The 144,179-nt window shown below is 40.6% G+C and overlaps 16 protein-coding genes across 17 annotated transcripts; 5 read left to right on the forward strand and 11 right to left on the reverse strand.

Moving 5' to 3' along the window:
• Positions 1-2,281: 2,281 nt before the first annotated feature.
• Positions 2,282-3,034, reverse strand: LOC128716024 (protein G12-like). Its single transcript, XM_053810948.1, has 3 exons — positions 2,689-3,034; positions 2,464-2,630; positions 2,282-2,383 (listed from the first exon to the last, which is right to left on the reverse strand). Exons 1-3 carry the CDS (start codon positions 3,032-3,034, stop codon positions 2,282-2,284), a joined length of 615 nt encoding a protein of 204 aa, XP_053666923.1.
• A 6,949-nt stretch (positions 3,035-9,983) lies between these two features.
• On the reverse strand, positions 9,984-11,839 carry LOC128712607 (uncharacterized). The gene is made up of 2 exons (XM_053807497.1): positions 11,516-11,839; positions 9,984-11,375 (listed from the first exon to the last, which is right to left on the reverse strand). Exons 1-2 carry the CDS (start codon positions 11,837-11,839, stop codon positions 9,984-9,986), a joined length of 1,716 nt encoding a protein of 571 aa, XP_053663472.1.
• Positions 11,840-13,091: 1,252 nt separating this feature from the next.
• On the reverse strand, positions 13,092-14,878 carry LOC128712608 (uncharacterized). The gene is made up of 2 exons (XM_053807498.1): positions 14,567-14,878; positions 13,092-14,471 (listed from the first exon to the last, which is right to left on the reverse strand). The coding sequence occupies exons 1-2, from the start codon at positions 14,876-14,878 to the stop codon at positions 13,092-13,094; spliced, it is 1,692 nt and encodes a 563-aa protein (XP_053663473.1).
• Positions 14,879-17,407: 2,529 nt separating this feature from the next.
• On the reverse strand, positions 17,408-18,194 carry LOC128712609 (protein G12-like). Its single transcript, XM_053807499.1, has 3 exons — positions 17,831-18,194; positions 17,590-17,756; positions 17,408-17,518 (listed from the first exon to the last, which is right to left on the reverse strand). The coding sequence occupies exons 1-3, from the start codon at positions 18,192-18,194 to the stop codon at positions 17,408-17,410; spliced, it is 642 nt and encodes a 213-aa protein (XP_053663474.1).
• A 17,836-nt stretch (positions 18,195-36,030) lies between these two features.
• LOC128714626 (uncharacterized) lies at positions 36,031-36,474 on the forward strand. Its single transcript, XM_053809500.1, has 2 exons — positions 36,031-36,116; positions 36,198-36,474. The coding sequence occupies exons 1-2, from the start codon at positions 36,031-36,033 to the stop codon at positions 36,472-36,474; spliced, it is 363 nt and encodes a 120-aa protein (XP_053665475.1).
• A 441-nt stretch (positions 36,475-36,915) lies between these two features.
• On the reverse strand, positions 36,916-38,427 carry LOC128711425 (probable serine hydrolase). Of its 2 annotated transcripts, none has more exons than XM_053806301.1 (3): positions 38,403-38,427; positions 38,263-38,334; positions 36,916-37,760 (listed from the first exon to the last, which is right to left on the reverse strand). In XM_053806301.1, the coding sequence occupies exons 1-3, from the start codon at positions 38,425-38,427 to the stop codon at positions 36,916-36,918; spliced, it is 942 nt and encodes a 313-aa protein (XP_053662276.1). The 2 variants fall into 2 exon arrangements, with proteins under 2 accessions (XP_053662276.1, XP_053662277.1); XM_053806302.1 differs by having other exon boundaries at positions 38,263-38,327; positions 38,399-38,427.
• Positions 38,428-38,843: 416 nt separating this feature from the next.
• Positions 38,844-39,554, reverse strand: LOC128714263 (exosome complex component RRP40). Its single transcript, XM_053809138.1, has one exon. It carries the CDS (start codon positions 39,552-39,554, stop codon positions 38,844-38,846), a length of 711 nt encoding a protein of 236 aa, XP_053665113.1.
• A 293-nt stretch (positions 39,555-39,847) lies between these two features.
• On the forward strand, positions 39,848-40,424 carry LOC128712610 (zinc finger matrin-type protein 5). Its single transcript, XM_053807500.1, has 3 exons — positions 39,848-39,974; positions 40,037-40,174; positions 40,240-40,424. The coding sequence occupies exons 1-3, from the start codon at positions 39,848-39,850 to the stop codon at positions 40,422-40,424; spliced, it is 450 nt and encodes a 149-aa protein (XP_053663475.1).
• Positions 40,425-41,046: 622 nt separating this feature from the next.
• On the reverse strand, positions 41,047-44,315 carry LOC128714089 (solute carrier family 12 member 9). The gene is made up of 7 exons (XM_053808964.1): positions 44,030-44,315; positions 43,802-43,936; positions 42,112-43,723; positions 41,664-42,041; positions 41,522-41,600; positions 41,318-41,448; positions 41,047-41,245 (listed from the first exon to the last, which is right to left on the reverse strand). Exons 1-7 carry the CDS (start codon positions 44,313-44,315, stop codon positions 41,047-41,049), a joined length of 2,820 nt encoding a protein of 939 aa, XP_053664939.1.
• Positions 44,316-45,355: 1,040 nt separating this feature from the next.
• LOC128715102 (dehydrodolichyl diphosphate synthase complex subunit nus1-like) lies at positions 45,356-46,259 on the reverse strand. The gene is made up of 2 exons (XM_053809983.1): positions 45,914-46,259; positions 45,356-45,828 (listed from the first exon to the last, which is right to left on the reverse strand). Exons 1-2 carry the CDS (start codon positions 46,257-46,259, stop codon positions 45,356-45,358), a joined length of 819 nt encoding a protein of 272 aa, XP_053665958.1.
• Positions 46,260-46,557: 298 nt separating this feature from the next.
• LOC128712612 (aldo-keto reductase family 1 member D1-like) lies at positions 46,558-47,580 on the reverse strand. The gene is made up of 2 exons (XM_053807501.1): positions 46,834-47,580; positions 46,558-46,749 (listed from the first exon to the last, which is right to left on the reverse strand). Exons 1-2 carry the CDS (start codon positions 47,578-47,580, stop codon positions 46,558-46,560), a joined length of 939 nt encoding a protein of 312 aa, XP_053663476.1.
• Positions 47,581-48,117: 537 nt separating this feature from the next.
• On the reverse strand, positions 48,118-51,888 carry LOC128711061 (coatomer subunit alpha). Its single transcript, XM_053805927.1, has 2 exons — positions 51,809-51,888; positions 48,118-51,733 (listed from the first exon to the last, which is right to left on the reverse strand). Exons 1-2 carry the CDS (start codon positions 51,886-51,888, stop codon positions 48,118-48,120), a joined length of 3,696 nt encoding a protein of 1,231 aa, XP_053661902.1.
• Positions 51,889-52,704: 816 nt separating this feature from the next.
• Positions 52,705-53,215, forward strand: LOC128715750 (60S ribosomal protein L23; the record flags this gene model as incomplete). Its single annotated transcript, XM_053810664.1, has 2 exons — positions 52,705-52,923; positions 53,016-53,215. Coding segments are annotated over 2 exons (417 nt in total), but the record flags the coding sequence as incomplete, so codon positions are not given.
• Positions 53,216-54,528: 1,313 nt separating this feature from the next.
• LOC128712613 (proteasome subunit alpha type-1) lies at positions 54,529-55,407 on the reverse strand. The gene has a single exon (XM_053807502.1). The coding sequence runs from the start codon at positions 55,405-55,407 to the stop codon at positions 54,529-54,531; it is 879 nt and encodes a 292-aa protein (XP_053663477.1).
• Positions 55,408-73,571: 18,164 nt separating this feature from the next.
• On the forward strand, positions 73,572-75,601 carry LOC128711424 (golgin subfamily A member 6-like protein 25). The gene is made up of 2 exons (XM_053806300.1): positions 73,572-73,610; positions 74,720-75,601. Exons 1-2 carry the CDS (start codon positions 73,572-73,574, stop codon positions 75,599-75,601), a joined length of 921 nt encoding a protein of 306 aa, XP_053662275.1.
• A 14,176-nt stretch (positions 75,602-89,777) lies between these two features.
• Positions 89,778-94,885, forward strand: LOC128711477 (uncharacterized). Its single transcript, XM_053806355.1, has 2 exons — positions 89,778-89,801; positions 93,488-94,885. The coding sequence occupies exons 1-2, from the start codon at positions 89,778-89,780 to the stop codon at positions 94,883-94,885; spliced, it is 1,422 nt and encodes a 473-aa protein (XP_053662330.1).
• The last annotated feature ends 49,294 nt before the right edge of the window (positions 94,886-144,179 follow it).

Raw genomic sequence — 144,179 nt, forward strand, 5'->3', positions numbered from 1 at the left:
GACGTAACACCGCTCAACTAAAAATAATAAATAGCTTTTTCTTTATCGGCACAACAACCTTAAGGTCTAGGCCTGCCAATTCTGTTTTTCTACAATTTTTTATTTACCCGTAGCTGGATAGTCAGTCCTGCGTACGGGGGTTTGGCCCGGATGGGATTTTGGTCTGGTTCGTTCATGTGAAGACCGGCGCCGCTATCTTCATGCCTTCGGGCCGGCCCATAACAAATAGCATCCGTTGTATTTATTGGCGATCCGGAGGCGCCAGTCTTTCACGCCGCCAGACACGACAGGGCCGGTCCAAAATCCCATCCGTGCCTCACTCGTATGCATGCGTCCTTTATATAGAAATAAACGTGTGCGGTAACTAGCCTTAAGCCAGTCACTGATGAAACGAGATGGCATCTGACGACCCAGTACAACCTCGACAACAGCAATAGAACATATTTGTATATTTAAATCGTAGTGAATGACCAACATGTGGCCTTATATAACAAGGATGATAACAAAAAAAAGCAAACAAACAATTAAACAAAAATTGGAGGGCTCCTTCCTGATACCCAAACGGCTGATAAAAGTCCGGATCTTGCCGCACATGACCAGAGGGTGTGACCGATGTAGTGTCTAACCTTGGCGTCAGACATGCTTATACTTTTAATACGCATTCATAGCATAATAGTTCGATATAAGTCTAGACATCATACGAATGAGCGAACGACCTACCGGGAGCTTGTGAAACCAAGGCCACAGGGAATCTTGTGTTGAGTTGGTATACCATCGTGCCGTGCAAAGCTGCTGTAGAGTATAAAGAAACTCATGAGGAGGAAACGCCCTTTCAAAAAAACTACCCTAATAGGCACCTCATTTGACTGATATTCAGAATATCGTAAGAGATCCTTATATACTGATCCGGAGGATCCCTCAGCGTGGGACGATATTGAAAAGATATTGAATGTGCTGAAGCAACTTGCTTGTAACATTGTTCAGGCGTGGCGAAGAATTTTTGCAAGAAAGTAAAGGTAGGGAGCATACAGAAGGGTGAGTCCATGGTCCAGGATCACTGTAAGGCGCATGTTGTTCAACTTTTGATCAGGAATGAAATCTGGACAGACTCTTACAGCAAATTGAATGAGTCCCCGAAAATTGTTTGTTCTCGTAGGTGATAATACTATTTCGCATCCTTTTACTCATTTCCACAGCGAACGAAGCGTAATGGAAGGAGTGAGGTTTTCGACGTATTTTACGTATTACTGCGTATTACTATTTTTTTACGTATTACTGCGTATTCGTTCCAATGCTTTATATTATGCGTATAGAACATTAGAATCATGGCGTCTATTTCGGTCAAAGGCCTCGCACATACCTACGAATTCTGCTTGGCAGGCTCTGTCCCACCAAGGAGTAGAGGGATTGTTGAAGGACTTTGTTCAGTGGGCCCCCCTTGTTTAGGTTGCAAGAGTGCTCTTGATAATACATTCTACGAGTTGATATTCCACTAATAGATCAAATATATTCAAATATATATATTCTACAAGTTGATATTCCACTAATAGGTCAAAACTGGGTTTGAAGTTGAACGAAGCTGACATTGGCCGGAATCATACTCTAAGCTAGTTTTTTTGTATGCGTTTTGACGTTTCCAGGCTTATAAGCTTACAGCTCGCCATACAAATACGTACCAGAGCCATTATTCAAGCCATTGCTTTAGGGTGCCTTGTACTAAAGGACTCGCCATTGTAATTATGCTATTCGGTGACTGTGGGATGCTCAGTCAATAAATGGGATGACAAGGGGATCGATTCTTGTAGAGCCTGAAGACGAATGCTCTAGCTTTTGCTGTAGCTTGGGTCGGAAATTGGATGATGGGAATAGCATGAGACCGGTATCCGTCTCGTCTTGCCGGGATTTCAATTTTATGGACTGACGAAGGGGCACTCGTCTGACTAGGGGTTCGCCGGGGAAGGAGCATTTGTCTGCACTTTTGGAGAGGAAATTTTTTGCTACGTAGGAGGTGTAGTCTTCGTTGTGGTTATATATCCACTACTCTAATCAACCACCAAACCCAATCTGATCTCCGATCTGATAGCAGGATTCATTCAGGCTAAGTTCCATACTTCAAATTCTTACAATAAAGTTTATGAAAGGCGTTAAACATCTATGTCTCTATACAAAATTTCACAAAATTACCCTTTTATTCCCTTCTCTCTTTCATAAGGCATAACAATTGTTGATATTTCATCTATTGTGTTTCATTTATTCTCTAGCATACATTCTCTGAATCATTTTAGTTCCATCCGAAGAAATCCTTGACCATCTCAACTATGTGATCGACATCCACACCGAAATCACGCAGCTTTTGGACCATTCCTTTTACTTCAGCTGAGGTCTGTTGAAATTGGCATGGCATTTGTAAAATTAAGAATAACTCCTTGTCTATGGTGTCTATACAATTGTTAAAATGCTTACCTCGTATAGATCTCTCAACTGCTTATGGTCAAACTTCTGGAGTGTCTCGAACAAAGCCTTGAACTCGGTGCTGGTCTTCATTTTTTCGTCAAAGAGTGCCTCCAGTTCCTCATGTGGCAACATGGCAACGGCCTCTTCAAGCAGTCCGTTCAATCCTCCTGTACGCACTACATGAGATACAATTATTGTAATTACCAAACTTGTACAATTTGAAGGCATACTTACAGCTTCGCACGTTTGGTTTCAAAGGAGTCAAGCCCAAGAAGTCGGCGACAACATTCAGCGAGTCGTATGCTGGAACACCAGCTTCCTCCAAATAGTTCAACAAATCTCGTACTGCCGAGAGAGCGAAGAACTGATCCCAAACCTTTGCAAATTCCTCTCCTTGCAGATAGAGCAACGTTTGCTGGACTTCTTTGTCGCTAAGCAGGTAACGGAGGGCCAAGCTTAGCAGATCGTCCAATGGGAGCAATTCCACGAAATCGTCCAAGTCATCTGTGAGGGCGCGTTGAGTTGGCGCACTGGCGACAGTGGCAACCAAGCAAGCGACTACGATCACTGCAAGTTTCATCTTTCTTGTGTTGCTAGTACGGTTCTACTGATGACTTTAGATGTGATGAGCCTTTCCTTTTATACCACTTATTTCATTTACTTATATTATGTTAAAGCCTTAAACATCTTGCGGTCAAAAGACGATTAACATTGTTATGCATGTTATCTTGCCACTTCAATATTGTTTCGAGTGGACATCTGTGGGTAACTATCAGTATACCTGACAATGTTTAAGTGCTCATCTAGCAGGCAAGTGCAGGTATACACAAGCAGCTGAATATTACACACAGTTATAAACAATCAAACAAGATTACTGAATATCTTTACAAATTTATTTCTGGTGTTTGAAATAGTATCACAATTGAACTCTTTGACAAAATATTAATACTATATTTTACATATACATCTTCTTAGGAATATTAGTAGCTTAACAGCTATAAGAAGATTGTCAGGACTAGCCATTGCAATCTTGAGAAATACCTTATATCCCGATTCTTAAGCCCACTCAATAATAACGAAGTGCACATACCATGCATTTCAAAACGGTTGCTTTTTTTTCAATTTTTGGTTTTATTTACTGTCCTATTTTTAAAAATTACTATGGATCAAGATAAGCCCTTCATTCCTTAAAAATCTTACATCTATTCACAACATATGGATGTATACGAGGTCAAGGAATTTTTCAACTTAGAATACTAATTTAACACTACTTTCATACTCTGTATTACTCCACTTAAAACGCATCCTGATGTGATAAATCGATAGCTGTAAGTTACGCCTCCTTAGCTACTTCGGATTAGGTTAAACTCTTTTGATAATGTCCATAATGTCCAACAAAGTAATATTCCATGCTAAGATAGCGCGCTGATTCTTGATCAATTTATTGCCAATAATACCATGGCGGTATCTATTGTTAATGGTACCTATTTCTTTGAAATTCCACTGTAAAATGTGGCCCCAAGGCATCAATTTAATTTTCTAGCAATCTAGCTGTGAAACACATTTTTCCTTTGCTCCCGAAGTGAGTACATCTAGAATGGAACTTTATAATTGAAAGGCGACGCGAAGTATTCAGCAACATCCGACACAGACATACTTTTTTCCTATCTATCGGTTCCGACCCTTGGGCGCTGTAGATTGATATCTTACCTGCGTGGTACTGGACGCTTTGATCTTTTACAGCAGTCCGTCTTAACGACACTTCTACCTAGTTATTTTGCCATATTTGAAATGTTTTCTAAAAGTAGGAAGCCCATTCATCTTCCTACTTTTATTCAGCAAAATTTGCACTTTTCTATACAGTAGAATATTTACCTTGAAGAGTGTATTTTTCTTCGTCGCAACCCCGCCATTATATCGATACGTTGTGGCAAGTGGGTTTCCACACCGTTCTACGCATGTATCAGGTGCTTCTCTTTTATGGACGCTTTTCAATTTATTTTGTTTTTGTTTTCTTAAACCGCTATTGACATAACACTTATGAGATAAAAACCATCGTCACGACTTCTACGTTCCCGACACGATAGTTGCGTCCGAACGCAGTTATTAAGCAACCGTAGCATTTTTCTGATCTAGATAAACTCAAATGTAAATCCTTTAGCAATATTATAAAAGGTTTAAGACTGGCAAATTTAATGGCCAAACTTGTATGGTTACACAGAGGAAATACAGATGGGACGTGTTTGAATACAACGTCACAAAAATTATGTGACAAAATTGTTTTCTTATTCAAGACAACCTTCAAGCGACACAACGTTTATGGCGAATTTGTGAAATATGAATAGTATGTTTGTAAGAAATTAATGAACATAAGTCATTTCACTTAAAATGCATGAGTTTCAACGGTTTAACTCTACTTGAAAAAAAAAATTATAAGAAATTGTTAGAAACAACTGAACATGAGTTAAAACAGAGTAAAATTAACACAAATAGTATTTACATTACCAAGCACCCATCACCAGAACTTTCATATTGGTCATCGTTGACTGCATTTGAAATATTGTATAATTAAACATTCCAGTCTTAAGGCCTAGAAGTACCTTTACAAATTTAAATTGAAAATATGAATAAATTAGTACGTGCGCATGATAAGCAGTTGACAGAATGAGCGTCGGATTGAATGAATGAATGAGAACTTGTGCGCCTGATGAATAAGTGAGTTCATATTTTGCTTCAGTGTTCTCACTCATCGTGACTTTTCTTGCTGCATTAAAAGATAAATACCTTGAGTTCTGTCGATTTAATGCCCAATTCAAAATTTGCTTTTTTTTTAATTTGAAGAATCGAGTTTGTATTTCTCTTTTCTCCTACATTGGCAAAAACACATGCTGTTTGGTTTCAACATGTTTTGAATTGAGTTAACGGAATGTTTTTTGAATATAGTTTAGTTTTGACAGATCGCCCGGAACGAATATATATCTAGTTTTAATTAAAACGGGTTTTCGGTATTATCTTTCGTTAAACCGGTTGATCCGTGCCAGGAAGAATCAGTTTCAGTTTTGAGCTCAAGTCAGATAGACACATGAAGTGAAAAAAATTATGTAAAACACAACGTAGGGGAAATAAACTAAAAGAAATCCTGAAGTTAAGTTACACATGCATTATTTATATTTTGCCATTAATGTACTTCCTTTAGCAGCCATGAACTAATACGTAGTAAGTAGTAAAAATGAAATAAATATGTTTAGTTTTTCATTTGTATAAGTTAATTTTTTTACGTTCTAAAAATCAAAGCCAACGGCATTCATATTGATGGTTAAAATCGTTAAATTGATCTCCTTTATTTAGCAACTGCTTAACACCATTGATCTATTAAACCGTCAACCTGATTTATCACTCAAACTCGGCACTCCTGTAAGATATGGTTGAAACAGGAAATTGAATCATCATTCTTCCCACTTTTCCGGATCTAGTTCAGATTATGTTCATGTACCAGTTCAAATCAGGGCACGCCATCATTCTGTCTTTCTGTTTTGGGCCGCTGTATTCTTGGCTGCGAAAGTGATACTGATTTTTTTGTTTGGTTGACCCCGTCTTTCCATTCGAATAACTTCTACTACGACAAGCGATTGTCAGTGGCAGACCCGGAACTTGCTACATTTCTCCCACCGCCAATTTCGTTCGTATCATCCCTTGCTAATCGCAAACAGACTCAAGAATTAGTTATTTTTCAGACCGTGCTGCTGTGCCGTTGTACGCGAGTTGACGATGCCAAATAAGCAATTTTTAGACGGAACCACATTGTTTCATGCTTCCAGCGGCTCCTAACACTCAAAATTGTACTAGGCTTTCATTCATAGTCCCAACCAGTGTCTTTTCACTTGGCACTGCGTCCCAAGGGAGATAAATGAAAGTGACAGCTGTAGTGATAAAGGAATATTTATGACATCTTTTGGCAGATTGTTGGTTCAGTCCCGTTGAATTGATCGTTTACCGCCCGAATGGATACACAGCACTCTCAGTTTTGGGTTAATCTATGATAAAAGAATCATTCAATCGATACATTTACTGTGTGCAGAATCAATTGCATTGTATAATGTTTTAAACGAAACATTGTACCAATTATTTCATCTCCAATACTTTGTGGAGTCATTTTTCTAGTGTATTTCAGTAAGCATCAATAGTAAATTTCGTCTCTTTTTCTAGACATGGGAGCAGTTTTCTTCTACTTATTGTGTTTATTAATCTTAATCAGGTTTTACCAATCACATAGTTACATAGTGCGAAAGTACACGCGTCTTAGCATTTTCCGTTTTGCGAACTTACAGCTTCTAGTTTACTTTAAATAAGTCAAATTTAATTATTCAATCATCATTGATTCCGAATGTTAAAACGACAAAATCAGGTTTCATTTTAAGCGTTCTTCTTGTTGCTGTGAAACCACTCGTTTTCAACCGCCTTGAATAAAACAAAAATTATAACTTTTAAGATTGTTCTCCGCGGCTAACACGGACATTTAACATTTATGACAAACAGTTACTACTGCTGTATCATATTCGGCAACAAGCACACCTGCAATTGTCACTGGGATAGTTGGGAAGTATAAAGCTTAACAAATTGTCGTGTTAGCCATTTTCACTGAAACCTTCACTGGAAGCAGCACGTGTACGTCCAACAAAAAACGTTACACGACAAATAGAGCTGTATAGAAAACTGTTTTATGTTGCACAACCATAACGACATGATTTTCGAAAAAAAAACTCTGTAATGTGCAGCACAAAGGTATCAAGATTTTACAATTTTCGCCATCTGTTATGATTGAAAACGTGTCTCAAAGTTTTTAAAATTTTTGCGACAATTTTTTTTCTGCTACAGTTCTAAAGCAGAAAGAATAATACGTTACCATCAAAACATTTCTGTTAAGGTTTTGCTCTTCGTCGAAAAGTAACCGTTTGTCTTTTCAGGCTTAGCGCTCAAATAAATTCATCACCAGCTGAAACCACAGCTGTATTTACTTTAAACTTTTGGCTCAACTTTTGAAATAAATTGCTCTAGTAAAAAAAAAAACATTTCGGCTCAGCAAAGAAATGGTTCAACCAAAACCGTCAGCAAAACAAAAGACATTCTTCACATTTTGTTGCACGCCAGTTGGTTTAGAAAGGTCTTTTTTTGTTTACTATTTGGTTTCTCATGTTGAAAATAAAGCATAAAAGCAATCGAAAAAATAATTGCTAAAGGTATTAATGTCTTCTTCTAAGTCTCGTAAAAATCAATGAGCATATATGTAGTAAAAAATCGGCAGTTAGATAAATATCATGAAGAAATCATGTATAAAGTATTTACTTAAAAAACTTTTAATCAATTAAAAAGTATACTTACATGTCATACGAACCAAACTCTGTTTGGGTTTGCTATTGTTTCACCATGAATGTATGCTATTGTTTCACTAACAATCAGGTAATTTTCAAAAATCAATCCAAAAACTAAAACAAAGTTAACAACACCTTGGAATCCATGCAATATTAATACAGTATTGAGAATATTTGAGATTCAATATATTTCAAAGTATTATTATCGAGGGTGTTCGGATGGCCGATCATATTATCACTCGTGTCAATCGTGGTGGTTAAGCGCTCTTTTATTACGTGCTATCGCTATGGGTTACTCCTACGTTGGGTGAAATTGAAAAATAATAATAATTTTCACCGTGGCAAATCAACGTGCTCTCTCAGCCCAACTAACAAAATTTGGAACTATACATTTTTACAGAGGGATTTGAAAAAATGGTAAAAGTGGATGACAGTACAGTTCAATTTATCTTAAAATACTACCACAAAATAAGAAAAATACTGTGATATATACTGTGAAAAATACAATGTGATTAATTTTGTACCTTTACATGCACAACGCATCCCGTGAGCTACAACAGCATAAATAATTATGTTATGAAACAATTATTCAAATTTGTTTGTGTAGGTGTGACGTTTCTTACAGCTTGTCATAATCCAAATTTTCAATTAGTCGGCACAATATGTTCTGAGTTCTGCAAAAAATTGTTATGCATTTAATTAATGTTGAAATACTCCAAAACATTGAATTATTATATTTAGGAGGTGCTATTTTCCATTTGCCATCTCATTCTTTTCCTGCATTTAAGCATGAAAATTTCAGGTGAATCATAACTACTGTTTTGGACAGGTTTTTGTCATTTAATGATATTTTGTCAGCAACAGCGTGAATATCATTTGACGTCTTTATTGTTCAAACAAACAAAGATCTTCATTTGTCATTTCTAAAGAATTTTCATCCCAGGAAAATATCATCAATCTGAATCACAGATGATACCAACATCGTTAGAAACAGTAATACGAAATGATTATTGCACCACGTTTAAGTTCAGTATAGTACATTTCAAGACGTAACACCCAAGCCTAAACCATTTAATGTTCATACTAGTTAGACTCAAAGCTCTACTTTAAGCAATAGCCTAACAATTCTTGTTTTTTATGGCACTATCACTAACACGGAGAGAAGATTCTTTGCCTGTCAGTTACTGACTCTCGTTAACTTTACTTACCCATTGCAGGATAATCAGACTCGCGGGCAGGAAAACGGTTTTAAGGTATCCATATTTGCCATAGTACGTTAACTTTGTAGAAATACAGGCTCGTGAACAATTTCCTGAAACATATGAGAGTTTCAACATTTTTGCAGCAAATTTCTTACAACCCTTCGATAAAACGTTCAGGTTCGATTAAGAAGGTTCACAATTTCACAATGTTTATTTCTTTTATGCAAAATACATTACTAAGTACTATGTGATTACTATTCGCCGTTCAGTTGACAGTTCGTCACATTATTCCGTGCTCAGCATTCTTTACATGTGTTGCACGCAATACTGCTGAGGGTTACCATCAACAACATATTTCCATAACATCCAAGCATTAAATTTATTCGGTTCCATTTGTAAGAATGAAAACAGTCGGTAGTAATGCTTATTTTCCATAATTCTATCCGCTGAGCGTACGATAATTTTGAAGAAAATTCAATATTATTGTTACCATTGACGCGTGTAACGCCAAACAGGAAAAATTGCTGTTAACTCAGGTCTTATGACTCATGTCTTGTATTTTGGTTTTACGTAATTCTTAAAACATAATACTTTTATTGTTTCCTTTTCTTACTGTTTGCCGCTGTCTTTTCAATGTTCCGACATTATTCAGAAACCCTGTCTAATTGTCATCAATTACTTACTAGTAGATAAAAAAAAACACACTTAATTTAAAACACACTATTTTTACGACATAATAACACAGCTTAATCTAGTAATATGACTTGGCCGTTTTTGATGAATAAAAAAACACTGCTTAATCTTTGCATCAGATTTAAATTTTCGTATTTGAACATGTAGAATGTTTGTCTTAAGCATTAAATGAAAAGAAATTATTTTGAGATATAATTCTAACGCCAAAATGTAAAAGACGCTTCATAAAAGTATATTTCTGCTGCTTTGTTCAATTCATACGATTTCACCAAAATTTGAAGCGTTTTATCATTTGAGTAATGTAAAACAATCTAAATGCTACGTTCTCGGCTATAAAACACGCTAAAGCTACTGAAAAGCCGGTTCCCAAGAGCTCCCACACCGGGATAAGATCGTCTGTAAGCACGATTAAATCGTTAAACGATTTTTCCCTTCGCCCAAACACTCGTTTTGGAATCCATTTCATGTGATTCTTATGATAAAGACCTACTTCAAACATAATATCCATGTACCACTGATACTCTCGGAATGCTGGACAAGTCCAACTAAAAACGATGCGCTTCAAACGTTGAAACAAGTGTGGCTTGATCACTATCAGATCGGCTTTTACAGGTAATTCCCAATCAAAAGGATTCTTGTTTAAAAGATGTGCTAACTCGCAGCTCGCGACTGACGCATATCGTAATGTCGTATTAAGTTCCGTCTTGTCGACCTCTATCACAAGGTTTCTTAATTTACTAGGCAGGTCCTCTTGTGTTCCTTTCAAAGTTAACAAGGTTTGATTCTGCTCAATAAATTCGTCAATTGTTTCAGGATTCTTTACAAAAGGATCTGCGGACATGAGGGAAAGAAGAATCGCTTGATACGTTTCGGTGAACAGAAATATTAGAATACAAATAGCGCAAACAATTAATCGGCTGCCGGTGGTTAGGTTGTGTTCGCGTTCTCCGCCACCAAAAAAACACTTTAATATCAAGTAACGCGGTACACGGTCGGGGAATATTAGGCTTACGACTTGTACCATCACCAGAATAAGCACTATCACCATCCATATTTGCCATTTGAACGGCGTTAACAGCAGCTGCAGATGCATTCGTTCGTAACGTCGCGGTAAAACAATACAATACTCTTGAATGTCTTTCCAATACGCAAATTCAAAGTAATTGCCTGACATTTCAACGAAATTCAACAAAACATGCATTTTTCCAGACAGCATCTTCCTCAACAGATGGTTCAGATCTGTTTCGCTATGGAAACGATATTTCGCGCCTTGTTTTTTGAGAATAGTTAAAAAAGCGGCAATCTCTAAGTGTTGGAATGTGTTTTTCTTTGTATACATGTGCATAAACATTGGAACGAGGCCTACTTCATATACAAAATTCCTAAAGTTAGTTAAAGCACCATCGAATAACTGTATTTCAATCTCACTGTCATTGGTAACCTTAATCACTTTCTGCGCTAGCGCACCCGTTATGTAAACACTGCATTTGCTATAGTTGATAGAAGGGGTGACAATTTGAAGTATTTGCATGATGCCACCACTTGCCAAATCATTCGCATGATGGATTCTTTGGGGGTTCGATAGACCATGAAAAAGTTGTATAAATATTGAATACTTATATGGGTTGGAAAATAGAAATGATTCACCCCAGCGACACTGAAAATATACATATAAAGAGATTGAGATATCAAACCACTACGTGTTTATCTTAATTCTTATCAGTGGTTGATAATAATGAAAGTTTTGATATTCGTATGCAATATTCGTATTGCATACTCATTGCAACGGCTACTTACATACGAAGCAGGTGTACAGCATTGTAATATCAACGACGGGATCCGGTGCATGCCCGGTGGCATTACCCTAGCTCCAGCCAGTAGTGTAAATCGTCTCATTGTCACATAAGGTCGCTCGTTTTGCAGTCTAATTACAATATTTTCAAACACTTTATCATCACAATTCACACACAATACATCGTGCAGTTGTGTTGAATCTTGCTCCAATCGGTCCAACACACGTCGCACTATTGAAAACGCTTCTGAAATGTATTCCTCGTAAGCCGCTACAACACCATTGCTGATACAAACACTCACTATCCATAAATGAATAAGTTCCTTCATTTTGATGGCGCTGAAATGCTGATTTTTTCAAAGAAGCTTGCCCATTTTATTTCGTTTCAAAGTTGACGCTCATGCACCTGTTTTGTATCCCGCCAGAATCAAATGATCAAATCAAATGATCAATAACTGTAATTACGGTAAATATTGAACCCTCCGCACGCAAGCATCAATTTCAACATGGCCGATAGCATCAGAACACTTCGACACTACAACTTACAACACAACGAGATACAAGTCGTAATCACTTAATATGCAACCTTGTGGTGATTAAAAAATACGCTTATCTCGCTTTGCACCTCAGTATATAGAATGTAACCATTTAGAAATACAAGTTCGTCAATGTGGAGTTGCAAGAAAAACATGAATAAAATCAGATTTATGATTTATGAGATTTATGGATTATTACTTGCATCCATGATCTCTTCGTAGATTATTTCTTGTAACTTCTACGTTGCTTTAGCGATAGACACTAGTGTAAGATTTATCTTTTAATCATTAATAGACAATGGCCAAGATAGATAACAGGTATCAAATATAAAAAAAAAATGGTGAAATAACAGTTAGACGAATATAATCTTCTCCACAATTAAGGAAGAACTGCAAAATGTGTATTTTCTACTTTCTGTAATTCTTTCGGAACATCAGGAACAGATCACGGCGTCAAATTCTCAGTTGTAAATAACAAGAGAATGCGCGAATTCAGTTCGACTAACTGCAATGGAATTTGACAGACTTATCTTTTCTGGTATTTAGTTCTGTAGATTATTTATGATTTCATGAATCATTTAAGATAAATTTTCTGTTAAATCTAATGGATAAGGTTTGAGCAGGTTTTTGATAATTTTTTATTGTTGTTTTAGCTAAGTGTTATATAGATAAATGATCTTCACCACTACTCTACGAGCTCGAACTAGGATACTATTTTGGGAACCCATAAGAAATCATATTCACTTAGCCGGAAAGACAATCCTTGTAAATTCTTGCCAGTACAATGATCCATTAAATTTCCCTAGATATTGCCCAATATATTATCCCAAGTTGGATTAAAACCAATTGAATCAATTATGATTCAATGCGTTAATATTTTTTATATTTTTAATATAAAAATATAATTTTTTTATATTAATATTTTTTTTGCTTTATTGTCAAACATCAACGCTATGTGCTAGGGAAATCAAATCTAGATCTAGATGATCAAGCGAGCAGTGTTACCTTTCATTGGAGTTGACTCTTTAAAGGTTGCATTAACGATTTATCGAACCCAACGAAATCTGATATAGAATAATGACCACTCACATACAAAAATCAACGAACTAAAAAGTAAACCAAACCCCAGCAACTCCCACACAGGGATCAAATCATCGGCCAAAACTATGGAATCATTAAATGTAACTTCTTTCGCATCAAGCATTTTTTGTGGGTACCATTTGCTTTGCAAGTGATGATAAATACCAACTTCAAACAATCGATCCATATACTTTTGGTACCCTTGCGCTAACGGGTTCAGGTGATTAAATGTAACATAGTGCGGAGAGTAAAATATTGGAGGTTGTATGCTAATTAACTCTTCCCTTACAGGAAGATTTAACTTCAATGGGTTGGTATTCCAGAATAAAGCAGCCGAGCAGGGTTGCACGGTGGCGTGAAGGAACATCGAGTATATAGTCATTGAAGTTGGCACGACATACGTAACAGGAAGCAGTTTCTCCGGTATCATATACGTTGACCCTTTAATTACATAAAGTGTCATATTACTTTCCAGGAATTCGTCAACAGTTGCGGGATTCTTCATAAATGAGTCGGTTGCTATCAACGACAGTAGGATGGCCTGATAACTTTCCGTTAGCAAAAACATAATTATGCATACTGCGCAAACCATCAATCGTGCGGATGATGGCAGCACGTGCTCGGATGGTCCACTTCCAAAGAAACATATCATGATAAGATTATGGTTAAATTTGGTGGGAAAGATTAGATTTACCAGTTGCATTAACAGCAAAACACTCATGAAAACTACCCAAATTTGCCACTCGAATGGATGCAGCAGCACTTCCAGATGCTTGCGTTCTAACTTCTTCGGCAGTGTTATGCAGTAAGCACAGTGCTGCTGCCAAACTGCTCGTACAAAGTTGTAATGTTGCTTAGTGTGTAAAATGTTCAAAAATAGATCAACCTGTCCATAATATAACAGTTGCAGCACTCTAGCTATTTCGGATGTTTTCGTAAAGTGAAACTGAGCGTATGCTTTCTGTTGAGAAATTATCAATCGACAGACGTCTACCTCGAACCCGACGACGTTGCCATTCAAAACAAAGAAGCGTGTAGAAATGGGTGTAACCGCTACGTGGTACATAAAATTATCCAGTTTGGTTAGAGATCCGTTAAGAAGCACATTCGACAATTGTGACAGCGGGGGCTCCAAATATTTAGCAACAAAAAATCCACCACATCGTACCTTGACACGCGGATTCTCGTCCTGATTATCTATCAACTGCACTACCGACGAAATACCCATTTTTTTAGCATCCGTCAGCGCATTGTCCAGTTTAGTTCGTGTGGAATTTTTAAACAACTGGAAATGAATTGAATATTTGTTGAGTATGTATGACTTTTCCAGCTGTCCCAAATTGCACTGCACAAAGAAAGGAAGTGAATACAATATAAAATTTAGCACATTTAACACATTTTGTACTCATGACGCCCAATGATTGACTAGCGTTTCTATACCTTTCCATCGAATACGCAAGACATTACCACGATACTTGCTTTGCGTACCGTTGGTTTTATAATCGAAAATCCATCAAATTCACTATCAATGTTAATGACCGGCATGTAGGGATATTGTTTCTGAAACGCAACCAGCAAATCCTCGACCCAATGTCCATGACAGTCAATGCACAACACGTCTTGAATTTCCTGGGTTTCTGCCAACCGATTTGTAACGTCCGATAGTACTTTTAACGAGTCTAAATTGTAACCAGCTGCCTTGCTAAACGTCCAAAACCTCACAATTGCCAAATAGTAAAGCATTAACTCCATGGTTACTCTGTCTGCACTACTCGCTGCTTTAACAAACACAATACATAAAGGCTACATTACAACACGTTTTTATAGCACCATCGGGGGTTAGTAAATTAATAATGAAATTTAAAAAAGCCTAATAGAAACAGGGTAATAGTTTAATAGAGCTATACTATAAATGTAATTTTTACGTACCTAATTTTTTTTCTTTAAATCAGACAACCTTTATCATAGCATCAGAACTCAGGGTTAATCAAGCGAAACATCATGAGGAACCGAACGCAATGGAAATCTATGCATAGTGAGCAATATTTGGATCTAACAAAATTTTAGTAAATAGTGTCTAGTTTATTATCAATATTTTTTATTGCAAAATTAAATATTTCGTGCAACATGTCAAAAATCAAACGAAAGGAATTAAGCTGAATAAAGATAAAAAAAAAACAAAACAAGGATATAATTTAAGACATTTTTTTATTCAACAAGGACGGCCAAGCCGTATTGCTTACAACTAAAGAGGTTGCTTAATCTAACATTCAAATCACATTCGTTTGAATACATTTTCTTCTCCAAACAGTGAAAGGTCACCTTATTACGGGTGTATTCGGCCGATAATTTAAGGCATTTAATGGCACGCAAATATTCAATTAGCAAATAGCCGTTAGTAACTTTATACAAAGCAAAATATTTTATTTTAAATTTGACGGGCAGACATATCTTACGATTTGATATCATGCCTTCCATATGAATATTATAGTTTATATATCTTAAAGATAACTTCATCTTTCCCAAATTTATATTGGGGCATGAAATGGGCTTACGTTCATTATTATTTATCTCCTTGGTGTCACTTTCATTACTACCTCCATATAACAGTTCATACCACTATATAGCACTCCCATGCTTTTTTAAACATCGTTCTATACAGGTGAAAATAATTATGCTCCATGACTGCATACTTAAGACAAAGAAAATAATAGTAACAATTCACGAATTACTACACTGTACTACAAATACTTATGCAAGTTGCAAACCACTGACACCATTATCGGTGGGAAGTCTTTTTATCGACGACAGTTGCAACTAATGGCCAAAACCATTGAATATAGAGAGGTAAAATGCTATTATCATTATAGAAGCTTGAAACATGTGGAAATTTATTTAAATTGCTTGTAAAATTAAGCTTCAGAATGATGGTTTTTAAGCTTACTTCTCTGCTCGGGATCAGCAAACGTTCGGAATGACACTAGGAGAACTTTTGCAGTAGATTTATAATATACCTGATTCATACATGTATACATAATATAGCTATAACAGATACCTTTTTTGTTTTCTTGTTTCACAAAGGAATGTTTTATATCAATGAATTTCAATGCTTCAATGAATGAATTCTTCACCGCAAGCTTAAACAGTGCGTACCTAAAAATCATTAAATTACACTCGGTCGGGGTTTTTCAATTTCCAACGAAGCGCATAGATTCACAATATCAACACTTTTTATTAGATCATGGCAGGAACACTTCCGAAACACGAAATAAGAAAATTTTTCATGCAAACTGAATGCCCTCAAAACCCTTTTTACGAACGACCTCTCCCTGGTGCCGGTGCTTTACGCACGACCAAATTGAGCTTGATTCCGAAAACAAACAAATTCGTTTAATTTCGAAGGCACCATGTCATTGGGTAAACATTGCCTGTTGTACATTTTCTGATCACACAGGCGCCCTCCTGCCAATCTTCGCTGTTACGTGCGAAAAGGACGTCACGTCCGTCTGTGCCATTCCAAAACCCGATTCCTACATGATGGGAACTTGATTTCATTCACAGCACTGCCGGAATGCCGGATTCCATAGTTTGCGATTTTCTATTTCTCTAGCTCGCCTTTGTTTCTTTCATTCGTGCGTTGCATCGTTTTAACAGGATCGGACCAATTTGATACTGTGCACAAATTGCCTCAACAAATGGTTTAGAAGTACACGCGTACCACGGTGTGCACGGGTTTGTTCTCAATGATTTATTTCCAAAAAACAGCCGAAATTGATCGAAAACCTTTAAAAAAAACACGCACACAAAAACAACCATCCTAACAATGCCAACCGCGAAAAAAAACTGATAACTTTCTACTAGACAGCTTAAAATCGATTATAACCCTAGTAAAATGATACACGCGATCCTATGCACGTACCAGACACTGAAATTGGTCATAGTTTGATTGCTGAAGATTTTCTCAAATCGATTGTTTTTAATACTGCCGTTGGTTATTTCAAACAAGGGCATATCAAGCAAACTGATTTATATTTTGGTTTTGGTTTCAAATTTTCGTAAAGCTGAAATCAAATGCCAATTCGCGCTATGTTGTACCAAAATTTACCTTATTGTCCAAAATAACCATTAAATTAATTAAAACAACAGATTACAAACATGTTTATTTCTCTAAGACTGCAAAGTTATTATCTCAGCGAAACTACAATTGGAGTTACCGTCACTTGTCCAAGCCTTCATATTGGGTTTTTTCGATTTGATTTGCCATCTTAATCCTCGCAGCAGTTAAATCAGTTTCAACCCATGGAAAAATTGCATTAAATAATGTTCATACAACTCAACATCTAATCCAAGGCATCTCAGTACATGAATAAACGATCTTAGTTCCTTGGTGTTCTAAATGTGGATAAGAGTAATACGCATTTACATACATTAATAAGTTACACAACATCTTACTCTTTACCTACCTGATAAAACTGCTTTAATTCTGTGTAATTCACACTTCTCAGTTTAATGATCAAGGATTTGAATGGTTCACTACTTGTTTGTTTTACTTCATACAAATTCCTCCATTCGCTCCATGGCAGCATAGCAAACAACTCGTCAACATATGCCTTCAAGCTACGATGTTGTGCTTAAAGATCAAAATATTAAAAACACTATCATTTTAGGCATTTTCTTGTTAGAATTAACCGGTTTCATACACACTTTTGTTTATATGCTGCTCCAGACGGCTATTAACTGGAGATTGACCGATGAAATATGCAACAAGATCTACATAATCATAGAAAGGAACTCCTTCCTGGATCAAATACATGCCCAAATCACGGATCACAGCCAAACCAAAGAAACCATTCCATACGACGGAAAACTCTCCGCTTTGCATGTATTCTAACATCGACTGAAAATCTTGGTCATTCAGATAGTACGTATTTGTCAGGTGTATGACACGATCTAAATCTAATAGATCTACAAAGTCTTGTAAATCTCTCAGCAAACTATTCGAATGTTCAGTTAATACACTTGCCGAAACCGAAACTACCATCAGTGCAAACATATCCAGCTTTAACATAGTGAACACAACAACTGACGAGAACTTGTGGTGCGACAAACAACATTACAACTGTATCGCATTCAGTGCACAGTGAATAGTTATATACCAGCTGCCAAGGCAGAGACGCCAGATGATTGTGCAATAGAGCATAAACAGAACCAATTCTTGCATTCATATAACACTAGCATGATATGGTAACGCACAGCTGGTGTACCTAATTACTGGCAATGAGATGTCATTGTATGGTACATCACTTGTTGAATGGAAAATATAAAGCAAACATTTGAAGGCATTTAAAACTGCCTAGTGTTTTCGAACGAGTTGAAATTGTCTCGTTTTTTTAATGCACTAGTGAACCGTATTCTTTACAAGTTAAGAAATAATAAACAGTTTGCCCAAAAGCCAGACGACAGCTTTTCAAGTACAATCAATTACAAAACAGTGCGTGAAAAACCAGACAATTACCCACCCCTCCATGCCGTACTAGTCATCAATTGAACTATTCTATTACGTTTTTTAGATACGTCCTGTTCAAATCGCGTCCTTGTGATTCGAGATAGACCACATTCTTTCAAAAATAACTGAAAAATTATCGTTCACTAAGGAATTCAATTCCATCGGAATGTTCGCTGACGGTCGCTCAAGCAACATAGGGATTAAGGGTGATAGGGATTTAGCGAAGTTTTTTCTCCAACTTGACAATCAATAGACCAACCTTTATGTATTTCTTACTCCCGTGCTCTAGCAGGGAGCAGGACGTATAACTTCCTTCCTTTTTGCATGTACTCTCCTGCAGCCGGTTACAACCAATAAACTCGTGGAAGGAAGCGTGCAGGTGATACGCTGTATCCTGCACTGCATCGCGATTGTATGGAAATTTTGATGAAATGCTACAACGGCAGCACAAACGATCGAACGACAACTTTGTTCATTTGGATTTTCTGAAAGAAGCACACCCAGAACCCTCCTTGAAGCAGGACAAAGAAAATCGAACGAAACGCACTTTTAAATCAAGATAAGTTCATACCGGAATTTATGGGTATGTCGCACGAGCCGGAACAATGTGCTTAACTTCGACGCTTCGTATTTCGTCTCATTTCGTATGTAGGTAGTACAAGCAAATGCTATTTTCGATTTAAGAATGTTGTTCCTACTTTAAACAATCCAATGGATGTATCCTGTCCGGGCAAATCAAAATCAAATGCAAATAACTTTGAACACGTTTAGGTCCCTACTAAAATAGGCTAAAGCATCTCTTACCTGCCCCGAGAAAAAGGAAACCCATTTATAACCGTAATCAGCTCTTCAGCATGATAACAAGCTGAAAAATCAAGAACGTCACCCCTTGGTACTACAACAACCTACGAGTACGTTAGCCATTGGTTCTCGAAAAGGTTAATCGTATTCTATTTATTTTATTCTAAGATATTTTGATTCAATTTTCTTTCCGATTTTCGTTAAGATAATCTTGACTTTACGAACAACGTTCTATTTCTTCGGAAGTGTCGCGAAATTTTATTCTCCTCTTGATGTTCTGTTGTTACGGTGGCATGATTATTGTATTGGAATGAGTTTTTGTCCTTATTATTTTTATATTTTCATTTTAGAATTCCTCATTATAATGAGGAGTTTTGTTTATAGCTTCATTTAAACTCGTATTACTTCTCCATTCTAACACACCTGTTTCTAAGTTCCAAGTATCTGTTTAGAAACTACAATTTGTTCAATCCAACATAATATGAAGTGTCAAACATAACGAACGAAAACGGAATTTTCGGATTGTCATTATATGTTATATTTAATCCCAGAAGATGATTACTTAATACTAGGACCACGATATCGAAAGCAGACACAAGGTTAACCCTAAAGGGATTGCTATCGTGCGCAAGATAACTGAACACTTTAAAGATAAAATACACTACGCTTGGCAATAAGAGACAAGCAGCGCATAAATCATGAATATGCATTTATTTATATACATTTACTGTACACATGACCAAAATGCGTAACATGGATGAGCAAAAGGTACAATTATTTATCCTATTCCCTTTCTCAATCTTATCGACTGTAACCTTTATCGCCAAACTACCAAATAATCCGCACATAAACACCTAGTGCAATCAGTATGCAACATCTACTAACGCTTGTAAAAATAATTGTAAAGTGACACGGTACGTATTACGGTGCCAATATATCCGACGGCGGTGTAAAGTCACAATGATTTTTCATCAAACCTTGCACTCCCACAGCCAGGTTTTTTTTGTTTTATTTCACTGAACTCCCTACATCCCTTGGCAATATTTATTAGCCTTTGATGAGCTCATCCTGGCGATAAAGGCAAGATTTACGACAATGATTCCCGGCAATCATTTGGCCAGTCTTCATTGCAGCCATTTTACAGACTACCTTCTCTAGTTCAATTACCAGCAGTGTCATAAATAGCTCACCGGCTCAGATTATCCCACCGATCGTCAATGTTTAATAGTGCAATCGATTGGATGCTACAGCATTGATTGTACCTTTTGCGAGGTGTATTGTAAACCGTTTCTTTTTTGCTGTTTTTCCGCAATTCGGAACCAATAACCAATTTCCGCAATACAATGTGTTGTATTTTTTGTTTCATCCGCGCAAACAATCAATGCAAACTCAAGTAACCAATTTCTTTGGTTTGAATAAACATAAAATATTTGAAAAATATTATTATGTTTAATGCTAGTAACTAAACTTGACCCTGTACCATGTCATGATTAGGTTGCAAATGCTGGTGCTTAAATCAGCCGTAGGCTACAAAAGGCTTTTCCAATCCATGTATGTCCTTAGCACGAGCCCATGTCACAGCTACTGCAGCCGAATACTCCACTATAATCCTACCTTTCTTCATGGCTTAATCCGTCATTGAGGTAGATCATCCCAAAAGTTAGAAAGCTTAAGCTTAAGCCGGTATGTGTCAAATAATCGAGCAGATTTCAAGCGGCGAATCGGTAACGGGTTGCATCAATCACATATGGACATAGATTTTTGACATAAAGAATGACATTAGGTATTCTGTACCGAGATTTTCAGGATATTAATTTTTTTATTTTAGTTTAAAATTGTATCTACATTTTTTATATACATAGATACTTATAATAATTAACCTTATTTATATCTCAGTCAATTGAGCCGTCTCAACAAGAAAAGCCGGTTCAAAAACCTTTATGAGCATATTAATCCTACTCGGTATTTACATGTCTTTCAAAAGATTGGTTCAAGCATGTTCAAACCGTTTTTTATACTCATACTTATGGGAATACGTAAATACAAGCTAAGAAATTTCCTCAAGTCTCGTGAGTCAAAAACAATTTTATGTGATTTATAAAGGATGAAATTCCTTTATTTCAACATTAAAAAAAACATTCAACTTAAAAAATTATCAATTGTTGAGTCGAGCGAAGAACTCAAGAATTCAATCCGATGCTGACAACTAACCCGCTCTTTCGTTCTCATTCGTTTAAATACTGTGATTAAAGAAACATCCTTTTTGTGATCCTAGCGACAACATGTAAGTAAAAGCAATTAAGTTGTTAATGTATTGTTAAACACGTTGGTAGCCATGGCTATTATGTTTGATAGCCAAAAGTATATAAGTTATATGTAAATCAAATGACTGACTTTCAAGAAAATACCCGGCAACTAACATGTTAAGCATAGATTTGCAATTTTCGATAATTGATACATTACATAGCATAGCATAACATAGCATTGATACATAGCACTCTCAAGCATCCCATTTTCCAAAACTGACATTCCAAATGGTGCAGGTAATTAAGATCTCTATTTATTCTTAACAGCACATGCTTAATTTTAAAGCAGTCGGTGAATCTCGAATCTAACAGAATGCCAGGGTCTTTTATATAAAATTCCATGTACAACGGTAAACCGCAACGGGTTTAATTAAAGTAAAGGACTACAAAATGTTAGTTACTCTAGATCGCTTAGTTTGGGTTCCGTGTTGTTGAAGTTTGACATCAAACGGTAAAAATGTATAAATGCGAGAAACAGTTCCATGAAGTAGAAAGTAATACATCACCATATTTTTTAAAAGGATAGAAGCTACGAGGGTGAGCTAAATTAAATGAGTTTGCGCATCACAACGCAACAACAAACGGTATGTTCATCTGTATGCTATTATAATCGAGAGAAATAATCGGAGGACGCAAACTTCGGTTCAGTTTTAAAGCATAATTTATGTTTCGTGTTATTTTCAAGGCAATATTTAAGTGATGTTTAGACTTTATAAACTGTGAACTGGAAAACTGCAAGTAAATTGAAATAATAATTTACCTTTTTTGATAAATTTTTTTTTTAACTGATTTTTTTATAAAAATAATTATTGTTAAACACCAGAACACCAGAAATTAAAAAAACTTATTAATTATGCGTATTTATGTATTTTTTTTTCCTTTTTTAACATCCTAAGCCTATGGGAAATATGGCCTAACCTAGTTTAAACCTGCTAGAAAAATGCTTTGTTTTGATATTTGTCGAGCAGCTGTCGAGCACTTTCATAAGCAAAACAATCTAACCATCGATTCCCAGGCTTATCTGGCTTGGCAGTTTGTATGGGGAGCTGTAAGCTTATAAGCCTGGAAACGTCAAAACGCATACAAAAAACTGGCTTATCCCGTGATCTACCCCATTGTCTGTAGTAATTAAATTATTATCTTTTAAACCACACTCCTGAATAGAGCTGAATTTTGCCGAATAGTCTTTTACGTCCTTCAACAGTACAGGGACATACCTTCTTGTGCTCTGTTACAATAGATTTTTGTTCCGAGAACCTTTAAATGCAACTCACTTCTACAAAAAAGAGTCTCGCTTTGACCGGACCGTGGACACCGTAGTTTCAAAATTCAATCATATCACAAAAAGTAACGGAAATTAGCGCAACGTACATATGCACAGCTCCGCACTCCATTACGGTTGCGGTGATGCAGCGATGCATATGATCGTACATAAAAAGGTATAAGATGAAGGGTACAAACCACCGCAATGGAACACGCTCAGTCTTTTGACTTCCCACGTAATGTATCATCAATCGATAGCGATAAATCCGCTTACAGTAGTGACCAATCGAATCCCGTACAACCTCAAACCTGACAACCATAAACCGTACATGCCATTACATCGTGCATGCTTGTTTCACAAAATAACTATGATATAACTCCATTGCCCGTAGAAATTTTGCTATATTCTGTGACTAATTAGAAACCGTCGGCTGAGCTGCTCAGTGGTGTGTTGGTAACGACGCCGGTTTTCACACGACAGGACCGGTCCGAAGGACTGACTTTCCCGCTACGTTACGTAAATAATGTCAAAGAAGCCAGAAACGGCAAGCCTAGACCTTTTGAGCTTGTTGTGCCGATGATGAAGAAGAATTAGATACCATGCAGCTTTCAAATGATATACTTTTAACTGTTGTATTCCCGTTCTGCCCATTGCTACTATTGCTTGTACTACTACTTGTACTGTACTGTACTTCAAATGGTATCATTATATAACATTAGATTAAGTAAAATGATACAATACAAATATGAACAATATCAAAACAAATCTGTAATATCAACTTTTACTGAATACAAAATATTAAGTGAACTATGTGAATTTCTGTTTGAAAGCCTTTTTACTAAATGACATTCACCAGATTTCTTTTAATTATTTACTGTAGTTCAATTGAGGTCAATTCCTTTTTTTATACCAACTTGAATGTTTCCACTTTTGATTTAAAATTAACTTTTGTGTAGAAAAAAAGCCAAAATCCCTGTAAAACATAAATGAATTAAGAGAAACCTTCAAACTTTTCAATGCCCCTGATTGGCCAAGGTGGGTCGCCCTGGGTAGAGTAATGCTTTAAACCTCGACAGCATTGTATATTTTGCAGATGAATCTATCTCTCACATGGTCCCAAATTTGATCCTTAACTTCTTCTTCTATTTTTGGTCTTCTTCTTTCCACGGACCGGCCACTTGACTTCGTTTTTCCTTCCTGTTAAGTGTTTAAGTTTCCGTTTTCCGTCCTTCAATCAATAAGACCGGAAAGCACTTACCATAATTAAACGAGTGTTGATTAAATATCAACCAACTGAAAAATAGCAAACAGAAAGTAAAGACTCTGCAAACCTGCCTCAAAAAGGAAGTCAAACTTCCTTAAGGCTAAAAGTTTGCCTTTGATGATGGTTTTCCGCCGCTTCCAATACACATACCGATACTGTTCACTTTTGCTTTTTTGCAAACAAAAACAAGTTTATCCTCCAAATTGCACCGTTTGCAGACGGTTTAGAATCAATTTACCATTGCGATTATACTGTCTACTTACAAAGATAAAACAACATAGCGCGTTTCGGAATATGCTTATTTCACTTGTTTTAATGTTCATAACTGTGATTAATGTATTTCTAGAATGATTTGTAATCCGAAGGTATGTAACCACTTCAAAACTTACATAATAATTAAACTCAATCACTGCACTTAGCATTGCAATTTCTTATCATTTCTAGCAATCCAGTGCACCCTTCTTGACACAATAATGTTCAGTATTTCCATACAAAAAAAAAAACACACATACAGACACCCATACATTTTTGCGGTATTCTTGGTGTGAAAAAGAATGAGCTGAAGCTTAATGAAATTCCAAAACGCTCACCTGGTTTGCGTTTGACCTGACGTTTAACAACCAAAGCAGACAGCTGGAATGTGTTACGGATAAAAACCGGAAATAAACGTGAATTTCCCAATTGCTTTCTCCATAGCTTTTTTCCCCACATTCGTTACTTTTTGTGTGTATGTGTATACATATAATTTGCCAACCGGTTTGGAACACGTGTTACGAATTTTTAAAATTATTCAAATAATCCCACAACTACAGCATAATCGCTTGGAAAGCATTATGGTACCGATTGTTCCATGTAACAACTTCTAAACAACGTAGGACAACTTTTCTGGTTTGATATTTGCTTGTCACCGTCATGTTCTATCACACTCATCAGTTTAAAGCGTTCATCACAAAGTTTCATAAATTTGAGAAAACAAAACATTTATATTTAACGAGCCGTGCGCAACGGCCGCACGGGGAGGATTCAACAATGTGGCGTTTCATAACAGCCGTAAAGACATGCTGTCAAGTGATGATGCCAACAAAGTTACCCGGCCTGCCTGTTTTGCTCTCGAAACTTTTAATGTCTGAAAGGTGAAATTTTTTGCCATGATGATGCAATAATAACAAGGCAAACCTCCGTTTAATTATGAGTGTTAATAAAATCTGATGGAAAAACAATTATAAATTGAGATCCGCATTCGGGTTCTACAAGAATGTGACTCAAAATCGTACGACATGTGTAAGACGCATGTTGCTTTTTTACCCATTTTCCTACCGATTTGGCTATGCAAACGATTAATCAAAACATTCTAGTCATTTGTATAGCTTGTTCTCATATAGAATGGAACTAATGATGGGAAATTCGGAGAAAAAACCATCCCGTACTCCGGATATGATTCCGAATTATTCCGAGTTAATACCGAAGTCTACACCGATGTCGCCTCAGGTGTTCGACTCCAGTGTTGAATCTGCTGACTCCGGTGTGGATCACGGAGTCGGCAACGCAATCCACACCAGCTTCAATACCGAATTTCAATCATTCGTGTTACTATAAAATAATAGTTTTGTTTGTATTTTCCGCAGTTTTCATCGAATATTTTCACAATTTTCAACTGGTTGTGCAGCACGATTCTTCGGAACTTTTCGCAATTTACCTCAATGTTTTATTTATAAGCAAAAGCTGATTTTCTTGTAGTTTTTATGGAGAATGATTACAGTTTAACTTTGTTATAAGAAAAAAATTGAATTTAAAATATTTTTTACATGTTTCAATGATCTTGTATTCAGATTGTATATTATTTTAAATTCTATTTTTTAAATGTTCCTTAATAGCGTTAAATTGTATTAACTCCTAATAATAATAATATAAAGACAATTATTATTGTTCACATACTGTAAACATGTCCTATTACGAAAATGTTAATACATCGCACTCAGTTGGAATTTTGAAATCAAACATAAGTGAAATCAGGGGCGGCCCGGTGGCATGATGGTAGCGGCGCCGGTCTTCACACGAACGGACCGGACCAAAATCCCATCCGGGCCAATCCCCCGTAGCAAGGACTGACTATCCGGCTACGTGGTAAAATAAGTCGATACGGCCAAGCCGTTCTAACGAAAACAAAAAAAAAATAAGTGAAATCAGATAAATAAAAACAACGCAACTTAAGTTATACAATAGTCTTATTTTCAAAATAATAGCTTCTATCAAATTCTATATTTGCACGATTTGATATACAAGAGAATTATATGTGAGATAATGACAAATGAGAATATATGAGGCTTGACCGTTTTAACGCAAAAAGAAGTTCTAACCTTAAGCATAATCCGCACGAAATCTGCAGGTTAGAAACCGTGCCACCGTATAGTTAATTGCGACAAAAATTTACCGGAAAATCTAATAGCATTACAGAGCAGAAAAGAAACTTACATCGTCATCAAAACATTGATTGTTTTTTCATAGGTTTTTATCTAAATGGGGATAGTTTCTTTTTAGTGCGGGAGTTTCGGAACACATTAACTAAACCAAACCAACCAACCAAGAATTGGCTTATCTACAATCTTTAGCTCGTTACAGCAGCACATTTTGGAAAGCCAAAAAAAAATCTTCTGGACGGGTATATTGTTCTCGTAACACAAAAAAAAACAAATGTTAGATAGAATGCAACAGACGACGCAGTCATAACACAAACAAGAATCACCCAACTCTTGATACTTTTAGGGAGTTTAATCTTTTGCGGATTAGTGTGGGGTAATTTTAAGAGCTCAGATGGCCATAATATTTTGTCTCATCCTGTCCTTGCGGGCTTTCACACGCTTCCGTAGTTTTTTTTCGACTTCACAAGGTTGAACCACTATCATATTTGATTTTCTTACAATCTATAAGAGCGTTTGACTTCCATAGCTTTACGTGCTATTCAAAACTCCAATCTTTACTCACTATTGTTAATTGAAATCTTTAATAAACTAATTATAAACTACCTTTTGTCTAGGTCATAAACCCCCATGCATAAAACTGGAGCACTCGAATCAAATCTCTAATAACTCGACATCAATAAGAGAACCGAATTAATATCTTCCCTCGAATATGCTGCTACTTGTATAAATTGCTTCAACCATCCCTAAAGTCAATAAAATTCAAGACAAGCTGTATTCAAATTTGTTTTGGTGTAGTCTGTATGGAATTTTATTACAACACTATCAACCTAAGTGAATTATGAAAAACTCTACAAAAAAAGGGATTTCACAAATGTATGCTTGGGTTATCGTTGCTGTTTTAACGCTCGAAAAAAATGCCGGGTAATCTCTCTTCATCGTACCCATTGATAGCCAATAAACCGATCTACAGCAAAACGATGATTGAAAACGAACAAATGTGAGTGATATGGTACGTTCGAAATTGTAGTGAGAAACTCTTCATCATAACCCCTTTTTTTAACTAAAATCCTTACCGTTAATTGCCCAATTGCGTCGAATATTCTTGTACCGAATAACTACTACAAGTAATATACCGTACAATTAATAGGAATCGTCCAACATACATACAACATACATGTTCTAATATATCAACGTATTATTTGCATTACATATAGCTCACATTTAAATTCAAGCCTTTAATCCTCGCCATACGTTCTATACACCGCAATATTCTTTATACCGCATCATCAATTAATTAGCAGCCACTTTGACATTCTTCAATTTGTTTCTTGCTTAATCCTGTCAATTCGCATTGGGTACCAGTTTTTGTTGGTTAATCATTTTAACACTGTTATTGATTGCACTATTGTACAGTGTGGCTACTACATAGCGCTGCACCTGTAGCGGGTTACTACATAAATTACACGATAATTTAGACGACCAGTCCATTAATTATAATGGCATTGCTTTCATTCACACGTTCATCCATTCCACGGCCGACCGTTTACAATAAATCAATGATGTGTCACTTAAACTACATTTCCAACTTTTACATTCTGTTGTAGCCCATTATAAAAACATCTGGTTCGTGGTTTACACTGAAACTCCATTGAAAGGATAATTTTGTTTTGGAATTTGTAGCAGTTTAGGCAAATAATCTACACTGACACGTGATTGGCTATTAACATTCTAGGTACATTTTCTGATGATCGGTTCACTTCTATGTATCGGTATGTATTTCCATCGATGAAAACATTAATTTAACCGGGTTTCTTGTGTATCCATTATGTAATTATACCAAAAACGATCTGGGATTATACCATCGTCAACTACAGAGAGTTGCTTATGCCGGAATTGCTATACAAACCGATATTTGATACCAATCACCCAAAGTACTACAGTTGTTCGTTCAACTCAAATTTCGAGGTATGACACCATCGTCATCATGAAACCGTAGTAGCGAATTGATAATCAAAGTAAGCTAATGTTCTTTTCAGTTTCTAAATACCATAACCAACCCTATAAAATTGTATAAATCAAAAGAAATCATTCATGAATTGATTCAGTCAAATACAAGACCAAAATAGCTTCCTCAAAGATAAAGAGTATGACGATTTTATGTTTTATGTTATGAAAAGAAAGAAAAAAAGCAATTGTTCCTTGGTAGAATTAAGGTTCTGTGACTCGGCATTTTTTAACAGAGTCAAACAAAAACTCTATTTCAATATAAAATAATTTAGTCTAAAATACTATACTTAATAATTCTTCACTTACGTCCACATCGGGGTTTTAACTAACTGAATTTATGTAATTGTAGTATTGGGTAGTATTGGGGAACACTAATCCCTCCCAGATTTTTGTTTTTGTTATTTGAGTTTGCTATTGAATTGTTTGGTTTGTTTCGAAAAAAATTCCCATTTTTGTTTTATTATGGAACAGATTGCGTACTTGTGTTCTAACGTTTCTATTTTCTATTTGCATCTTTCACATTTTTCAGAGTTTCTAATGTTTATTCGTTTGAGTGTTTCGTTGTTGTGTATCTTTCCGTGAATGAAATACTAGTACAGGTTTTGCTGGCTACTTGTCATACTATTTTTGTGTAGACCATTGTCATACCATTTGCCTCCACTTTTTGGACGGGTATTGCGTACACATTGGCATAAGATTCAATAGATTAAATATCCCATCTTCATTCACCCCCATAAGTCTAACTGAAAAAACAACCAAAGGACAAAAGCTGGAACTACCAACTATTTTTTCGGATACAAAATACTTGGATAGAAGAGTATTTTTCAAGTAAAAAATAGTGATATTGCTCTCGTCAAACTTTGTTTTATTGTTTATATCTTAGTATTTTATATTAAATGAATTCTGCAGTTAAACGCCGTTGTTATTTCAAATAAGCCCATAAATTACGCTAACTTGCTCAAAAGCATGTGCCTCGCTCTGGACATATCAAATAATCCGGCTTTTATCGCTTTCTTCGAGATGTACAAAACGATTTATTTACGCATAAATATCAGTTATGATGCTTTTTATACGTCACTACCACCAGCGACCAATGGGGAAGCAACATAAGATAAATTTTCGTGAAGCCCCAATTCCAATCCAGAATTGTCACATGTGTGTGCATATTTGCACAAAGTAAAATCTGCACATGTTAGCCAACGCATACCAGATACCAGAAGTGAACGTGAAACAAGGGTTCTTTCCGTGCCATTAAAAATTGAGTTATACAATGGCGTAACGTCGTCGCTGTCGTCGTTATTGCAGTTTTGAAAAGGTGTTTGGTATTTCTAAATGTGTTTTTTAACGTTCATCTTTTTAACTTCGTAGAATATAATATGTCCGTTTAGTTTTGGTTTCCACAATATCATTTTTTTAATAATTCCTGCATGTTTATATGTACGTTACCGACTATCCAGTTATATTTTTGTCTGGTTATCCGTGCATATTTTTCATTCATTCCAAATATACTTCAGTCCTACAAAAATACTTCACTTAATTTTTTCGCGTGTTTTTTTTTTTGCTTTACATTCGGCAGTGTTCGGTGTGTCTCGAAGACACTGTACCAATCATCAATCTTGTGACTTTTGGTGCAAATCGCTTTCTAACCTCCCTAACTGTACGTCCCATCTGGTCGATTATGAGACGGTTCAAACTTCGCCATTGCCAACCATCTCGGATTTTCCCATATAGGTGTCTCCCACCCTCAGACTGGTCAATCGCAACCATATACACACTTTTTTTTTCTTCGGATGTTAACCATCGTACGTGTGATAAAGTTTTCCGCATGAAGAAAAAATCCTCTTTTTTGACAGGCGACTTCCGAACGAGTCCTGTTGTACGCCGCAGAACAAGTAAAGCGAAGATTGCTGTTTAATGCCAGCTCATAATGATGATGACAGCAACGATAACATTTATGTCGTTTGCAATGTAACGGAGTATGATCACATATGGTCAAATGTAGATTCGATAGGATTTTATTTGATGTTTTGCTCTGCCTTGTTTTTTAGCTTTCCGACAGGAAAATATCGTGCAGCTTTTGTCGCCGAGATTACCTTTGCGAAAACGTGAACGGACCACCGGAGAACATGTGAACGGTGACTTTGATAAGGGATAAAACGAAACTTAATGCACTGCAAGAAAATCGGGCTATTCTTTTTTAAACTTCGGTCTCCATATGTGAGCATCTGATCGTTTGCGTTTTCCCCATTCCATGTTTCTATGTGTCGCGAGCATAACCAAGAACAGAAAAAAAACTTTCTCTGTTAGTGTACGAAGCAACAACGGCAGAAAAGAACCGAAGACTAGCAACGACAAATGACAAATACACACTAGCGAAAGTTTTGTCAAATAGAAAGTTAAATTACTTTATGTGCTTCATTGCACACAGGCGCTACAATGGTCACTCATCGTAACAATATCATTAGAAGAAAAGTTATTTAGGGGACATATCAGTCTATTTCGAAATAGTCATGCACTATGATCATTACCAGTGTTACATGACTCAGACAATGTTTGGAAGGTCTAAGTAGTTTCACTTCAGTTAGTTTCACTTCTTAAAAGAATTTCGTTTAATTAACTTATTTAAGTCTTCTGGATTCGAGTATTTTTTTGGCGTTTTTAGTAACAAACGTAAGGTAAATGTAATGAGACTAAAAGTTAGCTATAAATCTGGTATTTAGCACTTGGGCTTTACAACCATGATAATCTAAACGTTGTTGCATAAAACACAGTCCCAAATAAATGGCACTAAACATGACACCGTTCTCGTTGTCATTAACGCATAAGACCATTCCTAATGAATTATTCTTATACTTGCCACGTAACGTAGATACTGATTGGTAATATAAGGACAGTTTGAAAAGGGCATTGCTTTAAGAGCTTTTTGATCTAGTTTGGAAAGTCCCAACACATAGTGCGGTTGCTTTCGATTGGATACACAAAGGAAATGTCATACGTCAAAAATAAAAAGGAAATAGCTTAAGACTAGATTTAATGCTGTGTTCCCTATACTTTAGTTGAACGATTAGCACTGTATAACAATTGTATTAGTTCTGCTGCAAACCCAATGTTTATGAAGTTTGCTGTTACACCTGTGTGTATTTTTCGTCATATGTAACTTAAATACTCCCAGAACTTAAGCAACCATTTTTATGTAACGAAAATAGTACCAGGCTGCAGGATCCGGCTGAATAGCAATAGAAGTTAGAAATGTTTCAGAAAAATAACATGAGATATGATTAATTATACATGTTCAACTATTGAAAAAATTAACAATAAATAGAAATTCGATAGCCACAATGTTGTAGCCTGCTTATACTACTAGCGATAGTACGATTTTACGGCTTACATTAGTACATAGCGCTTCATACCGATTTATTTTTCCTTTTCAAATGTACTTTTGAACTTTACGATATCATCGTGTTGAACTATTTGTGCAGCACACGTACATATTTAAAAGATTACGACTACCAACACTACCCAACCCGCCAACCCGGCGGATGCATTCTAATGCAAAGCTGATACGCCAAACGTGCGTAACAAATTAAACAATATGTGCATTGCAGTTGCATGTGCAATGGAGTTCTTGGCTATTTGCGTTCCATGATTACAGGGAAAAAAACCAAACATTAATTTTTTATATAATTAAAAGCAACCATTTTTGCAGTCTCTTTAGCAACGTTACACATTAAACTTTGTAAAGCGATGTTCAAATCCATTATTCCTAAATACACCACGTAATGCTGCTAGTGAGAATCCGCCTAACTCGAGCCAAACGAACAAACTCTTCCATTCTAAAAAGTTTCTGTACGCGTGGCTTAAGTTATCCGAACTCTGTTCTGCCGAAACTAACGAACAAATTACGTCGAACGTTTAGTATTATACTGCACAGTTTCCAGAATATATACATCATAAAAATTCTCTTTAGCAAACACCGCATAAAACACTCACTAGTTGTCCAACACTAAAATGTCCACGTGACTGATCCCTCGATCAGAATTTGTCTTGTAGCACAACAATAACTAATATACACTGCCAGCTGCAACCGTTTCTCGCAGTGCCTCGGTAGGTATTGGGAAGCCGCTGCTTTCTCGCACGTTGTACACGTTACGCTCCAATTTGCTAACCACGAACAAATGAAACTGGGTGTATGGTATTTTTTAAATTTATACAAATGCGTTTAACACCATTATCAGCTCCAGGGTTTGGAAAATATTGGAAACACCTCCACTGCTACCGTCGGTCGACAAATCGAAAAGAATCCAACAAAACCAACATTAGCTCCCAACACGACACCTCCACACTGCTGTTGTTGGGGGTAGTAGCAGCCTATGGTAAGACCACAGGGTAGCAACACAATACACCTTTTACGTCTGTGTTGATTGAAGGCGAAAGAAAACACTACCAAAACGTGGTTTTTCGAAACGACATGGTATACATTCCATTGCGGAGCAACCATTGGCAACATTAGGTTCAATCTTGTTGCTACATCCAATCCACTTTTGTCCACACCGGCGACGATCTTGTCATGATGATGTGGTGATCAAAGAACGTCTCACACGCACAACCAACCATGTAGCAAGGCTGAGGAAAACACTTGCTCCGGTGACGTGTATAAACAGCGAAACCTAGACCAGCGAAACGAAACGAAACGAGTATTTGACTACATCTGGATTACCTGGAGCCAGGTAACCGGTGCCGTTACAGGGGTACGGTAGCTTCATGCCCGGGGGTTACTGACGTCGGATGTGGCATTGTTTACTTTTTATGGTTTTCGTTTGCTTAGAGTCCGCCGATCCTCGATGGGCTTGTTCTAGAACAAAATGTACCCTCTCCCATGTTGGCCGTAATTGTATTAAACGATTCATTTTTCAGCAGCGGAATTTAAAATATTCATGCATGATGATCTAGCATCAAAATGATACAATAATGTGTTCATGTAACCAGCTCTTTTATCATTTTTTTACAAATCTAAGTCTACAACATATCAATGAAGTTAAAAAGAAAACATTAACACAAATCTGTTTAACCTGCCCGACGCGTTTTTTTTTCGTTAGAACGGCCTGGCCATATCGACTTATTTTACCACGTAGCCGAATAGTCAGTCCTTGCTACGGGGAATTGGCCCGAATTGGATTTTGGTCCGGTCCGTTCGTGTGAAGATCGGCGCCGCTACCATCATGCCACCGTTGCCCGAAGCGTTTAGTAGAAATGAAAAATTTAATCATATACAGTCAATCCTCTTATAACGAGTTACATCAGCTCATGTGTTATATTCGTTATTCGGAAAACTAGTTATGCGGAAGGTTCATTTCCATTCCATGAACAGTGATTGAAATTCGTTTATCAACAAGTAGTTTATCAACCTACTTCATCGGGTTGTTATGCAAGCTATGACAATTTACTCAAGTAACGCACTACATCCCAGCGTATGAAAATTGTCGCATAAACGTTATTTACTCAAACATGTATCATAATATAATCCATCCCATGCTTAGATAACTTCAGAATGTGTTTAATTGATTCAGCAATCTGTTATTTTCTACTGCAGATACTATTTTCTTGAGCAGTAACTCCAAAAGCACATGGCAATGGTTAGCTATACAACCTACCCGAACAGAATCATCTCATATTATCCGTGAACAAAGCGACAGTTGGATGGTGGAGAGTCTTAATCCTAAAATTTGTAAACAGCAGCTGTAGAAACCAGAACTGATTTTACAGTTCGTCGCAATACTCGCATAAAAATGAGAATAGAATTGATTAAAATTGAGCAAACATTGAAATTGACTCACTGTGACCAGGACCAGCGGTTTTCGTCCTGTAGATAAATTAAAAACGGGAAATAAAGCTGCTACATGATCACTAAGTATAAAATAACTATACTACTCACGAATTTTGACTATTGGCTAATGACTACAGTAGCCCGAAACCAGTATTAATTATACTAAATTGAAACGTAATTTGGAATTTGAAAACACTTCAATAAACTGAAGATAATAAGAATTGAGCTAGTCTAGAATTGAGCAATGTCCATAACGTTCAATTAGATATGTTACTTAGTTCAATTAGATATAATTGTTGCAGGTGTAGAAATTAACACAATGAACGCATTTCTACTCATTTCTTTCATTTCTCATTTTTTTTCATGTTCTACGTTTGCAGCCCTTTTAATGTAGAACCTTGATTAGGTTATTGACAGGCCATTCTACCGTACTGCACACCATCACACTGAAGGATGCCGAGGAATTCTGCTATCTTGGGACGGTCGTTACATCGGACAACGACATCACCAGTGAAATCGGAATACGCATGGAGGCTTCACCATCTGTTGAGATCCAGAAGACTTCGAGACCGCACTAAAATTGAGATATATCGCAAATTGATTCGCCCGGTGATCCTCTAAGGACACGAGTCGAAGACCGGCAGGATACGATGGCCGGGACATGTTATGAGGATGCCGGACTCATGCCCCACCAAAAAGCTGTTCGACCGCGAACCCCAGTTCGGTACGAGGCGCAGCGAGCTCATTGGCTGGATCAGGTGAAGCAAAACCTGTTGGAAATCGGAAATCATCATGGATGGGAAGCTGCAGCCAGGGACCAAGTATCCTGGAGAATAATTGTTGACCGGGCCTTGTCACGACAGCGTGCTCCATCGTGAACAGGCCAACGAAAGAGAGAGAGAGAGAGAGAGAGAGAGAGAGAGAGATAGATAGAGAGAGAAAGAGAGAGAGAGAGAGAGAGAGAGAGAGAGAGAAGGATACCGTTTCCGCATCCAAACCGATCTTGTTATTATGCTTGCTATTGTGTAAGATCCACCGATCATATGGGTCAACTCGAGGCTGGCTATGTGTGATTTGAATTACTTGTAACTTAAAAGTAAGTACAGCATGAGACGGGATTGCTCTAGCTAAGGCTAGAACCGTTACCGGGCGTATGCGTTAACCAAAGTATTATCGACTGTACTATTTGATCGGCCTAATTTTACCAACTTTGTCAAATCTTCTTCTTCATCGGCACAACAACCACAAGAGGTCTATGCCTGCCATTTTTAGCTTTCTTTGACTTTATTTACCCGTAGCTGGATAGTCAGTCCTGCGTACGGGAACATTGTCAAATACGTACAGAAAATATCTTTTTGACACCAGAACACATCCAAACGAAACACAACACGCCATGCATGTTTCCATTGCCATGGCAACTGTTTCAATATTCAACACCACAACAACATTGTGATCGATAGGTTTAGGGCGTACAAAGTCTTCATTTCCGTAAAGAATTTTTACTTTACAATCATGGTAAAAGATTTAGACTTTATCGGTGATATTAATGATAAATATGCCGCACTGGAGTTAGAACTAGAGGAGAAGCTTGTAGCAGTGTAAGTTATGCAATACCTGATACGTTCAGCCATAAGTGTGCTTTTTTGTAATTAATTTGTGTAATAATGTAATTTTTATAGCATGAAACGAGAAAATACCCTTGATCCCAGTGGGATGAAAATCAATAAAAAAAACTTATCAAACAAGGCGGAATCGACCATCTTCTCGTTGGAAACCGCTAGACAGAGAAATTACGAGCTGTTAAAATCGTTGGAAGTTTCTAAAGCAAGATTGCGATCCCGTGCTACATTTAGTCCGCTGGAAGCAATTCTTCAGAAGGTGATTGGTAGCTATCTTAAAGAAACATCTCTCATTCCATGCAGCAGTAAAAAAATTTACGGCCCCACGTATGTTTAGTAAAATAGTGTTCCGAGAAAATACAAAAGACAATCCATAAATTGTTTAAATGTCATCTTTGAATTTATTTTGTATATTTTTTTGTGAACAAACTAAAACCAGGTATAAAAATGGAATCTAATAACCAAAATATAACTTATCTTTTATTTCTTACTACCAAAAATGTTTTTTAAACATTCCATCCGTAAGCATAATCGTTCCTATCACCCTCTCCTCTAAGTCATACAATAGCTGAAAGCTTAACATAATTAACTGTGCTGGGAATGCAATAAAATTACTAAACTATCTAGGAGTATGTTGAAGACATCGTTCAAAACGAATGACATAGTCTATTCCTTGAATGTTTGAAAAGCGGAGATTGATATTTGATGCGTATGTGTTCGTTTTTTGTGTGTGGTTTAATAACAAATGTAACCTATTGCGTCCACCAGTTCTATAATTTTATTCTAACAAAAAATCACTAATTTGCTTCGATACTCTATCGGGCGTCACGAGATGCAGATGATGCGAACCCGGAATTTCATGATACACTACTTTCGACGCCGTGCGCTTCAAAACTTCCATCACGTTCTCGTACACTTCAGGATTATCAAACTTCATACCGGGATCGGCGCGAATATTTAATACTTTGCAAGTTATACGTTCCGCATATGCTAGTACCTGTTCCATCGAAAACATACCTAAAAGCGCCACTTTTAGTCTAAGATCTCTGGCAAAGTGGTACCCTTCTTTATTGAAATGTTTCGGTGCCAAGGCCATCCCTCGTCGCATCAGTACTTCGACAGAATCGTAGTCTACCGACCCGTCGTAAGCCGCTAAAACTAGATCAATCATTTCTTCATATCCGTAACAGGGCATTTTCGATTCCGGTAACGTCTCGTAGTGTAGGAACTTGTCAACACAATCACCCGTACTGGCAGCCGTTTTGTGGTGATCTCGCACAGTTGGCCCAGCAATATCGATGCTGATGAATCGATCCACCTCATCCGGGAAGCTGGCTGCGTACATGAAGCTCAATGCGCCACCCAACGAATGTCCCAGCAGAGTTAGGTTTGTCCATCCGTAATATTTGACTAATCGCCGGATAAGGGTGATTCCATCCCAGAAAATGAAATAATGCATCCCTTTCGGGTAATGCGATGATTTCCCATGGCCTGGTAGATCGATGGCCAAAATTGGTATCTCTGGAGGCAGTAAAGGGCAAAGCCGATCGAACGTACCGGCATTATCCTGCCAGCCATGAAGCGCCAGTACGGGTTGTTTTACACGGGAACCCCACCATTTACCTACACAGTGGATAGGAACTCAATTAAAACATTGTCTCGAAGAAATACTCAAATGTTTGCATAACATTGATTGCAGTTTTACATCGAAGCCCATGAACACATTAAGAACATTTAACCTTCACTCTGCACTCTGTGTTGTAATTGTACTAGCGTTAAGTGATTGTACTAGAATTAGAATTAGATCATTTGTTTTGCAAATAAGCTTTGAATCAGCCATCACAGTAGTAGTGTGAAATTGTTTAAAAGCGATCTAGGAATGTGTGTTCTATGGGCATCATCGAATATATTATCATATGGCTGCTTAGCTTATCATGGTAAATCGCTAGGCGGGCTTAACCGCTACACGCCAACGGCACCCCAACACCATTCATCCAAAGCGTGACGAAACTATGGCTTGACGATTACGTCAAGCATGAACACGCATATCTCATACAAACTTTAATCTTGGGTATACATGCCGCATTTTTTCGCTCACTCTCTCTTTCTCCCACTTAACCCTTACCTGCAACAACACCCCATGGGACAGGTATTTCTATTTCTTCTATATTGCGCATCGTCCGGCCACTACTGGTACCTAAAATGTATATGAACATGAGCGCGATGCAATACAAAACTCCAATTATTTCAAGTCTTTTCGCTTACCATTCGTCGTTATTGGTTCACACATTGTGGGGGCGTAATGTATAGTCAATTAAATATTATGCAATAAATAAATTCGATGCACGAAACGATTCCGCTTTCTGCACTGTCTGTTTTAGCACTTCTTTTGAACGGGCAACACAGTTTTGCGTGTACACAATCCTCGCTCAGCTGATGACAAGCTGCGGCGTGTGTCAGCTTTTTTTTTAATTTGTACTTTTTGGTGTTGTAACACACCTGCTCTATAAACACCTTGCTGTCAGTGAAATTGCACGTCAAATATGAATTTCAAGATGATTACATGCACCCGGCATGCGCTCGGTTGCTTTCATTTGAAATATTGAAATGTTGTTGAAATATTTGGTGTAATTACAGAAACCAAGAACGATAATTTGTTTCAATTGCGCAACAACGAAAACAGTTATACATTTACTTCCACCGCCTTTATTTGATAAAACCAGATACGTATGCTCCTATATCGTCGCAAAGTTCTTGTACGCGATCGTTCGGTAAATATTCCAGTGCCAAAATAGCGTTTCCTACACCGATAGTTTCTTTTATTGTTCTCCCCCGAATCCAGATGCGTCCGTTCATGCCAGCTGCTATTTCGAAGGGCAGCTCCTTCGCAAGTAGAGCCAGGAAAGTGCATTTCGGGTTTAATATCTTTCGTATCAGATTAAGGCTGCAGCATATCATGAATCCTTCGTGTAGTACGCCCAATTTGCCTTTCTTGCCATGAGAGTCCACGCACACCAACTCCGGTTCGACGTCGGTATGGGCAATCAGCAAACGGGCGTACACAATATCGCCAACATTCACATCCGGTCGGTTTTTCTTTGTAGCTCCTTCAAAAGCCATATACGACAAAGAGGCAGTCTCGCAACTGCCAATATCTATACGGAATATATCTCCAACTTTGGCCATCACCACACCAATGACCAGCTCTCCACGGTTCGGCACATATCGTCTCTGGTAGGCATCAATCCAGAATGTGTTGGAAGCCTTCATCTTCAGCTGTCCGCACTTGCTAGCCCGCACGGTATCCTTTTCTATGCGTAACCCTGGGCCAAGAATGACTTTTTTGTTGCTTTTTATCATTTCCATCGGTTCGGCAATGATATCGCCAGCAAGCACATTTCGATTGATATGTTCCATCGCCGTAAACTAGTGTAACTACACAAATATTCACGAGCCACACGAAACTAGCCAGCCGGCGCGTGTGGTTTGTTTACTTCAGACTGACAGCATCGGAAAATGACACATGCAATAGCATTCTAGACAGCTGTCTCTTTTTCCCGTAATGTTTTCGGAAAGCAGCATACAAATGACAAAATACAGCATAGCATGACAAAAAAAACTCCACAAAATTGAACCAGAAATTGTTTTTCTGCAGGAATACTTGCTAGAGTGATAAACCGATATATGTTGGTACAATCGAATCGTTTCTCATGGGGCGAAAATACTACTGTGATTACTGTGATAAAAGAATACAAAACGATTACAGAATCATCAAACAACACAATGTAGGTCTCCCGCATCTTCGAGCCAAGGCAGAGTACTTTCAGCAATTTAAAGGTTTGGTCGTACATTGGTTTCATCTGCCGTATGAGATTTGAAACTTTTATCATTTTCCACAGATATAGAGCAAATTCTTGAAGAAGCTAAACATAAACCACCATGCCGTTCGTTGAAAGACGACAGCGAATGCACATTTGGAGTATTTTGTCGGTATCGCCATTACACGCCGGAACAGATGAGGGAAATGGAAGAACTTGGTACGTTTGTGCACTATTGTTCAATAGACATAAGAGAAACTTAAAGATTTATCCATTTTTAGCAGTTAAACACACACACTTCATTCGTCAAAAACGATCAGAACGCCTACGCAAATACATGCGCAACGTTAACGCTCGCACAGAACTATTCGTTCAAAAACGGTTCGATCGGCCTGCGGGTGAAAAATTGCCACCTTCCTTTCATTTACCTGCACAATTTCCATACTCAGTACAACCTATAGTTCCATAGCCTCAACTTACTAACTACAATATGACTCATTTGTTGTTTGCTTCTATTGTAGTACAAATGTATATAAATCGACAATTGTGTTTTGTTAAAATACATTTATAAACATCTTTATTTCTGTTTCCATTTTCTACAGTTGAAATTCTTCCCTTTTTCTAACATTCTTTTTCAAATAAATGTTTGTAAACTACCCAAAGATAATAATCAATATAATCCGATATGAGATATACTAAAACACACAGACAATCTACTATACCTACTATCAGTGGACAGTTTTATTACACTTTCATGTACCATATATGCGATCTAATGCTATAGAAATAATTATTTTAAAATAATTTAACTCAATTACAAAATAAACATGGAATTGCTCTGCGTATTGTTGTATACCTCAAAGCTTATTATATATCTGTCTGCTGGATGTATGCATAAGGTTAGTTTTATAATTACACCTAAAAATTGCTTCCCTCATCAAATCCGTTTTTTTATGTCTAATAATTGTGTTCCGTATCATTCTTGCAATGTGCACTCTTAGCGACATTTATAAAACAAACAAAATATATAATTGAACAGATCAATATCTATATGAGGAGGAGATGACAAACACAAACCTTTCCCTTTATCCCTACAAAGTGGTTGATGTCACTGCATCAATACCATGCACCAGTATAGTGGGTGGAAGATCGAACGTAAGCTCTGTTAATAGATCGAGATAATGATGACACTTTTCTTTGTAGTCAACGGATGATGTAGCTGGGGGCGTTGGAAGATACATGAATGTCACAGCCGTTGCATTGGATCGATCTCGGATAATCTGATTGATTCTAGAGAGGATTTAAGCAATAATGGCAACATTTTATACACTTTTCAAATAGGCAAGAAAATATGAAATTTACCTCTGCATATACAATTTGGAGCGATTGATGTTTTCTTCTGCCATCATTTGGTTACTATCACTGTTACCCGTAAACTGTTTGAGAATGTTCCGATGTTTCGCAAAATCAATGTCTTTGTTCCATTCGGGAATCTGCAAACGATCACGCCGCACGATCAAACAACAATGTTAACCCGTAAAATGGAAACTCATTACCAGTACTTACCTTATGGATCGATGCTGAAATTCTCAACAGCTTCAACCGTTGATCAAGCCTATGTTCTGCAGGACGTTCAAAAGCAGCACTGGAAAAGAAAAGTTTAATGCACGTTACATACTGTAGAGCGTTTATACTGTAGATAGATTACCTATTCTCCGACACCGTTTCCGATTCGCATAGGAACACACGCAGCTCGAGCTTCTTCCAGATAGGTAACATTTTAATGATGCACGCCAACTGCATCATAAATTGTGACACCACATCAAACGGATCCTCATTCTTCGGCTCGAAAATGTTCACTGGCCATACATCTATATAGCGGATGTGATTATTGCGCGCAATCATTTGCTTGTCCAGTCGATGAAAATGACGACATAAGCACAAATTTTTCCGCATCCTTAACACATCGTCAATGATGCGTACGTATTCGACCACTCCGAGTGATTTAGATTCGCCACTCTTGCGATACGGGAACAGCTTTACTCCATTGCCATCAAATTCGTTCGTTTTGTACGGTGAATCCTCACTGCAAGGAGAACAATGAATTAAACCTTCGCTCCTTCGATAGGCAACCGGGTTGGCTTTAGGGGACTTACTACTCAAAAAAGTCTTTCGACTGTTCTTCATCGTAGAAACCGAGAATGGTAGTGTTTGGTTTCATTGCTCCCATGCCGGAGATTCGTATCAAATGTTGTATACCTTCCCGCACACTTTTCGATAGCGTTAGCTCTACAAATGCCTTCACCTTCAGATGATCTAACAGCGAGAGCCACTGTGTGTACTCCTCTATCGTCGGATCGTTCGACGAATCATTATCCGCAAATTCGCCTACCTTCACGTGGCCTATCACATACGTACCACCCTTCTTCATGTCGTTTACGAAATGAACCAGAGGGCAGCAGGACCGTGGACTGGCCACAAGAAGTAACATTTGTGGGCGCCAAAATTTTACGTGATCTTTCCTCGAATCTAACATTAGCAGATATTTGCGCACCTGATGGAACATCAGCGCCTGAGAAATGGAGCCCCACTGTGCACCTTGACATGCCGGGGAAAATAGGTGAAGCGCAATGACGAGGAATAGACATAATATAATACTAGACAATGCATAGATCGAGTTTATCACAAACATCATGATTGCGGTTCCGAGCAGACCGATTAATGCGGTATGCCACGAAAAATACTTGTACGTCGGACGGAAATTGGGTGCTCCCGTAATCTCAATGCCTAAGCACGCCAAATTGGTCGCCAGATAGGAAAGCATAAACAACACTGAATTGATCTGTGCGATCGTGTTAAGCGAACCGATCAGTAGGATTGTTTCCACCAGCATCCAGCTAGCAATAACACCGGCGATCGGATTATTCTTGTACGTTCCTTTGATGACGAAGCTCATCAGTGGCCCAAAGACACGATCCTTTGCGAGCGCTTCCATAACGCGACTGGCACCAATCAGATTGCTGAGGCCAGTGGAAAACGTTGCCGTCAAAATTCCAATCGTTACAAACGTTGGCCAAATATTGATTGGGCCCAGAAATAGGAAATTGTTCTGCAACAAAGTGCTCGTAGTGGTGGCCGCTATCAGTATGGACAATGCCATGTAGCACAGGAAAGTAAATAGCACCGCGGACAGCGTACCGGCTGGAATGCTTTTCGAGGGATTTTTCAACTCTCCCGACATGTTTGCTCCGGCCATTATGCCTGTAACGCCCGAGAACAGCACACCGAATACGACAGCAAAATTAACCTGGTTTCCGTTCGAGGTATAATCTTTCGTATAGTTTGAATGTAGATTGGACCACAGTGTGTCCGCCAGCAGACCAGTGTAGTGGGCCGAAGTGAAATTCACCAAATTATTCTCGTGGGGTATGTTTACTTCCATCGGACCCTGGGTAAGAAAGCTAACGTATGTCGATAGCAAACAAATAACCACAACACCCAGAATCAGCATGGAAGTTTTGGCGAACATTTCAGCGCCAATTAACACGACAATCAACATCAGGGTGTTGAGCGAGCTGCAGTACAAAAAACGCCACCATCGACCGTCAGGAATGGTGCCACTACCGGCACCATCCGAAGGGCCAAAGTTTTGTATAATCCCTTCCGCACATCCAGATATGGCCAATCCACAACCTACTACGTTCGCCAGAAAGAACAGTGTTCCAATAGAGCCGCCAAATTCTGGTCCAAGTGTTCGGCTTATCATAACTAAAAAAACAACAACAAGAAATATATTGACCACAGATTCCATAATGAACCGCTCAGTTAGCGTGGGCGTATACTTACAATACACACCACCACCCTCAACGGCGCCGTTTGTCGAAATCGCACATACGGAGGAAACGGTAAAAAGCAAAATGACGTAAGCGATGATAAACTGCAACAGCGTAACATAAAGACCAGCATTGCCCACGATGAAACCTGGGTTTGAATCATATAGCACAGCATTATTATCCGAACGACCATCATCCTATGAGTTTAGTAAAGAATGCGAACAAATATAGCACCGCTTACCAACTCTAATAAATACCAGCGCACTAAACATGGACAGTGCGACGGGACAAAACACGCCAGCAAACGTTCCCAGCGTGCGCCCCGAACTGGACGACGGATCGGAAATGCTACCGAACTCCACATATCCGGCCGGATCAGTCGTTGCCGCTGGTGACGAAAACAAGCTACCAAACTGTCTAAACAATCGAGACGTGCCTGCCCCATTGGATCCTCCCGTAATTGGGTACGATTCCGACGATTCTACGGGATCATTGTTGGTGCTACGTACATTGTTTTGTGCGATCATTCTGCCCACTGGGTTGGTTGTACACTTCAACGAAAACGATACACGAAATCGAACTTTGCGCTTCAAAAATGAATCATATAATCCAAATCAATGAGCAGCAGCAGCACCCAAGCTTTATGGAGAAGGTTCGGTTTGCAAGAACAGCTGTTCTGAAATGGAAACAAAGCACTTTTAGAGCGAACGATGGTAATCTAATACACAAAGGATTTCGCATGTTATCACGCTGCCCAACATACTTTGACGATGCGTTTAGTTCCACGGTAAATAGCGCAAATAGCACAAATCAATCACAAAATACAAATCATAGCCCAAAACTGTTTAAATCACTGATGCACTGCGAAGTTTACATTTACTACTAGTGCATGTTGCCCTATTTCTAACTGAATTTGAGCTCAAGCAGAGGATACTGCTGCTGCAGTCTGATTATTTAGAATCAGTGCTTATTATCGCACGGAGGATCTTGGTTAACACTTATTTGCACAGAGAAAACTGATTCATTGCTATGGATGCAATCCAAAGCGAAATGAGATGGAATGTCAACAAGTACATTTCTGTCCAGCACATCGTCTGCGCTCATCCAGTACACGTCAAATAGGTATCTTTGTTTAGAACAATTGTAGAACAGATATAGCATAATTGCATTAATGTTATTCCAAAGGTAAAATTACAATTTAATATAAAACACATAATTGGAGTGTATAAATCAACTAAAAGCAGGAAATGCATCTAAATTCGCGCACGGTACATTTGAATGAGGCAATATAAACATAGGCACCAATCTGCATGTTGAACGTTATTGTTTGTAAACAATTCGTCATATGGATTTGACAGTTTCTCGTGCTCAATTTTTAAATTGGTGCAACTTTATCTTCTTCACTTCATCAGCTGTAATGATTTTTTGATGCGTAAAGAACGGCCAGTCTTACCTCAATCTATTGAATTCTTAACCTAACGTACAATTCATAGTAGTCGTTGTTGTTTATTGTTTTTATAGAGACTTTGAGCTGGGCAGCTTATAGTAGTCGTTTAAGACGTTTCCTTTACGATCCCATACGCTGTTCACACTTCGCAAACCGAAGCAAACAATCGACAAAATGATGTTCGTTGCTGTCCTTCAGGCGCCACTCGAGTTGCAAAAACTCCGTCAATCTTATCTGCCACGGCAATAGGCCATACGCAGAACAAACTTCACCGAAGTAAACGGCTAAGTCCGGATCGGGCACGTAATTAGGCGAAGATTGCAATCGACTGTCCAAAAATTCGATGCTTAAATCGGACGGAAACAGATCACGACACCGAACTGATTCGCCAATCGCGCGGCTCAGTTTCACCAGTGCCTGTTTACCATTCTCCGGCGAAAGGAAGCTAACATACGTACATTTCCGATTGGCAGGCACTCTGTCCATATCAACCGAATTGTAATCTTGATCCAACCATCGGATATGATGTTTGTCTGCTAACGGTGCTTTACCCACACAGCGTTTGATTTGCTCATGGTTACGTTTAATAGTTCCTGAAATAGCAAAGAAAACTATGTTAAATATCATCATAATGAGTACTGGTTCAATGATGAACAGCTAAAAACAAAACAAACATACCATTATGATCATAGAAACTAACGTACGCGATACCGGCTGCATACGACCAGTGAATAAACTGAGATAGTCGCTGATAATCGGGATGCTCAAGCCCGAGCAGCACCACAAGATGAGTGGGAATTTTTGATACCGTCTGGAGCTGTGATTTCACGTAATGTTGGGATTGTTTTATTCGGTAAGATTCTACAACTGTTCCTAGGGGACTGATGTGATAGATGGCTTTCCGGCACCGTCGCAGTAAGCGGAATAAATGCTCCACCCAGGTGAAGACGGTGTGCAGCAGCAACAAGAGTGAACTCATCAGAAGATTGGCGCTACCTTTCTCGTTCGCCCTATTTGATTTCATTTCGAGGCTTCTCCAGCTGCAACAGGGCACAACATTTGTTCAACTTTCCATCGCTGACACGGTTTTGACAGTTGAAAGTTTTTGTTGTTACTTTGTTGGAAAATTGTTTCAAATCAATCGTCCGAAATGCTGTTACCGCTGTTGTAGCCGCGTATGTATTTATATTTTATAACATTTAATCCGAGTTTTCTCTTAACTTATATAGATGAGCGACTGCAGAACCTTAAATGCTTTTCATATTAAATTTTCATATGCTCTACCGGTGTTGAATTGGCTTCTCAACCAGCAATGTGAAATACTAAACACTATCGATAAATGGGAAATGTCTAGCTCCAGCCAAAAAACGCATCTCGCAAGCACGTTGCTTCTCTGTTATGGCATCCAAATCTTCCATCTGATGTTCGGTGAGATTAAAATCAAAGATATCCAAATTCTCTTGCTGTCGTGTACAATCTTTGGATTTTACTATCGGTACCACACCGCCCTCAATCTATAATAATGAAAATACATTAATCGGCTGCAATGATCGATATTTGCATCATTATTTTTAACAAATAGTGAAAACATTACTTACCAGATACCGCAAGCTGACTTGGGCAGGAGTTTTGCCAGCCGACAAGGCAATTTGTTTTACACGTTCATTGTTTAGGAACGGAAGCTTCTGCTTTCCTAGTGGTGCGTATCCCATCACAAGAACTTGTTGCTGTTGGCAAAATTGTCGCAACGGTTTTTGATTGTAACCGACCGAACATTCAACCTGATTCACTGCCGGCACAATAGATCCCTCCAATATGAGAGAGTTCAGCTGATGTTCGTTGAAGTTGGAGACTCCTATTGATCGACATATTCCTTCTTGATAACATTTCTCTAACCCAAGCCACGCTTCTATTGGGTTGATACTATCATCCACGATATTATTCAACGCTGTCCCCTTGGTCGAAATTTTCGCACCACGCTTCAACGCAACAGGTGTGTGCATCAGGTAAAGATCCACATAATCCAACCCCATGCATTCCACCGACTTTTGGCAGCAATTGTAAACCAAATCCATTCGGTGACGCGTTCCGCATAATTTGGAGATGACGAAAAAATCTTCACGTGTCATGTGTTTGCCTTCGCGTACTTTATCACGTATCGCTTCGCCAACCATGGCTTCATTCCCATAAGCTGCAGCCGTATCGAACATTCGGTAACCCAAATCGATAGCAGTCTTGATGGCTTCCTTTCCGTCTGCACCCGTTATTAAGTATGTACCAAGTCCGATCGTCGGTAAGCTTATGGACTTTTGATCGCTTAATCTGATATAAGTTTTAGGTATCATGGTTTAAGTTAAACGAAAGATTCACAGAAAAAGATGTTCAAAACTCGAACTCAAGATGGAAAGTGACAGATGAAACGAGAAATAATGCAAACAGTGCCTATGCTGTGGCCAAGCCCAATGTTACTGTATGCAAAAGTCCAATCTCCTTAACTTTTTAAATTTCTTCGGGAAAATTCGAAAAAGAACAATTCCATTCGCGTGTAATTACGTTATAGTGTAATTATTATACTTTATTTCCAAAAGAACGCTCACAATTCATTTTCATTCTCGTTAACATATGTGTTGTTGTCCATTTTATAGGGTCTACAATCGCTTCTACGAACGAATCATGCCTCTCGGAATGTCCTATCATGCAGTTTATGACAATAAAGTTCGAAAACATTATTGTAAAATGCATATGACACTTCATTTGTTGGTGCTGAAAATCAAATTTTGCTTCATTTTGTTTGTTGCACCCATCCATTGCTATGACCGGGAAACGAATTGCGCAATCTATTCATATAGGTATATCACCCGAAAGGAGAAGAAATACTATCATTACTTAAACTGCGATGCACTAATGCGTAAACCTATTACATCCTTGCCCACTTCGGCCACTTTACAGACGGCACACGTTACGCCTTTATACGCTGGTTGATACGAGGCAGAGCATAGTGAGCACTTTTCCTCCGGTTTTCCGCGATAGATCGGTTTATACGTAACCGCACACAGCGTGAACGGATTGTGTTCATCGTAGTGCAATGCGTGCTCGTCTGTTTCATTCATCTCACAAGCTTGCAATATTTTTCGTGCCTGCTGTGCCACTTCAGGCCGCGGACCTAGCTCTAGCAATCGTCGTGCAAACGAAGCAGCTGTTTTGTAGTTCTTTAGCTTGAAGAACAAATTCAAAGCGGTACGCAGAGTAAGAATTTGATGCACGGGCTGCAAGTTCACGTGTGTAAAGTATGCGGCCAGCTCGCAAATACGCTTTTGCTCGTCGAGTGTATTTTTTGGAAGTGTTTTCCGCACTGTCTCCATCTGGAGCCCCACTACGTATTCGCGGCAAATTGTGAGCAGCTGTTGGGCTTCGGCGATTTCCTGTCGCGTTTCCACAACCAGCAGCGGAATGCAGAGTATGATGTTCTGCAGCTTTTCGATTGCTTCCACAAACTTGCCGGTCGTCGTTAGCTGGTAGCAAGCTTGCAGGTTTTGAACAAGATCGTTTAGCTTGAAGGCAAGCGTAGGGTGACCATTTTTAGGATTCAGCTCCTTCCAGTTTCGATTGGGGTGTGCCGGAAACGAAGTAACGTGTGGTAAACTGCTGTAGGACGTTTTCGATGCTACGTACGATTCCATGAATAGATCTTTGTACGGTGCGAAGTTTACGACTCCAACCTGATCATTCAGTAAGCGACAGGCCGAATCGTACGAACCTGCACGCACATGATCAGCAGCTAGCTGTGAGTTCATAGTCCAAAAGTGCGAAGGAAGATGCCCTTTTGGTGGAGCCGCGAAAAAACCTTTGTTGCCGGCCGCGTTTGATGCAGAAATTTTAGATATCAGCTCCTCCGGGAGCTCCAGATCATCGTCACCCACATCCCAACCGGCACCTTCTCCACCCTCGCCCGGTTTAGCATCGTCATCGTCCTTTGCATCTTCATACCGGTCGGCGTCATGCAAGTCATCATCCACACCCCATCCATCTTCCTCTTCAGCGGCCTCGGCTACCATTTCCGTCGGCGCTAGTGCTTGGTGAACAGTGGTTGCACCACGCGACATCATAGTTCCTTCGAAAAATCCCTTCGAAACAGTCAACAGTGGCCAATTACTTTCGGCCTGTTGAATTGGTACAGGGGGCCGTAGGAATTTGGCATCTTGCAACACCACCGGCAAATCTTTTCCCTCGACAGCAAACTCTTCTGCCATCTGCGCTGCGTCTTCCTCCAGGCCATGAGTCTTCGCTGTCAGATAAGCAAGCGATGTTTGCTTACAGTTTTTCAGTATCGATACGCGCTCTGCAACGTCTCCAAGCAGCAATGCGCCCTGATACTGGGCCGAGACATCCTTGCGTATTTCGGCAATCTTATTCATCTTCTTCAATTTCTCCAGATTTCCCGTGATCAAGTAAAGGAAAGACAGCTTATCAAAGTTCTTCGTGCGTTGGTAGCACATTTCCACCACCTGGTGATTGCCTTGCATTAGAGCGCTCTGGGCCAAACGCTCCCAGCACTGCTTATCGTCCATGGCTTTGGCCGCCTCCAAAGCTATCTCAATGTTACCACATTCCAGCGCGAGCCCGAAGCGTGTTTTTTCGTCCTTCACGAAATGCAGCGCCACTTCGGGATATCCTTTTTGTTGCAAGTACGCAATAATGCTTTGTCCCACGAGTCGTGCATTACGGACCATGTGGAGCACCTCCTCGTATTTCCGGTCGATTAGTGCCATCTTAAACTTGTACTCGGTCGTGTCGATCGTAAGCAAACGCGTTCGACACTCTCGATCAAGACAGAACACTTGACTGTTCTTTACGCGCGTAATGTAAATCGGAAGATCGAGCGTCCGAATGATGCCATGATCACCGTTATTGATTGCGTACTTGATGTGATTCGAGGTGGTGTAAATGAACACTCCCGATTCGTCCCACGCTCCGGACTTTATTCTCGCACTTTCATGAATGGAGCAAAGCAAATCCAATCGTCGATTGCAGATGTTCAACGTATGTTTAGCCAGCAGCGCCACATTGTTCATATCAGTCGACCAGACGACGTACTTGCACTTGGCAATCTTTACCTGAGCTAGAGAGCGAAGCTGCTGTACATCGAATAGTGTTACATGTTCGGGTTCGCGCAACAACAACATGCCCGTACCAGCGTAGAATATTTCGTCGCAAACTGGTGTCTGTATCTTTTTAGTTACTTCATTTTTGAAATTTTTTATCACCAACTGATTGGCGCGATCCAGCACTGCGAATCGATTCCGTGCGACCCAGACGGCTGTTACTCCCGAGGAGCGTTTGCTGTCGGTTTCTTTGTTCTGCGATCCGCTGTCTTTTTGCGGTATGCTGTACAAATCGTATGTGCTGTTTTCCAGGTTGGAGGTTCGGGTGCACAGTAGCACGGCATTGAGCGCCGGATTGTACGACATGCTGTAGACGGGCGTTTTTCCTCCGCCGCGTATAGTCATCACAACCGAATCGGTGTTCGTGTTGAAATCGAGTTCACGTAGAAAGCGTTCCTTCACATAGTATAAACAGTTTCCGTACACTGCGTACGCCGGACGCTCGCGTTCAAGCTTGAATACTATCGTACCGGAATCGTGACCGGCTGCGAATAAGTTCAGATTCGGATGCGCTGCCAGTATCCAGAAGCGTTCGTTCTCACGACGGAACGTATGAATGCATTGACGCTTGGTCATGTCCCAAACACGGATGCTGCGATCTTCACTGTTGGAAATGATTAGATCCGCTCGTGGATGGAACAGCACACAGGACACATTGTAATAATGGCCACGGCACGTATCCACTTCCCACGCCTTGTATTCGTTCATGCGCCATAACTTCACCTGCCGGTCATCCGCACCGGACACGATCAATGGCAGCGAGGGATGGAAACTAGCCCAGTTTACACCTCGATCGTGCCCTTCCAGCACATGCTTTACCACGGCATCCGCTTGCCCGAAAAGGTCCGTTGCGCCCGGGTTCTTCAAATGGTCATCCAAACCAGTCGGTCCTGGAGCAACATTCTTCTTGCGCAATCCAGAAATATCCCAGATGCGCACGGTTTGATCCAACGATGCCGACACAATGATGTCCTCATCGCTCGGATGGAACTGGGCGCACATAACGTAATGGTTGTGCCCGGTCAGGACACAAATGCACGACCGTGACTGCCAGTTCCAGATACGAATGGTTTGATCATCTGATGCGCTCAAGATCCACGGATACTCGTGGTGAAATACGGTAGTACGAACATAATCTAAATGTCCCAGCAACGTAAAGATGCACCGACGCTGTTTGTAGTTCCAAACCTTAATCTTAAAATCGTCCCCACCAGAGACGAACAAGGGTTGCTGATTGTGGAACGCGATGCCACGTACCGGACCATCGTGTTCATCGAACTTCTCAATCAGTGTACTTATGCGATAGTCCCACAGCTGAATGACGCCGCTATGCAAACTGAAATTCGTGGATAGTAAATCGTTACCATTGCATTAGATTCAGAAACAAGCAAAACAATCACTAATAGTCTACCTGGCCAAGATCCATGGGCGTTTTGGGTGGAACGACAACCCTTTCACACGGGCCGATTTGGTCTCAAAGTTAGTCAACATGCCGGGGCTTTACTGTGCTGTCCTTAAACTTGCCGTCAACACAACGCTCACACGAAATATTTGATGATATACAATTTGCTAGAATCAGCGAGTCGAACTATAAATATTTCGTTCGATATCTCACTAATGAATACCGACTGCCTATCTTTTTGTTGAAAATTTTTTGATCTTTTTTTTATATGACACGTCAACCAGTCATCGATGTCAATACGTTGCCCAAGTACCATTTCAAAAGCGACTATCAAAACAATCATAATTTAGTTGGTAAAAATCTTTTCAATTTCTAGAACACTTTATTGGTTTCATCCCAAAATTGTATTTATGAATATTCAACCATTTTTAATGCGTAAAATTGGGCACAAGTTTAGACATGATTTACCACGATTACAGCATGTTTGAAAATTGTTTGCACGCATGCTACTTGCTTGCTCCATTTGTCATTTCCAATAGCGGAAGTCAACTAGACGTCAATCGTGGCTGTCTTGCGTTCTTTTTCCGGCAATCGAATTTGTGTGAAAGACACACTTAATTTTGCTGCAGACTTAAACAATGTCGAAGAGAGGTAATTTGCGATACTATTTGTGCTGAGTGTTGCTCGAGCCACTTCAATACTGCTGCAGTGTCCCGTAACGTTGAACCATGTACAAAGCATAGTTATTATTGTGGTAACAAACAACTCTACAGGCGTGCTTGTGACCAAAGCAAATTGATTGAGCAGTAGTGCGGTGGTTGGATATCCGGCTCTATACCCTGTTGTGGCGGTTAGCAATGAAGCTGTTACCAGATTGTTAATGCTGTGTTTGTTGATTACTTTCCTCTACAGGACGTGGAGGATCCGCGGGAGGAAAATTCCGCATCTCGCTCGGTCTGCCGGTTGGCGCCGTCATCAACTGCGCTGACAACACGGGTGCCAAGAACCTGTATGTGATTGCTGTCCATGGCATCCGCGGTCGTTTGAACCGTCTGCCGGCCGCAGGAGTCGGTGACATGTTCGTAGCTACGGTGAAGAAGGGAAAGCCAGAGCTGCGTAAGAAGGTGAGCTTGCAACAATATTTCCATGTTATTGTTGCCATGCGAATGAACGTTTCGAAGAATAACGTATTCATAACATGTTCCATGTATTATAGGTAATGCCCGCCGTCGTGATTCGGCAACGCAAACCATTCCGTAGGCGGGATGGCGTGTTCCTGTACTTTGAGGACAACGCTGGAGTGATAGTGAACAATAAGGGTGAAATGAAAGGCTCCGCTATCACTGGTCCCGTTGCGAAAGAATGCGCTGATCTGTGGCCTCGTATCGCATCCAATGCCGGTTCGATAGCTTAAGGAAAGCTTCTACACAGCGAGAGGATTTGCTAACCAACATCAGCATAATGTACCGAATGCCGGAGAGTTTGTTATGTTTCAAATGTCTTCAGTGAAACATCCAACGTTGCTCGGTGATTGAAGCATCATCAGTTCAAGAACCGCGAAAGCAAATATAAAACACATTGGAACCCAAACTCCAATTGATGTGTTTGTGTTGTGTGTTTTAGTGTGCTGTATTTGGAAGTGTGTTTTGGCCGGCAAATTTGCTTGTTTTTTTTTGTTCTTTGTTAATCTTCTGTACGATAGTGGACAATGTGTGCACCGTTTAATCGTATCCATCATATGCAAGATGTTTTCTGATTTGTTGGATATTTCGTATGAAAAAGGCAAGTATATGAACGTCCTACCTGATATTCAGGCTAGCATCAATGTAGTTTGATCTACCTTTGAAAGATTACACTACTGACTAACGAAGAAAGAAACAACGGGCACTGTTGCCAAAAAATGAGAAACATAACAAACGCATTAAATTACTCAATATATCGCCCAAGGATGAATAACGCAATTTAGAAGGGTCAGAAATTTTTGTTAAGCCTACTTACATTTAAATTCGAAGATTTTTCATTATATTCCACACCTGCGCGATGGGATTACTGAAGCAAATAATACGCATTATTTGAACAATTTCGTTACATCTGCGCTCTACCATATTTGTGTACGTCAGTGTTTTTGAATCGGATTGAAGGACAGCTGTCAAAAAGTCAACCAAACACAAGAGAACATTGCCGGTCCATGCATAAAGGTGCGTAATCCAAGGAAAGCTCACAAAAGCAGCAATATTTATCACGGGCACTATCGGGAGGTTCGCGAAATTACAACAAATGGACCGAAAATCCATGATGAAACTGCTGGTTGGAACCATCGTTAGTTTACACGTAGGATTCTACATCATTAAGCCACTGGTGATATCTCCCCGTGAAACGAGTCATCCTGATGATAGCACTACCCCACCAAAGTATTAACTAACTACAGCACTTATTTTTAATTCGTCAACGCGGTGCAGCAATATTGAAGAAATGAGTATGCACATTCGATTTTGTTTTTATTGAAAATACAATTTGCTGTAAAGCCATCACCCAGTGGGAGTGTTTCTGTATTCTTTTAAACCGACAAAGGGTGGGAGTTTGAAATATCATTGCACTTCAAACTCCCACCCTTCAGTTTTTGAAATGCAATGCAACATTCCAGGTCGGGCCAAAGTCGTAGCGATGCTCCGGAAACGTTGATGATGGTTCCATATCACACGACCCCCCTATGAGCGGATGCGATCCATTTACGTTTCCATCGCCACTACTGGAATCGGATCCGCTGGTACGTTTGGGGGTTGATCGTCGCCATCATCGCGGGGTGGCTGTCCGCTGGCGGATGCCTCAGCGGCCGCACCACCACGACGCACTATGTTGCTCAAGTATTTATCGTTCTCTTGTTCATCCAGCACGTGGAAGTTTTCTCCTTTGCCCACTATAGCGATCGATATATTCTTGTTGTTCAGCTCCACCTCGTTCGGCAGCGTATCTTGAAGCGCCTGCACGCCATGACGAATGAGCTCGTCCTTGGTGCAATCTGGGAACGTAGTCAGATGCTTCTCGAGATACGTACGGGCGCTCTGCGAACGGGATCCAATTGACATCGCTTTGCAGTCGAAGAAATTGGCGCTTGGGCATGTTTGGTAGATGTGCGGTCCTTGGTCATCGTAACCGATCACCAGTAGTCCAACACCATACGGACGCCGGTCATACCGTTGTGTGCAGACCTGCATCTTGTTGCCAAGGTTACTAATCAAGCGTCCTACTGGATAGCACGCATCGTAGGAATATTTGTAGTTCAGACACTCCTGGCGCAGATAACGGCTGAGAATACGAGCGTCAGCCGTGATACCGGCGAAGGACAGACCTAGATGATCATCGATGGAAATGATCTTCTTCTGGTGGGACGACAGCTCGGACGAAGCTCGTTTTAAAGCTATCAGGACGGCAAAATCCTTGTTTTTCAATCCCACCGTTGCGGAACCAAGCTTTACGGCCTCCATCGCATATTCCACTTGGTGCAGACGGCCCTGTGGACTCCATACCGTCACGTCGCTATCGTACTGGTTGCGGAACTTAAAATTGAAGGTACACCGAATAGTAAGGTTAAATAAGCCATAAACCATAAAATCTTGTGCCAGAAATCAAAAAATAATGTGCCAAGCACAGATTTAGTAGGATTTTTAAATAACTTTTGAAATTAACACCAACTTACCATGTTTTTCTTCTAGTTTCTGCGAAATTACAATATTATTGCTTTGTCACGAATTCGGTGCTTCACAACAAATGACAACCGCTTTTCTACGCTTCACTGTAGGTGAATTTTCGGCCATGCAAGCTGACAACATTTATACGTCATACCTTCAGATGACGTGCCATTCGTGATTTGATTTTATCGTTATGTTACAACTTTGTGATGGATGATGAAACAAATATGTACAGTTATATGTTGAATGTTCAAATAATTATTTTAATTGATTCAATTATGTGGTTTCTTAGATTCGTTGAAAATCAACCGCTGCAAAAACTAGGAAAAAAGCGCTAAACTAAGCGTTTCTTCCAAAACTTGCAAATAGCCAAACTTGCACACATTTGAAATGGAAGTTAGCCGCTTTCAGTTATACACGGCTTTATAACATCCTGTACTGCGGGTTTGGTGTTCGGGGATCGGCGTGCTATATCAAAGATCATAACTCAAATCTCGTTTGAATCGGACTGGCTATGAAGGAAAGGTGGACATGACAGGTCATAAACCCAAGCGTAAGTTAGCCGCTATTGGGGCAATTTTAAAACCATCAATACAGTGCAGTCTTTTCCTGAGTTACGCGAATAATGCGTGCCAGAGAAATTCGATTAACCCGAGTTCTATTCCCTTTATAATATCGTTTATAGTTAGTATTTATTGATCGATTTCTTCTTTTCACGTTACGAAGCACACTAATAATTGATATTTTTACGTTTATTTCGACAATTAGAGTATTTATTACCAACATTCATGATTTTAACATCAAAATGTAGCATATTTTTGAGAAAAATTTGAAATTGGACAAATACAAACTTCAATTCCACATACAAAATTACACGAATTGACAAAATTTTGCGATTCGCGTATCTCGAATTCGCGTAACTCTGTAGACGCCTGTAGAAAGACTGTAAATCCAAAATGTGTACCTCGTTATGTTTTTAAAGGAGATGTGATGAATATATTATTTTGCTACAATATTGAGTTTTGCAACTGCTGTTGAGCAATATTTTGCCGATTGCATTTTCAAATTCATGAAACATATTACAAAAGCGTGTTCTCCACACATTAAATCAAAATCAAACATTTTCGATGCTAATTTGGCGTAAATATTATTCTTTCTGCATCCTATCTTTAATTAAGCGAAGCTAAATACAAAGCCGCATAATCGGCAGTGTACATCCTGGCTAATGTATTTGTAACGAAGTGAACTGTGTTGTAAAAGCTTACTCTTTCGCACTTTAAGCCGTAGGTTCGTCCATCCCGCTCATAGCAATAGCGATTGCACGGGCCGCTCGGCCACGCACACGAGATCAAGCGTTATCACACACGCAGGACGCAGTGAAGGGAGCACTGTACCCTTTGATCATTTAAGAAGATGACCACAGTATCCTTTCACGGTTTGGAGAAACAAATGTCTATTTTGAATTGTTTCATACAATAAAGTAGGACTAATTATGATGTATTAATCATTAGTTATAAGCAGCCGCAATTGTGGTAATTAACCAAAAAAGAAAACAATATCATTCTTAGATTCCGTAGTTAAAAAAAAATGAATGACGAAGGAGGAGATCGGAATGCGCGCTATGTTTAAAAACCCCAAACGGGAATACCACCACTCCTCCATGTGCTGTTAAGAGATTGAAAGTCCAATGTTCTACTTCTCTTCCCATTTGTAGCGGAATGCTGGATTCACAAACCAGACCTGGTGAAACGACCACGTATGCCGTAATCAGTATGTCGCCAGTATTACTTTATTTTTATTGCGGCTAGTGAAAGTATCTTTCGATGCTTTCCGGACGCGACCTCCTGCCTAAATCGTGTAGCGATTACAGAGCGCGGCTCTGGCATCATGCACGCGGAGGTTTTTTTTTTATTATTTCGTATGCCGGGATTCGCTGCAAACAGGTAGTGCTCCCGCTTAAGACCTAGGATCGTATCGTATTTGGTACGTTGCGGTTGTGAGTAGATTAGGTTACGTCAGAAGCAGATTAGTTTACCCACAAATTTGTACAGTTTGCCATTGACACGAGGCAAATGTGTAAAATAAGTAACAAGACTTACCTTTGCAAACAAGTCAAAACGTGGAAGGATGTGTATTTAAATTCCAATGGTTTAACAAAATTGTGGTAATTTACATAATTTTTAATCCAAGTTTCACCCAATTTCACCCAACAAGGTTAAAAAAGTGCAACTATTAAACGCCTTCTCACTTGTTTGTGCCGTTTTCGAATGTTTCCCGGGGTAAGGAATGCGGCAAATTGACGTTGGCATGATTTCCTCGTAGTACCAATGCTACAGCGAAACATTTCATCGATATCGTTTAAGCCGGTAAATATATGTTTTAGTTGTGTTTTGCGTTTGTTTCTTATTCCATTAACTGCCATGCAATCGGTTCACGCCGGGTAGGACGGCATGATATGCGTGGATAGCGTGTGTGATACCGAAATGCTTAACCTGAGGTTAAGCAGCTTTTCCTCCCTATTTGTTACTTTACACGATATTTATGTATAGTTTCCGTCTTGTGGAAGTCAGCGTTACAGATTGTGTACATGTAACCCTCGAAAGCATCCAGTGCGGCCCGCGACGCTGTTGCTAATCTTAACATCTTAAGAGTTTGTCTTATTGAAAAAGTTTTAATAATCAAGTTACATTCAAATTGTTATAGTTTGTAACATATAAAACGAAAAATTGTGGAATAATAATTATCTGGAGAGCAATATCTGTGTACGATAGTTTCAACCAATGCGACTGAAAAGTTTGGAGACCCCTGGTCTCAATTCATCGTCACTACGACGAAAACAGAATTTTCAGTTTTAAGTGTTGGTTATGTACTATGTTTAGTGTCTTATTAATCTTCTCATCAGCAATCATGCTCATTTCCATTGATTATTGTTCCTTTTCAACAAAATAAGCTCAATGTTGGAAAAAAATCATGCAATTACTTATATCACAAAAAAAATCTTATTGGAGGTTGTAAAAAATATCATCTTTTTTAATCACTACAATATTCGCCCGCTCTTGCCAAACGTACAATTTTGCCGTAAACTATTAGCCTATATTGCTGTTCATTCCACTCAATTGGGGCACCTTCAAGGCCTTTTGCTAACGATATGATCGTCGATTAAAATACGGCGATTAATACGGTCGGGTGCATTGGACGGTTTGATTGCTACTGGCATTCCCGGCTGACCCGCTGCATGTTTGTAGCACCGGCAGCCAGTTGGTGATTGCTGCGAGTACTAAATCTAGTAAATGCTAAAGTGAAGCTTAACGGCTAATTTGATCTTAAGTCACCCGGGAACTTGCCCCGGTTCGGACACGTCTGCCAGCCAGGTGATACCGAAAACGGTTGCCCTCATCAATTGGATGGGTGGTACAGAGTGGTAGGGCATCTTAGTTTCACACGGATTGGGGCAGTGTACAGTTGAACGGTTGAAGCGTATTAGATAATCCCGCTTTTAATTCGTTTCTGTAACGTGTACCACCAGCTTAGACGAGCGAAGACTTGCTGTGCCCATCATTCACATTGATGACTAATATGGACTTCATCAAGCCGCTCTTGATTGAGTTAATAAAGCTCGAACCGCACAAACAGCTAATATCACAGAAACATTAATGGCAATTACTGTAAACGAAAATAGGTCAAATCATAATGTTAATTGTGAACAAAAAACATAGTACGAAGCAGTATGCTACAAGACTAAAACTAAAATGCGGCGCAATTGTTTATAAACTGGATACAATTTAATAACACATAATAACAGTAATGTAAAGTAGACAGAGTTCCCCAAAAATGGGTCTTACCGCATTGGAGTGCATTTTAATGAACTTTCAGATGTAACTAGTAACTTGACATTGAGTTTATGGACGTTTTCTACAAAGCTCTCATCGAAGGTTAAATATAAAATTAATGACATTTAAATGACATTAAGTAAACTAAAAGAAATAACCACTCTTTCACTTCTTGTCTGGAACACTTCTCCTCTCCTTGGTACTACAACATGAGGAGGACTTTGTCCCACCATTTGCTATTTTCCATTCCCTGTGCAATATTCACCACAGCTGGAAAATTAAACCTGCGTATGAGGGAACGAACTTGGATTTGATGCCGATCCTGTCGGTGTGAATATGGACACCATTACCACCAAGCCAGCCAACCGCCCTGAAACACTAGGATGAGAGTAGCTTATGTAACAGGCATTGTTTGTACTCTTAATTTTGTAATTTGAACCTAAATCGCCATACACACGATTCGTTCGTTGCCTTGGTGATTGATTAAGTAATCTCTAAACAGCCTAAAGCACTACACACTCACATGTTCTCCCATTCTCCACACACAAACACATGCGCGCCTAACGGCGCCAACCCCATATCACTTTCATTCCCTCCCCAGGGCTTCATCTCCACAAATTGGCAATGTTTTCCAGTGTGAGGCCGTACGCTGCACGTGTGGCCAACACTTCACGTTCCTGTGATTGTCCGTGGTCAGTGTTGGGTAAGATGATCGTAGAGAGTGGGAAATCGGTCATGATATGAAAAGCGCCGGGGCAAAGCGCAGGCTGGAGACGGTTCCACGGAAGGTTCCGGTAGTGAATTATGCTGTCTTCATGCTCCGACTGATCTGTGCTACATTACTTCTGGGTTGTGCTAGCAGCGTTTGTATACCGATTGTAACATAGACACACTTTTTCGGTCCAACGCCGTGGCCAAGTGCCGGCTGTGGTTACGACGAGTGTAGCACCAAACGCCCAGCGCATTGTAGACGGAGACCCGTAGACTAGTTGATGAATTGCCATCGGGGGCCGCATCATGTGCAAATGGAGGCGTCGTCAAGGGAGGAAGCCGGGGAATGGTGCATGATATGGTAATTTTATCGCTTCCCTTAAGTTGCCGCTACCTTCGGAAGCCATTATCACACATAGAGACAAACCTATTTCTTTTTTTGTCACACCTGCGAATCCAACTAAGAGCAGGCGAGTGTGTTACTACTACTGACCGTGTATGGGAAAGAATGAATTACGTTTGAATTATGCGTGCAGGGGCAGATATTCATCATGCCGTGGTGCGACACAGATTAAACGGACGGGCTTTATTTCCAAACTATATTGCTATTCAAATTATATCAAGAGCATTAAATGCAATATCACACACATGCATTATCGGACAATATGGGAAACATTTGTATTCCTAACGCAAAGGATTGTGATCGTGCGTACAAGCAAGTTGGTCCAATTTGTTTGGGATACTCTTAATGTCGCTCGAAAGATTAGTTACCCCCGTTGGGTGATGCGTCCTCCTCATACATTGCTACTGCATAATCATTCCCGTTGTCATGCAAATAATGTTTCGAAACGAACACTGTACACGAATTTATGTTAAAGCTTCTGAATCACTTAAATTACTAATCAATTGAACACCCTTTTTGCTCGATCACATCAACACCATTTAGTGGACTCATTCCATGCAAACCCATTTGCATACTTCACACATGCTAAGCCCCTTGACACGGGGTAAACTTTTCTTTAGCTCAAATTATACCTAAGGCCATTAAAATTCATTGGATAAATTAATGCTCAAATTAACTCAACGAGCAACTAATTTTTAAATAATAAATGTACGAATTAATCTTCTCTTGAATGTTTTGACCGAATGTAGAATGATAATTGGTAAAGCTTTTGTCTGCCATGAGATTGAGGCAATGTTTTGTAATTGACCCTTCAAAATAACATATTTTCTTTGCTAATCCTTGTCTTACGGTGGTGAAAAGATTGTTAGGCGCATTAACCACAATTGGTGCATTTTTGTAATGGTTCACCTATCATAATATAAGCTTGACTCCTAATTTACGGAAATAAATCAGAAACTTTTTTGGCATTTAAATTAACAGTATGTAGCACGAACATGCATTATTGACTTTAATTTTGGTGGCTCTTCGCCGTATCATCTCGCCGAAACATCTCGACGGCAGAACTGCATAAGGTAGATCAATTTGGACCGTCGCGTTATTTTACCTTGAACACTAACAGTGTAACATTGAGCTAATGGACCCAACGAACGATAACAAAATCCGAAAGTAGCTATAGCATGGTGGCAAATGCATTTTATAATCTTCTTTCGCGTTGTAGTGTCAAGGTGAAAAAGACGAAACAGACGGGTTTTTGCTCGTCATTGATGATATCGGTGAAATGTGCAACATTTTACCTTCCCCTTTTCTGGGTTCATTCCAATTCCAAGACGTTTTGTGTTGAGTTTTGGTTTGTTGCTCGTCTACCGCAACATGCAGAGTGTAGGAATATTCTAACGTTACATGTAGCACAAATTAGGAAATTAACACCTCCTCTCATGATTTATAAATTGCTTTTTAAAGTACTATTTTTTAGCACTAGAAGTTCAATACCTTTTAGCTTCTCTGTTTCAACTCTAACCAAATCGCTAGTGAGTTGAACCGAGCTTCAGGCGAGTTTTGGAATCTTTTTGTTTAGTTTTTCTTTAAATTACTGTGTTGTCTTTTTAGAAAATAATATTGGGATAATCTGAACCAGATTCAATTCCATAATATTATTAATATTAATCTTCAAAGATCAATGAACCCCGTAAAATTGGTAAATTGACAAAGTTAGATTAATAGCTTAAAAACCATTGTCACCATTTACTCTTCATAAAAGACTCATTAGACACTGGTACAAAATATTTCTAGAGTTCTGAAATGCTTGATTAACTAATTTTTATCGATTTATGTTTCTGAAAATCATCATAGTCAAAGCCGTTTTCCAAACCGGTCTATTTTCACGATCTTCCTTCACGTTCAACATGAAGCATTCCTTTCCCGGACCAGAAAATGTCTGTGGGGTTTCTGACTGCCTGCGCCTTTTGTAAACAAGTCTCTCTGCCAAAATACAACACCGAATTCCAAGTCACACAAACAGTAAATACTGATGATAAAGGTGCTTCATTGTACAATTCCTCCTTCACATTCACATTAGTAACAGTTCCATTACACGCACACAAATGGTACTAAATGTTGGTGTGTGGATAGACACAAAAAACCCCGGCCCAAACATCATCTAACCCAAATGGCAAAGGCGTTTTTGAGCATTTGTCTTTAAATAGGTCACTAGTAGTACAGTTTTGCCGTACTACTGCAGTCATAAGCAAACGTAAACAAACAACCTTTTTCTTCCTGCAGAAAACCGTCCCATCAAAGTTCATTGCAGTTGTTATGCAACCGTGCGCTGCGGTGAAGCTTATACGGGAAGATCACTTGATCAATACGCCGGCCAAAATGGATTCAATCCGTTTGTATGTGCATAGAGGAAGCACTAGTAACCCTGATGCTAGTCTTTCGCTAGCCATAGTTACACAAAGTGAATGTAAGCCTCTGGTGCGTATTGTGAGCAGTGAATATTCGAAAGACTTGCGACTTCTTCATCCGTTTGCGTTCGCTTTAGTCCTACGCAATCAAACGACATTGACTGGCGGCTCGCGCTCGCAGAAGGACTGTTACGATGTTTCGACGCTGTTGGTCCCGGTGCAGAATACTCGTTAGAGGGCTGATGAATTTTTATACCTGTTTGCTTATAACCATCGCAACTTGTCTGAGGAATCCAATGATCATGCAACTGATCGAATAATAGTGGAAAGCTTTTTTACAGTACTGTATAAACATATTTGAAGCTATATTCGGGACCCTTTAAATTGCAGACGATAGTCTCTCACTACATAATCAGTAGGCCGTGCTGTTCTATTGCGTATCTCTTTCACTTCTTCTCTTATGTGTTCAATCATTTGAAGGAACGTATGAACGTATTTGCTATCGGAGATGTATTTGTCCGCAACGTACATGTATTCAAGCAAATTAAATAGGAAAACTGTGTTCACTTGATGTTTTGCGTTTTCACTATCTTTCATTACCACTGTTCTTCACGGCACACACGTTGCAGCCGGCCAACCTGATAGGAAAGTAAACCGCCACCGCGTCTTGGCGAACCGATTGCGTAAGGTGAAAAATTTGCTTAATTTTTCTGCTGTCGAGTTGCAATTTGTGCGAGGACAGAAGCTTAGCTAATGTTCAGTAAAAGGAACATCTTCCACCGTATGCTGGTCACATAAAACCTGTGCAGTGACGATGTATCGTAATGGTTGGTTCTTTTTTATCACAGGTCCCGTTTTGCATGCCTTCGCAACTGTTAAATCTTGTTGCGTTTTATGGTCAACGAACTTGATGCGATGAAGAAACCTTCAAATAGAGTATGTTAAAAACGCTAAGCAAAAATATAGATTACGCAACTTACATTTTCCTCGGCGCTTAACTGGAGCTCACATGGAGTGGGGAAGAAAATTTAAACGAAGGAGAGAAAACCCCTTTACACAAATTAGATTAAAGAGGAAACCGATACAGTATGAAAAATATGAATGAAATTAAGTTTATATTTTTGAGATATTGTACAAAAAAGATTATCTAAGATTAGTTGTCATGTACAAAAGCAATGGGGGCTCGTTTCATTGCAGTAACATTGCCAGTTAAGTTGATGCACTTAAAACAAAGAAAACTAAGCATGTCATACAAATGGATTGAGATCAGTGGATCAGTAGTAGATCGTAAAATATATAGTCCGTAATGAATTATAATCCAGCGACTATTGTAACCTTTCCATCGTAAATACCAACCCGCAGGACACCCGTCACGTTTAGGACCGTGTAAAGTGTTTCCATTAACATAGGCTTTATGGTACGCTACTCATTGTGCTGTCTTGTTTGATGCTTTATTGGGGTAGTCCACGAAAACAAACCCCACACGACGTCCCGCAAGACGAATTTCAAATTGTGGTGACCAGGGCAAGGAATATAAATTCCACGTTCGCTTTGTGACGAATTAGCTGTGGGTCCGAGTCGGAATCTATCACAGTTCACTCCGTCGACGATATGCAACATTGGTAGCAGCTACCGTTTGCCGGAAGGAGCCATGAAGCACTGTAGTCAATAACGAAACGAAGCGATGAGATGCTTATGGTGAGGAAGCCGATGTTAGTGTCAATATTCAATGCACACACTTATGGCGCTGGCGCTGAATAGCTTTTATTTGCGCATCCATCACCATAAACATGCTTATTCAACACAAACAACCAATTAGTTTGTATACATTAAGCTTTTTCGAAAATTATCGGTAGGGAAACCGGTTGGAATAGATACGGAAAGGCTGTAAATGGGCGATTTAAGAAGAATAAAGAGGAAATGACAAATCTATCCACGATGGTGATGACTTTATGGGATAGAGCAGAAGTAGAGTGTGGGGAATTATTAATATATCAAACCAGATAACTTATTTCTCTTAATGATACTCTGTAGCTATTGAAACTGACACGGATATAACAAATGTGGAATAAAATGTGCTCAAAGTACATTCGTCAAGAAGAAAGGCACTTATGGCTAAAGATTTGCATTTAATTTGAACTATGAGGATTAACAGTTACAATCACAAACAAATCGGATAATGGAAATGATAATTATAAGAACTAGGAGCCATCATCATGAAGGCGCTTCTCTTGGATTAAGATCAACGCAAATTTCATCTATAATCTTCACACTAACGTACAAAAACTATATGAGAAGCACATTTTTTTTTATTATTCATCAATAACTGCTTATTACTTCAAAAGTTGTTTTCGGATTTAAATTTTTATGACTCAATAGCCTGTATCTATCCAGCATCCTTAACTTATTACTATGCAACAAATTTCCTTGCACCAAACCTAATAACATCACTTGACTGATATTTATCCAGAGGTTACCTTCGCCCATTTCTCTCACGCAAGTTTGTACACCATCGAGGTCAGGTTTTTCAGCACATCACCATTTTGGCTGATATTACGTACAGTTAACCATTGCCTACACACATTCATCTGATGTAGGTGAATCATTAAAAAGGTGTGCTCAGTTTTACAGTGTGACTGGGCCTTTTCCCGAACCTCAAACTGATGCGAACTTATGTTAAGAAATTACGAAAAAGCGATTAATCATACGATGTTTCTGTTTGGTTAAGCTGCTGCTCTTGCGTTCGTTACAATCTGCTTTCATATTTTCCTATGCAAACGTTACGCTACCCAGCTGAACAATTGCTCTGGCATATTTACACCCATCGCTTAATGACTTTCGAGCACGAAAATGCAACGCAGATCATCATCTTATATTTGGAGTTTCATTTGGTGACTGAAAAGCTTCCCAAACGCTCAACAATTAACTAGTACACCGTTGTTATGCTTCTAGCGTTGTATTGTGAATAATACTGATTTGTTTTTTTTTTCCCGTAGCCCTATGTAGATCGTGACCGACAAACTTGATATTTTGACACAGTGCAGAAGTCAACATATGATTTGTTTACTTTCGCTCACCAATCCACTCCCTGCCCGTCTGATTGCATTGTGCCTCTAAGGCACCCGAAGAAGGTGTAAGATCGGCACTTCACAGGCATGTTTGCAAATGAAGAACTTAAAGATGCCGTGGCAGCGTCCCCACGCATCAGGTCATTCCTGAGAAGAAGGGATCTTAAGTTGTGGCTGTGTTAGAGATCGTCCATATAGTGTTGCAAGTTACACAATCGCGTAATATACGATGAAAAAAAAAAACACACGATATCTTGGCAAAGATGGTGATTTTACTGTTGTCGCGGGACCGTACATACTGCGCCCTGGTGCACTCGTGACTTGCAAGCTTCGCTGCTATCATTGAACGGTCATGATGCAATCCTGCCGGCGACTAATGCAATCCAGTGAAAAGTGCATCACATTTTGTACATTTTTCATATCCATGCTTTCCCTTCCCAAATGCTTTCCTTATTTGTTCGTATTGGGCTACGTTCGGAGTCGAAAAGTATCTGAAATTTGTTGGCTGATGGGAGACGAACCACCAACATGATTGGGTTTGAGCATGCGGCCCTGTGATATTTCAACGTGAGAGTCTCTATGACCTTTGGAGGGTGTCACGAACGCTACTATCGTATTATCGAAACATAAATAACTCATAAATAGCAGCGATACTAAATAAAACATATGGTTCCTTGGATAATATAATAACAGATCAGCTTCAAGAGCTATGCCGTACATTAAAATCATAACGTCTGAGAACACCAAATGTTCAATCCTGATGCAATCCTCTAAAAAAGCTCAAATCACTACTGTGCCGAATGAGCAGAAGCTTGTTTTGGTTTTGAAAAGATTACATTTTTACCTCCTAACACTGCTGTTTGTAATCACACCTGTAATGCTAACTTCGTGGATTGCATTGCTGCCCCGCAGTCATAAACTGGCGTAGCCCCTATTGCCGCTAGTTACATTCATGATCATGTTTTCTGTAGCTCGAAAGTTGTTTCTGCTTTCGTAGCTGCGCAAGCGTTGAATCTTCAATTCGAACTTGAAGTAACCATTGGCCCAGTCTTGCACATCGTACGCTATCTGCATTATTTATAGATAATTGGCAATATAATAAAATATGCAGAATACGCACTGCACGGATTGGCATGAATATTCTTTTGCAATCCGTTTGCGACATTATTGGCAAATAAAACGATTGACCTGACACCGACACCACTGACATCCCTTATCTCGATGTTTTGTTCATCAGAACACAATTGGGAGAACCTCAATTTTTAATTATTTCAAAGTCAAAATAATGGTAAAAATTGAATCTCAATAGCCGAAGTTGAGCGATATCTAATAAATTGTAGAATGTCGATAACAATTATTGCATAACTGTGTCTAACACAAGTTACAAACGGATTGTAAATCTGACCACCAAAGCGGATAATCATGCACATTGTATAGAACGTATAAGGCATAAACCAACAAATTACAATAAACTTTTAAATAACTAGTCATGCTAAAACCACACATGCTCACACAAATTTCGATCATATCGACTGGAACAGAGTAATGGACAAAGTCAAATACATAATTCCTTTCCTTTTATCATCAATCCCCCTTCGATAAGGTCTCATCAATCACCCTGCAAGTGGTACTCCGTATGTATATAAATCATCCTTATTTCATTACAAATTGAACATCTAGTTTTGTTTCGATATTATCTTTTACGGGCATTTAACCAACGGTTATACATTAGTTTACAAAACCTTATGTAACCGGAGAGTAGCAAACGTAGTAGAACAATATACAAACAAACGCCCATTCGCATACCCAGCTCATAACACACTGTACACTTTTTTTTGCCAAAGAACGATGTTTTTGCGCATTTATGTTACGCATTAGGCGCCAAACCGCGCCAACGTACGCGTTTGGGTGATCGGAAGGTTCATGTTCAACATTTGCCAGTTTTTGGGCCGCGTGTAGCGAACGACGCAATGCGGGTGCAAAGTCAGTGAAGCATGTGTGAACATGACACGATCGATCGATCATGCCGCACTTGCTCCGCAAAGTAGTATTTCGCAGCGACGACTGTAGTTGTAGTTGTAGCAGCTATACGTACACGGTGGGGAATTGTGTTTGTTTTTTGGGGTAATTTCTCCGGAATGCCGCACGCAACGGGGCTGTACCTTTGGCATAACATCACCGACTGGATCACGGATTACCTTTCCTACCTTTCCATGGATTACCTTTCCGTCTTCCTACTTTTATTTGTGAGAGTCAGATAGTGGGTAAAGGTTCACGCTCACGAACTGTTTGCCTCGGTCCATTCTTTTACCGATGTGTCATTTAAATTAAATAGCATCTCTTTATGCTCAAACAATCCTATCACGTCGTTTCCTCCCAATGAACGAACGAACGAGGCGTGACAAACGTAATAACAAAATCACAGGCACACATTCAGCCACCGGATCGTTGTCGGCCTTTCTTCGGTGAAAGAAACACAACCAACGGTCGGCCACGTGAAGGGAGTATCGACGGGCATGACGATGATGATGGAGCACGCGATAATGCGTAACAAAGGTTAATAGCAACGCCACCGAGGCTAATTAAAGTGACGTGATTTGATTATGTTATTTTCGCTTTGCAAATAAAGCCTCAAACCACCTTGAAACTTTTCGTGCCGGGAATGAAACGAAAAGCGAACAGTTGAGGTTTTGCTCAGTATGATGAATTAAACGATTGATGTTTAATAGTTCTCCCGACATATTCAACCATGCAGCACTAATTCGAAGGAGATATTTTCTTTCGTAGTATGTACACTTTTCACCTTTATTTTGTTATGTCAAATCGGTGTGACAATATACAACGCGAGCTTTGTTTTGGTTCCACGATGCAATAAATAATAACATAATAATATATCAAATCAAACCTAATGAACACCCGGAACAGCGAAAGATACGTCCTCTCCAAAGAGATCCTCCAAAAACCAAAACATACAATTTAAAACCCATCTCTCCAGCAGCCAGTCTTTTTAAGGCAGTAGACAGCAGTGATGAAAATGATCGAAACCAGATGAAAGTAAAAGTCAATGGCAGATGGGCACAAGAGGCGTTACTTGATGGAAAACATTCGCCCATGCGACCGGTACAGCACGCAGGTGTCCGCGTCAGCGTCAAACTGCATGGGGTAGGAATAGAATTTCGCCAATCCACAACTACTCACTCCATTACCGAATCGAACCGTCTCTTGTCACTTATCCAACGGGTTCCATCCATTGCTGCCAAACTGTGCAACGAGTTCGGCTATGACATTTTGATTTCCTGGTTACCTTTGCAGCCGATAAAGTGCTAAGGCTCACCACCGGCTGGCCCGTGGGTAACAGGTTCCCTATCTATCCTTCGCACGGAATGAACTTTTTCCACCGAGCGGTAATCCGTACAATTCCACGGGCTTCTGTATGGGAGAGTGGGGTGCGAGCTGGGCAAGTGAGAGCACAAACCATTTTCGACGTCGTGGTTATTTTCAGGCGCGCAAGTAGCGACTGTGTCCATTATCGAATCGTATTCGTGAGCGTATGGTAGCGTATGGTAGATATTATGCAATTCTAGCAGACGATGGTGGGTCCTCTGGCTGGTTCAATCCTGTGCCACCGAAAAGGCTTCACATAAGAAAGCGGATAATTGTTGCTTCTTGCCACAGTTCGTAAGCATCATCGTCTGCCCGTTCTTCGCAACGTGCAACGAGCGCCACGCCGGCGATGGAAGTCACGGCCAAGGGATGGCCTGTTGCAACTGTTTTGATTGTAAGTTACAGAGTTTGTTTTCTGTGCTGTTAAATAGAATTCCAGTAACTATGGAACGGTTATTGGCAACTTGGCAGGGAAGAAAGCAACTTTGAACATGTAGAATTTTATGTTTTAATTAATCCTATCAACGAAAGGTAGGAGAAAAACATAATCAAGATTGCAAAAGAGTAGCTAAATTTCGTTTCGAGTGAAAAATTAACTAACCATTTCAATTTAACATACCTAACATACCTTTTGCCTGCCGTTCCTATCTTTACATAATGGTCATTTACATTTTCACAATATGCTGCGCTAGTTCCACAAAGCACTAGTTCAACACAAATGTGATTATTGTATTTGTTTTTATTCTGTCTCTTTATCTGTTTTTATCCGCCGAAGCTAAGCGCAGTCATTTGGTGTTTGGTCGTTTTACGACAGACCTGTTCCGGTCTTTCCCCCATTGCTTGCATCCGGGAAAGCGAGACGGCGAAAAAACGTTGATTGACGAACGTTGGATAACACACATCAAAGACGATCACATATTTTTTGATTTGATCTATCTTTGGGAACACGCAAGTGTTTAGGTGATCAATAAACGATATCCGTCACAGTGCTGTCTGCTCGATGAATGATTTACATTTTGAAACATGTGGCAGTAATTGTGGTAGCTCGTGCATGGTACTATTTGGGCTGTGTCAACCGATCCAAATATGATTACGCATTGCTTCCTTCCCTCATTTTCTGACATCGACATCGATCTGTTTTCGACGCTGTTCGTCATGTGTCAGAGCTCTAATTTTATAGGGAAAAAGTGCCCCTATTATATGATCTATTATGCAGCCCCACACTGTACTGTCCTGGATCGGATTTGAAAAAGGGATGGTTACATAACGGACAGTGCTCCAAAAGTTTCAGATAATCTAGTGACAAATAATCCTAAGTAGCAGCGAAACAGTTAATGGACTCTAGCCAAACCAGTGAGCGTTTACACAGGGATGACTTCGTTTTAATCGTCGACCATTATTGCGGTTCCGACAGCGTGATGGCTCCATCTTCATCCGTTTCGCACACGCACACACACCAATTACAATTCTCGTCTTGGCCCCCGTATCTCGGTACGTATGCCCTGCCTTCAAAACATCGCGAAATTTACGGTCACTGATGCATCTTTTCGTCCCGAAATGGATTTGACCTTCGGAACCATTACTGCTGAGAAAAAGTGGTACAACGCAGAGACGCTACGGGAAAACGAAAAGTAAAAGTATCAAAGTTGTTCCAGAAACGATCGGCAAAAAAAACTGCTCTCCCCCGGGAGACGACGATGGGGAAGCAGGAAAAAACAATCCCCAAAAAAGTGATTGTACGCATTCCAACACAGCCCCCGGTTGTGACGTGACCGAGAAAAGGAGCTGTATCATATCGTTACAGCTCCATAATGAGTGAAGAGCGTAGGAAGAGGCTAATGTGAAAGAAGTGAACCAAGCCACGAAAGAAAACAAAATTAAAATTTAACCAAAAAAAGCCCCTATTTACGGGCTGGCCAGAAGATCATATTGAAGGAAAATCCGATCCCCCACCGTACGGAATGGTTATTATGCAATGGTTATGTGCGTTGCTTTATGTGCCACAGCATCCTAAAAGGGAGCGAAGAGTGATCATAAAACGGACACTTTTCGAATGTACCTGAAACGCCCTCTACGGATCGAACCTGCTGTTTCTTTGCGAACAATAGGAAGAAGCAACTCTCGTAAGATTTGCAATGAAATCGTTAAACTGCGTACAGCGAACCGGATTAATCTTGTTAGTCTATTAAAAAACGTATCTCCCATTGCGGTATGTGATTAATATTCGTTGGGTAAAGTATATAGCTACGAAGTTGATGTTATGTTGATGCTATCATCATCGATGAATACTATAAAAAGAACCAAACAATTAATGAAACGATCAACTGTAACTCAGAGCACTTGCGTTACATGAACAATATTTTCCTTTTTTTGGTTTTGCTTTGTTTTTGATCATCTCTTTGTCATCGGCGTAAACGCCGCAGAAAAACGCAAATCATCCTAGGTTCAACATAATCAAAACATACGAACGCTTCAGCTGGTTTGATGGCAGAAAGGATACCATGGCGGCTATTGTAACTGTGTCATAGCAGCAAAGTGGAAGGTGTTAAGGTCAACAACCCTGTTTTGGCGTACATGACACTTTATTGTAGCTTTATTGCTGTGTGCTTCTTAGCTTGTACACTCGTTTTGCGTTTTAGCTATAGCCCAATGCACTTTGCGTATTTATGCGTTCCATAAATAGCTTTCAATCGTTCAATACATAGCAATAAATGACGAAGCAATACGTCAATGAATGTTAAACGAAGGGCAATGAATAAAACGTTTAGCCGACTAACGGTCAGAAATACTTTCCTTTTCTAGCAAAATCTTACGCTCTTCCGGTAGAATGGTTAAAAGAAGAGAAATGGCGCAGAGAACATGTACAAGAAAATAGTAACAACTGCTAAATACGCGGTCGTTATGTACGACTCATAAAGGAAGAATTATGTTACATACTCGGTACGAAAAAAGGACGGAAGCGAACAAAGAGATAGATATTGATTTTGAAATCAACTGCCACTGCGTGGCCTTCCATAAATGCAGCAGTTATCTGCTCACACTATTTGCGATGGTAGTTTCTAGTGACTTCATCTATCTTGTTGTACCATGGAAAGAAGTGGAAGCCGTAAGATTTTCCGTAAGATCAACCGCCACTGCCACTGCAGCTGCAGTGCAGCTGTACAAATAACCTCGATGGCAGTTGATTTGTTATTTCCTGCCATTTCTTATTCGGTAATTTTCCGTCATCCCACCCAGGCAGCGTTTAAGATGACCGGCCTTCCAACAGGTGTATTTAAATTGTAGTCACTAGCTTTGAACTTGTTCTACAAGCTACAGGTAGTCAATAAAACAATATTACTATGAATTATGTTGATAGTTTTAAAAACAATGAGTACAATAGTCGGAGATCAATGAGAATTGAAAAAAATTTATTTTGTTGTTGTTATTGTGTAATTGTTTTCCAATAAAAAAACACTGTAAGCTATAAATAGTAAACATGTTCCTCTTTGCGGAAAGTGCAATTCAATTAGACCGTTTAATTTTACGTTATAAAAGAGACAGGAATAACAAAAATAAAAAAAAACCCTGTCCCAAATAATTCAAACACACACTTGAAGCTCGCACTTCAAGCCACACATATCGCGTCCACCTCACACTGTGGCCGCATACAAGGCAGCACCAATCACCGTCAAACCACAGTGTAACCAAAGTGCGAACTGCAAGTTCGTTTCACGCAACTGCATCCTGCGGCGTAGTGTCTGCGCCACCATTGCCGATGGTGGGGCGGCTACTTCGGAATTCGATATCACTGTCACTTTCGTTTGGCCGCTTCTCAGGCCACATTCTACAGCCTAGCGTACGCCTCGCTATCCCTCTCATCAAGGCGGAAAACCAGCATACTTATGTACACTTTTCAGCTTTTTTGGCGAGTGCTTTCGCTTTTCTTCTGCGCCAACTGGCATGAACGGGGGAGACTTCAATCAGCGACCATGCTACCCGACCGACCTGGCACCGGTACGCAATAGAGGGGAGCTTGTTAGAGAACTTCGTAGCCTTCGTAGAAGCAGCCGCCCGGTCGGTATATCGAATGGATGGCTAGAGCCACCGGGCCTTCGGTTGCCTATGCAGAACCCCCATTCACTAGCAGCCGCGTGTTCGTTTTCGCAGGAGAAATGGAAGGTGCACAAGTTGCACGTTTTTTCGGTATAAAATGCACGATCTTCTTCAATTTATCGACAGTATCAAGACCAGCGTGGTCAAGAAGTGTAGTGTGTGGATTAGTTTGCCAACTACCAAATCCATGCGTCGACCATTCAAGATGAGGTCGTTAACGCTGCTGGTTAGTGTTCCAACATGGGCATGGTTTGGGGTGTTACGATACTGATGAGCGTGATCTAATCAATAGCTATAAGAGTGTGGATCGTGTATGCTGTGCGGTGTGGGTCGTGCATGTGCTTCAAAATTGGCTAATGAGCATCGGTACTCATCTAATTGCTACGACCGTGAAAACAGCATCCAGCATCGAACTAGATCTAAAATTGCCAACTATGGACATTTGAAACAAAGTTATTCTGGTGGACAACTTGGTGGACATAGTTATGGTGGCACATTGGTGCAAAATGTAGACTCTCTAGATACACTGGCTGTGAAGATTCGCGAACACTTGGCCGTGCAATTAAATTAAGTGCTGTGCGACGATCATCTAATTCTTGAACGTTTACCTTGTAATGCCGATAAGGATGCATGAAGCAACATTTCGTTCGAGTTCGAGTAAATGCAGACACACTGGTTCTTGTGAACGATCACCTAAAAATGAACACGTGACTGCACGTGTAACAAATGCAATGCGTGTACAAGTATCGATTAAAGCAATGCAGCTTTAAGAAATGTGCATACAACTAAACTATATATACAACAAGTTTGTCAAAAGTGTCTGTAGATAAAAATTACATACTTAAAAACGTTGCACTCTTCGTTCTTGCGACTGTTGAAAAAGTAATTAAATCGGCCGAATAATGAATGCGAGACAAAGACATAAGATCTACTTTTAATTCAAAACGGAATTTAAAATCTTTGTGCAGCACTATCCCGTTACTTGAAGTTTCTTCTGTAATAAAAAATATCCCCTTGGAATATTATAAATTCCGATAATTGCACAATTCATTCATCGTCGAAAAGTGATATTATAACGCGATCTATTATAACGCGATAAAAAATATGTTATGAATTTAGTTCTTTTTGCCTAATTGAAATAGTGGAGATGTTTATGGTAATTTTTTTAGTTATTTCACTTGTCGAAGTATTTCGGTTAACACACTATGGCCTATGGTAATGTTTAACCTTGTAACGCTGATTAGTCCCATTATTTCATTCAATGTTGTTATTTCCATCCCGCTCAAATGACTAATCACTGCACTATTCTTCATCCTTTCGCCCTATCCTCTACAGGCCTTCTTGGGCTGCCTCTGTGTGTCTTTGGTTCTAGCGGACGACTCAGTTGCCATTCGACAAAAGCGAAGCCCTGCTCCGTTCTTCTTCAACAAGGGTCACGACCACCACGAACCAAAGTGCGTCTGGGAGAAGAAGTTGGCCTGGAAGGAGGACTGGAAGAAGGTCTGGGAGTCGAAAAAGGTGGAGGTGTGGAAGTCCGAGTGGAAAAAGCAACAGATCCCGGTCTGGAAGGTGGTGGAAGTTCCGATCTGGCGCGAAGTAAAGGTGCCAGATTGGAAGATCATCAAGAAACCGTACTGGAAGGAAACGGAAATTCCAGCCTGGAAGGAGGTACAGGTGCCGGATTGGAAGAAGGTTAACAAACCAATCTGGCGCGAGGTGCAGGTTCCCGTCTGGAAGGAGGTACAGGTACCAGAATGGAAACAGATTTGGGTTCCAGACACGGTCAAGGTTGGCATTCCTGGCGAGAAGTACCTAGGCAAGGACGAGCACGGTTGGGAGTACACGAGCCATGATCTGTGGAAGAAGAAAATGGTCTGGAAGCCCCTGTGGAAGAAGGTCTGGAAGACGGTCAAGAAAGAGGAATGGAAAACCGAGAAGAAGCTCGAATGGAAGGAAGAGTGGGTGCAGGTGTGGCGTACCGAGAAGAAGCAGATCTGGGTGAAGAAGAAGGAAGAACTGTGGAAGGAGGAGAAGGTCGAGATCTGGCGCATCGAGAAGAAACAGGAGTGGGCGACTGAGAAGAAGCTCGAATGGAAGGAAGACTGGAAAGAGATTAAGGTCCCAGCCTGGAAGGAAATTCAGGTCCCTGCCTGGAAGAAAGTGTGGAAACCGGTCTGGGAGAAGGCCTGCGTACCAGTCAGCCACGGATGGCATTAGTCGGAAAAGCGCACTAGGTATTGTAAGCACCCCGTAGAACTCTTACTAGCGGTTAGAATGATAGATTGTTTTCTTCTCTATCCTTTATCCCTTTCCTATGTTTTCCCCGTAGTAGTTTGTAATGATTTCAGCTTTTGTTTTGCGTCGTTTCGTGCGCTCGTCTACAGTCGATCATTCTAGTCTTCATTCATTCTGTTTTTTTCGTTCTTCTCACTTTTTCCTTTCCCCACTATTAACATTTCTTCGAACCACTATCGTTGCCAGTAGTAACCAAAGCGTCATTCTCTTACACAGTGGCGCTCATATTAAAAAGCGCCCGTAATTTCCCGAGGGCGAATTATTATATCATCGCCCGTATTAAGCAGTTCCCACACGGCTGCATCCAGCTCATTTGCCAACACGTCGGTCGTTCCGATCTACGTGTTTCGACTTCCGACCTGCCTCAATTGTCCATCGCGCTATTGCTGAAGGTAGTACCGCAGACAACGTCGTAGACTTGCTTTTTTCATTTCTTCCGTCCCAATCTTCAGCCAGACAAACCGTCGTGTGATGATCGTTGTAGTGAGAGTGAAGATCATTTTGCACAAACATGAGGGTAGACAAAAGGGTTTCTGGGTCTGAGATGAAAAATAATGATTTCCTCCCTTTGTTTGAAAAAAAAAACGCAGACGCCATCATCGCGTATTAAATCGCACGGGAGCTCAGCAATCATCGTAATGTATCGTGTTTTTTTTCCTTCGTCGCGATCTGAGACCAAAAAATGTAAGCTGTCTGAATTCATTGTTTTTTCACTTGATCCAACCAGTCGGATTGTGTGTTGGAAGAAAGATGGACACGCCGAAAGACACATTAAAGACCAACACCATCGTGTGCAAACACCGGTGACATTCGACCTCCCACTTGTCCAGGGCGCGCGTTTTTTGTTTTGAACGAACGATCGATAAATGATCGATTCATCGCAATTTGCAAGGTAATTTAGCATGTAACATGATAAGTTCGGGCGGGCGTTTTTCGATCAACTGCGGCGCGTCTACGTGACGATGAGATCACCAACGGAACTTTTTTTTTTGCCGCTACCGAATGTTTTGTTGCGTTGTCTGCATGCAATCGATGAACGATGGAGGTGCTTATAGATCGAATCGGAATTTTCACACTCAACACAGAAACATTACTTGAGTTGATGAGTATTTTTGCCTTTCAACCATTGGTCCATCTTACGTCGCTCATCGCTAAATTGCATTAGACGTTGGCTTCTGCCGCATTCACAAGCGAAAACACAACGACGCGGAAGTTGCGTTGCGAAACTGGTGGACGGACGGACAACAGTGGTGTGTTTTGATTGGAAACGAAACTACTGAATGCTTTGTTATTTTATTATTTTCTCAATTTTTCCCTACTACATGATCGATCGACTAACCTTACTGTGGCACGATGCACACACATGGCACGGAACGACAGAAATAATGAGACGATACTTACTATCAGATCCACGCGCTGTTCGTTTTCAGACAATCAATTTAGTCAAAATGTGTAAACGATTGTTGAAAAGTCAGAATAACTTAATATCCCACCTTGCGAAAGACAAAAGCAGATTCAGAAGTTACGGCGAGCCAACAAAATTGCGTTTTTAAGAATAGGCAATGGAAGCTGTTCCCTAAGGACGGTTAAAGAAAACGATTAGAGGGTATCGCGATAAAGGACGTCTATGACAAAACTTACGACTGTTTTTCTGCCATACCAAACAAAGTAATCCTATACACAAAAACAATGACTTGAGCACAACAATTGGGAACGCACGGAGCGCGTTCAAAGCAGAAGTACCTCATGCAAACTATCACACACTCATCGTACCTTTGTAAATAATTGTGTAAATAGTTGTTATCTCATTGATCAAGCGAATGCTCCATTTGTCAAATTAAAAATGAACTGTGAAACAAGAAACAATACTTCCGATGTCCACTTTTTGTTTTGGGGGCAGGGCTAATGGGTGTATTTTGGATTTGGGTGCAAAAAAAGAGGTTTCACCGAAGCATCGCGAACTCGGCAAAAGCACCGGTTCCCGCTGCGCCGTAGCAACGACAAAAAAGGCGAAAGAAATTGAGTGAGAAACAGGTGGTATGTGAACTCGACATAAATCCGCTCCGCATCGCATCTGCTTCCGGTTCCGGTAGATGCCGCATCGGGCTGTTCGTTACGAATGGAAAGTTAAAAGTTGAAAAATTTTATAAAGTAAGTAACACACACGAAAAAAAAACACAAACCATATACACACACAGCTCGTATAAGCTCGCCATGATGCTTTTTGGTGGCCTGCCCAAATGCGTATGAGCAGAAAGTGGAATTTCTATTAAACGCTCCATTAAAAAAAAACCCATCCAAAAGGGTAAAAACTACTGCTGCCGCTTGGCTGCGACGGGTGCGTGTATGCGGCAACGATCACAAATCATTATCGCGTTTTGTGATACGCCGCGCAAATGCTGGTGGCCTTCAGCAATGCGCCGTGGCACGTTGTAGTAAATAGGGGAAATGCACTGTTTTGTGCTCCGGTCTGAACGGTTTGAGTTTTCTTTCCGCAACGCTGCAAATAGCCGCTCTTGATCTTCATTTACGCGCAATTGGCATTCACTTCGACGTCGATCACGTGCTTTCCCACGTCGCTTGCAGCTCAGTCAGTGGTGGAAAACGTGAAGATGAGAAACGATAATAAAACCTCCCAGTACGCCATCCCTTGGTGTCGCTAGCGTAAGTAAAACTTTGATGGGGTATTTTGCCGTTCCCCTTTTTTCATAGCAGCTTCCACATTTACAACTTAGGATGATCCAACGCTTCGCGGATTAATGGAAAACTTCGTGAAAAAGAAGTGTGACGCAAGGTAAAAGTGTTACATGCACTATCAACGCAGACCATAATCAACACAGGGAGAAATTTTCCGAAAGCCAGTGAATACATAAGTTGTAAGCAACCAAAATATAGATGGTCAAATTTACATTGCGCTTACATAATCGCTGAGTTGGATTGTGAAGAGGCACAGCAAAGAAAAGATGGCACGATTAGCCGAAACATGAAAAGCAACTGATGTACTCTGTAGCAGCCGAAAAATGCAACAAGTGCAGGGATTAATTGTAATGGAACTGTCGAATACCATAGCTTATGGAAAATTATGACAAACAATGGCAATCGTCACAAAACATCCTCATTAGAATTTGCAAATCTACCTGTCAGTTTCATTATTAGTCATGACCTTCGTACGAGGGAGAAGTCTGCGTATGATTTAATTCGGGATTTTAATACGGGAGTCGTGTGAAGACTTACACCACCACTACTGAAACTGGCCAATTACTACAGTCACACAATCCAATTATATTGCGATGGCAAAAAAAGACTGAACTGCCAACTTCGTATGCATGAGATCTAACGATTACGTAGCCTTGGAGTGAGAAACATGTAGAGTAGGTCATCCCTCCCAAGAGGATGTTTTATATTTTGTTTAATCCCAGTCATCAAAGATTCTCAGTATCAGTTCCACAATAAAACCATGCACGAATACGTTCTTATGCCATTTGACTATTTTTTAAATTTATATTTGACTAACATCATGTTAATTCTGTTTAATATCGATCGGTTTTTTATAATAACGATTTACGCGCTGCGAATTCAATATACTATATATATATTTAATCCTAATAATCCTTATATATTTATTTATTTCTTTCTTTATTTATTCATTACAAGAATTGTCCTACGCAGGAAAGGTTGAGACTAACATAACTTATGTCTAAAAACCAAAATGCTAATTTTACTAGCAGGAACAATTTTACATCATCGCCGTACTTTAAGCCCGAGTCAGACCGGACGTAGTAAATGAAATGACTAATAAATAAAATTAATAATAGCGGTCCTTGATGACTACCTTGTGGGACATCGGACATGCTAACGAACTCCTTAGGAGAATTATTGTCGATCCTGACTTTATATCGCCTATTAGATAAGTATGACTTGGTCCAGATTGTTATATCTCGATAGAATCCAATATGTGGCAATTTCAAAATGATCACTATCAAAAGCAGCTTTCGGATCGGTACAAAGCGTCAACTTGATATCAGCAATCGAAAGAGCGCATACACGTTGAAACAAAGATACCAAGATTCGTTGCTGTGGAGCGACGTGCCATGCTGACAAAACCGTGCTGGTTTGAAGATATATAGAAGCTGTATTTGCGGAGAAGCGCATGTTGCACAGTAATTTCGAATACTTTTGCTCCTGCTCACATAGTTATATTGCCACGGTAGCTTTCGACGTTCAACTTGTCAACCTTCTTAAATACAGGAAACATAAAGGATGATTTCCATTCTTCCAAAAATGTGCAGGTAGCCGGTCACAAAAGTAGTTCGATGAGGAGACCACAGCACATTTGAACTACCACTGACGGAATGCCATCCGGGCCAGGAGAATAAAACGATTTCAGTTTTCTTATCGCGGTTTTGATGATTTGAAATGACGGAGAGATATCAGTAATATGTATGTCAACAACATCACGGATCTCATCGGATAAAGCAGGGCCAGCGCTGATGCTCGCATTTTTCAGATGATGAAATTTACTCTGTGATATGTTCGAGAAGAGCTCACAGATTCCCGCTACATTTGACGTTCCGTTATCAGTAATACACGACATAGTACAATCACAAAATATACTGCTCGTTCAAATGGCAATTCTATACACACAGCATCTATTCAGGCAGCATTTATCATTCATTTGGTTCGTACGGGCACATATACGAAAATATATTGTGGTCACTTACAACAGACTGACAAGTACTGTTCAACAGTTAAAAAGAGTTCAATGCTCCATCAAGGTGTGAAAGTGTAATAACTATTTTAGCCTTGAAATATTTCAATGCATAGACCCGTGCACCGATCAACTTTATTGCATGCAACTTTCTTACATGTGTGAATCACACAGTTGAACTGCTGTGTAATAATGTGTATTATTTATTTATTTAAATGTGTTTTTGTAACACGTTTATTTGAATACGCTAAATAAAATGGACATGATAAACAACATAATGATTAGGCTATAAATACTCTTCAAGTCTTCAAAGCAAGTTCAAGAAATGGGTGGCAATTTTAGAAACGAGTAGTAAAAAAATTGGCACAACGCCCAAAGGGTTAAGTCCAAATAAATAATAATGGCTATTGTATTTCATACACAATACAAAATTACCTACAACAACGGTTGTTTGATACATAAATAGCAAATCATGATTTTATCAAAACATTAGAACTGATCTCTTTATTTTAGTATCAATTAGATACAATTCATGTGTTCATATTCAATATATATACTAATTAACTGTTTGTGACTTTTAACATGTAAACATTTTTTTTCGTTGTGTTGTGTATCGTTATGTTACAAAGCCAACTTTCTTTTGAAATTTTAGAAGTAACATTGAAATGTGCCGGAATTTATGCAATCCGCATACACCATCACAGTGGGAAAAATAAAGTCATAACACTTTAGCGAATGGATATGATACGTTTCTTCATACATTTCTCTAGTCCGACATACAAGGATTTGCACGAACTCTGCATGGCCGATTTCCTGAGATTAAGAGAATCGCGGTCTTAAACTGGTTACAATCTTTGAGAATCGACATTATATAAGACAACACAAAAAGTCGATAGGATTCATATCCGGACAGCTACAAAATCAAAACGTTTTGTCTAGTCAGTCGGTTAAAACGTTCCGAAACCCGGTTTGGACTAGATAGAGTATGTCTTGTGTACGTCGCATTGAAATTGTTTAAAAATGAACTGCAAGGGGAGTTCCCTTGTTTTACTACTGCCTCCCAAATCATTACGAAAGATACATTTGGGTTGTTCATATTAAATTAAGTAATGCTGTACCATGTTGCAGTCAACACCTGATAATTTTGCTCATCATGTAGCTATTGCGGCACAAACTTATAAAACGAACGCTTCATTAACATGCCAAGAGAGGAAAATCTAATTAAACCTATCCCATCCCATCTAAAATTAAACCCATCCAATTTGAGCTGATCCCTCCGGAAGAACCACAACTGATAGAATGCAACACCATGTGCATTCGTCAATATATATGTAAAGTTAAAACTAGCATCAACATCAATACAGAATAATGCGTACTCAATGCTGACAATTTTTATTGAAACTTTCCGAACACCTTGTTTATTTTTTGTACAAACAAACCAACCAAGAACTAATTATTTACTAAAATATTCTATTAGTTATGCCTATTTCTAATGCAGTTTTGGAACGATCATTTTTTGCAATGACGAGATTTGAAAAAACAAATTCTAAAAACAAATTTAACGATTTCAAAAACTATGTAAACTATCTATTCTTGATATTTTTTGCGATGAAGTGTTCACAATTGCAAAGATATTTAATTCCTAAGTAAACCCCTCAAAAAGGCTAGTTGAATACATGTTTAGCTATTCGAAATATAGATTAATGGTTTTTTTTTTAACATATAAATAACAAACAATACCATCCATTTTGGAAAAGAATATAGATAATTCCATAGACAGGGAACTCGAAATAGTTAAATCCGGCAAAGGTTGTTGCAATTAAAAGCAATTTTGTCTATTAAAATTAACCAAAACACCATTTCCATTTTTGTTTAAGAAGTTTTTGAAGAAAAAAAACTGATTTTACAAGCAGAAGCGTTTACAGTTTTCGTTAGAATGGACATTCCGTTCATACAGAATAATTTTTACCATATAGCCGAAGAGTCAGTCCTCGCTACCAGGAAAGATCAGGATAGGATTTTGTACCGGTCGGACCAGTGCCGCTACCAAATTTATCACCAGTTCTATACCTGGGATTTATTCAGCTATTTTTGAAATATAATCTATTTATTAAAAAAAACTCTATTATTCCCAATACCACAACCCAGAAGTTACTAGTGGTCGTTTAGTTATGTTACGCACTGCTGTAACGAGTGCAGAAGTAGAAAATGGCAATACCAATACAAAAAGGAAATTTAAACACAAAACAAATTAAATTTCTCGTTTCAAATAATGTGTATTACAATAAAAATGGAAAAATAACTATTATATCAGTGCAACGGGAACCCACAGTCAACAATTCCATTCTTTTATGTTCATACAATCATACTTGCGTTACCCAAATTATTCGTCACTGGCTCTATTTCATTGTTTATTATAAGTTCAATGTGTTAAATCGTGAAATAATTTTTTAAACCAATGAACTTCCTGGCTTCGTATCTTCCTGATTGATAGCTTACATTTTGTCTCTTACTTAGTAGACCAAATTCATCTTAACGCGAACTGAAGTTATAGCAATTTCACTAGCCACAATAACATCAATCTGTTTTTCTCTGTCCATACGTTTCCCTTAGACATACCTGCAAAAAGAAGGTTTCATTCCGTTTTGGTATGCGGTAACCTGGAAGTAACTACCATCAGCTAAAAGCATGGCATCAAAACACAGTCGTAAAAGCAAACGCACGGTTGTGTCGTATCAGTACTACCTCGTGGAACGACTAGGCTCGTGTATGTTCGTGCTGTGTGCTATGTACTAAAGCGAACCCATTAAATAATAGTTTTCCAAAAACTCGTTTTTCTTCGCTATCGACTTATCCTACCCGCAGCTTCCCGAGAAGTAGGAAACCTCTACCCGTGTCAACATTTTCTACGGAGAACCCTCATATGTTGTGCGACGGAAGCGTTCCAAACCAATGTTACGTATTCACCCAGCATGTGGAAAAGAAACACTGACGATGCCGACCGATGCCGTCAATATATTTGCACGTGTTTTCTCCCTCTCCTACAGATTACTTCAATCACATATGCTTCCTAATCAGATAAAGGCAATTCGAATTCACGTATATGATTCACGTTTACTTCCACCTGAACGCCGAATCCAGATTAGAAGCAACATTGGTGGTAAAAGTAAGCTCAGCGACACCTTTTCCCATTAGCTAACGGTCAATAATTTTTCATTTATCGCTGAATGTTGACGTAATGGAACAAAAAACAGTATTTGCAATATTATAAATTGCAAAAATCCAAACACATAACAAAAGCAGAGTGAAAGGAGAACGCAAGCTATTTCCGGACTATTAAAGCAGGATTTATATAAAACAAAACCTATTGCATCATTATAATAAATGTAGAACAAATTGAGTCGTTTCATGTTAGTGAAAATTAATCATACCCGCCACGTATGACATTAATGGCTAATTAAGCATGTACTGAAATGGGTCAAACGATCAAACGAGTTGTACTTTTCTAGTCCCCCCTCCCGGTTGTTCAATGCCAGGGTTACTATGTTCGCTTATGCATGATTATGCATTAATAACCTGCTCAAGTTGATGTTTAATAGTTCAATTATGTAAATTGATTTCCAGATCACCCCAGTAAATCATTACCCTGTGACTGCTGTATGATTAACACCTAACAACGGAAAATTAGTTTAATGTCAAGAGCATATATATTTGATACAATTAACTAGAAAAGGATTAAACGCTATGTCCTTTAATGTTTTAGGTTAACAAAATATTGAAATACAGTAAATAAGGATTATTGAAATTTATTGTGACAAATTTATTATTGCAATTGTCACACAAGGAACCCATTCAAGTCACAGCTGTCTATTGCATTGCACCATTCTTATGGGTACTAAAACATTATCGTAAATTACATTTTAACAGCGGGCATTTGCATTCAGGACCCCACACGCAATCAGACAGAGTATCATTGAAAGGAACTCCAATTCCAGTTCCCTCGGCTGGTCTACGTTGAATTTTATTTCCTGCTCAAGTTATTAAAGCTAAAGTCAGATTGCACGGGGAAAATATAGCCACTCATGTCCATATTACGAACTGAACGTACACATATAAAGCGAACTGGATCCTGTTGCTAAATGTGGGTGAGGATGTTATGCAATAGAATGCAAGCATGAACAGGGGACGGTGACCCAATTATTTAGCGTAAAAACAAAAAAAAACTTTCGACAGAGATTTGAGTGTGTAGAGCAGACCTTTGCTTCGGATGATTTTGTTGTGCATTACACAAAAGGGAGAGAAAGATTATTTATTCCGACCACTCGGTGATCGGTGATAACGCTCTAGGGAAAGGTGACGTAGAGCAGGAAGCAGTGATAATTTCATAACAGCACAAACCCTCCAGGTCCTCCAGGTGCTGTGTCATCTATCACACTTCCCCTCCCATAAAAGCTGTGCGCTTTTCTAACGCTCCGTTTGCATTCACCGTACGGCCAAAGTGAAAGTGTTTTTTTGCGAAGACACATTTTCCACTCCTTTTAAAGAATCTGGTAGCGGATTTAACAGTCGGAAACATAGGACATATCTTGCCCTTCTATAGGAATGTCACGAACCATTGGTAACGAGCTTTTGCGGACGAACGACGAAAATCACTATAAGTTAATCAACCTACCCTGGGAAACGAGCGGAATAACCTATGCGCTTCCGAACCAAGGTGCATATCCGTCGTGCTGAGTGTGTTTGTGGTCTTCTGCTGATGTTTGTATGCATGTTTGCGATTCATGTTTCTTCTATTACCTTTCTTCCGTCATTCGATGCCACTTGCTTACATTGACTTGCACGATCCTGTAGGAGAGCTAACCAGTTATGAGTGTCCGATCGAGCCCATGTAGTATTTGGTGGTGGCCTATTTTGAGCCTTCTGACATCATGCAAGCATGATGCGGGCAGCAATTCCTTTACCATTTCCATTCCATTCGCTTTTATATCCTACCTGCTAATGCAGAAACTATTACATAATATTTCCGTCCCTGCATTTAGCATTCTGCGTATTGCTTTCCGTTTAAATGTGCTCTTTGAATTACTCCGTGTAATTGTTTGTTTTTTTAACAATTCTCTCAAACTTATTGAGTGAAATTGTTGGTGGAGGAGTTCATTTGCGTGCAGAAACAGATTACATCGATAACGTATGCATTAATAAATGGGCGATTTTCAGCGATTTTTTTTAACTAGTAAACTATTCCACTTAATGGAAACCCCAGCCCTTTTTCGTGTTTTCATCTTATCATACACACCGAAATTACTACTAAGTTATCAGTTGATGTGTTTAACGCGGCCCGTAACAGCCCTATGTCCCACACGTTCCCCCGGTGCAACCAACTACGTGGTAAAACAAGTTAATACGTTAATTTGCAATAACAAGTTAATATGGTCATTGCAACTAAAAATAAAACGTTTAATGTGTAAGGACCATTACGAAAATAGCAAGACAACTGCTTTTGAGGTTTTGTTCAAACTGCACATTGCACACTGAAGCGTAGAAGTTATACACGATGAGACACTACGTATCCGCCAGACATGATCAGTCAGGCTTCTATTAAATCTTCTCCAATCGTGGGAACAGCCAAAGTGCCATGTAGTAGTCTTGCTCTGGCTGCCCGACAGCAGACACCTGCGTAAAGTGCAACAGAATCTTGAATATAAAGATCGAAGGCAAAGTCATCTTCTCTGCGTTGCTCTAGCAGGTTGAAGCAATCGGTCAAACAAAGAAGAAGTTCCTGAACAAGATGGATTTTGTTTCGTAAAACTGTCAGTTGAGACCAGAGCAATCGCATCTGTCCAGCAGCGCAGATCTTAAGTAAACAGCGACTGAAGGTTTTGGTAAAATATGTTTGTGTGAATAGCTAAGGATAACATTTTACGAAACACCACCAACACATCTCATGGCTCACAGAAGTCATGCATAGAAACTTCCTGTTTTATTATGCACAGGAACTGTTTCATACTGTAAGCGACCGGGTTGGCTTTGATTTCGATTTGATGAGCATTAACTAACCACAAATATTCAATTTTGTTTTTAATTTTAGTTTTTGTGCGCTAACCATATCGAATGCATTCAAAAATACTCATTTACCATAAAATCAATACTCTTATCCAACCACCGTGCTTTTCATCCCACTTGCCACCTTTATTGTTCTTTCTATCGTAGTAATACAACAACACTATTTCAAAGCAAACTATGAACCCTGATAAGAAAAAAGAAAAACTAGTGTAAACGAGGTATAGTGTTATTATATTGTGCATATGCTTCTTGGTTTCACATGGTAAAAGCTTCATTATTCAGCATCATTATGCTCACTACAATTAACACTGCAAATGCAGCATACACATGTGGATAGACCCCACGAATACATGTAATAATCGGGTGGTGCATACATTGGAATTGTTGTACCTATTGCACTAAATAATATTGTATTGTGTACCATAATTTCCTATCTCAAACTATACTTCTTGATTAATAATTGCATTACTCTTCAAAAATATTATTTATCCAATGAAGGCCGGAAGAGATCATATTTATGCTCTGATTATGTATTTGAATCAGAAAATGCGTTTAATGATTGAAGCGCAATGGTATAACAGCAATACGATTATAACACATATATCATTAATTGCCTTATTATCTAACACATAATACTTCAAAATGGACATGTTGAATCGTGACAGGGATCGAGTATGAAATAGGAACAAGGCTATCCAACCTGATAAAGTACTTAACAATTCATAGTATACAAGCACAATTTTATCGACCGCCTATGAATAACTTTGGTATTGACGATTGTCCATATTGAACTGTTAATTACGTTCATCCAATTCATACCCATTCAAATTGCACACTAAATCATAATTTCACATTTTATATGCACCCAAATTAGCTGGCTGCACGTTTTGATAGCACTGGCCACGTTCATGGAAGACGTTAAACCCCTAGTGACGTTGGGTTGCATGCATTACTTTCCTTTAAGCCGGCGTATCTGATGATCGTGACGAGTCAGTCGATTCAATGTTCGTACACTCACAAAGCAAAACAGTCGTAGCCGGTCGACTGCAGAAGTGTCAAAAACTACGGAACTACGGATGAGCGCCTTCGTCGGCTAAAAAATAACATCCACCAACTCCATAGAGCAATGTCAGTTGGTTCTATCATATTTACTTTTTATTCTATCTATCTATCTCTTATTTTCTATTTTCGGATGTTCTCAAAGGTACTACCAGCCACGCTACGACTAGTCACATATTCATAATTTTGATAAATTTTATAGCACAATATACTAATGGTTATGTGTATGAACATTTTACAATGAAACTAAGAGAGTAAGAGTTTAACAAAATACAGTCAGACGCTATCATTAACGATTCCTTTATTTAGGTTAAAACAAAAAATATTGTAATTGTAGAGTTGTAAATAATGTTTGTGAAAAAATGTGTAACCATATGTGGTTTTATGTAAGTTTGTGTATTGTAACAATAAAAGGTCAGTCGCATACGAGAAGTTAGAAGTAATGCACGTATCACGAGTAAACAACTAATATTTCGATATTTTACTACTGTCATTCTGGTATTTGGACCAGTCAACAAACACATTCTTCACACATCAATAAAGAGACAGAAACTCAATACGAAAGAACATGGCAAATGCTTGTCTAAAAAAATTATTAAATAACTTTCTGTGTGGCTTAAATACATTATTCTTTTGTTTATTTTTATTTCATTGTTTTATTTTACCTATTTTATTCCAATAGAGTATTATTGTTGGCCGTAATAATTTTTATCTTATTTAAATAATTTTTACGCCATTCCAAAACATACAATGTGTCTAACAATCCTTACGAACAGAAGATACGCACATAAGTCGACCCATTTGTTTTCGTTTTTGAACAAAAACGAAAGTAGAAATCAATCACGATCATCGATACACAATCCTCTAATAACGGCCTTGAGGCGCCATTTCTTCGCCGCCGATTTGGCCTGCAGAAAAAGACAAACGGCGAGAGGACCGGCACAAACAGAGCTGCGTCATTGACGCGGGTGCAAGTCTCTTTTCGTCCCCATGTAGTGGTGGTCAGTGCTCCTGCTTCCCTACTTGGTCGTTATACACGACACCATGGCGTCTGAACTGGTCCTGAACAGTTGTCTGGATCAGTGTGTTTCGAGCGTTGACGACGCCCCGGTGATATAATACGTGGCCGTAGCAAAAAAACTCGCGAATCGATTACGCAAACGACGGGTAGGAATCTGTACGTATGAGCGCGCGGGAACAATCTTGTTCCGATACCGGTACTTTAACGAAAGTAAAGCTTCGAGAAGCAAATACATAAAGCAAATGGAACTACTACTGCATGGAAATGGAAAAGAAAGGTGGAAATATTGAAACTGACACAGTTCAGCTGGTTGCACAGTGCAAGAGTCTGGGCCACAGAGAAGCGCACCGTCATCTCACGGATGAGAATTGAGAGGCCGCGTGACGACGATCATGTGCAAGTTGTGTGTGAAATTGTTAGTTCACGATACCGGTTAGTTCAGTGAAACTGAAAGTAAACTATTATTTCGTGGTAAAAAAATCCTCTGATTTAGCAAGATCAAACAACATCGTTTAATTCAAATAAATTTGAAAATATTGTAAAAACTTATATTCTATAATGTCTTATTTTTATAAAAAATATCGATCTACAACTTTGCTATGATAAACAATTTAAACAAAAGGTTTCGATCAACTTTTAAAATAAGAAAATTATTATTCTTACAATTGTTCTATTTCCTACGAATATTCTAATACAAATATTTTAGATTCTTTTTTTTTTTTATTCAAAATTAATCATCTCTTCTTCATCAAACTTCATCAAATCATCAAACTAATGGATGAACGATACGTAGCTTGCCGTGCCTTCAAACATGTGTTTCCGGTACATTTATGTAGTGTGCGACTTGTGCAGAACAGACGAAGTAAAAATATTACACATAATTTTGTTTTGACTCCCTACCACAGATACTATACAGGCTGTCTCTAGACTACTCGCAGTGTGCTACATGCCCGATGAACGAAAGCTCTTTCTCCAGCGCGTGATCCAATGTCGCCGCGCTTGGGCGAACGAGTGCGCGCCAAAATTACTCAATCCCTACCCCATAAGCCATAAGGTTGAGATCACTCCGGGTGAGACTACCGGTAATACTGTTTTTCCCCATTTCTCCCACGACGCTTGACTGATTTCCGGAGGGGCGACCGATTGTTTATATATATTAAACGATCTGGCGGATGTAAACAATTGTCAGTCAGTTTCGGACGGTTCCAAGGAGAGGACTTGCACCGCACCGATCTTCTTCTTCGGGAAGGATGAAATCCCGATGGAACACAGTGGTTAGTGTTACATTATATTTTTCATTTCCACAAAATTTACCAAACTTTCTCGTTATTATTTCGGCACTGTATTTAAGCCGTTATCGAAAGTGAATTATTCCAGATGACATAACATATCCAAGGCGGTTGAAGTACACGTTGTTCGAGTGCGTGATGAGTTAATTTGCATCTCTCTGTGATGTTTAGTTTTAACATGGTGCCATATTTATTTGAGTGAACGGCCGTTTTGTGTAAATCTACATCCTACGCAAACCTGTCGGCACATACATCCAGCGCGATAACCAGTGAAAGTGTATACAAAAACAAATGAATCATTCTTTCAATAAGAAATTTACTTACTTTTGCCGAGGATTTATGGTATTTGCCGTTACTAGACTACTTAAGTGCTTGTTGGGAAAATCTTGTGTGTATTTATTTGGTTATTGTGAGATTTAAGTATGTTGATTTAAACTTTTTTATTTGGGATGACTTATCACACAGTGTAGGTTTAAACAATGTATTGCTAGTGAAAAATCAAACAAAAGCAAAAATTTCATAGTTTTTGTGACTTTGACAAAATTACTATTACCAATTTGTGATTGTAACCTGTTTATAAATTCTTTTCTGTTATTAGAATGTTAGAATGATATTATTTGCTCAAGGGTGTATTACGCAAACAATTGCAACAAGCAATTAACAGAAATATAACTTTGATAAACTGAAAACTGAATGAACTGAAAAAGAAACAAAACTGAATATTAAGGGTTTATATAAGAGAGTTCATCTTTCCATTTTCTATGGGAATGACTACTCTTGTAGTTTTATGTTTAATTTTCATTTTTATTTAATAGTTTTCTCTCGGTACCATTGCGTGTATGATCGTTCAACAATTCAAAACCAAATTATCACGATGTTTAATAAGGGAACAACAACAACCCGAATAAGTCGTCATTAAGACTTATAAGTAAAATACTTTGGTTTTCTTATTGGACATCAGCCATAACATATGGCAAAAGAAAGTATTTGTTTTAAAACACTTTTTTCACTTTCACAAGCGCCGCAAGGTCAATGAAAACCCGTAGCGATACCTAAAATTAAATGACTAATAAGCTTTAGTTTAATACATCCCCAACATGCTTGCTCCACAACCGTCATTACTAAGTGAAACAATCCGTGTAATTTTCCTGTAAAGAACAGTATACGAACAAGAGTAAAAGTATTACGGAAATTAGTAACATGCGGAACACACCGGATGGAACAGCTGGTAATGGGGCCGATCTTTCACTCGACAAGACCGGAAGAAAATCTCTGTAGACCGATTTCCCGGAATGCCAGAAATTGACAAAACTTTTTGAAGTAAAATTATCACGAATTATGAACTATAAAATTATTATCAAGAACGAAAAAGCAGCAACTAGAGAAGTACGTAATTAACATAAAGGGCAATCTACTAACATATTATTCCAAATTAATGAAATCAACAAACATGGTTGGGACGATTCGCTTAGTGATATTTAATTATGTGGTGTTATTTAAGAGCATTTTGCGATACTGGATGAATCACGATCAGCTCCACAGGTGTTATGTAAGATTCTTCTCTAATGTCGGAACCGGTAACATGCAATCTTTCAGTGATCTACCTATGATGCAAAGAGTTCTCACGTGTTTCTTATGTCGTGCGCTTTTATCTTGCACGATACACACAAGCAATTGCTCTCTTCCGACTCCTCCAGGAAATCTGTAGATATAACCTTTCACTGCTTTCAAAAGGTATTACGGGTCGGTACAACGTCTGATCTATGAATGTATTCCATAACGTTTGGCTGTTCATTCACCACATTAATGTTGGAACCAATATTACTGAAGTCATCAAGCTGTACCCCTTCCTACGGGGAGGAATCTATTGTTTGCAGCGCAAAGCGTGGCGCTACATTGATGACGGTAAAATGACGGCACACTACTTCCCCTTGCAGAAACGATTGAATGCTTGGCTATGTGTTGTGAAGTGCGTCGGTTCCAGAAACATGCATCTTTAAAGCTGGTGTGGTTTGCTTCTTTTTTCTCCATTTCATCAGTCGCATCAATGCTTGTTGTTGGTTAAGCATTTAACATTCAAACACACCTTTCTTTACGATGCGGTCACGGAAATGACTTGCTGATACTGCAATAGATTAAAAAGTATCACAGAACCGGTCTTGAGTATGAAGAAAAGCAAGGTACTGTGTCAGTGAATTCAGTATTTTGAATATGCGTTTCAAAGAGTACAATTTTTACATACTGTACAATTCAGGTGAATATCTTTAACATACATACGTTTACTTTTTTTTCAAAAACATACGTTACATAACGAAGATCACGAATTCTAGTACAAAAATATACATCAACTGAGTGGGTGTATCGAGGATAGGTATGGCGATGACGTGATACTTTCGCTGTTACAGCAGCTTAACGATTCCTCCCTATTTAAGTTATGCCCACCCGTGTGCCACTTACGAGGTATTCATTTTCAAACGTGTCAAGCATCTTTCGAATAATGGAAGCGAAAACCACTCATATGATCAAAATCAAGGTTAAAAACCTGCATTATGAAAGTTTAACCTATATTTAAATTCGTTAAGCGTTTAATTCGTTAAATAACTTGTAATTACCAGTTTGCTTACTTTTGTCGTTATAGCATATACATTACAACATAATGTTTTGTATACAAAAACAATGTATACAAAAACAAATGAATCATTCTTTCAATGAGAAGTTTACTTACTATTACCGAAGATTGGTAGTATTTGCCGTTACAAGACTTCTTAAGCACCAACTTAAATAAATTTTACATTGCACTTCTTCCACGAACGGTTTTTACACGAACGGACCGGACCAAAATCCCACTCGGACCAATCCCCCGTATACAGAACTGACTATCCAGCTACGAGTAAATAATGTCACAGAAATCCAGAAATGGCAGGCCTAGACCTCTTGAGGTTGTTGTGGCGATAAAGAAGAAGAAGTTTTATTGCATTCCGTGGAACTTACTGTTCAAATTTCACTCACAATCGTTGTTCAATTATTGAAACTATTAAAACTGCTTCAAATCTATATAGTTCTATTGTGTTTGCCAGCTCAACCAAGTTCTAGACCATTTTTGCTAAGAGAGTGAATGTGAAGCCGGCTGCGGTACCACTAAACTACCGGGAGAGCGCACTCTTCTATTTCTATTATTGCATGTATCAAAAATCATATACATGAATTCGTAGGGCAACAACGTAACACATTAATTCCTGAAATAAAATTTGTATCACATCAGCTGTGAATGTTCCATAGCTGTGTTAATTAACCGTACACGATTTCATGGATCAGTAACGGAAACGCGTTATGATTTGCTTCCTCATTTGATGCTTATTGTCACATCAATGACAACAGTACAATCGTGCAACAATGCAGGACTTTCAACTTCTGTTGGCGTAACTAAACTTACTACGCAAACAAAGAAAACATGACTGCGTTATTTCCTAACGGCAATGAACTCTGTTGATGTGTTCATCAATTGCAATACCAAAGATTCATTTGCCATGTTGATAGCGGAGCACGATAAATAGGCGAAAGATTTATCAAGTAATATAATTTCCATGTATAATATCTTATTCGCTTTCATTGCTTTTGTACCGTTGAATTTACATACCCTAATTTATGAACTGCAACTTTTCAAATTTCAGGTTACTATCCTGCTGATAGTTCCGCTGCAGACGTTTCTAATCGACGCAAAAGCCGTTATAGATCAAAAGGCAGAAGAAACCCTTAATATTAACATACCAGACCAAGTGCAAAAACGTATCGGTTATGACTACCCTGCCCCAGCTGCACCTATAACGTTTGACGAGCATCAGCATCATGAAGCGGAAGCTCTGCCTCTGTTACAACATGAAACTTTACTCGATCATCACCACGATCACGATGAACACCACCATTTTGACGATCACCATCACCACGAAGAACACAATGACCCTGGGTATTGGAAAAAGAAGTTAATTTGGAAAGAAGGCTGGAAAAAGATATGGAAACCAGGCAAGAAACAAATTTGGAAACCAGACTGGAAAAAGATTTGGAAACCGATCTGGGTGCCGACAGAAATACCAGTCTGGAAGGATATTCAGGTTCCGGCATGGAAGCAAATCTGGAAGCCTGTGTGGAACGAGATTCAGGTGCCAGCATGGAAAGAAATACAGGTGCCGGACTGGAAGAAAATCTGGAAACCTATCTGGGTACCGATAAAGGTGCCCGCATGGAAGGAGATACAGGTACCTGCATGGAAGCAGATTTGGAAACCAGTATGGAAAGAAATCCAGGTTCCCGATTGGAAGGAAGTTCATGTCCCCGCTTGGAAGCAGTACTGGTATCCGGAATGGATCAAAATAGGCGTCCCCGGTGAGAAGTATCTCGGCAAAGATCATGACGGTTGGGAATATACCAGTCATGATCTATGGAAGAAAAAGCTTGTCTGGAAATCGGGATGGAAGAAAATTTGGAAAACCGAACAGAAACAAATCTGGCGCACGGATAAAAAGTTGGAATGGAAATCGGCCTGGAAACAGATTTGGCATCAGGCTAAGAAACAGGTATGGGTAGAGGATAAAAAGCTCGGCTGGAAGGAAGCTTGGAAACAGATATGGCGCACGGAGAAGAAACAAATCTGGGTACCGGAGAAGAAACTCGATTGGAAGGCCGCATGGGTACAGATTTGGAAGCCAAGCAAAAAGCTAGTCTGGGTGCCAGACAAGAAACTCGAATGGAAGGAAGCGTGGAAGCAGATATGGGTGCCAGGCTGGAAGGAAATTTGGTTACCAGCCTGGAAGAAAATCTGGAAACCAGTGTGGATATCCGAGTGGTTCCCCTCACCCGATCATCACGATCATCACCATCACGAAGAAATTGAACACGGTTGGGATCGAAAGGATGGCACGAACTCGAAGTTGTTGTTCAAGCGCAGTGAAGCAGAGACCGCCCAACCGAAAGCTGTTGAAGGCCAACTTCCGGAAGTGTCTGCAAACATTACACCAGCGGTGGTCAAAACAGATAACACAGAAAACAAATCAGATTTTCGGTTTCCAACCTAAACATCAAATCTCAAAATGGACTAAAACACTGTTAGGCTATTCAAACACAAAGTCAATTAATTAGTAGATTAGATGTTATGCTTTCGAATATTTAATTGTTTTATACAATATGTTATAGCGAAAGCCGATGAACGAGTTCCCTTCATCAGTATCCAAAATGACGTTGCTTTTGATTGTTATCGTTATCTGCCATTTTAGTTAAAAATACCTAAAAAAAAATAAAACATCACTACTGGTAGCAAGCCAAGATGCTGGCCAAAGGATATGATCGTTTTGAGTACCCGTATGTATTTTAAGAGAAAATAACAAACGTTATCATTATTGTTCTGTAGTTTTGTTTTTTTTTTATCGTCCATCATACTCTTAATATCACTTTCAAACAACATTGTCCGAAAAGCAAACAAAGAAAAACTATTGTATACAGCAGTAGTCTCCAAACTTTTCAGTCCGCGGGCCGCATTGGTTAAAACTATGATAGCGTGGGGGCCACTTACACATTACAGGGCTTTACATTAGTGAGGATATGGCGAATCCAACTTATCGAACACAAACAAATAGGATAGACATGAAGATAGATATTCCCACAACAAACTTTACTGCATCGCTATAACTGGATATGGTTAGTTAGTTAAGTATTTCTTTATTGTACAATTTCTTGATGTGACATCACATTGCCAATTTAGAGTAACGTACGGTATGATTAATAATCTTTTTGCATTGATACAATTTTTGCTTTAGCGTAACCAGGTGTTCTGTTTTTATAATTAGTGTTTGGACTTGATAATGTGAGAAAAAATATTTACAAAATAACTCACGTGCAGAAAAAAAATACTAATTTAACTTACATCTATAGAAAACCAAATTTACCTACATTAACTAAACCTACACCGAGATTATTCTACTAATTGTTGTAGAAATGAATTTGTACTAATCTGGCATTTGTTGTAATATTTACGAGAAATATGGTCGATATAATTTGCAATAAGAAGGGAGTATGTTTTTCTGAGGAGATCAATAGTGCGATGCCATGGTGGTACATGTAAGATAATTTTTAGCAATTTGTTTTGACTAATTTGTAACTTCTTTAAATTAGTTTTGGCGCAACTCTTCCATACAGAAGCAGCGAATAGTATATGGTACCGGGTGCACTATTTAGTGAAAGTCAAATCTAAAGCGTTATCTTATAAGCTTACGCGATTCATTAAGTTGGACTCGTCATATTCTATCTTCTGTAAAACCTTATATCTTGCGGGTAAGTTACACAGATGTTGCGCTCGAGATGATTTTTTTCACATTTTATAGTATTAAATGCTAATAACTATTACAGTAATTAATATTTGAACAGTTAAAAAATATTACAACTTTCCTACTCCTTAGATAATTAGACATTTTCATTAAAATGGTAACATCAGCAATAGCGTCGCGGGCCGCACTGGAGACTCTCGAGGGCCGTAGTTTGGAGACCCCTGGTATACAGTAATAACACGTGTTATATCTACTTTGTGACCTTTGTTTCTGCGGCCAGTGTTCGCACACAGTTGAACATTGTTATCCACTCACAATTCAAACAATCCCTGCTGTGTAACGTTTTTATATTCTCATGACTTAGTTTTATACTTTTTGGATACTTTCCACTCATCAACTGTACTTGTGAATAGGAAAATTACTGTACGAGTAGATTCGTCATGTACCGATCAACATCCAACAAAACGAATACAAAGTCCTATTCGGAAGCCAGAAATGACAGGCCTTTAGCCCCCTTGAGGTTGTTGGTGTCACTAAAGAATAAGACTTGATTGTCCTATCACACAAATGTAATTGTGTGCATCTTGCTCTCAAAAACTGTTGTTCGGCGGTGCGATCGGGAACCAATGCTGCAAGCGGAGGATTAGAATTCGTCTGCACTTCGAGTTGTCCCGTGCAGTGACGGGTTTAGCTCATTGGAGGACTGTTATGCATCATAACAGGTCATGAATCATGGATTTACGCATACGACCTCGAAACAGCCGATCAATCGAGCGAATACCGTGCCAGGAACGAGCCAGAAATATTGCTAAAAAGGATAATTATACGGGTAGCAGCTGACAAAACAAATGATATCTCCTGCCCTCTTTAAATGTTTGACGTGCAACTTAACTTGGTAGGTAAGTCAATAACATTATTATTGATAGCAAAAAAAATAACAAGCCGTCAATTTGTTTGACGCGTGTCGTTTGAGATCGAATGTCACCTATTTTTTTGGACAGAATAGTAATGTAATTAAATGCATAGAAGCGATATCGAACGGCCATGCGCCAAATGCCGTGAACCGTTTTTTGTAGCAATTTACTGGCTGTCTGGTTTTGACAAGAAGTTATTGGACTTGATTCTCCGTTTGAATTAGACCCAAACAAGTTTTGTCCATCGCTTCTGAATGTTATTGGGAATGCTGGTGATCTGCGGATAACGTTATCCTTAATAATTCAAAAATAATTTTAGCACCAAAACGTTTAGTTCAGCTCCTTTTAGGATATTCCTGGTAATATATTGCCGCTTTCGATCGCATTCCTAAATGCCTTTTGCTCCATAAATTGTATAATGTAGCTTTAAATAAATCTTTAATTAGTGGGATCCGAAGCCTCTTGAAGGTTCTACAGGCTCTACTACTAAACTTCTATTCCGTCACGTCCTCGCCGTACAGAGTGGTAACATTTGTCAACGCATATCGAAGCTTTGATACACGGGCTAGTCACAACCTTTTGGGCGGATGGTGGCACATGGCAAAACAGGAGGGGGGTGGGTAGTCCAGGTTTCTGGGCTACCTGAACAGGGGAGCGGACAACCAGACGCACTAAACTGTCGTTGGGGGACAACGCTAAACTAAACTGTCACGAGGAACTCCAGAAGTACTTGGGGCTTGAGTGCAGGGCCGGTCACCCTGCCTCTCTAGTATCTAGTATACTACGGAAAGCTACAGGTCTATAGCTACGGGGCCACGAGCGATGAGGATTGCCTCAAAACTCTAAACATTGAGTGACTTGAGTTTTGAGGAAAACCTGGCTCATCTAAAAAAGTCTCAAAAATTATTGAGACTTTTTTGACAGATCCGACCAGTTAGCAGCTCAAAATTTAAACAAAACCTGTTGTATCTGCCGATGGTATGGCGAACGAACAATGGTTTATTTTTTTATACAAGTACACTTTTTGCGTACTATTATGAATGTAACTACATTCTGAAAGTGTTTTATGCGAAATTATGATTGTACAAGCACAATGTTTTGGCGTACGGTATGATGTTTTTATGTGTCCACAACGTACCTTTTGGAACACTGTGTGACAAAAGTTGTCAAAATGTTTTATAATTGAAAAGATACTTTTCAACTGCAATAAGATTGATGGATTAGGCTCCTGTAATTAAGAAAATGATGATTTAGTTTTTAATCAACAAACCACAATTTTTTTACCATATTTTTCATAAAATTTAAACAAAAATACAATAGAAACAAAAAAATAAAAATACATGAAAAACATTTTACTCGTCACACACTATATGTTGTCAACGTCAAATCCAGTAAGGTCACCACTATACTGAAATTGAGGGAAACCTCAAGAGGCAACGGAGACTTTGGTTTTGAGTGACTTTTTGAGGTAAATGAGTGATTGAGGAGGTTTGAGACGCAGTCTCAACGCTCGTGGTCCCGCAGCTAAAGAGGCAACCAAAGAGCAAGAAGCCTTTCATAAAGCAAGCTAGCATGCGTTACAGCGTTACAGTAAACGTGTATAGTATACACAGTCGAAGGAAATATGTAAACATTAAACTGAACGGCAAACAGATACGTTTGCAACTCGATATGAGATCCGATATTTCCATAATGAGTCGTACCTTGTGAAGAACAATCGGTTGCCCGCAGCTTACACCACCATCGGTAAAGGGTAGTGTTGCGACGAAACGTTCGACGTCCCTGGCGTTGCGACTCCCCCGGCGCAGGAACAAAAATTAGTCGAAGTTAGGTGCAATCTACTCTTTGAACATTTATTAACACATCATTCGTAACATTGTTTTGATCTGAGCCTGACGCTGTTCAAACTACACGTACCAAATCGCGTCAGATCGCATCAGACCTATTTTTGTATGGAATTGACAGCAGGCGCAGACTGTGCCATAATCTGACGACTTGTCAAACTGTGTGTGTAGTTTGGCTGTGAAACCGTACTCTTCGATGCGCATCCAATTCAAGTCGTTCGAGCAATTCAAGTCGTTACTTGCTTCAGATCTTCTGCTAACTCATTATGATCTAGGACGGGAGATCAGAATATCGGCTGATGTGTCATCCGTTGGCTAAGGTGCAACCATCAGTCCCCCCGGAACTTACATAGTCGTACAACATACGGCAAGTGCTGTAACGAAGGCGTAAACAAACTACAGTCAGATCGATAGGGATATAGGTCTTGCTATAATATTCGCTGTCTATAATAAAATAATAATATAATAATCAATAATAATTTGTCGCTGACAAAGTTTAACAAAGTCATCTGGTCTGGCACGGTTCTACGCCAGAAAAGACGCACTATATATGTAAAGACGAAAAAAAAAAGAGTTTGTCACCCCTGGCGAGTGACGTGAGGGACTGAGGAAGTCAACCATAGATGTAAACCCAAAGGAGGAATAAAGTAGTGACCCGGTGGACTACAGGCACAGAACATTGAATTAGCAAAACATTCAATTAGCAAAACTGAACCTGGTTTACGCGCTCATTGAACAACGAGCAAGTCTGAGCTGTCAAATTGACAGAAGCATTTGGCTGTTACTCAAAAGCAATTCAAAAAAGTTTAATAATGGAAAGTGCATCACCTTTTAATGATCCGTTTTGGTTGTTGCAGAGAAGTCTTGCAATTAAACTTGTTTTAATCGAGGCAATGGAGCTGGATAGAAGACCGGGAAAGACTAAACTCCTCAAAGAACGACCTAAAAAGAACGAGTTTGCTATATTGTTTCTCAAACTTCCTTTTCTTTTCTACGATTAGGGTAGTCTGGATTACGCACATCCCATATCAAAGGATATTTTCGACGATGTCGATTGTTGGGATACAATTTCTGTATCTCTATATTCGGGAAACCCTGTCTCCAATGTGTGCTAATAGTTTAGTTTGGCAACTCTGCTTTGACGGCACAAGAAGCATCTTGGTTGAAACATTTCATGTTATTATTCAGTTGTACTTGAACATTTGAAGAATAAACATCAGTCGAAGCACAGCTCTCCGAAGTGTCGCGTTAATTTAATGATAGATTTTCATTATCGATTTTGCTGCAACCAATCTATACTACATGATTTTCGTAATAAACAAAACTGCTTTTAACTTACCTTTGTTTTGAAAAATAAAACGATGATAAATAAATAAATGACGAACGATAGATAAAATACGAGGCACACACAAAACAATACCGTTGTTTACCGGTCATAACTTTCACAGTTCGAAAATTATTTTTCGAAATGTTCAATGAGCGAGGCAGAACATGAACAAACTGGTTTGTTTTTCTTTGCGCAAAAATGTTCAGCGAGCAAATTTTCCAAACGATAAGAAGTTTCTTGTTCAATGTTTCTGTGCCTGTAGAAGCAGCATAGCTCGAGAAAGCATAGCTTAATCTTCGAAGCAAAGTGTGCGATAATGGCGATTCTAGAGAAAGGGATGTATGATCCATACAAAATGAAAAGTGGGCTACTGCACCGAACTGTGGAAGGACAAGATTTGTTGGTGGTCCCACGTTCGATGGAAAAGCAGCTAATAGCGGATGCTCATAATGCCGGTCATATTGGAGTACAGAAAAAGATGCACGGTGTAAAACAGAAATTCTGGATTCCTCATCTGAAGTTAAAGGTGAGACAACACATTTCTAATTGTGTACCGTGTATCCTGCACAACAAGAAGCTGGGACTAAGAGAAGGGTACTTAAACCCCATCCCAAAAGGGGACGAGCCCTTGCATGCTCTTAATATGGACCACGTAGGACCTATGAATACCACCGCAAAACAATACAGGTACATTCTAGCAATTGTTGATGGTTTCTCTAAATTTATTTAGCTGTACCCTACACGTACCACGAGCGCCGATGAAGTCCTGCGGAAACTGGAATGTTGGTCAACCGTTTTTGGGAACCCGGCCCGTATAATCACTGATAGAGAATCAGCCTTCACCGCCAATGCATTCGCCGAGCACGTTCAGAGTCGAGGCGAGCATATTTTCTGCACCACTGGAGTGCCACGAGGAAATGGACAAGCAGAGCGTGTTAACCGAAATACCCTGGAGATGCTGAGCAAACTATCAACCGAAGATTCGATATTCGATAGCCGTGTATGATTAGTGAATGGCCAATCCTAAGCCTGGTGAGAACTGCTTGCTCGTTAATTTTTGAACCATTCCCGTAGTGAAGAGCAACTGATGTTTTAACTATTCGAAGCTTGTTTTCTCTTAAATTTCCCCATTCCTCTTGCCATGCTTCTACAAATCTTTTATTCGCCCATTTCATCATATCTTTCCGGGAGAGACTTTCTTGATGTCCTGTTTGTTGTTCCCGGCCTTCATTGGCGGCTTTGTCCGCTTCTTCATTTCCTTAGATTTTCCTCGTTCAAGAGCGGCCAAGACACTAGCGCTATTTGTAAAAATAGAGAGATTCAGAGTAGATCCATACATCCCAAGGCCCATGAGATGCACAACATGTATAAAGATTGGTCATACAAAACAAATGGTGCAGAGGAGAAAAAATATGCGGTAACTGTAGTAAACCGATGCATGATCAGGAATGTGCGGAAACTAAATGCGTATCATACGAGGGTGATCATCCCACGCTCAACAAAGCCTACCCAGTATTCAAGAATGAAATTGAGATCCAAAAGAAAAAGACAATAAGCAGAGTGTCATACTCAGAAGCTAGAAGAATTAGACGGAGCCAATGCCCTACGATTCCTATAAATTATACAACAAAAAAAAGATCATACGCACGCACGACAAAACCAACGCAACCCGAGACTAGTCTCGCACACAACGACACACACATAAGTACAGAAAAGACTCCATCCCAAACCTCTTCGAACACGGTGGCGTTACAGCCGCTCAGGCGGACAGCGTAGATGAGATGGTACTATCAGAAACCGAAAATTCAGACAAAGAACCAACCATGACCATAAACGATAAAAAAATACCAATAATAAAGCTAACTAAAGAGCAACTAACGAACATCACAATATATTTGGCCATGGCCATGGCCATGGCTCAGACAAAACTACTACAGTCAAACATACAGAGCTTAGCAAAGAACAAAGATGAACTAACCTACATTCTCAACCAAGAGGGATGCGATATAGCATCGTACAGGAAACATGCCAGAAAGCAGAAGACTCGTTCAAACTAATCGAATTTAATATAATTAGAAAGGACAGACATGACGGGTACGGCGGCAGTGCTATCCTAGTAAGAAGAAATATTAAATTCGAAAAAATAAAAGTGCACGACGATAGCAACATGATCCAAACAACTGCCATAAAAAATACCAACAACGGATATAGTCATCACGAGTACTTACGTTGCTCCCAGAACGAATCACAGCCACTTTGTAAATATATAAAAACAACTTCTCACAAACCCGAGCAAAGGGAAGTTTTGGATACTCACAGGAGATTTCAACTGGCACCACACATACTGAGGTGATCATCACACTGACAAAAGAGGTAAATTACTGCATGAGGCAACCAATGAAAGCAACGCTGCTGTGTTGTGCAATACAGACTACACATTCATATCGACTGACCCTAATAAAAGAGACTCAACCATAGATTTAACCATTCCGTCATATAACCTATTAGACAAAATTCATAGAGAAATTCAAGAAAAGCATATTGGAAATAGTCAGCTCAAAATAATTATAATGGGTGTCCAGCTCTGCACCCCTAGCACCCAAAAAAAAAAAACGAAAAAACCGAAACTGAAAAAACCGAGTACCGATCTTCGGAAGAATTTACCAAAGAATTCACAAGATGGACCACACAAATCTAGATATAAACACAGCCACCAAAACCATAACAAAGATCATAAAGAATAACCAAAGAGTGGACAAATATACGCCTTGTCAAACGTCACCTCTGCTGTTTAGACGCAGTTTGTTTGAGCTCTGTCTGTTGACCGTTTTTCCGTGGTTTGTTATCGATATTCCCGTCCAGTTTGTGATTCTGTGAATACAATACACATTTGAGCAGCTTTCTGTAACAGTTTTGGACTCACCCAGTGCCTCCTGTACCCGGTTTTTTAACAACAAAGATTGGTTCATACGCTGGATTGGTGCTTGTTCACTGTCCTCTTAAATACATCAGTGTTTGTGATCGCAATGACTATGGCTGTATCTTGTCCTTCGTGTTCGTCACCTTTAATCGACGATGTGTATAAGTGCGATGGTGTATGCAACGCGTCTTACCATGTTGATTGTATCGACATCAATGATGGTCACTTGGCGGAACTTTTACGCCCGAATTCGCAAACCTTTTGCTTGTGCCGCAGCTATATGAACCTGCGATGTACCAGCAAATCGATATCGCTGAATTTAATTTCGTCAACGATTGCCGATTTAAAGGAGGAACTTCTCCAAGAGTTTGACAGCCGATTATCTCGTGCATTGGATGCTGTAAGGATGGATGTGTCGACGCTGTTTGATAGGGGAAACGTTCACGCACACTTAGGGCATCATGGTCCAACACTAACGTTGACACCATCCACTAACTTGGCCGCCGTTACACAACTAAGTTCGCGCCTATGTGAAATGGATAGTGCTTCTCAAAATGCTCAAATCCACAACGTAATGCGCCTAAACGTAGGCTAGTTGGTTTCACTGAACTGAACCTCTCTTCAACTTGGCACTGCACCGATATCACCTTCGTCTCGGACCGTGTTGACTGTCCCGATTGTCGATTCCAGGGAAGCCAAATTTTGATTGTATCTGACGCGTATAGCTCCGTCGGTATCGGAGCAGAATATTCGCTAGATGGTTAGACAACAACTGGGTATCGATGACGTCATCATCGTTAACCTGCTGCCACGTGATCGCGAAGTAAGCACGCTGACTTTTATTTAAAGTCGGGATGTCGCTTGCACTTAGAGAGAAGGCACTTTTGCTTCCACTTGGCACCGAGGCATCGTTTACCGTGAATTCACTGATCACCGTGCTAACTCAGCTCAAATTTTTTGGTGTCCCGTTCACCACGACCCTCCAGCATCAACGATCCCGCACGTGTTAAATCACGTACCTACCACCCAGACCCCAATCACGATCGACAACAACAATCCGCCACCTACTACAACAGAACCAGCTGCACCTTCACTCGTGGTTTAATCACCAATAACACCTCTTAACCGTTACTTCACAAAGAAATAGTAATATTCTACCAGAACGTAAGAAGCCTACGCACTAAACTAGATGAACTTCAAATGGCTTTGACGGAAACTGATTTCGAAGTATTGGTTCTGACCGAAACGTAGTTGGACGACGATATACCTTCGTCATTGTTTGCCGATGAAAATTTCCTTGTATACCGTTGCGATCGCAATCCTGCAAATAGCTCCTTGCGTCGTGGTGGTGGAGTGTTCATCGCCTGCGCGTCTAACCTCTCCTGTTTAATCGTTCATCACAATTACTCATCACTTGAGCATGTATGGGCGAGCATCAAGTTTCAATGCTTAGCGGTGTACATTGGTGTCATCTACCTACCCACGGATCGTAGTTCATCTGCAACTGTATTATATGATCATATTATATATCATATGATCTTTTACTCCTATTTAGCGATTTCAACACTCCATCGCTCTCGTGGATACCTGCTCTTTTGCCGCAGAAATTCTACATCCCTAGCGGCGTGCAAACTGCAAACTCTATGCTTGTGGATGCTAACCGTCTTACGCAGATTTCGGACGTGAAAAATGATCGTGATCGTCAACTGGATCTAATTTTTGCAAATGAGGCTATGATTGAGACTCGTCCCTACGTTTTTTGTACAACACCGCCTTTGCTCCTGCTGGATCATCATCACTCTGCGCTTGGGGTGTCCCTCACTATTCCTACGGCTCCCCGACCACCGAGGGAACAGGCAGTCCTTCATCGTCATCTCCGGTTCAACTTTAAACGGATGGATTTTCGGAGATTTTCGGAAATCATCGAATACTCCAACTGGTCGTTAATTGAAGAAGCTCGCGATATTAATGAAGTTGTTTCCATGTTTTGTGATGTTACCGTTGCGGCATTCCCTTTATGTTGCTCTCTCCTAAGGTCCCGTCCTTATCCCCCGTGGTCAAATAGATCGTTGAGAGTTTTAAAATCGGACAAAAAACGTAAACTTCGTCTATATACCATCGCAACCGTAATCTCTATATTATTTGCGCCTTTATAAATATGCGGCAAGCGCTTACCTTGTTCATAATCGTTGGCTTCACAATGCTTATGTAACACGAATTCAAGATCGTTTTTTCTTCTCACCCGAGGACATTCTGGCGTTACTGCCCAAGTCCCAAGTTAACCCTTCTCTTTTTCCTACCCTTATTTCCTTGGATGATGTAGTACTCCTGCTGAGCAAAGTAATCAGCTGGCCAAGCATTTTTCGAGTGTTTTTGTCACCCCTGGTAACTATTCTTTGTCCATCTCTGAATGCCTCTCCTATACCCCTGCTGATGTCATTCCGTCCTGTGATGTGGTTATCAATGAGGAAGTTCTTTCGGCTATTTCTAAGTTCCTCGTTCCCTCGTTCTCTCCTGATCCCGATAGTATCCTCTCCTCTGTGATTAAGAAGTGTAAGCATGTGTTTGCACCGCTTTTGAATCGTATTTTTAAACGCTCGTTCCTGTTAGGTTCCTTTCCTGCATGGTTGGTTCCGGTGCATAAAAAGGGAGATAGGGGCAATGCTCGTAACTATCGTGGTGTCTCCCTGCTTTGTGCTCCATCCAAGATTTTCGAATATGTTGTACTTTTCTCATTCTTTCCTTGCGTGTCTAACTGCATTTCTCCTCCTCAGCATGGCTTTATGCCGAAACGTTCCTCCTCATCCAACCTCATGTCCCTTGTCGCCTCAGTGTTCGAGAACATCTCCATTGGCCATCAAGTAGACACTGTCTACACCGTCTTTAAAGCAGCATTTGACAGTATTCCAATTGATCTTTTACTTGCCAAACTGAATAAACTCGGCCTCGGTAGTCCTGTTCTGTCCTGGTTAAGTACCTATCTCCATGGTAGAACTTACAAAATTAGAATTCAGGATTCCTTTTCTGACTTATTCGTCGGATCGTCTGGTGTTCCTCAGGGCAGTGTACTGAGTCCCCTGCTCTTCCTGTTGTTTGTCAATGACTGTGTTAATGTGCTTCCCTCTGAAGGTGTCCTTATGTATGCTGATGACCTCAAAATATTCCTCCCTGTAATCTCGTCTTCTGATTGTCGCCTTCTTAAAAATTTCCTTAATTCTTTTTCCGCTTGGATATTAACACCATCTGGAGAACGGGAAAGATAACGAAAACAATGAGAAGAACAAAGATTATAGCCATCCCTAAACCAGGCAAAGATCAGGAATAATGGTCAATTATAGACCCATCGCACTCCTTCCCACACCACTAAAAATGAATACAGCTGTTCTAGAGCAAGCCAACCAAACGGTAGAAAATAACCAGCGCCGTGAATGTAATAACCAACATGATTCAATCCAATAGCAGAAATAAAAAGACCACTGGGGTTCTTTTCATCGACATAAAAAGTGCCTACAGTGGGGTCTGCGTTAAAAAGCTGATTGAGTCACTCAGGGCATGCTATCTACCGGAGGAAATAGTCGCTTGGATAGGCAACTACCTCAGGCGTAGAATTATTGAAGTCAACACGAGCGAGAAAAAATTATAAGAGTCGTAATAACTGGTCTTCCACAAGGTGATGTGCTATCACCCGCGGTTTTTAATCTGTTTACCTGCAACATTCACAAAATGAACGACACCAAAATAAGAAGACCAAATTAGAATTATCGATATAGTCTTAATGGAATCGGGGATATCCTGGAAGCATGGCGAAGTTAAACTCCGCCGCTCGATTGAAATACTGACGAAAAAAAAATAAAGAGCTTGGGTTGGAGATCAACGGAGACAAATTCGCGATGATATGTTTTTCCAAACCCGAGCTCAAAATCAGTGTAAGAGTAGGGACTTTCAAAATTACATTAAAGAATTCATATAATTTCCTCGAGAACACCATCGACCAAAGGCTGAAATTGAATGATCACCTGAAAAACATGGCATAGAAAGCTAACAACAGGCTTTCACAGGAACATTCATTTGAACATCATGAAAATGGTGTGCTCCAATAGTAAGAACATAAATCCAGAGAAGACCATACAATTACACAGAACATTAATAAGGAGCAGTGCACAGTATGGACTATCCCTAAGCGAAAATGCAAACAAGGCGTCCTTTCAATCGACGAAAAAGATCTTTAACCAGCCGCTGAGGAAAGCAACAGGGTGCACGAGAACAACACCGTTAAACACGCTTATGGCAATATCCACGGAAATGCAGTTTTAAATTAAGGCACAGTACCTAATGAACAAGGAACTTGCACAAGAGTTCGCACACGCTTCTTTGAACCAAGAAATTCATAAGTAAACAATTATGATCAAGATCCAGAACCAAACTAACAGCTCAGGCCAAAACATAACTTAAAAATAAGGATATCTTCGAAGCAATTTACCAGCTATCACTTCAATGATGCAAAGTGCAGCAAATTTAAAATGACCATAAACGCAAGCATCAAAAACTTGGCCATGAACAAGGACAACCCTAACCCAGACATGTTAAGGCAATTATCGTTATAAACAATTAATGCCGACCATCAGAGTGTAAAAATCTATACAGAAGGGAGCAAAAGAGAGGAAAGCTGTGGTATCGGCATTGTGATAATGATTAATTCCGCAGATTAGACTGCTGCGTCGTTCAAACTATACAAACCAGTATCTATATGCACGACGGAACTGGTAGCAATCGACAAAGCTTTGGAAATGACTATGGAAAAGGGTTTAAAAACCCAGTTATCTATACTGATAGCAAAGCGGCATGTACCATCTTGGGAAATTCATTGGAAGTCTTAGCAGTTGATGAACTAGTAGGCAGAATTCTATACAATGGAGAAATGCTAGAGGCTAAAATTCAATGGATCCCTAGCCACGCGGGCGTCGAAGGCAACGATAGAGCAGGCAGTCTAGCCAAAGAAGGAACAAGTACGAATCTAATCATAAACAACAAACTGTGCATAAAAGATGCTCCATGGATCCTGAAAAAAAGCAGAAGAAGAGGCAAACAAAAGGTACAAGAAAACGTACGTAACTAAAGCGATTTTTTTTACAAATACTAGGAACAGTTAGAAAACAAACTATGCCTTGATACCTTGATCACGTACGCAACCATCACTTATCACTTATCACTCGTTGCTATCTGGGAACCGACAGCATCCGATGTGCCGAGAACTGCTCGCACGTGCCCTACCCGATCGCTCTCGCGATCCTTACGCTTTCTTCTTCTTCTTCTTCTTTGGCCCGCTCTTATTGTTGAGCACGTCGTGCTGACATGGCCTGGTCACCAATATGTTTCCAGGAGACTCGATCCAGGGCTGCCGCTCTCCATCCTCTGCTGCACCCGATCTCCGACAGGTTCTGCTCCACCTGATCCAGCCAACGGGCTCGCTGCGCTCCTCTGCGTCTCGTGCCGAACGGGTCGCCGACGAGGACCTTTTTGGTGGGGCACGAGTCCGGCATCCTCATGACGTGCCCCAACCAGCGTATCCTTCCGGCCGTCGTGCTCCAAGATACCGCCAAAGATCGTCCTTAGCACACGGCGTTCGAAAACACCGAGTGCATTGGCATCCTCTGTGAGCATGGTCCAAGACTCATGACCATAGAGGACAGACGGCCGTATCAATGTACGGTATATTGTGCATTTCGTGCGCAGGAGAAGGTTTCTGGATCGTAGGAGTTTGTGGAGCCCGTAGTAGGCACGATTCCCCTGAACAATGCGCCTTCGGATTTCGCTGCTTACGTTGTTGTCCGAAGTTATGATCGTACCGAGGTAGCAGAACTCCTCTACTACCTCGAGATCATCGCCGTCGACCGATACGCTGCTCCCAGCATGGCCCTATTACGGTCAGAGCCTCCGGCAAGCAGGTACTTTGTCTTCGTAGCATTGATCATCAATCCAATCCTTGAAGCTTCGCGTTTCAGTCTGGTGTACGCCTCGCACACCGCCGCAGATGTCCTTCCGATGATGTCGATGTCATCCGCGAAGCCAAGGAATTGGATGGAACGGGTGAAAATCGTGCCCCGCATATCGAAGCCCGCGCTTCTCATGACACCTTCCAGAGCGATGTTGAACAGCAGACAGGAGAGTCCGTCACCTTGCCTCAATCTCCGGTGAGACTCGAACGCATCCGACAGCATGCTCGATACTCTCACCTTGCACTGCACCCTGTCCATGGTGGCCCTCAACAGCCGCACCAGCTTTCCCGGAAAGCCGTACCGCTGCATGGTGTTCCATAGCTGCATCCGATCTATGGTGTCGTAGGCCGCCTTAAAGTCGATGAACAGGTGGTGCGTGGGGATTTGGTGCTCTCGGCATTTTTGGAGGATCTGCCTGAGAGTCTGAGGCAAGTGGGGCAAGTCTGCAGAAGAGAATTCGGGACAGGATCTTGTAGGCAGCGTTCAGGACTGTAATGGCACGGTAGTTCCCACAGTCCAGCCTGTCGCCCTTTTTGTAGACTGGGTGGATGATGCCCAGCTTCCATTCCTCCGGTAGTTCTTCCTGTTCCCAAACTTTCACGATCAGCTGGTGCATACTGACGGCAAGCCTCTCCGGCCCCATCTTGAAGAGCTCGGCAGCTAGGCCATCGCTGCCTGCTGATTTGTTGTTCTTCAGCTGCTTGATGGCACTAATTACCTCTTCCAAAGATGGCGTGGGCACCTCGTCACCTGCCACCAGACTGATGTGCTGCTCGATTCTGCATTCTGCCCCCAAATCGGGGTCTCCTGCCTGTGCTCCGTTAAGATGTCCGTCGAAGTGGCACTTCCACCTATCGATCACCTCTCGTTTGTCCGCCAGAATACTCCCCTCTGCATCGCGGCACATGGTGGTGTTGCGGACATCACCACTTCGCGCCGCGTTCAGCATCCTGTAGAACTTACGAGTTTCCCCCGACTGAGTAAGCCGCTCCATCTGCTGCTCTTCCGACTCTCCCAGAAGACGCTTCTTCTCCTGAAACAGTCGGGTCTGCTGCCTCCTCAGCCGTCTGTAGTTCTCCACGTTCTGACGAGTTTCCCGTTGCAGCATTCGGGCGCGTGCTGCATTCTTCTCGGATAGTGCTCGCCTGCACTCATCATCGAACCACTCCTTCCTCTGGCTGCGTGTCACGTAGCCGACATGTCGTTCCGCTGCTTTGCTGATGGCACGCTCCACTATACTGTGGGCTGTGGGGGACATCGTGGTGACTGCGTCGTCGTCCGGCAGAGCCTCCCCGAGGGCTGCCGCGTAGTCCCCTGCCACATCAGCTAGTTTCAGCCGGTCCGTGTTTAGCCGCGGGGTAGGCTGTGACCGTGACTTGTTAGCCACGGACAGTTTTTGGAGAAGCTTAACCATGAGTAGGAAGTGGTCCGAGTCGACGTTTGCACCCCTGAGAGTTTTGACGTTGATGATGTCCGAGAAGTGTCGTCCGTCGATCAAAACGTGGTCAATCTGGGAATAACTGTTCTGCGGTGATCTCCAGGTGTAGCTGAAGCGAGGTTTGTGCTGGAAGTAGGTGCTGCGGATAATCATGCACTTGGAGGAGGCGAAATTGGCAAGGCGCTGGCCGTTGTCGTTTGACAGCTGGTGGACGCTAAAGTTGCCTATCGCTGGTTTATACACCTCCTCCCGTCCGACCTGAGCATTAAAGTCCCCGATGACGATCTTTACATCGTGTTTGGGGCAGCGATCATACTCCCTCTCCAGCTGCCCGTAGAAATCGTCCTTATCGTCATCAGTGCTCCCAAGGTGCGGACTGTGCACGTTGATGATGCTAATGTTGAAGAAACGGCCACGTATCCTCAACCTGCACATTCTGTTAGTGATCGGCCACCACCCGATCACCCTCTTGCGCATCTCACCTAAGACGAGGAACGCCGTACCGAGCTCGTGCTTATCTCCACCACTCTGGTAGATCATACAATCGCTGCGATACGGACGCTCCATCACTCCCTTCCAGCGTACCTCTTGAAGTGCTACTATTTCGAAGCCACGGGCCCTCACCTCGTCCGCGAGTATTCGGGTACTCCCAGCGGACGAGAGGGATCGGCAGTTCCATGTCCCGAGTTTCCAATCGTTAGTCCGTTTTCGTAGCGTAGGTCGGTCATCGTTTGGTCCAATCGGTATGTTATATTGATGGCTGTTCGTTGCGGTAATACAGGGCCTCAATATACAATACAGGGTAATACAGGGTAATGCAAGGCCTCTCCCCCCGCCACCTGTCTCGTCGGTGGGCCGACGCACCCTAGCTGTTTAACGTCCCGTAGGATGCCAGGACAAGGGGGATGCCTGTTTGACCAGGCTACCCCCTCCCCTTCTCAAATTTAGCCAGCTTTTCCCACCTCCCAAGGGGTTGGGTTTCCCCGTATACCCAAGCTCGGCTATAGGATAGAGACTGTTACCGTTCTGTACGACGGGGACGTATTTGAGTAAGAGTAGGGGCAGGAGAGTCTATGTAACCTTCGAGAGGTGTCGGATCCCGTCCCGTACCGGAGGTGTATTGCTACACAACCATCAACAGAACCTTACGCTTTATCTTTTATTAACAACATTAATCTGCCTTTAATGGCTCAACAATGTACCCTAATTCAAAACTAAAACTAAAGACAACAAGTAAGTTCAAAATCAGACAAGGACTATCGAAAAACTCAAAGCGGAAGCAATGGGAACAGGAAAAAAGAACAACAAAAAGGAACAGATAGACATTAACATTGGAAGCGAGCACGAGAACGGAAGGAAGCTAAGGAAGAGTTGAAGTCAAAATGGTCAGAAAAATGATTAAACCATCTGAAAGTCGAGAGGAGAGGATACAATACAAAGTGTGACGGGTTTCAACAGACAAAGGATCACGACGACGGAGAGCACGGGAGGAACATAGAAACAAATAGAAGAGAGAAGATCAGGAGTGTTACGCTGCGGGGTAACAAAACCGGAGTTTTAATTCCGCCGTTTTAATCGTCCGCGCGAAGGAGCGTCGATTATTTTAGAAGCCTCTCGCGGTAGCTTCTTTCTTTGTCGAAGATTGGACGTTTCTATCAGTTTCGCGTAAATCAGACGGACAGGCTAGACTTCTAGTACCTGACAGTGGATTTAGCATCGGCTGATAGAATTCTTACTAATTCTTCCGTCGGAGTGGTGCGATACACGCGGTGTACGAAGCCAACATCCGAAGGGAAGTCAAGGCAAGATTGTCCAATTCTCCAATGAACTCGACACGTCTGTTCGTTTCCGAAGTTAACAATGTAAAGGTGCTTTATTGATAAAATTCAATGGTTTATATACTATTTTTCTTAAAGATATTGGCGCATGTAAAAAATACGCTTCGTACGCGTTAATCGGGCTCATCGCATTCTTGCGCCTCTTGCATAACCGAGCGTTGCCGGGCTGTTTATGTTTTGAACGTTCTGCTGATCTAAGGTGCAACTCGATGCTACCTTGATCGCGCAACTGGCGACTCAATTTCCGAAATAGCGAGCCTAGCTGTTTGTTTCGCGCGTTCCCTATGTTAACGAACTTGTGGTTGTTTGTTTCTTTTTTTTCCAAATCATTCATTTTTTATTATTGCTAGCTATCGTTGCGTAAGCAACAAGGAGCATCCGTAGAGCCGAGCAGCAATCCACCCACAACACAAGCTTGTGCTAAATGACGTCTTTGACTTAAAGATTCTATGCCTAAAAGCTGGCAACGCATGTCATATGTTGGTATGGGTTGAGTTCTGTAAAAGCGTCGAAACACCATCCTCGAAAAATAACGCTGTACGCTCTCGATTCTAGAACAACCTTCAATGCTACATGGACTCCAAACAGCGCAAGCATATTCCAGAATAGAGCGAACCAGACTGCAATATAACGTCCGCAGGCAGAATGGATCACTAAAATCAGAAGTAGCACGCATTATGAAGCCTAATGTCCTGTTTGCTCTACACAAGATATCATCGAGTTGCAATTTGAAGTTCAATCTGTCGTCAAGTATAACCCCAAGGTCGCGAACAAAGGAAACACGGATTAGAGAAACATTACAGAGTTGGTAACTAAAAGAAATGAGAGAGTTAGAATGGGAATAGGAGATTATAGAACATTTATCGGTACAGAGACGAAGAAAATTGGACAAACACCAAACAGCAAACGAGTCGAGAAAGCATTGAAGAATGCCACAGTCAGCAGAAATAGAAATAGGAAGAAAGATCTTAATGTCATCAGCATACAGGAGATGACCATTAGGAGGTAAGACACTACAGACGTCATTGATAAACAGGGCAAACAAAAGAGGACTTAGCACACTACCTTGGGGCACACCCGACCAGCAAATTAAACTTCTGGACATGCTGGGACCAACCTTCACTCTACATGAGCGGCCTTTTAAATATGAGGATAGCCAACCAACAATAGAATTGCTAAAACCTAGTTTGAGTAATTTTGCCAGTAGGAGATCATGGGAAATACTATCAAAAGCTGCGCGAAAATCAGTGTAAATCACGTCCACCTGTAGTCCAGCCTCGAAATTGCGAAACACTGTGGAGACAAAAGATAAAAGACAAGTTGTAGTTGAACGACCAGGCATAAATCCGTGTTGCTTTAAGCTGATAGCAGAGCTACAGCAAAAGTGAAGAACTGGATAAATAGAGAGCTCAAATAGTTTTCCCGAAGCGCATGTTTGAGTATTTTGAAATTAAATTACGGGCGCGGTAATTAGAAATTAAATTACGGGTGCCTTTTTTGAAGATCGGGAAAAGCGAGCAGGTTTTCCAGATAGCAGGAAATACTCCAGTCGATAAAGATAAATTAAAGATTTTAGCAAGGTAAGGAGAGAGGGTTTTACGACAATTGATTAACACTGAAGCAGGTATGCCATCAGGACCCGGGGTAAAAGATGGTTTAAGTTTGGACAACGCATCGTCAACCATCTCCATACTTACATCGCGCAAGGATCGCGCTTTCTTTCTCGTTTGGGCGTCCGCTGGAGACAGTCGTGTTGATACAAATCAACGGTCCGATTGAAATTAGGAAAACTAGGAACCAGCGTCAGATATAAACGACATGTAGATGGCGTTAGCGTCGTCGCCCAGCACAAAGTGGAGTCGATCGGGCCGAATGACGTTTCGATTAGGGGTCATTGGCTGGCCAGGACGAGAAAAAAGGCATAAAGGGGACCGACGAAGGGAAAAAAGCGCTCATTATTTTATTTGCGAAACGATAGTGAATTTTTTAGCCCTCTCTCGAGGAAAATAAAGCTATTGAAAACTACACCGCGTTTTATGAGCCGTTCTGTTACGATAACGTTCGTAACAAGTCGTGTTTGCGTTATCGTGTGTTTTATCTTTTAGTGTAATAAACGAGTTTTAATGTGTAATTGTGCATTTTTACTAAAGTGACGACACAACAGCTGGCGACGAGGATTAACGAAAACGGTACGCGTGCTAAAAGTGAAAATTCCGCGAAAACTACGCAGAATGTCCAGTCCAGAAGTGACGCCGATCACCGAGGAACAGCGTCGGTTATCACAAAATAGTGCCACCAGCGCAACAAACCGACGCCCCGACGATACAGCAAACGTTGCAATTTTTGCTAGCTCAACTAGCACAGCAATAAGCGCTCCTTTCACAATTAGTGCAACAGCAGCTTTCTGCGCCGCAAACTCAACAGCCCGAACAGTATCCACCGCCCAAGCCGAGCAATCCGGAGCTCATCCTCGAAGCTCTTGCTAGTAACATTACGGAGTTCCGTTACGACGCCGATGCAGGCGTTACGTACAAGTCTTGGCATGCGAGGTACGAGGATCTTTTTGCGCAGGACGCAGCTCGCCTGGACGACGCATCAAAAGTCCGCCTACTGGGACGTTAGCTAGGCGCAGCCGAGCACGCTCGTTTCATAAATTACATCCTGCCACGATCCTGCCGTGACCTCGCGTTTGCCGAAATGGTGGAAAAGCTTACTGTACTTTTCGGCCAAATTGAGTCTAGCCTGTGCAAGCATTTTAAGTGCTTTAACACAATGAAAACACGCGATGAGGTCTTACTGGTATTTACCTGCCGCGTAAATGTGCGTGGAAGCAGAATTTTCGTCGATGACAAAAGAGCAGTTCAAATGTATCGTGCATGGTGTGGTTTGCACCTCGTGTGTGTTTTGAAGGACGAAGGTGACCGAGACATTCGCATTAAGCTGCTAACTAACCTGGAGGAACGAAAAGATGCCACCTTAGAGCAGCTGGCGGAACTTTGTCAACGATTAATTCGTGTCAAGGCCGATAGTGGAATGATCGCGCCTGGAGTGAGTGAACGCGTACATGCATTGCATACAGGACGACAAAGGCAGCGACACCAGCGACCAACGAGGAACGAGCGGAACAATGAACGATATCCTGAATCCAAACCCCGCAATCCATGTTGGCTGTGTGGTGCATTTCACTGGACTCGAGAATGCACATACAAAGCGCATAAATGTCGAGATTGTGCCCGCGTTGGGCGTCGCGAGGGATTTTGCTCTACCTACAATCGCCGGAGTAAACGTGACAAGTGAGATTACAGCTGAACACAGGTTCCGATATTTCCGTGATAAGCCGCGTATGTGGAAGCAGTTGGGCAGACCAGACTTAGTGCTAGTAACAGTAACGTGTCCATCGGAAATAAAGTGAAGCGGGCCACAATTCGAGTGTCGCGAGCAGAATTGGCGCTACTAGGAGCGGACCTAGTAACCCTTTTCTCTTTAGGAGCGGTGCCAATGAATTACTTTTGTAATCAGATTGGAGTAGTGGAACCAGACTCTTGGGAGAACAAATTTCCATCGATTCTCCAAGGCCTAGGACTTTACACTAAGGCCCGTGTTCACCTGCAGCTACGACCAGGCAGCCGACCAGCCTTTCGCCCGAAACGGCATGTTGCGTATGCGATGGAAAAAACCGTCAACAAGGAGCTTGATAGGCTAGAAGGATTAGGTATCATCACGCCAGTCGACTATTCGGAGTGGACGGCACCAGTGGTCGTCGTAAGGAAAGCAAATGGAAGTGTTCGACTTTGTGGTGACTACTCAACCGGATTGAATTCAGCCTTAAAGCCACATGAGCCACATATCTTTGCAAAATTGGCTCGTAGTAAAGTTTTTGGCAAAATTGATTTATCTGTCGCTTTCTTGCAGGTTGAAGATGACGCTTGGTATCGCTTCCTGCTTACCATAAATACACATCGGGGGCTTTACAATTACAATAGATTACCTCCAGGTATCAAAATAGCTCCATCTGCGTTCCAGCAGATAGTAAACACGATGTTAGCTGCCATCGAAGGCGTATCAGGCTAAATGGATGACATCATTGACGGAGGCTAGAATACGATACTAAGTTATCGGAGGTCCTGAAGAGAATCGAAGAATACGGATTTACTATTGGCGCGGAGAAATGTGCCTTAAGGTCAAACAAATTCAGTATTTGGGATATATCATCGACGTCAATGGTTTGCGCCAAGATCCAGCGAAGATAAAGGCTATCACAAAACTGCCGGAGCCAACAAACAGGAGTACGATCTTTTTTGGGTGCAATGAGGAATCTACGTTACCCTTTGGACAAATTATTAGAAACCAACGCACCTTTTCACTGGTCGAAAGAATGCTCGCAAGCGTTTAAGATTTGTAAATTGGAGATGTGCACGATGAGTAAGAGTGAGTGAGTGATTTGAAACCTTCGACAGAGTGAATAAGTATGAATCAGCACAAGGAGTTTTTATGACTCCTTTAACCACTCTTTTGCGTTTGTACTCACTCTTACTCTCTGTGCCGACTAGAAACTCACTCAGGAGTGAGTAAAACTGTTTTATTACTCTTTGGATTATAATCACTCTGTAAGAGTGACTAAACGTGTATTATTACTCTTTTTCGATTGTAAACACTGAGGATAAGTGAGCAAACGTGTTTTATCACTTTCTTTGGATTGTATTCATTGCCCGGTTAAGGGATGTCGGGTTAGAAAGAGTGAGTAAAAAAGCATTGTCTCTCTTGTTGGATTGTAAACATTGAGTAAAACAGGGAGAGAGTAAAAGATTGTGACAATGATTTATTATCCGTTTTGGGTTGAGATCGATGAATAGGAGTGAGTAAAAGTGTTTTATCACTCGTGTTGTGAAAACAACGCGTCAATGTAGTGGTGCGCACGCGGTGACAGCGTAGGTATACTGCAGTAATAAATTCACCGTTTGAGGAAATGTCAAGCGAGATAGGATCATGACGGAACAGTGTGCCGAGTCGAGTCGAGTCGACATTGGAAAAAGATGATGGCCGTTAGGAGAGCGGAAAATTGTATAAATAGGGGGTGAAAGGGACGATTTCGTTCTTTTCCAAAACATAGCGGCAATAAAGACCAATTTGTGGTTGCTAACGATTAGCACAACCGACAAAACCTTTTTTCGCCGTTACTTTTACAACATTCCACAAATTTGATTTGAAGTTTGAACAAACAAAATCTGATTGTATGTTTACAAGGTTGGTTTGGATCTTAAGGAAACCTTCGATGCTGATTGGACCTCTTTCGGCCTAACGATCGGTCTCAAAGGAGAAGAGGTCACTCCAATCAGCACCTTGTCGGTAACTTACGTAGAACCGAATAAGGACTTTGACCAACCAATCGAGAAAGAGAAGCTCTACCCTGCTCTTCGATTGATGTATTATATATTTGCTCCGCTGCGACTGAATACCAACTACCCGGAGTATAAGAATGCTCTCGCTGCGAAAATGGCAGAATCGCTCGGTGCTGGCGCAGCTCCGATAGGATTCACTCCAGTACAGATGTATAATCTATACCAGTCACTGGCAAACAACTCCAATTACACTAAGTTGGCTACTGCCTTTGACATGTTTTTTGAACCGATTCCCGACAAGTGATTATGCAAAGATGCGAATCTGCACAATTGGGGGACAATCGTTATAAGGACTGCAGTGCTTTGAAGTCATTTATCCAACTTGGACTGATGATGGGAACGGAAGATCCAACGACCCTAACTTGGATTTGGAATTCCAAGGTGTTGAATGTGTTGATGTGGCTCGGATTATTGACATAAAGTCAGAATTGATAAATGGACGGGGATATGGACCGTATTTCTCTTACTTCCGAATGGGGCAGAAGAGTGCAACCTCTATGTCGCAAAATCCGTATTTTCACGTTTACGTCCATACCATCGAGTGTGTACTAGATCAAAATCGGAGCCTGAACGCTGTAATGCCGGGTGATATTAACCCGAGCGATACAGTCCGAACCGCATTGGTGATCGGTCAAGTGCATACTGAGGGAGGAGGAGCGAAACAAGTTTACGGACACAAAGATAAGGCGCAAGTGGTTATTGAGGATGAGCTGGAGTCAGACGCAACCTATGTCGACTTGCAGCAAGCCTTGACAACTTTCCCTCAAAAACCTAGGACCAAGGACGCACACGAGTGGGCAGAGTACTTCCGTGACAATCAGGCGTTCAATGTCTGGGAAACATATTTGGGTATTGCAGCACGACGCATGGCACACAAGACAAACCTCCGAGAAGGTTCAGTCGGTTCATACGTTAAGAAATTTGCCATAGACATGCTCGATGCTGAGGCATCCAAAACTGCCTAAAGATAGAGTGTATTTCTACAAAAATATCCATACCGAGACATCATTGGGACTTCGGTTATCCCAATATTCATTGCCCAATCATTGGGACTTCGGTTATCCCAATATTCTATTCCATTATACTTTATCAACTCCCGACAATATCTCAAGCCCACTGGCTGAACCTCTTGGAGGAAGTGAATACTGCTTCACAAGTCCAATGGACGCTGAGGTAGCATGAAAAAAAAACCAATTTGTGGAATGTTGTAAAAGTAACGGCTAAAAAAGGTTTAATCGGTTGTGCTAATCGTTAGCAACCACAAATTGGTCTTTATTGCCGCTAAGTTTTGGAAAAGAACGAAATCGTCCCTTTCACCCCCTATTTATACAATTTTCCGCTCTCCTAACGACCATCATTTTCTCCAATGTCGACTCGACTCGACTCGGCACACTGTTCCGTCATGATCCTATCTCGCTTGACATTTCCTCAAACGGTGAATTTATTACTGCAGTATACCTACGCTGTCACCGCGTGCGCACCACTACATTGACGCGTTGTTTTCACAACATTCTCACCTCCAGTGTTGCAACTCGGTTCTTCACTTAACGAAACGTCACTGTAAACCACGCGGTTCCTAGTTTTGTATGTTCTGATCGTTTGATAAGTTCTTATTCCTTCCGCGGTTTCACATCTAATACTGCTATTTTAGTTGCGGGTCACTCGATCGTACCGGTATTGGTTTGTACTGTCGCACGCCTAACCTGACCGTCACTAGCCCTAACCGCTGCAATCACACGTCCTTTCGGCCAACTGTTGCGAGGCAGGTTCCCATCTACGATCAACACGATATCGCCGACCGCGATCGGCTTTACGGGCTCGAATCACTTAGTTCGACGGGTTTGCGTGGGCAAGTAGTCTTGGATCCACCTCTTCCAAAATAGCTGCGCATTGCGTTGAGCCGCGCTCCATATCGCTCTCACTGCTGCCGGTGAATCGTCAAGGAAGGCTTGTGGTTTAACTCCGTCCGAGCTACCCAACAGAAGGTGGTTTGGCGTTATTGGGGAGTCCATTTCGTCTTCTTACGGTAGGTACGTTAACGGTCTGCAATTGATAATAAATTCTATTTACGTTAGTGTTGACAGCAGCTGCTCGTCGCTCGGAGTCTTCGGAAGATCCAGGCTACTTAGTGCTCTCTTAACGGACTGCACCAGACGCTCCCAACAACCACCAAAATGAGGTGCAGCTGGCGGGTTGAAGCTCCATTTCGTTGTCGGGCTCGAAAACCTTTCCATCAGCGATTTAGCGTCGACGTCCCTCATAGCTGCTCGTAGCCCACGCGCTGCGCCGACGAAGTTGGTGCCCTGGTCACTGATGATTTCCCGCGGTGATCCGCGCCTCGCCATAAATCGTCGAATCGCCAAAATGCAGGATGCTGTCGTTAGTGAGTGGGCCACCTCCAAATGAATTGCTCGCGTAGTCAGACAGGTGAAGATCACCCCCCATCGCTTCTCGTGGCGACGTCCAACGGCTACATGTATCGGACCGAAATTGTTCACTCCGGTGTAAGTGAAGGGTCTCTGTGAAACCGCAAGCCTCTGATCGGGAATATTACCCATTAACGGGGGATTTGGCACAGCGTCACGAATCTTGCACCATTGACACAGTCGCCGTACACGGTTGAACTCCATTAGCACCTTCGGTATGTGAAACTTTGCCCTCAGTTGGTTTACTACTGTCCTATGGTTGCGGTGACAGTATCTTTCATGGAAATCCTGAATTATCAGTGTTGTGACGTGGTGTCGTCTCGGGAGGATGACCGATCTCTGAAGCGGTCAAAAGCGGTTTGTTCGGTTTTCCGTATCAAAATGAACGAAAAAAAATAATCTTGTTGTCCATCAGTCCTCTAAATTACCCATTGCATCCAATTGTTTCCTTTCTTTAGAATAAACCATTTTCAATAAAAAAAATAATAAACACTAAAATAAAACACTTTCTTTCATTCTCTTCCTGTTTTACTCAATGTTTAAAATCCAACAAGAGAAACAACACATTTTACTCATTCTTACTAACCCGAAATCCCCTGGCGGACGGTGAATAAAATCCAAAGAAAATGATAAAACACGTTTGCTTATTCATTCTCAGTGTATAAAATCCCAAAAGAGTGATAATACTCTTTTACTCACTCGTACAGAGTGATTATAATCCAAAGTGTGATAATACTCTTTTACTCACTCTTACAGAGTGATTATATTCCAAAGAGTGATAAAACAGTTTTACTCACTCCTGAGTGAGTTTCTAGTCGGCACAGAGAGAGAGAGTGAGTATAAACGCAAAAGAGTTGTAAAAACATAAATGCAGTGTAATATTTTTTAAGGAATCTTAACAGAGTGAGTAAAGGTTTCAAATCTTTAAACCCACTCTTTGACTCTGATTCAAATCATTGAAAAGAGTGATTATTCTCATCTCTAGTCGATACAAAGTGTTACAACTGATGACTATCGAAGATGTGTTGCACAGAGTGTTGTGATATGTCGTGTTAAGGATGTTGCTCAATGCAACCAACTCACCCTATGTATGGAAATTTTTACAGGGGTTTTATAGGCATGTAAAAGAACAAAATTAGTACCTATGCAAGCAATTTGTATCACAAATGAGTTAAAACAACTCTTTGTCATGATTCAAGTTAACTCACTGCGCAGTATTCGCGGAAATCCGTGAGGAGTTCCTTGGGTTCGGCTCGGATGACCCTGTCCATCCGGACAATCTGGGCATGAAGCTGTTGGAGAGCCCGGCCCAATGGAGCTCCATCCAAGAAGCGGCCAGAAGGATCACGAAGCTCCTTCAGGAGATATGGCGCGAGGATGAGGCGCTACTGAACGCTCGAGCACCTTCCTCGTCGGAGATCGTTGACGAGGGTGGAGATGAGGCAGCGTCTCATGCACGAACACGAGCGAATCGTGTGCGAGCAGCTCGAGGACGAAAATCTCGACAACGCGCGGCGGCTCGAGCCGATATCCGGTTGGCGACAGCAGTTGCGGAAGCAGAGCGAGCACGAGAGGACGAAGTGCTCCGCGCGGCAGCTGAAGCCGAGGCAGCTGGAACGGCACCCCCTCCCATTCCACGTCGGAATCGAGGGCGTCCTCCGTCTCCAGGCACCATTCGACAGAGGTACGATCGCCGAATCTTCATGCAGCGGGCTTGGCGGGAACGGATACGTTCCGGGACGATTCCACCAGTCCCTCCCGGTCGGAGATGAAGAAGCCGGGCGCCGCCTTCGGAGGCTGACATCATCCGGCGTCGCATTCGAAAACGAGAAATGGAGCAGGCGCGTAGACGAGCTGCCAGGGGGGTTACAGTCTCGAACCAAGGTCTACGCGAGCCCTTGACAGCAAGTGACGAAGCGTCCATCTCAGAAGCGACTACCTCTGGTCGTTAGTATGCGCAGATACGGGAAAAAGGTGACACAGGGGTGTAAGCATTTAACACAAATGATGCGTTAATGCGTTTACAGTTAATGCGAAATTTAAATGTAATGTTGCGGAGACACATAACCCCTGTCACCCAGCCCCTGACGGGAACGGGGACAGGACAAGGGGAACGGGAATATAATAAGGTACAATAAATATTCCTGAATTGTTAACAAAAAAAAAAAATCAAGTTAACTCACTCACTAATTAGATTCAATTCATTCATTCATTCTGACTCGTTATGCTCAGCTCTAGTGTAAACATCATGAACAACGACGGCGAAACAAGGCAGCAAGTGCAAAGCGTACTAAATGGTGGTCAGTGCGGAAGCGTCCCTGAATCTGATTCGGGAACTGGCTGGATTCATGAACTGTTTAAGCAGCAGCACGCGATGATGCAGGAACAGCAGCAAGCATTCATGAAACAGCAGGAGAAACTAATCGCGGAAATCTGGCAGACGGCACGACTTCGAGAACCCGTGAATGTGGAACAAATAAGAGATGTGCTTGCTGGTCAGATAAAAGATTTTAAGTTCAACCCGGATGAACGCGTCACTTTCGAAGGTTGGTTTTCGCGGTACGAAGATCTGTTCGAGAAAGATGCGAAGAAGTTAGATGACGACGCTAAAGTTCGCTTACTGCTACGGAAGCTGGGATTGGCTGAGCATGAACGGTACGTAAGCCATGTATTGCCCAACAAGCCGAAAGATTTACATTTGCGAAAACAGTGGAAAAGCTGAAAGCGCTTTTTGGATCACGAGAATCCGAAGTAAGCAAACGGTACAAATGTTTGCAATTGCGCAAGGAGGAAACAGAGAACTACGTAGTGTTTTCCTGCCGTGTTAATAAGAGCGTAGTAGAAGCTAAACTAGCGGGTCTTTCGGAAGAGCCACTGAAATGCCTCATATACGTTTGCGGACCGCAAGACGACAGCGACAGTGAAATACGGTTAAGACTACTTAGCCTTATTGAGGATAAGCGAGTTTCTACGTTAGATCAGCTGGTTACAGAATGGCAGAGGCTAGTGAGGTTAAAAAAGGACACAGCCATGTTCGAAAAAGTGCCTCACCAAGTGAACGTCGTGAACGACGGAAAAAGAGAGCACGATTTGCCTCAAAGAAAAGGAGTTTTGTAAAACCTAGAGCCGCGACTACAAAAGGGCAACTGAAGTGTTGGCTTTGCGGAGAAGAACACTATGCGCGGAAGTTCAAATACGGCGGATACCGTTGCAATAAATGCCATCGTTATGGTCACAAAGAAGGTTCTGTGATTCGGCGGCCCGTTATGCGAGTCAAGCGAAGAATGCGTGAATCAAGTCTGTGATAGTGAATACCCTTGGTGACAGACAGAAAGACACGTGAATGTTGTCGTGAACGATGTGCCAATGAAATTTATGATAGATACCAGAGCAGACATTACCATTATTTACATTAAAGAATGGCATTGCATAGGTAGTCCTGGGCTGAATCCTGCATCTAGAAAGGCAAAAACGGCGTCCGGGGAGTAGTTAAAGATCGTGGGCGAGTTCCGAGCTGAAATGAAACTACAACAGCAATGTAAGCAGTACATAGTGCCGGTCACTAATGAAAAGTTGATGCTGGGGCAGGACGCAATGGACGTGTTTAGATTATGGAAAATCCCTTTATCGGCTGTTTGCAACCGAGTAAGCTCGCGAGACCAGTTCGCGGAGTTCAACGATCTCTTTGCTAATGGGAGATGGGGTGCTGTAAGCGGTCGAAAGTGAAGCTAGTGCTTAAAGAAGGAGCAGTACCAGTTTTCCGGCCGAAGAAACCTGTGGCGTATGCGATGTTGAAAGCTGTGGACCGCAAGTTGGACCGGTTAGAAAAGTAAGGAATCATTTCCCGTGTGGATTTTCCAGGATGGGCTTCACCGATCGTTGTAGTTCGTAAGGCCAATGGTACGATCCGAATATGCGGCGATTATTCTAACGGACTTAACGATGCACTACAGCCTCATCACTACCCAATCCCGCTTCCCGACGATATTTTTGCGAGCCTTTTAAAATCTACAGTCTTTAGCCAAGTAGACCTTTCAGATGCGTTTCTCCAGGTAGAGGTAGAAGACAGTCGTGAGTATCTCACCGTGAATACATATCGAGGGTTGTATGTGTACAACCGTATGTCTCCGGGAGTAAAAGCGGCGCCGAGCGCTTTTCAACAGCTTATGGAGACGATGTTGACCGGACTGAAGGATGTAGCAGCGTATCTGGACGATATTGTGGTTGGTGGAGTGGACGAAGCCACTGTTATGTTTGACAGTTGAGAACGCAGCGCTGTCATTCGGAGCTAAGCGATGCAACCCAGTGTAGTAGAGTTTTGAGAGTACAACAAAGAGGAACACGTAGAACAACCCGCGTACGATTTTCACATATTTTGTTAAACGTAAATCACAGTTGAGTCATTGCTCTCCCTACCTCCGAGCGGTACGGACGCGTTTTACTATTCGTGCGCCAGAGATAAACAAAAAAAAAAATTCCAAGTGATCGCAAAAGACGAATTGCTCGTCCCATCGACATGGGTCGTAGCAAAAGAAGCATGCCAAGAAATGGCAACTCCACAGTGTCACTGGCTCAGTTTCACCACCAAAGTTCAGTGCGTAATAATATTCCCAAAGTGCCTATTAGTAACAACTTCGACATTCTTGTCGATGATGAAGAAGCCCCATCAGCACCTGCTATACCACCAAAAGCACAGATGCAGAAAAAACCGATTCGTGTTCCACCTATCGTCGTAACGGGAACTTCAGTTGGTGTAGTTCACAAACAAATCGTATCTGCCGGTGTCGTACGGTACTCCACTAACACATCGACAAAAGGCATCGTTATCATGGTACAGGAGACAGAAGATTTTAAGGCAGTGGTCAATACACTTAAAAACACCAAAACAAATTTCTTCACGCATCAACTGCCTGAAGAGCGCACTACCAAAGTCGTGCTTTTTGGCTTACCCGACATGCCAGTAGAAGAAGTTATTGCAGCACTTGCTGAATGCAAAATCAATCCATCCTCGGTGAAAAAACTTCTTATCCGCAAAAAGCGGTACGACGATCAAGCGATGTATTTGTTACATTTCGCTAAAGGATCCATAACGATAGGCGAACTGAAGCAAATTCGTGTAGTAAATCATCATCGAGTACAGTTTGAATACTACACACACAAGATCGGACCCATCCAGTGCAGAAACTGCCAACAGTTCGGACACGGAGAAGCAAACTGTTACCGTTCCCCTGTATGTGTCAAATGTGCAGACGCACACCAATCCAGCATGTGCCCCCTAAGCAAGAGCACCACAGACCCAGAAGGAAAAATTGCACAGGCAAAGTTACGCTGTGTAAACTGCGGAGATCGTCACACCGCCAACTACCGAGGCTGCCCCGCTCGCGTCACGATCACTTCTCCGAAGAGAAAGAACCCACCACCACCAAAGTTCCAGATGGCTCCCGACAGCTTCCCAGCGTTACCAACAGTAAGCCACACACGCACTCATACATTCACTCCAAACACGATGAACTTCGCAAAGCAGCTTCGCTCACACCAACGCTAGATAGATTGAATGGAATCAAAGGTGCGGTAGCGATAGCAGTATCGAAACAATTATGCCATAAAGTAATTTCATTACCAAAATTGAAAATAATAGAAGCCATAGGAATCTCCATAGTAACATCGCTCGGTACCTTAAATATCATATCAATCTACCACCCTGCTTCAAACACGGACTGCATCAGTTTTAAGCAAGATATTATGGCTCTTTGCAATACTAGGATAGTTTTATCGTTTGCGGAGACTTTAACTCTCGCCACCAATTATGGAACTGCGCGAGATCCAACCGGATGGGAAAAATCCTCTTTGAGACTGTTCAAAGAGGACAATTTTCAATATTTCATCCGGACTCACATACATTCTACCCAAGCGATTCTAATCGTTCGCCTTCTACTCTTGATCTAGTTCTTTCAAACAACCTCCACAACATATCATCACTAAAAACAATTACAAATTTCGACTCCGATCATCTCCCGGTGTGCCTGGAAATTTCCAACACAAAACCTCAAAATCGTTCCAAACATGCTATCGCTGATTATTCCAGAGCAAAATGGTCTCTTTTTAAAAATCTTATTGACAACAAAATCAATGTAGCCAACTTCAACTTAAAAAATATAAAGGATGTAGCTCAAATCGATGTTATGGTAGAACATTTCTCCAAAATAATCAAAGACGCATATAATGATTCTGTGCCGTTCACTGTACCAGATGGTTACAAAATTATCCTTCCCACATCCACTCTCTCTAAAATCAAGTACAGAAATGTGATCCGTAGACAATGGCAGAGAGATAGAAAAAATACCCTCCTGAAAAGCTCATACATCAGAATAGCGAATGAAATTAAAAACGATACTAAAAAAATAAGAAATGAAGCCTGGTCAAGGAACCTAGAAAAAATGAACCATGACCGCTGTAACAAAAGATTATGGAAGTTCATAAAAATAATGAAACCTTATGGCTCAATTAGTCCTCCACTATCACTTAACAACAATCCTTTGCTTGCCGACAAAGACAAATGCGAGGCACTAAAAGAAAGCTTTGAAAAGTCTAACAGAATAACTTTTTCAAATAACAGCAACCTTGAAAGCCATGTTAACCAAACAATCGACAACTTCCTGAACTATCACAAGACCCAAGTAAGTCCCGAATCATCAATGTTCACTAAACCAAAGCAAATTAAATCTATATTATCCAAACTAAAAGCTAAAAAATCCACCGGAATTGATAATATAAATAATCGCTCACTGAAACACCTATCTAATAAGGCCATTATATACCTAACATTCATTTTCAACTGTTGCTACAAATTAAACTATTTTCCAACGGCCTGGAAGCAAGCTAAAGTAATCCCGATCGCTAAGCCAAACAAAGATCCGCAAAATCCAGCTAATTATAGGCCAATAAGCTTGCTTAATTGCCTAGGAAAAATAATTGAAAAATTACTAGAAAAGCAAATATCTAAACATCTTCTGCATCATGAAGTTATCCCTTCATTTGAATTTGGCTTTCGACAAGGAATTTCAACCACCGACCAACTTAATAGATTGTCAAACCACATAAACTTACAGCGTAGTATAAAAAGATCTACTGGAATGGTTTTGCTTGATTTGGAGAAAGCTTTCGACACAGTCTGGCATCATGGCCTAATATTCAAACTCATTAGCTTCAACTTCCCTCCGAAAGACATACTATTGATTCATTCCTTCCTTACAAATCGTAGTTGCCAAGTTCACTTGAAATCATCCACATCTGACCCTTTCATTCCCCCTGCCGGGTTACCACAGGGAAGTGTTTTGTCCCCTGTACTTTTTAATATATTTACGTCAGACATCCCCAAAATGAAGTCTGCTAAATATTTTGCTTTTGCCGATGATTTTGCGATGAGTTCCTCTGCTAAACTTCCAGGACCCATTATTAGAAACCTTAACCAAGGCATTAAAAAATATGTCTCTTACTGCAAAACTTGGAAACTAAAAATAAACGACGATAAAACGGAGGCAATATATTTCACATGTAACACTAGTTCAAATAAAATACCAAATCGTAATATAATGATTAACCACTCGAATATTGTATGGAGGAGCGATGTATCTTATTTAGGAGTTACATTGGATAAAAGATTAACATTTAAAAATCACATAGAAAACAAAATTATCAGTGGAGAAAAGTCTGTAAAGTCCCTTTATTGTTTCATTAATAGGAATTCAAAACTAAACTTTAAAAACCAGTTACTACTATATAAAGCTATAATAAGACCGATTATTCTTTATGCCAGCCCGGTCTGGTCCAAATGTGCCAAATCTCACATTGCAAGACTGCAAATATTCCAAAACAAATGTTTGAAGCTCATTTTAAACCTACCACCATGGCATAGTACAAAGGATATCCATAGAAAAACAAACATACAATATCTATCTGAGTACCTCAAAACAACATACGACAAATATGTAGCACAATGTAATACCCACCCAAACAGGGATAATATATAGATATAAGGACAAACTAGATGATAAGATAAGCTTTGCTTTCCATGAACTGTGTTACTTAAACAAACTAGGTTACATTAGATATTTAGCTAGGTTACTTTAGATACAAAACAAAAAAGGATACCAGGGTTTTTTAGAATTTTTCCCAACGGTTTAATACTTATTCATTTAATATCAAAACATTATCCCAAATGCCACCGAGCAAACTACATCGAATAATATTTTGTTAAGGTTTCAAAAAGGAATACCAGTATCAATCTAAGCTAGAAAATGTCAAGCTACATGTAATTATTAAATAATAAAAACAACAACAACAACAAAAATCACAGTTGAGTTAAATAAATCAGTTGAGTAGTACAGAACATAACAGCCACCCATTTAGATAATCTGTACGCAGTGTTCAGAAGACTCCATGAATATAAGTTTAGGATCCGGCGAGAGAAGTGTAGCTTCCAGCAGCAGCAGATCAAATATTTGGGACACACCGAGATCGAGATGGGTTGTGACCGGATCCTGCAAAGGTTGATGCCATTGTGAAGATGCCGCCTCCGAAGCAGACATCTGAAGTGCGGTCATTTTTAGGTGCTGTTAATTGTACGGAAAATTTGTGCCACAAATGAGAAAACCTGCGGTACCCGTTAGACGAGTTGCTGAAGAAGGATGGATCCTGACAGTGGAACTCGGAATATCAAAGGGCTTTTGACATGTTCAAACAAATACTGAGGTCGGATCTGCTATTGACGCATTATGATACGACGAAAGAGATCATCGTAGCAACTGATGCTTCATCCGTTGGTGTGGGAGCAACGATTAGCCATCGGATGTCCGACGGATCGATAAAAGTAGTGCAGCATGCGGCGCGAGCGCTGACTAAAGCAGAAGTCAACTATAGCCAACCAGACCGAGAAGCACTAGCTTTTATACATGCAATCACCAAATTTCATCGCATGATATTTGGACGGAAATTCACTCTTCATACTGATCGTGCTCCGTTAATCCGAATCTAGTAAGGTCAGAGGAGGTGTTCTATTTGGTGAGCGATTGGTGATACCGAGAATTCAACGTGGGAAATGTTTGATGCAGCTACATCAAGAACATCCTGGGATACACTGCATGAAAGCTTTAGCGTGAAGCTACGTTTATTGGCCCGGGTTGGATGCTGAAATAGTTGAATTGGTGAAATCGTGCCGGCAGTGTGCTGCAGTACAGAAATCTCCGCCACATAGCGCGCCCGTAGCTTGACCAATTTCCACCGTTCCTTGGCAGAGAGTGCATGTGGATTATGCAGGACCAATCGATGGAATCTATTACCTAGTCGTGATCGACTCGTGTACCAAGTGGCCGAAGATAGAGCAAACGACGAAAACAACTTCATCTGCAACTATTCGCATGTTACGAGGAATATTCGCTAGACTTAGGATGCCAAACGTGTTGGTTAGCGATATCGGAACACCGTTCGTCAATGCAGTATTTGAGGAGTTCTGCACCAGCAATGGAATAGAACATATTCGGACACCGCCGTATCATCCCCAGTCTATTGGCCAGGCTGAGCGATTTGTTGATACGTTAAAGCGAACACAAGAAAATCAACGAAGGGGGAAGGAACACTCAGGAAGAGTTAGACCTTTTCCTGCTTACGTATAGAAATACCCCTAACAGTCAGCTAGAACAAAGGACATCGCCAGCAGAGATTATGTTCGGACGCAGAATTCTTACTTGTTTGGAGTTGATACGAGCGCCTCCAATTGTTACTCCGGTGACTAATGATACGCAGATTCGTCGGAGGAATTATAAAATAGGTGATCTAATGTATGAGAAGGAGTACCAACGTAACAAGTGGACATGGATTCCTGGCATTATTCGTGCACGCGTTGGCTGTGTAACGTATGTTGTGGAAAGTTTAACCGGTAGGCGAATGAGATTGCACATTATTCAACTGAGGTCGCGTGTCGATTCAAGTCATACTGATGGTACAAATTATCGAGAAGATGCAATGCGGTCAGCAATAACTTTGGATTTACTCCTGTACACCTGGGGTAACAATGAAGAACTACTAAGTGAGAAGAGTTCTAGTCAGCCGAAAAATGTGATACATCGACCCAAAGAGATGTTGCCTTTACCGCCATGTACAGTGTCTACGTCTTGACCTTCATCTTTATTGTCGTCAACAAGAATATCGGAGACGTTGCAATCCCCTACCTCACCTGGGTTGGCATTAGCTGATAGCAGAACACCATCCCCATTACAGCCTCAACGTCGTTCTTCGCGGGTTCGAAAAACTCGCCAGTGGATGGCTGCGTACAACAGGTTTTTGAGGAGGGGGATGTTGGAGATGTTCTAGTGTGTGGCTACTACGCTTAAGCCACTCACAGGTGACAGCAGATGGCCACCTGATGGCGTGTGCAACAGACACACACACGACTCTCGCTCGCTCTCTTCTACGTGCCTTGGTGAAGGACAGTCGGCTTCCTCTGCGTGCAATATATTTTTATTAATTGTACCTGTAACTTTTAATTGTAGAAATAAATGTTAAAAATATGTAATAATATTTGTAAACATAATTGTAGAAATAAATAAATAAATAAATGTATTAGCAACACAACAACAACAAAACAAAATATCCTTTTAAAGTTTTAGACCTTGTAATCACTTTATTTTTTATACTGCTTACCCAAAGAGAACACCCAAAGAGAACAGTTGGGCCTCGTCCCATACAAAATCGGAAAGTGCTCTAACCGCTATTTCGCTCCTGCTCGCACTGTCGCCGAATCGAAACCCCCCTCGAAAGCTCTCTCGATCGGAGCGAAATTTCTCGTGCTGTTTGCAGAACTGTTCATTTAAACAAATCTCATTTCAAACATTGCAGAACTGTTTTGTTCGCCTAACACACGCATGTATTTCGCGCATAGTGAGATTATCTACATATTTTAATATCTATAATACTATACCAGAGGATGTTTTGTACTTTACCGGTCATTCCACTGGTACAATTATAGTTACTGAAATCTATTGTAGATTCACGTGCGATGTTTTTGTTGTTTGTCTGATAATATGTTGTGACGAACTCATTCTGTCTCCAACCATCGTTCTGAACGGACGCATATTTTGCACGCTCCGCAACAGAACAAATAGCTCACAAATAATCGAGTTCCAATGCCGAAAGGGTCAGTAACTGCCCGCACCAGGTGTTACCGACAACAACTAGTAGTAGTGTTGTGTGCCGAATAATAGTGTTCACAGTGTAATAGTGCGTACGAGTGTAGCGTAGTGCAGTTACTTGTGTAGTATCGTGTATATCGTGTTATCCTTTTCCTTTGTTGTCCGTACCGTTCCGTCTCGCTTACTTGTAGGTAAGGCGCGTTTAGTTTTCGTTAAAAAAAAATTATTTCTGTAAAAAAAATAATAATTACAACAAAAGTCCCGTTCCGGTCTCTTTGGCCATAAAGGCCAGGACGGAAGTCGAAATGACTTCCTCCAACGATGGATTCACTCCGGTGGCCCATAAGAAAAGAAAGTCGGCCATCCAGGAAGATGTTATGATAAATCATAAATCCGCAGCGACGGTAGTTTTAACGTCCCCGGATGGTGGGCAGAGGCACCGCAGTTACCCGATCTTGCATCGGAATGAATATCGGGTGTTCATGATGCCCGATAAAAAAGAGCTAGAGATGGTAGCAACAGCATCGTCCTTTCATAAAAAGTATTCGGCAGTGTCGGACGTACTTCGCTTCCGCACAAATAGAATCCGGGTCGTCGTAAACGACCGAATACAGGCGAACGCCATTGCAGCGGATCCTGCCTTTACGAAGAACTACCGGGTGTATATTCCCGGTAGTATAGTTGAAGTATCTGGTGTGGTGGAGGATCTCGACATTCCAGCCGAGGATCTCCTGAAATACGGAATGAGCGATTTTCGTCCTCTTGCCACACCAGCGGTGAAAGTGGGTGAGGTCAAACCGCTATACACCTCTTCCATCGTAAATGGCAAAAAGATGTATAAGGAGACCCGTTCAAAACGAGTTACTTTCGAGGGAACGATACTACCGGGTTTCCTCGTGTATGAGTGGCTTCGTGTCCCCATTGCAAGACCCTTTGTCTCCAGGGTACCCACCTGCGAGAAATGTAGCCAGATCGGTCACTCAAAGGAGTTCTGCAGCAACAGGACCAAATGTGTCAAGTGCCAGGGTCAGCACTTGTCCTCGGAATGCACCGCAGCGCCATTCAAATGCGCTCAGTGCAATCAGCACTGGCACGAACTTAAATCATGCCCGGTGTACAAGAGCACACAAGCTGAGCTTAAAAAAGCTCAATATCAGCTGGTACGTGGTTCCTATGCTTCGGTTCTGATGGGTGACCCCCCCCCCCCACACAAGCTGAGCTTAAAAAAGCTCAATATCAGCTGGCACGTGGTTCCTATGCTTCGGTTCTGATGGGTGACCCATCAAGCGAAAACGCATTCCGTCTTCTGGAGGAGGATACTACTTCCTCCAGTATGCAGACAGGGCGCCCAACTATCTCGGTTGGTCGGTCAGTTGTGAAAGTGAAGAGGAAGGTGATTCATCGTCGCAGGAAGGTCCCAAAGAAGGCTACACCTTCCATGGAAAAATTATCTTCCTCTCTAAGATTGAATAAAAATTCTCCCCCCTGGCAACCCCTCATCTTTCAAGTGCCCGTCCACCCATAAAAGTGAAATCCCGGCAAGACGAGACCCTCTCTTCAAGTACTATCCTTTCCCCAGCATCCAATTCCCGACAAAGCTTAAACTTCCACGGATATAACATCATCCGTCAAGATCGAATCACTACAGCTAGGGATAGCCATGGTGGTGGGGTGTTGATTGGTGTCCGGAGAAATTTACCCTTTTTTCGGATACCCCTCCCCTCTCTACAAGTTATCGAATGTGTGGCGATCTTGAATTTTTTTTGCATCTGTCTATATCCCTCCGGAAGCCGGGATTGATATAGAGAAGATCACAAGGGATCTTGTAAATATAGCAACGGCTGTAAAAACGCCCTTTTTTCTCCTGGGAGATATTTATTTATTTATTATTTATAGGAGATATTTGTGAATAACAATAAGAATAAAGGCTTGCTGACAACGGAGCAAGGTATTTGAAAAAAAAAAACAAATTATTACTCATATTGGTCAAAGGGAGAGAACGGAAAAAAGAAAACAGGAGTAGTGTAATGGCAAAAACTAACAAACGATGGGGGTCGAAGACCCCAGGGGCGGATCGGCCTTTGGCTCATACTATGAGCCGTTAGGAACGATATCGCCGAGAAGGACAAAAAAAGAAGAGTCAGAGGAGAACGGATCGAGATAGGAGAGGGGAATATGGACGAAGAAATCTTTCTTGTGATAGAAAGCAAGGACCCCATAAAAAAGCTTAACGCTGTTAACCCTTTTCTGGTGCAGAAGAAATCTTTCTTGTGATAGAAAGCAAGGACCCCATAAAAAAGCTGAACGCTGTTAACCCTTTTCTGGTGCAGAAGGGCCTAGAAGCCACAGTAGGAGAAAATCCCAAAAAAGTCACCATGATGAGAGACGGAAACCTACTAGTATTAGTAAAAAACAGGAATCAAGCAAAATAACTAACAAAGATGAAGCTAAATATAGACATGCCCCCTTGGAAGTGAGAGAGCATGATAGACTAAATTTATTCAAAGGAGTGATAAAATGCGACGCCATCGCTAATATCAGCGATAAAGAGCTGCACGAGGGCCTCAGAGACGAAAAGGTAAAAAAAGGTATACATGGTAAATAGGAAAAATAAGGACGGCAAATACGAAAATACCAATACCGCCATATTAACCTTTAACTGCGTAAACATGCCTAGAAAAATCAACGAAGCGTATTACTACGACGTAAAAGTTGAGCAGTACTACCCGAAACCGTTAAGGTGCATGACCTGTCTCAGACTAGGACATTCAAAAAAATTCTGCAGAGGAAACAAAAAATGCGCAACGTGCGCAGAGGCATATCACGAAGAACAAAGCACTTGTAATATAAAACCGAAAGGCCTTGAAAGCGGGGAAGAACATAGTACTTTAGACAGACAATGCCCAATTTACCTCGATGAAGTAGAAATTAAAAAAATACAAATCGAACAAAGATTAACGATGAAAGAAGCGAGAGAAATTAGAAGACAACCGACCCCAGCTATCCCAAGAAATTACATAAAGAAAACCTTTGCACAGACCTTACAAAATCAAACCACAGAAAAAAATACAAACAAAAAAACAGAAGAAACGACGGAAAACACAATAACACAGAAAAAAACAGAGAAAGAAAGCAGAAACACAACATCAGAGAACGAAAAAATAAAAAAATACACAGACAAACACAACATTAAACACAGAACCAAACTCAAACATAAACACAGACAATAAGAACCAAACAAAGAACAAAGAAACAACTACAGAAAATAACGAAAACCACGAAGATCTCACCGACACCGACTCAAAACTGATGAGTAGTGATGAGGAACTCGCCGGATTCTCCAGTGAGGAGGTGGACAAAGACAAAAAAATTAATCTGCAAAACAACATACAAAGTATCAACAACTGCAGAGAGATATTGCATAATATATTAAAAGAGGACAATTCGCAATAGCATGAAAACATGAAGGAAGAAAAAACATTTAAAATACCAGGATTCAACATAGTGAGAGTAGATAGAGAGGATGGATACGGAGGGAGCTGCATCCTCGTAAAAAAACAATTAAGATATGCTAAAATCCAAAATTTAAAAAGTTCCAATTTTATTCAAGTTGCTGGAAATGAGCTAATAGAAACAAAATTAAAGATAATATCGATCTACATTTCAAACAAAGCAAACAACGAAGAAGTAAAAAAACGTAATAGCCCAGCTTGCAACAAGCTGTACAGAGAAAACAATAGTAGTAGGAGACTTTAATAGTCATCACACATATTGGGGTGACGAAAAAACGGACAACTGGGGAAAGCTCATAATGGAAGAGGTAGAAACCTCAAACCTAACAATAACAAAAAACGAAACAACCACCAACATCCCCATCGATACAAACAAAAGAGGAACATCAATTGATTTGACAATAGTAACACAAGATATATATATGGACATAAACAAGAAAATAACAGAAGAACACCTAGGAAATAGCCAACACAAAGTGATATATATAAACATTGATCAAGAAACCGAAATAAAAGAGAAAATGATATACAAAAAAGCCAAAATATTAGAACAAATAGCAAAACTAAACTGTGATAACGTACAAAGCTTCAGACAAATAAGGACAAGAATAAACAAGATAATTAAAAAGAATAAGGTCAAATTGAACATATACCTAAATCATGGTAGAACGTCGACATTAGAAAAGCTTGGATGAAAAAAAATGAAGCCAGAACACAGTTTAACAAACTAAGAACGTTAGAAAACTTGATAAAAATGAAAAAAGGCAGCCAAACTAAAATTAGAGATTCGTAAAAGCAAGATGATAGAATTAGAAAAAAAACAATAAATGTAATAAACCAAAACTCATCTACCAAAGAACTGTGGGATATAGTGAAAAGAATCAAAGGGAACAAAAATTCAACAAAAGAAGAAAACATAATTCATAACAACGAAAAACTAGCAAAAAAATTACTTGATCAGACGTTTGGAAAAAACAGTAGCTTTAAGCCACGGGGCCACGAGCGATGAGGATTCCCTCAAAACTCTAAACATTGAGTGACTTGAGTTTTGAGGGAAACCTGGCTCATCTACAAAAGTCACAAAAATTTTTGAGACTTTTTTGACAGATTCGGCCAGTCAGCAGCTCAAAATGTAAACAAAACCTGTTGTATCTGCCGATGGTATGGCGAAAGAATAATGGTTTATTTTTTTATACAAGTACACTTTTTGCGTACTATTATGAATGTAACTACATTCTGAAAGTGTTTTATGCGTAATTATGATTGTGCAAGCACAATGTTTTGGCGTACGGTATGATGTTTTTATGTCTCCGCAACCTACTTTTTGGAACAATGTGTGACAAAAGTTGTGCACATGTTTTATAATTGAATTTATACTTTTCAACTGCAATATGATTGATGGATTAAGCTCCTGTAATTAAGAAAATGATGATTTAGTTTTTAATTAACAAACCACAATTTTTTTGACCATATTTTTCATAAAATTGAAACAAAAATACAGTAGAAACAAAAAAATTAAAATACATGAAAAACATTTTACTCGTCACATACTGTGTGTTGTCAACGTCAAATCCAGTAGGGTTGTCACTGAACTGAAATTGAGGGAAACCTCAAAAGGCAACGGAGACTTTGGTTTTGAGTGACTTTTTGAGGTAAATGAGTGACTGAGGAGGTTTGAGACGCAGTATCAACGCTCGTGGCCCCGCAGCTTTAGAATAGAAAATATAATCCTGCCAGAATTTGTAAATGAAGAAAAATGATTAGAGCCGGAACTATGGGAAAATATAATCAACAAAAAAAAGAAAACAGCCCAAGGAGTAGATAACATTACATATGAAATGCTAAAACATTTAGATGCAAACTCCATGAAATACATAATAGACGAGATCAATCAAATGTGGCAACAAGGGAAAATAATAAAAAAATAAATACAAAACGATAAAGGCAATAGCCCTGGAAAAAACCCAGAAAAAATCGAAATCTATAGAATAATTGCACTTTTATTAACAATAATAAAAATCAGCAATACGGCGGTCCTGGAGAAATTGAATAACCACTGCACGATCAGCAAAATTATCCCTAAAACCTCCTTTGGATTCAGGAAAATAAGATCTATTCAAACGTGCACAAATTATTTAATTTATTGCATAATGGAAAACAAAAATATTAAATTACAAACAGGAATTATATTTCTATATTTAGAGAATGCGTACAATCAAATAAAAATAATAGAATTGGCTAGCACTTTAATTGAAGCAAATACTCCCATACAAATAGTGAAATGGATCGCACAATTTTACTCCCTTTTCCTCCTCCTCTTCCCCCTTCACACAATTTTACTTTTTCAGAAAGTTGGTTTTGAATTAAGTATTTTAGTTCCTTATCCGTTCCTTGCGATGTGGCCAGAGTGTCATAATCGAACGCTTCCACACTGTTGGTGTCTCCAATTCTTGACATCGTGTCCGCGACGATGTTGTTTTGTCCCTTCAGGTACCTAATGTCGGTTGTTAACTAATAACAAATTGGTTACTGATTGGACAATTTTCCAGCGTTGATTTGTATTTTATTTTATCACTTGAAATTATACGAAGTCACACGCTCAAAAATGGGTGTCCTCCTCGTGGCTATTCTGTTAAAACTGCCTATCGCTGTTGCTAGCCCGTGCTCGTTGACCTCGCTTGACCTCCGTCCATGACCTAAACTTATCTCTTATCTGGCTATCTCGCTCTCCTTCGGGTTTCAGAGCAGAACCGAAGCGCCACCTAGCGTAAGATTGTCCCCAAACAATTTAGATCGATTATTGATGATCATGATCGACAACTGCTGATCAAAACAAATCCAGTAGGGTCGTCACTGAACTGAAATTGAGGGAATCCTCAAGAGGCAACGGAGACTTTGGTTTTGAGTGACTTTTTGAGGAAAATGAGTGACTGAGGAGGTTTGAGACGCAGTCTCAATGTTGCTGCATCATCCGAGAAGCAACACTTTGTTCAATATTACTACTGACGCTTCGAACGTTACAGTAGGAGCAGTTTTGCAACAATGGAACAAAAATGCATGGGAACCATTAGGATTCTTTTCAAAGCAACTTTTAGAAGCCGAACGTAAATATTCCACATTTGATAAGGAGCTCTTAGCAATTTACTTACCCATAAAACACTTCCGGTACTTCGTCGAAAGGAGAGAATAACAGACTAACAGACAATAAGCCCCTCACAACTGCTTTTACCACAAAATCTGAAAAGTCTCCACGCCAATCCAGACACATGCATTATATAGCTCAGTTCACTACCGATGTTGGCACGTTTGCCATGCAGAGAGATGACAGAGATTTGTTTTGATCAGCAGTTGTCGATCATGATCATCAATAATCGATCTAAATTGTTTGGGGACAATCTTACGCTAGGTGGCGCTTCGGTTCTGCTCTGAAACCCGAAGGAGAGCGAGATAGCCAGATAAGAGATAAGTTTAGGTCATGGACGGAGGTCAAGCGAGGTCAACGAGCACGGGCTAGCAACAGCGATAGGCAGTTTTAACAGAATAGCCACGAGGAGGACACCAATTTTTGAGCGTGTGACTTCGTATAATTTCAAGTGATAAAATAAAATACAAATCAACGCTGGAAAATTGTCCAATCAGTAACCAATTTGTTATTAGTTAACAACCGACATTAGGTACCTGAAGGGACAAAGCAACATCGTCGCGGACACGATGTCAAGAATTGGAGACACCAACAGTGTGGAAGCGTTCGATTATGACACTCTGGCCACATCGCAAGGAACGGATAAGGAACAATAAATACTTAATTCAAAACCAACTTTCTAACTCAAAGTATAGATTAGAAAAAGTTTTCATTAATAATCGAGAATTATATTTTTAAGGTTCAACTGGTACCAATCGCCTATACATACCAGACGAATTAAGGTTCAAACTTTTCTGCAAGCGTTCGAACCTTGAGGTTGGATCCACTGTGTGTACTTTGTGAACCATTCTGGAAGCGTGCGTGTGAAGCAACTTTCTGTGCAGCAACATTTTTGGACAGCAATAATTTCGCGGATTCCGGCTACGGGTTTTTTCCTGATGGAAAAATGACAACACCGATAAGTTGTCTGATTGCTATGGATTCTTTTTGGAATCGATTTATGCTGAAGTTAGATAAGCCGTCAAGTGGCGACCTCACGATTATTCTGGATGATGGGTCGCATATCAACTTCCACAAGCGCGCTGTCGATCACCGCGCCAGATTTTTTGTCGAAAATACGGGAGAATGCCATAACTGTACATGGCCGCATGTACGCTCGTATACCTCGAATTAAGCGGGAAACCTGTCTCCTGTTACGCAAATTCATTTACTGCCACCGTGTGCTCGTGGCGGAATCGGCCATGCCCGGACTGCTGGCCGATGGAATATGGCTCAGAATCTTCGGCGTCAATTCACTGGATAGATGCCACCAATCCTCCCCTTGCAAGTTCTACCTATTGCAGACGGAGCGGCAGATTGTACTGCTGGAGGTGCCCGGCATGATGTTTGACGAAAACAAGTCTCCGTGGGAAATCGTCGATCTGTCGCAGCTCTCCACGGAACCGCCACTCAGCCTGTCGACGAGAGAACCAGTTGTACTAATAGCAGATATCAGTCTGAATGACTCAAATCTGGAGCCCCCAGAGCCCACGACGAGTGAACCAGTTGTAGTAATAGCAGATATCAGTCTGAATGACTCAAATCTGGAGCCCCCAAATTATCCACCACAAGCGGGCAATGTACAAACGGCCATGCAGGCCACGTTTGCCATGCAGAGAGATGACAGAGATTTGTTTTGATCAGCAGTTGTCGATCATGATCATCAATAATCGATCTAAATTGTTTGGGGACAATCTTACGCTAGGTGGCGCTTCGGTTCTGCTCTGAAACCCGAAGGAGAGCGAGATAGCCAGATAAGAGATAAGTTTAGGTCATGGACGGAGGTCAAGCGAGGTCAACGAGCACGGGCTAGCAACAGCGATAGGCAGTTTTAACAGAATAGCCACGAGGAGGACACCAATTTTTGAGCGTGTGACTTCGTATAATTTCAAGTGATAAAATAAAATACAAATCAACGCTGGAAAATTGTCCAATCAGTAACCAATTTGTTATTAGTTAACAACCGACATTAGGTACCTGAAGGGACAAAGCAACATCGTCGCGGACACGATGTCAAGAATTGGAGACACCAACAGTGTGGAAGCGTTCGATTATGACACTCTGGCCACATCGCAAGGAACGGATAAGGAACTAAAATACTTAATTCATAGCCAACTTTCTAACTCAAAGTATAGATTAGAAAAAGTTTTCATTAATAATCGAGAATTATATTTTTAAGGTTCAACTGGTACCAATCGCCTATACATACCAGACGAATTAAGGTTCAAACTTTTCTGCAAGCGTTCGAACCTTGAGGTTGGATCCACTGTGTGTACTTTGTGAACCATTCTTTAAGCGTGCGTGTGAAGCAACTTTCTGTGCAGCAACATTTTTGGACAGCAATCATTTCGCGGATTCCGGCTACGGTTTTTTTCCTGATGGAAAAATGACAACACCGATAAGTTGTCTGATTGCTATGGATTCTTTTTGGAATCGATTTATGCTGAAGTTAGATAAGCCGTCAAGTGGCGACCTCACGATTATTCTGGATGATGGGTCGCATATCAACTTCCACAAGCGCGCACTGTCGATCACCGCGCCAGATTTTTTGTCGAAAATACGGGAGAATGCCATAACTGTACATGGCCGCATGTACGCTCGTATACCTCGAATTAAGCGGGAAACCTGTCTCCTGTTACGCAAATTCATTTACTGCCACCGTGTGCTCGTGGCGGAATCGGCCATGCCCGGACTGCTGGCCGATGGAATATGGCTCAGAATCTTCGGCGTCAATTCACTGGATAGATGCCACCAATCCTCCCCTTGCAAGTTCTACCTATTGCAGACGGAGCGGCAGATTGTACTGCTGGAGGTGCCCGGCATGATGTTTGACGAAAACAAGTCTCCGTGGGAAATCGTCGATCTGTCGCAGCTCTCCACGGAACCGCCAATCAGCCCGTCGACGAGAGAACCAGTTGTACTAATAGCAGATATCAGTCTGAATGACTCAAATCTGTAGCCCCCAGAGCCCACGACGAGTTAACCAGTTGTAGTAATAGCAGATATCAGTCTGAATGACTTAAATCTGGAGCCCCCAAATTATCCACCACAAGCGGGCAATGTACAAACGGCCATGCAGGCCACGTTTGCCATGCAGAGAGATGACAGAGATTTGTTTTGATCAGCAGTTGTCGATCATGATCATCAATAATCGATCTAAATTGTTTGGGGACAATCTTACGCTAGGTGGCGCTTCGGTTCTGCTCTGAAACCCGAAGGAGAGCGAGATAGCCAGATAAGAGATAAGTTTAGGTCATGGACGGAGGTCAAGCGAGGTCAACGAGCACGGGCTAGCAACAGCGATAGGCAGTTTTAACAGAATAGCCACGAGGAGGACACCCATTTTTGAGCGTGTGACTTCGTATAATTTCAAGTGATAAAATAAAATACAAATCAACGCTGGAAAATTGTCCAATCAGTAACCAATTTGTTATTAGTTAACAACCGACATTAGGTACCTGAAGGGACAAAGCAACATCGTCGCGGACACGATGTCAAGAATTGGAGACACCAACAGTGTGGAAGCGTTCGATTATGACACTCTGGCCACATCGCAAGGAACGGATAAGCAACAATAAATACTTAATTCATAACCAACTTTCTAACTCAAAGTATAGATTAGAAAAAGTTTTCATTAATAATCGAGAATTATATTTTTAAGGTTCAACTGGTACCAATCGCCTATACATACCAGACGAATTAAGGTTCAAACTTTTCTGCAAGCGTTCGAACCTTGAGGTTGGATCCACTGTGTGTACTTTGTGAACCATTCTTTAAGCGTGCGTGTGAAGCAACTTTCTGTGCAGCAACATTTTTGGACAGCAATCATTTCGCGGATTCCGGCTACGGTTTTTTTCCTGATGGAAAAATGACAACACCGATAAGTTGTCTGATTGCTATGGATTCTTTTTGGAATCGATTTATGCTGAAGTTAGATAAGCCGTCAAGTGGCGACCTCACGATTATTCTGGATGATGGGTCGCATATCAACTTCCACAAGCGCGCACTGTCGATCACCGCGCCAGATTTTTTGTCGAAAATACGGGAGAATGCCATAACTGTACATGGCCGCATGTACGCTCGTATACCTCGAATTCAGCGGGAAACCTGTCTCCTGTTACGCAAATTCATTTACTGCCACCGTGTGCTCGTGGCGGAATCGGCCATGCCCGGACTGCTGGCCGATGGAATATGGCTCAGAATCTTCGGCGTCAATTCACTGGATAGATGCCACCAATCCTCCCCTTGCAAGTTCTACCTATTGCAGACGGAGCGGCAGATTGTACTGCTGGAGGTGCCCGGCATGATGTTTGACGAAAACAAGTCTCCGTGGGAAATCGTCGATCTGTCGCAGCTCTCCACGGAACCGCCACTCAGCCTGTCGACGAGAGAACCAGTTGTACTAATAGCAGATATCAGTCTGAATGACTCAAATCTGGAGCCCCCAGAGCCCACGACGAGTGAACCAGTTGTAGTAATAGCAGATATCAGTCTGAATGACTCAAATCTGGAGCCCCCAAATTATCCACCACAAGCGGGCAATGTACAAACGGCCATGCAGGCCACGTTTGCCATGCAGAGAGATGACAGAGATTTGTTTTGATCAGCAGTTGTCGATCATGATCATCAATAATCGATCTAAATTGTTTGGGGACAATCTTACGCTAGGTGGCGCTTCGGTTCTGCTCTGAAACCCGAAGGAGAGCGAGATAGCCAGATAAGAGATAAGTTTAGGTCATGGACGGAGGTCAAGCGAGGTCAACGAGCACGGGCTAGCAACAGCGATAGGCAGTTTTAATGAATAGCCACGAGGAGGACACCCATTTTTGAGCGTGTGACTTCGTATAATTTCAAGTGATAAAATAAAATACAAATCAACGCTGGAAAATTGTCCAATCAGTAACCAATTTGTTATTAGTTAACAACCGACATTAGGTACCTGAAGGGACAAAGCAACATCGTCGCGGACACGATGTCAAGAATTGGAGACACCAACAGTGTGGAAGCGTTCGATTATGACACTCTGGCCACATCGCAAGGAACGGATAAGCAACAATAAATACTTAATTCATAACCAACTTTCTAACTCAAAGTATAGATTAGAAAAAGTTTTCATTAATAATCGAGAATTATATTTTTAAGGTTCAACTGGTACCAATCGCCTATACATACCAGACGAATTAAGGTTCAAACTTTTCTGCAAGCGTTCGAACCTTGAGGTTGGATCCACTGTGTGTACTTTGTGAACCATTCTGGAAGCGTGCGTGTGAAGCAACTTTCTGTGCAGCAACATTTTTGGACAGCAATAATTTCGCGGATTCCGGCTACGGTTTTTTTTCTGATGGAAAAATGACAACACCGATAAGTTGTCTGATTGCTATGGATTCTTTTTGGAATCGATTTATGCTGAAGTTAGATAAGCCGTCAAGTGGCGACCTCACGATTATTCTGGATGATGGGTCGCATATCAACTTCCACAAGCGCGCACTGTCGATCACCGCGCCAGATTTTTTGTCGAAAATACGGGAGAATGCCATAACTGTACATGGCCGCATGTACGCTCGTATACCTCGAATTAAGCGGGAAACCTGTCTCCTGTTACGCAAATTCATTTACTGCCACCGTGTGCTCGTGGCGGAATCGGCCATGCCCGGACTGCTGGCCGATGGAATATGGCTCAGAATCTTCGGCGTCAATTCACTGGATAGATGCCACCAATCCTCCCCTTGCAAGTTCTACCTATTGCAGACGGAGCGGCAGATTGTACTGCTGGAGGTGCCCGGCATGATGTTTGACGAAAACAAGTCTCCGTGGGAAATCGTCGATCTGTCGCAGCTCTCCACGGAACCGCCACTCAGCCTGTCGACGAGAGAACCAGTTGTACTAATAGCAGATATCAGTCTGAATGACTCAAATCTGGAGCCCCCAGAGCCCACGACGAGTGAACCAGTTGTAGTAATAGCAGATATCAGTCTGAATGACTCAAATCTGGAGCCCCCAAATTATCCACCACAAGCGGGCAATGTACAAACGGCCATGCAGGCCACGTTTGCCATGCAGAGAGATGA

Source organism: Anopheles marshallii, chromosome 3, assembly GCF_943734725.1.
Source record: "Anopheles marshallii chromosome 3, idAnoMarsDA_429_01, whole genome shotgun sequence".
Classification (NCBI taxonomy): Eukaryota; Metazoa; Arthropoda; class Insecta; order Diptera; family Culicidae; genus Anopheles; species Anopheles marshallii.

Excerpts from the sequence above, each read along its gene's own strand:
- LOC128716024 (XM_053810948.1), bottom strand. The coding sequence starts at position 3,034 with ATGAAACTTGCAGTGATCGTAGTCGCTTGCTTGGTTGCCACTGTCGCC. Across the intron at positions 2,631-2,688 it reads GAAACCAAACGTGCGAAGCT|TGCGTACAGGAGGATTGAAC; the intron begins GTAAGTATGCCT and ends TATCTCATGTAG. Across the intron at positions 2,384-2,463 it reads AGTTGAGAGATCTATACGAG|ACCTCAGCTGAAGTAAAAGG; the intron begins GTAAGCATTTTA and ends CAATTTCAACAG.
- LOC128712607 (XM_053807497.1), bottom strand. The coding sequence starts at position 11,839 with ATGAAGGAACTTATTCATTTATGGATAGTGAGTGTTTGTATCAGCAAT. Across the intron at positions 11,376-11,515 it reads GCTGTACACCTGCTTCGTAT|TGTCGCTGGGGTGAATCATT; the intron begins GTAAGTAGCCGT and ends GTATATTTTCAG.
- LOC128712608 (XM_053807498.1), bottom strand. The coding sequence starts at position 14,878 with ATGGAGTTAATGCTTTACTATTTGGCAATTGTGAGGTTTTGGACGTTT. Across the intron at positions 14,472-14,566 it reads CTTGCGTATTCGATGGAAAG|TGCAATTTGGGACAGCTGGA; the intron begins GTATAGAAACGC and ends TTCTTTGTGCAG.
- LOC128712609 (XM_053807499.1), bottom strand. The coding sequence starts at position 18,194 with ATGTTAAAGCTGGATATGTTTGCACTGATGGTAGTTTCGGTTTCGGCA. Across the intron at positions 17,757-17,830 it reads GGAGCAGCATATAAACAAAA|CACAACATCGTAGCTTGAAG; the intron begins GTGTGTATGAAA and ends TTGATCTTTAAG. Across the intron at positions 17,519-17,589 it reads AATTAAAGCAGTTTTATCAG|AACACCAAGGAACTAAGATC; the intron begins GTAGGTAAAGAG and ends ATCCACATTTAG.
- LOC128714626 (XM_053809500.1), top strand. The coding sequence starts at position 36,031 with ATGGTAAAAGATTTAGACTTTATCGGTGATATTAATGATAAATATGCC. Across the intron at positions 36,117-36,197 it reads GAGGAGAAGCTTGTAGCAGT|CATGAAACGAGAAAATACCC; the intron begins GTAAGTTATGCA and ends TAATTTTTATAG.
- LOC128711425 (XM_053806301.1), bottom strand. The coding sequence starts at position 38,427 with ATGTGTGAACCAATAACGACGAATG. Across the intron at positions 38,335-38,402 it reads TGAACCAATAACGACGAATG|GTACCAGTAGTGGCCGGACG; the intron begins GTAAGCGAAAAG and ends TATACATTTTAG. Across the intron at positions 37,761-38,262 it reads CCCATGGGGTGTTGTTGCAG|GTAAATGGTGGGGTTCCCGT; the intron begins GTAAGGGTTAAG and ends TCCACTGTGTAG.
- LOC128714263 (XM_053809138.1), bottom strand. The coding sequence starts at position 39,554 with ATGGAACATATCAATCGAAATGTGCTTGCTGGCGATATCATTGCCGAA.
- LOC128712610 (XM_053807500.1), top strand. The coding sequence starts at position 39,848 with ATGGGGCGAAAATACTACTGTGATTACTGTGATAAAAGAATACAAAAC. Across the intron at positions 39,975-40,036 it reads GTACTTTCAGCAATTTAAAG|ATATAGAGCAAATTCTTGAA; the intron begins GTTTGGTCGTAC and ends CATTTTCCACAG. Across the intron at positions 40,175-40,239 it reads GAGGGAAATGGAAGAACTTG|TTAAACACACACACTTCATT; the intron begins GTACGTTTGTGC and ends CATTTTTAGCAG.
- LOC128714089 (XM_053808964.1), bottom strand. The coding sequence starts at position 44,315 with ATGATCGCACAAAACAATGTACGTAGCACCAACAATGATCCCGTAGAA. Across the intron at positions 42,042-42,111 it reads TCGAAAGACTTTTTTGAGTA|TGAGGATTCACCGTACAAAA; the intron begins GTAAGTCCCCTA and ends TTCTCCTTGCAG. Across the intron at positions 41,449-41,521 it reads TTTCAGCATCGATCCATAAG|ATTCCCGAATGGAACAAAGA; the intron begins GTAAGTACTGGT and ends GATCGTTTGCAG.
- LOC128715102 (XM_053809983.1), bottom strand. The coding sequence starts at position 46,259 with ATGAAATCAAATAGGGCGAACGAGAAAGGTAGCGCCAATCTTCTGATG. Across the intron at positions 45,829-45,913 it reads TAGTTTCTATGATCATAATG|GAACTATTAAACGTAACCAT; the intron begins GTATGTTTGTTT and ends TTGCTATTTCAG.
- LOC128712612 (XM_053807501.1), bottom strand. The coding sequence starts at position 47,580 with ATGATACCTAAAACTTATATCAGATTAAGCGATCAAAAGTCCATAAGC. Across the intron at positions 46,750-46,833 it reads AAGTCAGCTTGCGGTATCTG|ATTGAGGGCGGTGTGGTACC; the intron begins GTAAGTAATGTT and ends TCATTATTATAG.
- LOC128711061 (XM_053805927.1), bottom strand. The coding sequence starts at position 51,888 with ATGTTGACTAACTTTGAGACCAAATCGGCCCGTGTGAAAGGGTTGTCG. Across the intron at positions 51,734-51,808 it reads CGCCCATGGATCTTGGCCAG|TTTGCATAGCGGCGTCATTC; the intron begins GTAGACTATTAG and ends CACGAATTTCAG.
- LOC128712613 (XM_053807502.1), bottom strand. The coding sequence starts at position 55,407 with ATGGTTTATGGCTTATTTAACCTTACTATTCGGTGTACCTTCAATTTT.
- LOC128711424 (XM_053806300.1), top strand. The coding sequence starts at position 73,572 with ATGCGTCGACCATTCAAGATGAGGTCGTTAACGCTGCTG. Across the intron at positions 73,611-74,719 it reads TGAGGTCGTTAACGCTGCTG|GCCTTCTTGGGCTGCCTCTG; the intron begins GTTAGTGTTCCA and ends TATCCTCTACAG.
- LOC128711477 (XM_053806355.1), top strand. The coding sequence starts at position 89,778 with ATGAAATCCCGATGGAACACAGTG. Across the intron at positions 89,802-93,487 it reads AATCCCGATGGAACACAGTG|GTTACTATCCTGCTGATAGT; the intron begins GTTAGTGTTACA and ends TTCAAATTTCAG.